This window comes from Nomascus leucogenys, chromosome 16 (genome assembly GCF_006542625.1).
Source record: "Nomascus leucogenys isolate Asia chromosome 16, Asia_NLE_v1, whole genome shotgun sequence".
NCBI classification, from domain to species: domain Eukaryota; kingdom Metazoa; phylum Chordata; class Mammalia; order Primates; family Hylobatidae; genus Nomascus; species Nomascus leucogenys.
In genome coordinates this window covers 48,890,751-49,016,537 of record NC_044396.1, presented here as the reverse complement: position 1 = coordinate 49,016,537, position 125,787 = coordinate 48,890,751, and the positions used below count along the sequence as shown (strand labels likewise).

Sequence of the window (125,787 nt, the reverse complement as noted above, 5' to 3'; positions counted from 1 at the left end):
AGAAGTCAAGGTACCTGCAGGGCCATGCTCCTTGTGAAACCTGGGGAAATCCTTCCTTGCCTCATTCTAACGTGTGGCTGGCAGCCAGCAATCTTCAGCGTTCCTTGGCTTGCAGCTGCATTAACTCTAGGCTCTGTGTTGGCCTCATGGCGTTCTCCTTGTGTGTTTGTCTTCACAGGGCCATCTTCTCATAAGGACGCAGTTATGTTGGATTGGGGGCCCACCCTACTCCAGTAGGACTTCATTTTCATTAATTGCATCTGCCATGTTCCTATTTCCAAATACGGTCAGATTCTGAACTACTAGGTGGTTAGATTTCATTTCATTTCTTTTTTGTTATTGTTGTCATTTATAGAGACAGGGTCTTGCTATGTTATTAGGGCTGGTCTCAAACTCCTGGCCTCAAGAGATCCTCCTGCCTCAGCCTCCCAAAGTGCTGGGATTACAGGCATGAGCCAAGTTAGGATTTCAAGCTATCTTTTTAGGGTAGACACAATGCAACCCATAACAAGGGGCATGCTGCAAACTTCATGCTTTTTAGTTTTGAGGGCAACTTATAAGGCAGCATTTTTGTTTGTTGAATGGACACAAAATCTTATTTATAGGGAAGTGCATAAAACACAGAGGCATAGTTTATAGACATATAAAGCAAATATCCATGTAAGTCTCATTCAGGTAATGAAACAGAACATTGCTAGTCCCAGAGAATCTCCTTGTGCCCGTCCTATCTTGCTAGAGGTAACCAATATCCTGACTTTTGTGATAATAATTTCCTTGCTTAACTTTAGAGTTAATGAAATGATGCTATATGTATTCTTTTCTGTATAATTTTTTTTCACCAGCAAAATTCATTCATTTAAGTAAAATGAGGGTTATTAATTTAAAAATATCCATGTTGCTAAGTGGCTGCAGTTCAACTCATTTTCATTGCTGTATGTTATCCCACTATATGAATATACCATGGTTCATCCCTTCTATTGATGCACATCAAGGTTGTTCCCAGGGGCTATTACGTATGACACTGAATATTCTGGCAGAAGGATCCTGGTGCACACGTGGATGAATTTCTCTAGGGCATGTTCTGAGAGAAGGGATGGCAGGCTGTTTTCCAAAGTGGTTGCACCCATTTGCTCTCCTTCCAGTAATATATATGAGCATTTCCTTTGCTTTACAACCTTGCCAACATCCAAACATTTGATGTCAGACTTTTACATTTTGCCAACCCATGGATTATAACTCTTTCACTGTGAGCTTTAAAAAAATTATATATATTAAAAAAATATACAAACATGTTTTTAAATTATTGAGATGGTGTCTTGTTCTGTCACCAAGGCTGGAGTGCAATGCCATGATCACGGCTCACTGCAGCCTCAACCTCCCAGGCTCAAGTAATCCTCCCACCTCAGCCTCCTGAGTAGCTGGGACCACAAGTGCACACCACCATACAGGCTAATTTTTTGTTTGTAGATATGGGGTCTCCCTGTGTTGCCCAGGCTGGTCTCAAACTCCTGGGCTCAAGCAATCCTCCCACCTCAGCCTCTCAAAGTGCTGGGATTACATGCATGAGCCACCACACCCAGCTTCATTGTGAGCTTTAAACATGCATTAATGGCTCCCAAAGATGTCCATGTCCAGGAAATTGTAAATATGTTTCTTGGCAAGGGAGAAGTAAAGTTGTAGAAACTCTAGTAAGACTGTTAGCTAAATAAATAAATAAGGTTGTAGAAAGAATTATGCTTGCTTATCAGCCAACACTGAGATGAGATTATCCTAGATTATCTGGGTGGGGAAGGAGGGAGGGTGAAGAGACTGGTCAGAGTGACGTGATGTGATGTAAAAAGAACTCAAGTGGCCATTCTATGGTTTAAAGATGGAGGAAGAAGCCACAAGCCACAGAGTGTGGACCACCTTCAAAAGCTGGGAAAGCCAAGAAAATGGATTATACCCTAGAACCTCCAGAAAGTAATACAGCCCTGCCACCACCTTGATTTTAGTGAGACTTCTGACCTCTAGGACTGTAATAGAATAAATTTATGTTGTTTTAAGTCACACTTATAATTTATAACAGCAGCAATAGCAAATGAATACACTGGATAAAATAAATCTATAAGATTCTTATTACTAATAGCCAGTTGTTCCTTGGTATGTGCTGAAGGATGGTTACAGGATGCTTGAGGAGACCAAACTCCATGAATATCAAGTCCCTTATATAAAGTGGTATTTGCATACAACTTACGCACATCCTCCCGTATACTTTAAATCACCTCTAGATTACTTACACCTGACACAATGTACTTGGTATGTACACAGCTGTTATACTGTATTGTTTAGGGAATAGTGACAAGGAAAATATCTTACAAGTTCAGTACAGACACAACCATTCAGTTTTTAAGAAATATTTTCAATCTGCACTGTACTCTTAAAATGGGGCATTAATACAATTCCTCAGAGACTTCGTATGTCTTATCCATGAAAATAAATGTTGGCTTACAAGCTCAAGGAGGGCAGGTATTTTGGTTCTAGTACTTTTGACAAAGAATTTGAAAAGAATATTTGCTTTGAGAGTGTATTCTTTTAGCTAATTATGACAGCAATATTTGGAGACAGGGACAATTGTGTGAGGCAAGAAATCAGCATTAGTAGAAGGAAAAATAAGGCCACTGCAATCTTACTGGGCTACACCTAATATTAGCTTTTTTTTTTTTAGATGGAGTCTCACTCTGTGGCTAGGCTGGAGTGCAGTAGTGGCACGATCTTGGCTCATTGCAACTTCTGCCTCCTGGGTTCAAGCAATTCTCCTGCCTCAGCCTCCCAAATAGCTGGGACTACAGGCGCATGCCACCACACCCAGCTAATTTTTGTATTTTTAGTAGAGACAGAGTTTCAACCATGTTGGCTAGGATGGTCTCAATCTCTTGACCTCGTGATCTGCCAGCCTCGGCCTCCCAAAGTGCTGGGATTACAGGTGTGACCCACCGCACCTGGCCAATATTAGCCTCATACATAACCATAGGAACAATGATCAGAACCAGGAAATTAACACTGATCAAAATGCCGCTAACTAATCAGCAGACCCTATTCCTATTTCACCAGTTTTCCCACTAATGCCCTTTCCTGGGTCCAGCATCCCACACTGCATTTAGTTGCCATGGCTCCCTATCTCCTCTAGTCTCTGACAGTTCCTCATTCTTTCTTTAACTTTCATGATGTCCGGTTGTGAAGTGTTGGCTTCTTTGTAGAATGTTGCTAAATTTGGGTTAGAGGTTTCCTCGTGACCGGGTTGTGGTGATCCATTTTTCCCAATGCCATGGAATAGTGTTTTTCTCAGTGCATCCTACTGGGAAGTACGTGGCATCCTCACATCTTCCTGATCACTTGATAAGCCATGGTGTCTGCCAGGTCTCTCCACTGTTGTATTTCTTCTTTTGCAATATCTTGTGAGGAGATACTCAGACTGTACGCATAGCCTTTCTCAGGCTTTTGCCCATGAATTTTAGTATTGATTCCTGCCTTTAACAATGACTGCGTCGTAGATTTTCTATTTACATCATCCCTTTTATCTTTACTAACTGGTGGCTAATGTAAGGAAGAACTGCATCTTTCCCATCTACTTAATCATTCATATTAATATAAATTCATGGATATTTATCTCACTCCCCGGTTTACGATCCATTACTAGAGTGTTTGTTAAGTGTCCTTTGGACTGACTCCCCTCTGCCCCATCATTTTACGAACAATTCCTTACTTTCCTCTGGTATCGCAGGATAATCCAGGCTCATTCTCTAATTTCCCTGCCTCAACCCAGGAAACCAATCATTTTTCTAATGAACCCTGGTTCCCTTTATTAGAGAATGCTATTTAGAAACCAGTAATGGGCAGTAGGTATGCTCATTGCTACTGGGCTCTCTCAGCAAAGGTGAAAAACATGTTTACTCACGGTGCATCTGTACATACAAAATCCATGAGTTCATAATCTCAATTCCAACCTACCACCACAAGGTTCACTCTAGCCTTTCTCAACTTATTTGCAATGCATTTTTGATGAGGAACTTTGCTCTCATTATCCACAATGCATTTACTTACTGGCTCAGTCTTAGTGTATGTGAAAGGTAGCTTTTCATTGCTAAGCCATCCCCTTTACTACCTACAGCCTTTGTGATCATTTTGTCTTCGGTCTTACAGTATACAGTGATAATACTATTTTCCAAAGTTATATATGTTGGTTTTCTTCCCTGTCCCCTTCAGTGCGGTGTTACTCATTTGTGATAATAAGTTCATGAACAGTTTGTATTTCACTGAGTTCCCACACTTCATGGTTGACTTTAGCTATGTTTGGGTTATGTGAAACACAGCCATAGTTGAGTCAGAGCTATACAAAAGATGTATACTGAAAGAAGCAACATTCTCCTCGTCCCAACTATCCTATTCCCAGTCTTCTTACTTCCCACCCTGTACCCATCCAGTGTTTGTAACTAGTTTCTGGTGTATTCTAGAGATCTTCTTCCTCATCCTTCTTTATAGCTGTGTAGGACTCCACTGTGTGGATGGACATAGTTTAGTGAATCACTATAGTTTACTGAGTCACTGTAAGTGGAAATGACATGCAAGTCATTTCCAATAATTTCTAATTACAACCAGTGCTGCAGAAAGTAACCTTGTGCATATGAAGCTTTTGCTTTATTGGAGAATTATCATTTGGGTGGATTCCTACAAGTGGGATTTCTGGGCCAACAGCAAGTGTGCATGTAATTTTATTAGGTATTGCCAAGTTCCCCTCCAGAAAGGTAGTTCCAGTTTGCACTTCTACCAACAACCCGCAAAGGTGCCTCACCAATACAATGTGGCGTTGCATTTTACATTTCTTCCAGTCTCACAGGTGAGAAATGGCATCTTAGCTTTAATTTGCATTTGTTTGAATTTTTAAAAATAAATTTTATTGTGTTTCAAAGTATACAACATATTATGGGATACACATAAATAGAAGGTTACTAGAGTGAAGCAAATTAATGTATCCATCACACATTATATTTGAATTAAAAATGCATTTTAGGGACATTTTATATGTTTTTTTGGTAAATTGCTCATTTTCCTCCATTTTTCTATCAGGAGTTTGGTGCTTTGTCCTTCAATGTTTAAGAATTGGCCTCATAATTTTGCAAAACTAATTAACACTTATAGACTGGCACTTAGTTTTTGGCTGGGCATGGTGGCTCACGCCTGTAATCCCAGCACTTTGAGAGGCTGAGGCGGGCAGATGACCTAAGGTCAGGAGTCCGAGACCAGCCTGGCCAACATGGCAAAACCCCGTCTCTACTAAAAATACAAAAAGTAGCTGGGTGTGGTGGCAGGGGCCTGTAATCCCAGCTACTTGGGAGGCTGAGGCATGAGAATCACTTGAACCTGGGGAGGTGGAGGTCACAGTGAGCCAAGACGGCGCCACTGCACTCCAGCCTGAGGGATTAAAGACCCTGTCTCCCAAAATAAAATAAACAAAATAAATAAAATGAAGTTCTCTGTCATGACTTCAACCAAAAAATAATAATACCTAGTACATCCGAATGCAGTATGAGATGATCTACTGTGGTGTTAGGCTTTATTTTAATGTAAACATAAAGCACATCTAAACTCTGAGAAACACAGGTAGATATGCGTTTTACCTATTTGTATAGTCAATTCCTGTTTATTATGAAACAGCTTTATCTCTTTGTGTATCTTTTAGCTCATATAGTCAAACCCCATGCTGCCAACCTCAGGACTAAATACACTGAGATGGGGCTTTACTATCTATGACAGAATAAATGTTTAAGGTGTTGCAAAGCCAGACATGAATCAGTTTTTCTGAGTGATTGCAAACATTTTGGTACGATTTATATCCCAACTCTTTTTTGACCATTAGCAGATAAACAGCGACTATTTTCCTGTTAACAGGCTATTTTAAAATATCATTAAAAACAAATTGTATGCAGTTGTATATCCTATTTCAGTTGTGTATCTAATTATATGCCACATTCTTTCAAAAAACTGGCTTTTCATTCAGTTGTCTTACATTTGGAAGACGAATGATAACAATGTCTTTATGAAGATCACAATTTTGAAATGTTACATGTTGAGTGAGACATTGAAAGCTGTGTTTATTTTTTCAGTGACTGATTTTCTATGTCCATAGATGCTATAAAAACTGATCAAAGATCAACTAAAAATTCAATTACAATATTACAAATTCAACTGCAGGTACCAATATTACATTATTTGATAGGGATAATAAAATGAGCAAAGACTGGAAATTACAGACAATAGCATTGCTTTCTCAATTAACAGAAAGGATTCATAACATATTCCTTAACGGTAGATGCGATTTGTAGAGAATGTCAAAAGAACTATTGAGAAGTCCACCTGCTGCCCAGACTGAGGCACATCAGGGTGGTTGTGGGAGGAGTTATATTTGAGGGTTCCATTTTTCCTTAGGGTATTAAAATGCATGTCCTGGTTTGTTGTTTTTTTGCCATTAAGTTCTCTGCTTCAAATAAAAGAATTAGGGGAGAAAGTATGGAAAAGAAACACACTAAACTTCTGGAAAAGTTAACAGAAGCTTAAAAATAACAATTTCCAAAGAATCATTCTCTTCTTGGTATAGAGCAGTACCTGTCCTAGTTGCCTTAACTTTTTCTACTCATTGGTAAAGAGAGTGATTAGTAAGACCAGTGAATTTGATACGGCCACTTGAAAGAAAAAAAGGCTATACTACAAATACCCATGAAAATAGATTTTCTATCACCTTTCCCTCTGCCTTCAAGGAGATAGTTAAAACAAAACTATGATAGCATTTGGTGATTTCCCACAAGAGTACTGTCAAACCTTTGACAGAGTATTGCTGAATCTTCAGGGAAGACCTGTAGAAAGTTGAAGGCTGTGAGCGAAATGAAAGTAGTTAGTTTCAGAGTTAGAACTTCTTTATGCTTTCTTTCAGGCATAAGTGCTTTTGTGCTAGTTCAGGAGAAAACACTTGCTTATACTGCTTACACCATTAACAAAAATAATTTCAGTATAGTGAGATTTGTCGCATTTTAGCAAAACTTTTAAAAAGGGTTGAGTGTTAAACATTCTGACCCTTTTAAAAAACATGCTTAAACACATGTAAAAGCTGTAAGTGGACTAAAAATACATTAAAAAAGAGGTGGTCATAATAAAAAAAAAAGAACACTTTTATACATAGGATTTTATTTTGCACTGCTGTAACATTTCATTATAGACCAAGGGAGAAAAAGAAAAAAAGGATAAAACCACCACACTGAGTAAATTACTAAAGCTTTTCTACTTTGTAACAGGATTTTCCATCTGATAGATTTATTGTCATATCCCCTTCAAAACAGACAAGATGCTTACCACATTTTAAAGATTATAGAGGTTGCCACTGAAAGAAAAACTTTACACAGTCACTGTACATCAAGGTTGAAAAACTGTCCTGCATGAAAAATATACTTAGAAATCATGTGAATAAAAGAAAAAACATTATTGTGTTTAAGGAAAGATTAAAGTCCTCATAATGTGCCGTCTAAATGTGGATACTCATTCTTCTTGGAGTCGCTAAGATGTAGGAATTTCTTGCTTCTGCCCTTTTCACTCATTATGCTGTGTTTTTTCGCAACAGTATTCATTAAGGCAAACAAATCCTTTTCTGAAGAGGTCTTAAGGAAATTGTGGACAAAGCAAACTTTTGGCATTAAAACAGGTTAACATATACAAAGCCTTTAGTAATATACATTAAGCATATTTTTCTTGGACTAGTGACAAGAAAAGATGAACATGCTTGTTAACAATGTCAAAAAGTTTAAAATTCAGTGTCCAAGCAATTCCTAACAATGCTTCTGTAGCTTTAAGCTCTAAACAGTAGAGAATTTATGCAAATGCATTAAAGAATTCAAGCTTGGCAAATTACACCCAAGCAGGTTATTAAACTATATATACAGAAAGTAAATGATAAATACAGAATTAAAAGAGTCCTTCTGTTTCCTTATAGCCTTGAAAATTGACAAAGTTTCTGAGGACAGTTCTATAATATTAAACATTAGGTAACCACAGATGTTGGGAAACCTAACTACACAAACCGATTTAAAATACTCAAGATGACTTTGTAGTGTTTAATACAATTCAGTTCGTAGTTAAGGGCACAAGACAACATTTAACAAAAATAATCACATCAATTGACCTAGAAATCAAATGCAAATAGATATGAATACAATCTCCAAAATCTGTCTTTTAAGTGAACATTAACCATTTATTCAAAGTTATACAAGAATTTGAAGGATTAAAGTCTTCTGTGACATAAAGCCATCTCAAATAGTTTCATGTCTCAGCTGAGCAGGAGGAGAGGGGGTGAAAGAATAAGTGAGTAGGCCCCGTTGGGCAGCTAGACAGTAAAAACAGACTCAACAGCAGCCGCCCCCAGCCTGCTGTCCTCCCTGATTGCCTGCATGTGTTGCATTAGTAGCAGCATGCTGAGGGCCAATTTTAATGCCATTTGCCTGAAATAAAAGAGAACAGAACAATAAATATGACCAGACACAACCAGACAATATAGTTTAACTAGATTCTTAAAAAACTCATTTAATTCTTTATGATACAATTTTATCAAACAACTGAGAAAAATACAGTAAGTAGATTTTAGCAACAATTAAAACAATATCTCTTAAGTGATGTTCCTTCCTTTTAAAAACACTGGGGAAATGTTTCTGAAAATAATTCTTTATCATATCAGGTACGGGGTAAACAGATATTGGATAATGCTGCTTTTCAAGAAATTCTCATAATGCAGAAATCGTTTAAAATAATTATTGCAAGTAATCTTTAAAGCATAAAAATACCCAAAGCCCATGCTGCTTTAATACAACATAAAATCTTTTCTCTAGACAGTGTTTCTGTTCCATGTTGAATCAGCTGTACAGGCTAAGGGCATATGAGTGTTCTGTGTCATCAATAATTTCTATGATCCCCAAAGACATGGCAGCTTGCCAAGAACCCACACGCAGAGTAGTTCTTTCATTCATCAAACTCACACTTATGTCTTAACCCTCACTCCCTCAAGTGGATTTTACCTAAAAATACAACACTTTGAGAAAAGTAATACGGTAGCTTCAGAAATTAAGCTCTTAAGGAAACTTTACGTCACAGTAAATCTCAGATTTATAGTGCTTGGCAGTTGTTCTGCAACAGTAGTAGCCTTGGGGTTTCTGGCACTAGCTCAGTATTGACAGCAGCTGATGTGGTTTCTTTTCGCTCTTTTGACTCCTCTTTAATAAAAAGCATGCCCTATGGCTCATTGGTTTTGCCCCCTCTGGGCTGGTAGCAACTTCTTGAGGAGTCAAGGAGTCAGACTTGGCATTAGGCCAAATAAATAGCATGGCCTGTTGGCTCCTGACAGCACATTACAATCAAAGCTGCATAAGGCACAGTAAAGCAGTCAGCTACTATATGAAACCAGACAGAAACAATGAATGTGCCCTTTTAGATAGAGGCCCAATTACTGTTCAATTTATATGGCATTAGTCTCTGAATGGTGTCATCTTTAAACTAACTCAAGAAGTACTGTCATATAAGCCTAGAAGATAGGATTTAGAAACTATATTACTCCAAATTAAACAATGAAAAAACCATGTACTTTTTGGAAACCTTAGGCAAACTGCTGTTTGTTTTAGCAGAGACTACTGAAGTAATAGAGAGCCTCATTTATGTGTAGGATGAGAGAGACATACATAATGGCTTCCTAACACAATGCTTTTCTAACTGCAACTGGGGAGAAACCAGGGCTTTTCTTTCAGAAGCCAGAAATCTTAATACAGAATGGCAAAAATATTTATGTAAGAATAAGTATGCTATATCCACATAAACATTTTGAAATAAATACAGATAAATGCAGAGTGGGAATGTGGGTCAAGTGATGATCTTTGGTGAACACTCTGAATTAGATGCTTCAAAGCTTTACATTTTATCCTAATCATGTTGACCAAAACAGGATCAAAATAACATTACAAAAAACCCTATGCCAAATGCCAATTTTATATATATATACATGAATTTAGTCTCCTGAAAACATGCTATGCTACATTGGGAGTAATTTCCAAATTTGGTATTTCCCTCTTTCCTACCAGATAACAGAGAGAGCATCTTGCATTAGTACATAGTACATGCATTTATATACCAGAACATTATTCCCAAAGCAGATGACACCATATGGTCACGTGGATAAAAGTGGCTTTTCTTTTCTCTTTGGGGGATTTATATTATTTTGCACTGCTTGCAATGAATGGATAGGGCCACTTACTTTAATCCATTTCCATAGACAATGTGTTGCTCTACTAGAACATAAATATTTAACTACTATACCACATATACCAATTTTTCAGTTGGATGACTGTAAACTAATGGTGTTAACTGATTATCATGATTGATTTTAGGAATAAAAAAATTATAAAACAATGAATCCAAATAGTAATTAAAAGTGAATTATAAATTAATATTAACCAACAATATTTATATGTATATACCTCATTATTAATGTCAAAGACTCCTTCTTGAATTTTTTCATAAATTTCTTTTGCTGTATTAATAAATGCCTGAAATATAGAGAAATTGGTTCATATTCTATAAAACCAAAGCAGTAAAATAACATTATATATGCTCTATAGAATATCATAACGTTCAACATATGAAAGTCAATCGATGTAATACATATTAATAAAGAACAAAGATCATATTAATATAACATTAATAAAGAACAATTGATGTAATACATATTAATAAACAAGCCCACATGATCATCAATAGACACAGAAAAAGCATTTGACGAAATCCAACACTTCATGATAAAAACACTCAACTAGAAATAGAAGGGAACTCCTCAACCTGATCTAAAGAATGGCATCTAAGAAAAACTACACCTAACATCATATTAGAAGATGAAGGCTGAAAGCCTTTCCCCTAAGATTAAGAACAAAGGATGTATGCACATGCTAATTAGCATTACAAACAGCATTATTCACAACAGCCAACAAGTGCAAACAGAAATGTTCAGTCAGTAAAAAGCAAAATTTGAGATATTCAATTAGTAGAATATTATTTGGCCATAAAAAGGAATGAAGTACTGATTCATGCTACAATGTGGATGAACCTTAAAAACACTGCTAAATGAAAGAAGGCAGACACAAAAGGCCACAATACTACAACTCCATCTGTATGAAATGTGTAGAATAGGCAAATCCATGGAGACAGAAAGTAGATTACTGGTTGCCAGAAGCTAGATGGAAGGGAAAAAGGGGACAGAATGCTAATGAGTATGAGGTTTCTTTTTGGGGTAACTAAAATGTTCCGGAATTAGATAGTGGTGACAGTTGCATAACTTTGTGAATAGACTAAAAACCACTGAATTGTCTTATTTATTTATTTTTGAGACAGGGTCTCACCCTGTCGCCTAGGATGGAGTGCAGTGGCGCGATCTCGGCTCACTGCAAACTCTACCTCCCAGTTCAAGTGATCCTCCCACTTCAGCCTCCTGAGTAGCTGGGACTACAGGTGTGTGCTGCCGCCCAGCTAATGAATTGTATCGTTTAAACGCATCAATTTTATGGTATGTGAATTATATCTCAAAAGAAAACATCATGACCATGAGAGGAAAAAAGAATACTGGAATATGAGAACAGCACATAGAGAAAAACACATTTCAATTATGTAAACTGCATAATCCTCCATGTAAAAACTAGCTTACTTCTGGAGAATACAGTTCCACTCAGGGCCTTTTTTGCCATGATAATGTATTATTTAGTATATAGTTTAAGAGAGCAAAATCAAAGGATGCTTATGATAAAGAGATAAAAGACAGCTCAACTTCTTTGCCATTAAATTGTCAAAATAAAAAACCAGTGTAGACCAAATGAAGCCTATGAATACCAAAATTTATACACAAGCATTCTCTATGTAAAATATTTAGAAATTCTATATAAATATTACGAATGGTATAGAAGGCATATACAAACCCTGAATAGGTTCTAAACTATCAGATTTGACAGATCACATATAACAGTACCAATCAATAAAGTCCTCTTCAATTAGCATTCTATAAAAATTCATAAAAGAAAGCTATACTCCATTACCACTGATACAGACCTAATTCAAAGTTTAAAAAGTAAACAGGATTCATGGAGAGGAACAAATCATACCTTTCATCTTTCCTACACTGGAAACATTTGACTGCTGAACTTGCCATCAGAGTTTTGTTTCCTAATTAACAGGACTGATATGTTTTCACCTTTAAAGGCCTTACAGCTCCCCAGAGTAATCAATCTACTGCAGCTCAATTACTGCACCAAGCACACACCAGTCAGTGAAGGAGATCTGAACGTCTGCGGCAGGAGCACAGAGATATGAATATGCATAAACTCTAAGTGGCTGATCGAATCATCACAGAGGGTCATGAGAATTTGCAGCAAAATAATGAGAAGAATTAATCACTGCAGATTCACAAGGCACTTAGGACGTGAGTGCGCTTTTCATGTATGTGCTGGAGCTAAACTGAAGAGGGAACTGGCTTTCAGCCAAGTATGAATTGATTCACATTCTTCAAAATTGAGGTTATCCCTATAAATAAGGAAAAACTTAACTTTATTTCCAATAACATGTCAATTACTGTGATGGCTTTAGAAATCAAGCTACCTAATACTGAAGTCAACAGATACATAAATTCACAGGGCTGGAAGTGCTTCCAAGATCATCCACATGTACACATTTCACTAGAACGTTACATAGAATTACAAGGCCCCATAAGTGAGTTATAACTTCATACAAACAAGCACTTTTATACTACAAAAGTTATTATTAAATGTGTCAATTTACATAAAAATTGCCTTTTGGCCTGTCTGGTAATAAATCACTTTAAAAATGGGCTTATGAAATTTCGTAAGTCACTACTAATTTTATTACCTAAATAGTACTGAATACTTTATTAAGCACTTCTAAGCACAGTTGTACCAGATGAACTGAGGATGTACATACAGTATTTTTTATCTGAAAGGCACGCAATTAACTCCAACTGAAATATAACAAATAATCTTTGGATAATGCTACATTACTTGATCGTTCAATCTCTGATTACACATTACAGACAATAAAAATCAAATATTTTCTACCCCCTGAGCATATTATAGAGGATACTATACAAATGGGTTGTTTTACATACTTCATGACAAACATTAATATTTAATATATATTGTGATTAATGACTAATTTTAATGAGTCCTTTGCGTTTGAAATCCAGCATGACAAATGTAGACCTTAATATACTTGTTTTAAAAGTATGTGGCTATCTGCAATAACACTAGGCTTTGCACACACACAGAAACAATAAAACATGTGCTATGGACTTTGAAATTGCTGAGTTCCTAAATATAATGAACATTAACCAAATACTAGTAAGGCTTATGAGAGGTCAAATAAAAGTTCTAAGGTAAGAGCCTTGGGTGTCACAGATAAAATCTCCACTTAAGATGCAAAACATTTCCAAAAAGATCAGAAATCATGTGTATAACACACTGGCTGGGATTTTAAAAAATCGATCATTTCACTCTATTCATTAAATATCAATCTCATATATAAACTTTTTAAGGTATAGATGTTTCTAATCCATCTTTAGACCACTGCATTCCATATATATATAATGTACAAAAATACATTTTAAGTATTGCTTGGTAAATATCTCAAGGCAGTACTAATATTCTTCACAGAATTAGTTTAATTTGAATGGTTAAGCTAGTCCCTTACCTTATCTATAGATATTAAACATACTGTAGTTTTGAATCTCTAGCACAATACCTAAAATAGCATAGGTACTTAAACTGCCTTTGTTAAACTCAATTACCCTTAGCAAGGAAGTACCTACAGGGTAAGGTGGGCTTACATGAAATTGCTGGTTTCTTTTTGCTTATGTACATCTCTCTTTGGGGGCAAGCTCTCTTAAGACTTCATTAAGGGACAAGCAGTAGGCAAAACTAATAGGTTTTAGAATAGGAAAAAATATTTGTTGACAAACTGATGTCAAATGATTTCATTTGTTTCAATGATTTCATTGTTTGTACCATGAAACAAGCAATGTCTAGGCAGATCCACGATTATCAAGTATAAACAGATTTCTCTGCAGCCAACTGAATTTGGTGGTCCTCCTGCTTCCCCATGTGGCCAGTGCTCTGTTGCAGTATCAGAAGCCTGCCTCTCTCATTTTACCACTAGCCCTTCCTTTTCCCCAGACTTTAACTGCCACATTCAGTCCTTTACCTTCCTTTTCTTCCTTAGCCATTCATTCTCTTGCTTTCCACCTCAAACACCAATCTTTCAGTGTTTGGCAGCAGTTAATCTCAATGATACTGATAATACCTAAACTTAAGGCAAAATTTCAGGGACTTCGATTGCACAGTTGAAACAAACGTAACCACAAAAGACTATAAATATGTTGTAATTCAAATAAACATTCAGTAAATACACACGCTAATGTGGATCTTACATATCACTGACATTTACCCAAGGGCACCTATTAAACTATTGTCACTGGCCGGGCTTGCACCTGTAATCCCAGCACTCTGGAAGGCATAGGCAGGAAGATTGCTTGAGGTCAGGAGTTTGAGACCAGCCTGGGCAATGTAGTAAGACCCCTGTCTCTATTAAGAAAAAAACTGTTGCCACATATTCAGAACTTCTGTAGGTACCATGGAAGACACAAAGATGAGGAGGACTATTGTTGCTGAACAATAGGAACGATTTAGGTAGGAATAAAACCATTTAGTTGGCAGAATCTAAGCCCAACAGCTCAAATCTCCATAAAGATGGAAGAAAAAAACTTTCTGCATTAACTAATAGAATGCAGGGCAGGATTAAGGCAGGTCTCACGGATATTGTGCTAACAGGGTCTTTAAAATAGACTGGAGAGAATGGAAGCAAAGGGAAACATGAGATACTATTTTGTTTTTATTATGGTTGGGCAGTTTTTAAGGCAAAATATTGAAAATAAATGATCTTCATAGAATATTTAAATTACTTCCTTACATAACATGCTGCCACCTGGTGGCATGATAAAAATTAGGTAAGGCCAGTATTTTGGACAGTTTAAATATCTTGAACAGATGCTACAGAGCAGGGTATCTTGTAAACAAGCGACTTTTAGTTTTCTCTTAGAACTGAGAAATATGAGGTAGCTAAAATGTGGCTTAAGTTTCTTCTCAACTGCTAAAAGTCAATGCTATGAACATTAGGTATCCATTTGCCTAAGTTAATACTAAGTACTTACTATGGGACAATCACTATACTGATTTATAAAGGTTTTCACTATTTCTTAGAATAAATTCTAAGTATGTAAACAAATAAGAAAATTAATGTTAACTTTCTTTTGCTTTCAAGAAAATCTATATTTGTGGGATGAAGTCAGACCTTTAAAATGAGCAGAATTACTGAGGGCTCTAGAACCAGGCTCTCCAGGATCAAACCCCAGTACCACTTCTTACCAGCCGTGTTGCTCTGGAACCAGTGCTTAGCCTCTCTGTAAAATGAGGATGATAATGTGGGGAGTATGTGCTTTTTTTATGTTCAATGATAACTGCAACATACAAAACAAATGAAAATTCCTTTCACTTGTATTAAAGACAAGTGATCCTAATAAAGTAAAGATAAATGTAGCCTACTTCATAGGATTGCTAGGAAGGTTAATGCAAAGCACTGAAAACTGTGCTTGACATGCAGTAAGCACTCAGTAGGTGTGTCAGCTGTTGGCATGAATGTTTGGATGCAAAGACACATGGGGAACGACAGGAGAAGGGAGTACTGGTGCTAAAGGTATATGTGCCCTGTAGACACTACAGAGTTAAGGAGAGAAATGGTGATCAATGCTCTATAGTCAATTCAAATATCTTGATTAAATAGAGCTAAACCTTAAAAAAGTGAATTGGCAACATATAATGTGCACAATGAGCCCCCCAAAGTAAAATATATTTAATAAGACTTAGAAATTGGGCAAAGATAGGAGAGTCCTGTGAAAAGCACAGCAGACTAGAATTTCATATTAGGGAGTTTAAGAAACTTCTTCTAATTCTGTGACTTCTTCAAATTCTGTGATTCTATCTGATTTAGGGTCAGTGAAGAAAAACTCGTACATCATCCAATAGTGGCTTTTAAATTGTATTTCAAGGCAATTCTGCAGGGGCCACCTTTTGGAATGAGATGGGAGTAGGGACAGCCCTGTGGAGGGAGAACCTCTGCCTCTTCCCCGCCTCTTTCTATAGCATCACCAGTTCCAAAGTAGAGCTGTTCTGGTGTTACTTCTCTCATACAGTTTCTCTGTGTTTCACTAGAAGGAAAAGGGCCATTGCTAAATCTACAATCTATAATTTTCTCATTTTGTAGATATCACTGAGCTGCAAAAGGAGAAATGACTTGCCCGAGACCACACATAAATATAGAAGCAGGATTAGAATCTAATAGTCTTCTCACTACATATATCTTTCCTTTATTAGGATCAGCTATCTTTAATACAAGTCAAAGGAATTTTCATTTGTTTTATGTTGCAGTTAAAATTGAACACAAAAAGCACATACTTCCTACATCCTTTAAAACCCTTTTAGCTAGAAATTATATTGGATTTCTAGGATTATTTTTGAAAGTATATAAAATTTGCATTATTTACATCTTTTGTCTCTTTCCTACCCTTTACAAAAATTAATATCACCAGTATCAATGCTAATTAAAGGAAAGTAGGGAGCCTAAACACATCTTAATTTTAGCAGGAAAATAAAGAGGGGAAGAAACCAGAACTATTTGATTAGAAAGGTTTGGGGAATATGGCATTTAAGAATTTCCTGTTCCTAGAAAACCAAACACCGCATGTTCTCACTCATAAGTGGGAGTTGAACAATGAGAACACATGGACACAGGGAGGGGAACATCACACATTGGTGCCTGTCGGGAGGTTGGGGAAAAGGGGAGGGAGAGCATTAGGACAAATACCTAATGCACGTGGGGCTTAAAACCTAGATGATGGGTTGACAGGTGCAGCAAACCACCATGGCACATGTATACCTATGTAACAAACCTGTATGTTCAGCACATGTATCCCAGAACTTAAAAAAAATAGTTATTTTAGGGTTTGTTGCTGCAGCATAACATAGCAAAGGCTGCGCAATGCAGATTAATAATTGGTTTTCTATGTAAACTTAATAGTTTTAAAAATCATAAATATTGCAGCATTTTACTCTTCAGTACTGAGTATACTGAACCAATGATTAACATTTTGTAATTCAAGTGAATTTAAACTTAGCTCATAAAGAAAAATTTCACTCCAAGTTATTCTTAGAATGCTTATTTATATTCAAAAGTAAATATTAAAATGTTTTCAATTAAAAAAGGAATTTCCTGTTCCTACTTTCTGTCAGAGGTAACACAAAAATGTTTAATTCCTTAGCAATTTAGTTCTTCCATTTAATAAGCATTTCCTGAGTGCTTGATTTGTACCAGGCACTGAGGACACTCAGATAAATATGAATACCTTAAATCTCAAGAATGTGGTATACAGGATAGATATGCATCCAATATGGGAACATAGAAGAAAAAACTCATCAGTTGCTTAGATGAGTAAGGTGGCATGATCACTTCTGAGAGAGAAAAGCCCTGCAAGTGTGAAGGCCTGATAGACAGGTAAGCTCCCACTCATATATTAGGAAAACTGAGGGGAAGAAGGGCATTCTGGACAGAGAAGCAGATTTTAAGTTCAATTCTGTTGGAAGCTGGGGACAGCCAGGAATGTGAGATAAAGTTAGAGATGTGGCCCTATAGGCAGAGGAACCCTGAAAAGGTAGGAAGCAGGCGAGGGACAAAATCAGAGGAGAGTTTGGAGAATGAATAACAAGGGGACGACACTGGCCACAGGGAGACTGAGGAGTACAGAGCAATAACCCAAGAAAGAAAGGTCAGATGGTGGCAACGAGAACAAATGGCAAAGCTCAAACCTAGTATCTGTTGTGAAGAAATTAACAGGACTTTAAGTGACAGAGTAAAATGGTGATATGTTTATGGATGACTCCGCTTTTGGTTTAAGTGATGAGATAAAAGGGTATACCATGAATTGAGATAAATTAAAAAGGAAGAAAATCAGTTTTCAGGGAAGGAATGAAAAATTTCTTTTAGACACGTGGAATTCTAATACATCGTACACGTGGGAAAGTCTTGGTAGGTGGCAATCTATATAATTGCGCATATATATAATCTATATGGGAATATAAGCTACAGATAAATGTGAGTGTGTAAGTGTATGACATGCATTTATTAGCATAATTTTCTTGGGTAATGTTTAGCCACCCTGGTTTAGAAGTATAGAAAATGGATGCAACTTTCAAAGTCAGAGTTTGGATCATCTATGAAGTTTCGGGGATGATGGCCAAATTAGAGGTGAAGAAGCTGATGCTAGTCAGCCAAGTCTATCAAAATGTGGAGGAGAGCGATTTATTAAACTAAGCTATCCTCAAGGGATACTGGAAAACTGCTGAGGAAGGCCAGGTCAGATTTCCAGTGAAGTCCTGTGGTATGCATTCATGGGCTTAACACTCAGAATAGGTTTAAGGGGGAAATAAAAGCCTTCAGTTTACAACCTCATTACAGCTATATAAAAATACTCATTCCACCAGTTACAAAAAAGCCCAAGACAAGATGGTCCCTCAACGCAAATAAGGTCTACAGACTTTCAAGTACTGAGACAGAATGCAAGTATTAGCAAGGGGCCTTGAAACTGGTAGTCTTCCTAGTTACTAATGTCTTAGTAAGTCATGTGTTCTCTCTGGACATAGAAATTCATCTATCCTGTCAGTTTAGGTGGCTTGGTGGGTTACTGCAATCTGTCTTAGGGTTAGCTGGTTGTATTTTCAGCTATTGTCTTGGTGGTATCTAGTACTTCAGTAGCATAAATACTTCAGCAGCATGAGCATAAGGCTTCTGGGAAGGGTGGGGGTTTACCTAGCCTGCCATTATGACATCAACATTTCTCCATCTAAAAAGGCCTTTTCAAACCACAAAGATTCGAGGCAGCTACTGAAGGAAGAAGCACCTGACGAGAGGCCAATTTGCTTGTCTGGATTTTTTTTTTTTTTTTTTTTTTTTTGAGACACAGGGTCTCCCTTTGTTGCCCTGGCTGGAGTGCAGTGGTATGATCTCAGCTCACTGAAGCCTTGCCCTCCTGGGCTCAAGTGATCCTCCTACCTCATAGCTGGGAGTACAGCAGGCATGTCCCACCATGCCTGGTTAATTTTTTATTTTTTTGTAGAGATGGGGTTTTGCCATGTGGGCCAGGCTGGTCTCAAACTCCTGGCCTCAAGTTATCTGCCCACCTTGGCCTCCCTAAGTGCTGGGAGTATAGGTGTCAGCTACCATGCCCAACCTCATCTGGATTTTCTAAAACCTCATGTTTTAAAATGCTTGGGCAAAGATAAGGTTTAGGACAAAATTCTACCTACATGTAACATGTGGGACCAAAGCATAACCAGAATGAAAGACTGAAGGAAGAAGAACATGGTTGAAGCAAATACATACTTACTCATCCAAACTTTTGTTATCTACCATGTAGGGGTTGCAGAAATGGAAAGAGTCTGTGTCTTTAAAGAACTCAATCCTTATGGTGGGCTGACATGACGAACAAGTGCAATGATATCATACTAAGGTGAATTCATGCCCAGGACGACACAGGAATAAGTAGAAGAAAACGTCTATCAATTCGGATGTCGTGCGTGGTGGCTGGTGGCAGAAGAAAGACATGCTGGTGTCATGGAACACATTCCAGAGCAGGGATCAGACTTGACCATATCCTTGGAGGATCAAGTCGGAAGGAAGGGCATTTCAAGTGCAGAGAATACTTTTTTGTGGAGAAGGGGAGAGAACACTGTAAAGTTGATCGACTCTTAGTTTACTATGGAGAGCATATGGTGTGAGGGGTTGGCAATCAAAGCATCCTGTATGCCAAGCTAAGGAGTTTGATGCTGAAGCTGTGGGGAACCACTGCATGGTTAATAAAACTGGAGAGACATTCAACCTTCATTTTTAGAAAGATCCCAGAGGTCACAGTGTAAAGGACTGAAAAATGAAGACAGGAAGTCCAATTAGGATACAATTATGACAGAAGACAATTTGGAGAGATATTTCACAGGTAGAAACAATAACAGGTGAAAAGTGATACATATTAACTGAATAAATCAATGTCAAGGGGTAAGAGAAAGAACACTACAGAATATAGAAGATTTGCAGACTAGAATAGAGAAAGGCTATCAGTTCAGCTGGATGTGTTAAATTGGAAGGGTGTGAAGATCACTCAGCACAACTGTCTAGGCAGCAGCTGTCAGGGTGGAGCTGAACATACAGCCTAAAAGGGTACCTGAAGTAACAGACTTAGGCGATGTCTCAAAGTGGAAAAAAGAACTGGTAAAAAAAAATCTGGGGAAGGCCAGTGAGGTGGGGTGAGTGTAAAGGGAGAAGGAGGGAGGGAGGGAGGGAGAGGAGGAGGAGGAGAAGGAGAGGGAGCAGGACCGGGGGTGGGGAGACAGAGAGAGCGAGAGAGAGAGAATAAGAGAGCGAGAAAGAAAGAAAATGGTGTCATGGAGCTAAGAAAGAAGTTTACTGAAGAATAGTCAAAAGTATCAAATATTCCCAAAGGACTGTTTAAGCTAAGAACAGAAAAGCAGAAAAAAAAAAAGAAGGTATAATTCTTGCTTTTTGAGCACCTATACAGTCATCATTGCTGTTAACATTTTGGTGTATTTTCTTCTAGCCTTTACATATTATGTATGATATGTTTTTATTATTCTTTTACTTATTCTCTATTTTGCAAGCTTTCTTTCATGCAATTACTTTTTTATAATAAACTTTTTCTAAAAGTAAAAATTAAAACCAAAAAAAAAAAAAACAAACCCAGAAAAGTATTTGTTAGTTGTGGCTTTTTAGGATGACCTTGGCCATGGTGGAAGAAGTCAGACTCTGAAGAGAGGTGAGAAAAAGAACAAGGAAATGGAGACAGCTCTTAATAGAAGCCAGAAGGAAAAACATCCAGGAGAAATGGAGTGAAAGGATTTTATCAGACGGTTGAAACTTAATTACATGCTGGGAGCCAAGAATCAATAAGGAAAGGGTGAATATAATGAGATGGTTTGAAGCAATAACATCTCTGAGGAAATAGGAGGAGACAGCACTCTGCCTGATTGTCCTGTGACAGAACACAATGGACTCCTCTACAGCCTCTCTTATCTCCTCAGAGTGTGACCCCTGGATCAGCAGTATCTACATTAGTTGAGGGCTGGTTACAAATGCAAGCTCCAAGGCCACACCACAGATCTACTGAATCAGAATCTGCATTTTAACAGAATTCTTAGGTGTACATTAATATCTGGGAAGCTCTAGTCAAAAAGACAACTGACAGGTAGGCTGCACATGGTGGCTCATGCCATAATCCCAGCACTTCAGGAGGCCGAGGTGGGAAAACTGCTTGAGCCGAAGAGTTTGAGACAAGCCTTGGCAACATAGAGAGACACCATCTCTACAAAAAAATCTTTTTTTTTTTTTTTTTTTTTTTGAGACGGAGTCTCATTCTGTCGCCCAGGCTGGAGTGCAGTGGTGCGATCTCAGCTCACTGCAAGCTCCGCCTCCCAGGTTCATGCCATTCTCCTGCCGCAGCCTCCTGAGTAACGCACTACAGGTGCCTGCCGCCACGCCGGGCTAATTTTTTGTATTTTTAGTTAGAGACAGGGTTTCACCGTGTTAGGATGGTCTCGATCTCCTGACCTTGTGATCCGCCCACCTCGGCCTCCCAAAGTGCTGGGATTACAGGCGTGAATCACTGCACCCAGCCCAAAAAAAATCTTAAAAAAAAAAAAAAAAGACAACTGACCTGAAAAAAGGAAAAATCTTACAAGGCATTCTTAGTTTAGCTTAAAAAAAAAAAAAGTAGTCTCCATGCACCCACCACAACATGTATGTGACCATGAAATGAGAGTAAGCAATAACACAGATATCAGTCCATGGTATGTTAAGAGATGTTACGCATCCCCCGCCAATTCCAATTTTAGGCATTTCAGAGACTTTGCAGGAGCCCATCCCATCACAGACCTGGAGGCCCTAAGAGGGAAGAAAAGTTTTGTAGGTCAGGCCAGGGCCCCACCACCCTGTGTTGCCTCAGGACACTGCTTGTGTATCCCAGCCACTCCAGCTCTAGCTGCAGCTCAAAAGGTCCCAGGTATAGCTTGGGCAACTGTTAGAAAAATTTGCCGACTTTTATTTAATCCAGATTTTCCAAGTATTACTTGTGTATACAATAAATATGTGGTTATATATTAGTGTTATTAATGTAGTATATGATAGTACTCTCTCTCTCTATGGTCCTGTCTTGAGAAATTCTTCCCACTAAGTAATACCTAGTTTAGGAAGACTAGGGCATTTTATTTTATGCTCTTTGGAAATAAACTTCAAAGTGTTGTCTTGGGTGCCATTTTAAATTTAAGATCCTAGTTCAAGATAGGCAGCATAAATTCAGGTAAGAGCAAAACAGTTAGAATATCAGAGGTATAGTTAAAGGATCCGGGTACCAATATTATCTGGACAGATACTAAAATATTTAAGAGTATTCACTGTAGGATTCACAGGTCAGAGACAGCTCCAAAAATAAAAGTGGTGTCATTTCCTAACAGTACTTCCTAGTCTTTACTCCCTCCTTGCTCAGGGTATCACTGAAATGAAGCATTTTATATACATGTATTAGTCCCTTTTGCCTATGAGTCTTTACTCCCTCCCAGCTCAGGGCATCACTGAAATGAAGCATTTTTATTTGTTTGTTTGTTTTCTAAGACAGAGTCTCACTCTCTCACCCAGGCTGGAGTGCAGTGGTGCAATTTGAGCTCACTGTAACTTCCGCCTCCCTGATTCAAGTAATTCTCCTGTCTCAGCCTCCTGAGTAGATGGGACTACAGGCACAAGCCACCACGCCCAGCTATTTTTGTATTTTTAGCAGAGATGAGGTTTCACCATATTGGTCAGGCTGGTCTCGAACTCCTGACCTCAGGTGATCTGCCCGCCTTGGCCTCCCAAAGTGCTGGGATTATAGGCATGAGCCACCACTCCCAGCTTGAAATGAAGCATTATATATCTATATATGTATTAGTCCCTTTTGCCTATGAGCCTGTAAAATAAACAGCTACTTTCAAGATAGAATGGGGGCACAGGCATTGGGTAAATACTCCCATTCCAAAAATGAAAAATTGGCCAAAAGAAAGGGGCTACAGGTGCCATACAAGTTCAAAACCCAGCAGGGCAGTCATCAAATCTTAAAGCTCCAAAATAATCTTTTGACTCCATGTCCCACATCCAGGGCACAGTGGTGTGACGGGTGTGCTCCCAAGGCCTTGGGCAGCTCCATCACTGTGGCTTTGCAGGATTCAGACCCCACGGCTGTTCTCACTGGCTGGCACTGAGTGCCTGTGGCTTTTCCAAGTGACGGGTGCAAACTGTTGGTGTATCTACTATTCTGGGGTATGGAGGATGTGGTCATCTTCTCACAGCTCCACTAGGTGGTGCCCCAGTGGGGACTCTATGTGGAGCACCAAGCCTACATTTTCCCTCTGCACTGCCCTAGAAGAGGTGCTCTGTGAGGGCTCCACCCCTGCAGTAGGCTTCTGCCTGAACATCCAAAGTTTTCCATACATTCTCTGAAATCTAGGCAGAGGTTTCAAGCCTCAACTCTTGGACTCTGTGCACCCACAGGCTTACCACCACATGGAAGCTACCAAGGCTTGTGGCTAGCACCCTCTGAAACAGTGGCCCGAGCTCTACCTGGGCCCCTTTGAGCTACAGCTGGAACTAAAGTGGCTGGATGCAGGGAGTAGTGTCCTGAGGCTGTGCAGGGTGGTGGGGCCCTGACCCTGGCCCTGACTTACAAAACCATTCTTCCTTCCTAGGCCTCTGTACCTGTGAGGGAGGGGCTCCTGTGAAGTCTCTGAAATGCCTTCCAGGTCTTCTCCCCATTGTCATGGCTATTAGCATTTGGTTCCTTTTTACTTATGCCAATTTCTGCAGCCTGTCTGAATTCCTCCCCTGAAATGGGCTTTTCTTTTCTACCACATGGCCAGTCTACAAATTTATCACCTTTATGCTCTGCTTCCCATTTAAGTCTAAGTTCCAGTTTCAGGTCACTTCTCTGCTGACACATATGAGATAGGCTATTAGAGGCAGCCAGGCCACATCTTGAATGCTTTGTCGCTTAGAAAATTTTTCTGCCAGATATCTTAAATCATCACCATTCAAGTTCCAAGTTCCACAGGTCCCTAAGGCAGGGGCACAGTGCAGCCAGGTTCTTTGTTAAAGCATAACAAAAGCAACCTTTGCTCCAGTCCCCAATAATTTTCTCATCTCCATCTGAGACCTCCTCAGCCTGGATTTCATTGTCCACATCTTTATCAGCATTTTGGGCACAGTTCAAGCAGTCTCTAAGACGTTCCAATTTTTTCCTCATCTTCTGAGCCCTCCACACTCTTCCAACCTCTGCCCATTACCCAGTTCCAAAGTTGTTTCCACATTTTGAGGTATCTTTATAACAAAGCCCCACTCCTCAGTACCAATTTTCTGTATTATTCCTTTCTTGCACTGCTATAAAGAAATACCTGAGACTAGGTAATTTATAAAAAAAAAAGAGGTTTAATTGTATCATGGTTCTGCAGGCTGTACAGGAAGCATGATACTGGTGTCTGCTCAGCTTCTCGGGAGGCCTCAGGGAACTTACAATCATGGCACAAAGCAAACGGAGAGCAAGGCACTTCCCATGACCAGAGCAGGAGAAAGAGAAAGAGGTGGGAGGTACTACATGCTTTTAAACAATCAGATCTCATGAGAACTATAACGAGAACTGCACTAAGCGGTATGGTGTTAAACCATTCATAAGAAACTGCTCCCGTGATCTAGTCACCTCCTACCAGGCCCCACCTCCAACAATGGGGATTAGAATTCGATATGAGATTTGGGGAGAGACACAGATCCAAACCCTATCTATCAATCAATCATCTATTTTCTTTCTTCTTTTCTTTTCTTTTCTTTCTTCTCCTCCCTCTCCCTCTCTTTCTGTCTTTTTAAATAGAGACAGGGTCTTGCTATGTTGGCTAGGCTGGTCTTGAACTCCTAGTGTCAAGTAATCTTCCTGCTTCAGCCTCCCAAAATACCAGGATTACAGGCATAAGCCATGACATTTGCACTCATTTTTAATATTAATATCATAGCACCATCCCTCCTATTACTAAGTGAATAAAGAGGATTCATGTATTATGCTGAGTGGGTGCTTCATTTCCTCGAGTTGAACTGTGTTTTATTATTCTAATTCAGTGTTTCTCAATCTCAATACTGCTGACATTTTGGACCAGATAATTCTGTGTTATGAGGAGCTATCCTTTGCATTAATTTACCACGTTGCCTCTTTTCCCCCTCAACAGATCCTTCTTGGATGAAATCATAAAGCTGATTAATAGGAAATCTATAGATTAATAGTAAACTTATTTCCAGCAACAAAGCTGTGTTATCTTATGCTGTAAATTATCCAATCCCTTACAGGGAACTGTAACAGTTAAATTTCATGGTGTCCACTTGTATTACAGTAACTGGGTCTTCGTTAAAATGTATAAACAGACTACAGCACAACATCAAAAGGAAACAGGTCCAATTCTAAACATCATCAATGTGCCATTTATATTTAACCTTAACAAATAATAATAGTCTAAAAAATCTTTTAAGAGGGTTCCCTGTGCATTAAAATTTCTCTACACATGGGTGCCAAGGATCAGCTGGGATGTGAATAATTCTCAACAGATTACAAAAAAGAGGATGATGACCTTCTCTGAAATGTCCCAACACCAACCACCACTGTCACTAGACAAATGGGATGTGTCATTAGAATACCTGCCTTATTCTTAACCCATCACATGATCAGCTCTCATAGAAGAGAGTCCTCCAGAGAGCAAGCTGAGGATAGATCCTGTCTGAGCCCACGGTCAGTTTCTACCCACTGTGCTAAACTGCCTCTCCCATAGAGCTCTGCTTACTCTCCTAAGGAACAAAAGGATGGCACAGTTAGGCAAATCTGAGCCCTTGAAAAGCAAAAACATAAGGCATTGCACTTAGAACAAACTTCCCCATAATTACTATAATTGCTGTTTTTTTCTAAGTCCAAGGGTCAACCTGATCAAGAATCAATGGGCCATGCATGCCTAACATTCACCTCCTTGGATCTAATTCTGCAGGATAATTCTTGTTTAAATCTCTGAGATAGTATATTGTAATTTGTCAGCAGCATAGTTTGGTCTTGGCTCTCCTGCCATAGGAACTGATGGTGAATGCCTATCAAAGGGCAGATACCAAATAAGTCCTGGTTTAGTTCTCCTCCTTCCTACTTCTCTAAGGAGGAAGAAATCCTTTTGTTAGTCTTCCTTGATCCCAAATAAAGAAACTAAATACTTGTTTTCCAATATTACTTGTTGAATGAAATAAAAGGGATGACATTAAGACTTTATATTAGATTTTAAATTCCTTAAAAATAAAATCATATACCATGATATGTAACATAATAACTGCTATGTTATATATCATGGTATTGTGTTATATTTTTAAAAATTACTTATATTGAAATATTTATAGGTAAAAATATTTCTGGCATTTGCTCAACAAATAGGATATAAGACTCAAAATATCTACATGGTGATAACTTCTAAAACTAGATGATGTCTATTAAGGTTTACTTTTTTAAGTGATAGTACCGATTAAGTTAATTTGAAAGAGCAACCTGCCCAGGCATAGTGGCTTGAGCCTGTAATCCCAGCACTTTGGGAGGCTAAGGTGGGAGGATATCTTGAACCCAGGAGTCTGAGACCAGCCTGGGCAACATGGCAAGACTTTGCCTCTACAAAAAACAAAAAAATCAGCTGGGCATGGTGGCACACACCTGTCATCCCAGCTACTTGGGAGGCTGAAGCAGGAGGATCACTTGAGCCCAAGAGGTTGAGGCTACAGTTCAAACCACTGTACCCCAGGCTGGGTGACAGAGCGAGACCCTGTCTCAAAAAAACAAAATAAAACAAGGCTTAACACCAGCTCTATCAACTTCATTGTGAGCCTAACAAAATGCTTTGATACACATGATGTAGAAAAATAAGCTAATGAATAAAAGTGTATTGTCCTAAAAATGCCTTTTACTTAAAAATCTGTCATGCAGACATTGTGAATGAATGCGGTTTGTTTTATCTTCTAACCAGGACCTTCTTACTCCATATTAGTACAGTTTCATCTTTAGCTACTTCTGAGAAATGTAATTAAGAAAGTCTATGCATAATATGCTGGGCATGGTGGCTCATGCCTGTAATCCCAGCACTTTGGGAGGCCACAGCAGGCGGATCATTTGAGCTTAGGAGTTTGAGACTAGCCTGGGCAACATAGTGAAACCTTGTTTCTACTAGAAGTACAAAAAATTAGCCAGGCGTGGTGGCCCATGCCTGTAGTCCCAGCTACTCAGGAGGCTGAGGTGGGAGAAGCACCTGAACCTGGGAGGTGGATGGAGGTTGCAGCGAGTTGAGATCGTGCCAATGCACTCCCAACTGGGTGAGAGCGACATTCCATCTCAAAAAAAAAAAAAAAAGAAAGAAAGAAAGAAAATAAAGTCTATGCATAATAAAAATCTCAACATTAATTATTATTTGCTAGGCATATGCTAAACATATATGGAGGGAACTATTTGTATAAAAATTTGCCCTGTGCAGAAATGTGACATAAAGAGCTCTTGTGAAAAAGTTATGTTAGCAAAAATCTAGTAATTTGAAAAAGAAAATGTTTATTCTTCAAGAATTCATAAAATACCAACAAGCTTCCACAGCCATATTCTATACTCTAACATTAGTATTTTATTGTGGTTGGGAGGCTTCTTCCTGATGAATTCTCATTTTTAAAATTGTCATCATGGTGTTAAAGGACTCAATCAGTTTAAGTTGGATGTACACAGTTATTTTTTGATTAAACTTTTTGTTTTAAGGTAATTATAGATTCACATGCAGGTGTAAGAAATAATACAGAAGAATCCCGTGTAACATTTATGTAGTTTCCCCCAGTGGTGACTTCATACAAAACTACAGTATTAATACGTTGTTACAAAAATTTTTATCATTTCAAAAAAGTTACAAAGATGGGATAATACAGGATCAACCTTTTGAGAATGGCTTGATTCACTAAGCATAGTTCTCTCCAGATTTATCCAGATTGCTGTATAGTTTCTGTAGTTTCCCCCTTCTTATTGCTGAGTAGTATTCCATGGTATAGATGGACCACATTGTAACCATGCAGCCACTAAAGTGTCCTTCAACCCAATGTCTCTAGTCTGTTTCCAGTTTTTGGCCATTCTGAATAAAACTACTATGAACATTTGTGTATAGGTTTTTGAGTCCACCTAAGTCTTCATTTATCTGGGATAAATGTCCAGGGGTGCGACTGCTAGGATGTATGGTAGCTGCACGTTTAGTGTTTAAAGAAACTGCCATTTTTCCAGAGTGGCTATGTTATTTTACATTCTCACACGCAATGTAAGAGTGACCTGGTTTCTCCACATTCTCTTCAGCATTTGGTGTTCTCAGTATTTTTCATTTTAGCCTTCCTGACATTCTGACAGGTATGTAGTGACAGCTCATTGGGTGTTTTTCTTTCGTTTTTGAGACAGGGTCTGTGTTGCCCAGTCCAGTTTCAAATTCCTGGGCACAAAAATCCTCCTGCTGCCTCAGCCTCCCCAGTAGCTGGGATTACCGGCTTACACCAACCAGGCCTGGCTTACTGAGGTTTTAATTTCTACTTCCCTAATGGCTAGTGATATCAAAGATCTTTTCTAGTACTTATTTGCCATTTGTAGATCCTCTTCAATGAAATATCTGCTCATATCTCTTTTGCCCATTTTGTAATTGCATTGTTTTTTCTACTACCGAGTAAAATTACTCAATACTTTTTTTTGAGAATTTTTATTTCTAGCCACTAGTCTTTTGTTGGATACCTGGTATGTAAATATTTTCTCCCATTCTGAAGATTTGTCTTTTCATCTACTTAAACAGTCTTTCACAGGGCAAAAGTTTTTGAAGGCTAATTTATCACTTTTTCCTTTTAAGAATCATCCTTTTGGTGACACATATGCTAAGGCTCAGATACTGAAATTTTTCTTTTTCTTTTTTTTTCCCCTAAAAGATAAATACTTTCATATTTTACATTTAACTCCAGGATTTTGTGTTAGTTTTTTTAAGGTGTGAGACTTAGGATGAAGTTCATTTATTTTGCCTATGGATTTCTAACTGCTAGAGTTCCATTTGTTGAAAAGGCTATCTTCTTCCATTTAACTACTTCTGCACTTTTGTTAAAAATTAGTTGTGCATATTTGTGTGCGTGTTTCCAGGTTACTTATTCTGTTCCATTGATCTATGTGTCTATCCCTTTACCAGTGTCACACAGTCCTGGTGACTAGCTATGCAAAACTTGAAATCAATGGGTGGATTCATCCCATTTTATTCTCCTTTGCTAAGCTGTGTCAGCTACTTTAGTTCTTCTGCCTTTCCATATATATTTTATAATAATATTGTCTATATCTACAAAACATTGTACTGGAAGTTTGATATGAATTGTGTTAAACATTTATATCAATTTGTGAATAAGTGACATTTTACAAGGTTGAATATTCCAAACAGTAGGCATAGTATGCCTCTCCATTTATTTAGATTTTCTTTTACTTCTTTCACCACTGTAAGTAGTTTTGTAGTTTTCAGAATATATGGCCTGCACATGCTGTTTTTAGATTCACACCTAAGTATTTCATTTTATTTTTTGTGTGCTTAAAAATGATATATTTTCAGTTTTGGTGTTCATGTTTTCATTGCTAAAATATAGAAATACGATTGATTTTTATGTCTACCTTGTATCCTGCAACCTTGCTGAACTCACTTTTTTTTGTTGTAAATCCCTTGAGATTTCCTACTGAGACAATTACATCATCCACAAATAGAACAGTTTGTATTTCTTCCTTAGTTGTGTGCCTTTTCTTTTTTTTTCTTTTTTTTTTTTTTTGCTTTACTGCACTGGCTAGAACTTCCATCAATATGTTGATTAATGGTGAGAATAGACATTCCTGCTTTGTTCCTAATCTAAGGAACAAGACCTTCAACCTTTTGCCCTTAAGTATAACATTAGTTGTGGGTTTTTTTTTTGGTGTGTGTTCACGTGCTCTTTAACAAGTTGAGGAAGTCCTCCTCAATTCCTATTTTTCTGAGAGTTTTTAAATATGTATGGGTGTCGAATTCTGTCAAATGGTTTTTCTGCATCAACTGCTATAATCATGTGGTTTCTCTTCCTTACCCTACTAAATGGTGGAGTACAATGATTTGTTTCTGAATACAGAGCAAGCCTTGCATCCCTGGACTAAACCCCATTTGGCCATGATGTATATACTTTATACACGTACACATACATAATTTCGTATATTGTTGAAATTCTATTTTCTGGCATTTTGTTGGGGATTTTTGCTTATATATTTATAAAGGCTATTGATTTGTACTTTTCCTTTTTTTGTATTGTCTTTGGTTTTAGTGTCAGAGTAATATCAGTTTTATAAAATAAATGGGGAAGTGTTACATCTATTTTCTGCAAAAGATGGTCTAGAATTGGTGTTCATTCCTTTTTTAAATGTCTGGTAGAATTCTCCAGTGAAACCATTTGGACCAAGAGATTTCTTTTTTGGGGAGTTTTAAAACTATGAATTCAATTTCCGTTATCGTTTATAGGGCTATTCAATTTTTTTCTTTTTTTTGAGACGTAGTTTCACTCTTGTTGCCCAGGCTGGAGTGCAATGGTGCATCTCGGCTCACGCAACCTCTGCCTCCTGGGTTCAAGCGATTTTCCTGCCTTAGCCTCCTGAATAGCTGGGATTACAGGCTCCTGCTACCAGGAGGAGCCAGTTACTTTTTGTATTTTCAGTAGAGACAGGGTTTCACCATGTTGGCCAGGCTCAAATTAACTTTTTCATACTGGCTGGGTGTGGCAATTTGTGTTTTTGGATAAACTGGTCTATTTCATCTAAGTTGTCACATTTATGTGGGTAGAGCTATTCACAGCATTCCCTAATTACCTCTTTTATGTCTGGAGAATCTGTAGTGATAGCTTCTGTTTTGTTACTGACATTGGTAACTTGCACCTTTTCTGTCAGTTTTGCTAGAGGTCTGCCAATTTTACTGAAGTTTTTAAAAAATCCAGCTCTCTGCTTCACTGATTTTTGTTTTCAACTTAATCTCTGCTCTTATCTTTAATATTTCCTCCTTTCTATTTATTTTAGGTTTTCCTTTTTTGTGGTTTATTTTGCTTTCGGTTCTTGAAGTAGGAGTTAAAATTATTTTGAGACTTCTTTTGTTTTTTTTAATTTAAGTTCTGGGATACATGTGCAGATTTGTTACATAGGTATATACGTGCCATGGTGGTTTGCTGCACCCATCAATCCGTCATCCACATTAGGTATTTCTCCTAATGCTCTCCCTCCCCTAGGCCCCCACCCTCCAACAGGCCCCGGTGTGTGATGTTACCCGCCCTGTGTCCATGTGTTCTCATTATTCAACTCCCACTTATGAGTGAGAACATGCGGCGTTTCGTTTTCTATTTCTGTGTTAGTTTGCTGAGAATGATGGTTTCCAGCTTCACCCATGTCCCTGCAAAGGACATGAACCCATCCCTTTTTATGGCTGCATAGTACTCCATGGTGTACATGTGCCACATTTTCTTTATCCAGTCTATCATTGATGGGCATTTGGGTTGGTTCCAAGTCTTTGCTATTGTGAACAGTGCTGCAATAAACATACCTGTGCATGTATCTTTATAGAATGATTTATAATACTTATGGTATATACTCAGTAATAGGATTGCAGGGTCAAATGGTATTTCTGGTTCTAGATCCTTGAGGAATTGCCACACTGTCTTCCACAATGGTTGAACTGAATTACCCTCCCGCCAACAATGTAAAAGTGTTCCTATTTCTCTACATCCTCTCCACCATCTGTTGTTTCCTCACTTTTTATTTTTTTTTTTTTGAGACAGAGTCTCGCTCTGTCGCCCAGGCTGGAGTGCAGTGGCGTGATCTCAGCTCACTGCAAGCTCTGCCTCCTGGGTTCACGCCATTCTCCTGCCTCAGCCTCCCAAGTAGCTGGGAGTACAGGCGCCCACCATCACGCCTGGCTAATTTTTTGTATTTTTAATACAGATGGGGTTTCACCCTGTTAGCCAGGATGGTCTCATCTCCTGACCTCGTGATCTGCCCACCTCAGCCTCCCAAAGTGCTGGGATTACAGGCATGAGCCACCGCGCCTGGCCATTTCCTCACTTTTTAATGATTGCCATTCTAACTGGCATGAGATAGTATCTCATTGTGGTTTTGATTTGCATTTCTCTAATGACCAGTAATAATGAGCTTTTTTTCATATGTTTGTTGGCTGCATAAATGTCTTCTTTTGAGAAGTGTCTGTTCATATCCTTCGCCCACTTTCTGATGGGGTTGTTTTTTTCTTGTAAATTTGTTTAAGTTCTTTGTAGATTCTGGATATTAGCCCTTTTGTCAGATGGATAGATTGCAAAATTTTTCTCCCATTCTGTAGGTTGCCTGTTCACTCTGATGGTAGTTTCTTTTGGTGTGCAGAAGTTCTTCAGTTTAATTAGATCCCATTTGTCAATTTTGGCTTTTGTTACCATTGCTTTTGGTGTTTTAGTCATGAAGTCTTTGCTCATGCCTATGCCCTGAATGGTATTGTCTAGGTTTTCTTCCAGGGTTTTTATGGTTTTAGGTCTTATGTTTAAATCTTTAATCCATCTTGAGTTAATTTTTGTATAAGGTATAAGGAAGAGACTTCTTCTTTTCTATTAAGTGCATTTAATGACATACATTTCCCTCTCGTAACACTGTTTTAGCTAGTTTCCACAAATTGGTATGTTGTATTTTCATTTTCATTCAGTTCAATGTGTTTTTTTGTAATTCAAGACTTGCTCACTGACACACAGAAGCATACTGTTTAGTTTCCAAGTATTTGTAGATTTTCCTATTTTCTGTTAAACTAATTTCTAGTTTAATTCCATTTTGTTTGGAGAATACATTCTGTATGATTTCTATACTTTAAAATCGATTGAAGTTTATTTTATGGCTCAGGACATGGTCTATCTTGGTATACATTCTGTGGGCACCTAAGGGATGCTGAAGTCTCCAATCATAATTGTGAATTTCTCTCTTTCTCCTCGCAGTCCATCAGTTTTTGCTTCACATATCTGGTACATGCACGTTTAGCATTGTCACATCTTTCTGGAGGGCTGATTCTTTTATCATTATATAATGTCCCACTCTGATAATTTTTTTTTGCTCTTAAGTTTACTTTATGTGATATTAATATAGCTACTCCTGTTTTCCTTTGATTAATGTTTGTGTAAATTTTCCTATCGTTTTATTTTCAACCTAACTGTACTGTTATATTTGGAGTGAGTTTCTTACAGATACCATATAGCTGAGTCATTGTTTTTAAAATTCTCTCTGCTAATCCCTTTTGATTTGTGTATTTTGACCACCAACAATTAGTTATTGAGATATGAGGGCTTACAGCTGCCATTTTACTATGTTTTCTATTTTCTTTCTCCTGCCTTCCTGTGCGCTAATCAAATCCCTTTATTCCCCATGACTTATAATATTCCGGAATACACTGATAATCACATCAGACAGTAGTTACTTGTTTATACTTCAAACATCAAACATAATTTGCAAGACTTGCAGAAAAAAGTCTATTATATTTATCCATATTTTTGTTTCTTATGTTTTTTCTTCCTTTATGGTGTTCTAAGATTCTTTCTTCAATCATTTCACTTTTATTAGAAAACTTCCTTTAGCCATTCTTTTATGCAAATCTGCTACTAATAAATTCTTGGTTTTTCCTTCTCTAAGAATGTCTTGGCCGGGTGTGGTGGCTCACGCTTGTAATCCCAGCACTTTGGGAGGCCGAGGCGGGCGGATCACGAGGTCAGGAGATCGAGACCATGGTGAAATCCCATCTCTACTAAAAATACAAAAAAATTAGCCGGGCGTGGTGGCGGGAGCCTGTAGTCCCAGCTACTCGGAGAGGCTGAGGCAGGAGAATGGCATGAACCTGGGAGGCGGAGCTTGCAGTGAGCCGAGATCGCGCCACTGCACTCCAGCCTGGGTGACAGAGCAAGACTCCGTCTCAAAAAAAAAAAAAAAGAATGTCTTGATTGCACGTTCATTCCTAATTCTTTTTTTTTTCTTTGCTGGGTAAAGAATTCTGGGCTGACAGTTCCTTTCTGCTCTTGCAAAACACTGTACTACGTATGTTTATTGTGTCAGTATTCACAATAGCAAAGACTTGGAACCAACCCAAATGTCCATCAATGGTAGACTGGATTAAGAAAATGTGGCACATATACACCATGGAATACTATGCTGCCATAAAAAAAGATGAGTTCATGTCCTTTGCAGAGACATGAAGCTGGAAACCATAATTCTCAGCAAACTATCACAAGGACAGAAAACCAAACACCGCATGTTCTCACTCATAGGTGGGAACTGAACAATGAGAACACTTGCACGCAGGGCAGGGAACATCACACACCGGGGCCCGTTGCGGGTTGGAGGGCTGGGGGAGGGATAGCATTAGGAGAAATACCTAACGTAAATGATTAGTTGATGGGTGCAGCAAACCAACATGGCACATGTATACCTAGGTAACAAACCTGCTCATTGTGCACATGTACCCTAGAACTTATAATAAAAACAAACAAACAAAAACCACTGTGCTATTTTCTCTGTCCTCCATGGTTTCTGATGAGAAATCTGCTATCATTAGAACTGTTTTTCCCCTATAGGTAGGGTGCTGTTTTTTGCTGCTTTCAAGATTTTTTTTTCTGTCTTTCACATTCAGAAATTTGACCATACAGAGGTTTGTCATCATGTGGATTTGTCTGGGTTTAACCTCTTTGGGGCTGTCTTCAATCTGTAGGTTTATATACTTTTTGCCACATTTAAGAAGTTTTCAGCCATTATTTCTTTGAGTATTTTTCAGAGCCATTCCTTTTTCCTCTCCTTCTAGGACTTATTATGCCTCATATGACGTCAGCTTTTGTTACAGTCCTATAGGTCCCTGAGGCAGTATTCATTTGTTTCCTCAATTTTCTCTCTGCAGTTTAGACTATGCAGTTACTGTTGTTCTATCATCCAGTTCACCATCTCTTTCCTTTATCTCCATTCTGCTGTTAAGCCCATTCACTAAGTTTTTTTTCTAGTGTACAAAGAGCTTTGAAAGAGTTTTTAAATTTCAATTATTGTATTTTTTTTAGTTTTAAAATTCCTATTTGGTTCTTTTTTTTATCTTGCATTTCTTTTGCTCAAATTGTTTGTTTGCTAAGACTCTTGTTTCAAGCATGTTGTTTGTTGAGGCATTTTAATGGTTGCTGCATTAAAATCTTTGTAAGATAATTCGAACACCACTGTCATTTCACTGTTGGCACCTATTATCTTTTTTTCATTCAATTTAAGATCTTCCTGGTTCTAGGTATGATGAATGATTTTCTATTGAAACATGGGTATTTTAGATACTATGTTATGAGACTCTGGGTCTTATTTAAACCACTGTTTAGTTGGCTTCCTCTCACTCCACTCCAACAAGGGAAATGGTGGTGGTATGGTGCTACTTTTATTACTGCCTGGGGATTGTGGAAGCAGAGCCACAATTTTTTCTGTGATGTTTGGCTACAGTAGAATGGTTACTTTCTAAGAGTGTTCTGACTTGCGAACACTGTTCTGACCTGCCTGTTTCCTGGTTCTCTGGCTAGAAGACTTTCTTTTTCTGTGCCTGTTGACCTTTCTAGGTTGCCTGTTTCTCTAGCACCCAGTCTTGGGTATGTGGCAAAAAGAAAACCAAGGGAAATCATCACTGTGTCATTCCTCTGGCACCAAGGTCTACTAAGGGAAGTGTATAGTAGGTGTAGTAGTAGGCTATGCCATCTAGGCTTATGTAAGTACACTCTATGATGGTCACGTGATGATGAAATCACCTGGTGACATACTTCTCAGAATGTATCTCCTTTGTCAAGCGACGCATGACTGTATAATATTTTACCTAAGAGAATTCTTCGGTGAAAATACCAATGCTGTAGAATTACTGTAGTCAATTTCTAGGTTCAAGGGTTAATCAGAAGAGCTCCGAGTATCATTCTTAATAAATATTTACTGACTGCTTACTATGTTGAAGGCACAAGCTAGCTGTTGCCCAGGAACCTGACCTCTGTTGTCCTTACAGCAGTGATTCTTGACTCATTTGTTTTTTAGAACTACTTTCTGTAGTTGCTCTTATAAGCTGTTCTTATCTAGAAATCGGGAACTAAGCATTACTTTGGATAAACTACTACTTTTCTTAGCTTCATTACCTCTTTTTATAAAATAACAGTATAGTAATACATTTACCTTAGAAAGGATCGACTATGTAATCATCTATTTATAATATGTATATTCATACTACCTCCAAACACATACAGCATAAAAGAATATATTGTGTTCAGAAAAGTTCCAATAGTTCAGGTTGATCAATGGAAATAATTGAAATAATACAAATTTCATCAATAGATGAAACAGAATTCTCATGCTTTGTAAAATGTTACACAGCAATAATATAATACTTTAAGCAGAAGTGGTGATGTGGTAATATATTGACAGTTAAAAAAATAAATAAAATTTTTAAAAAAGTGAAAGTGGATATAATAGCTACAAATGTTCTGGTGTCTTGAAACATTTCCAAATTTCATTAGCGTGAAATTTCATTATTTCCCTCCCATGCAACACAAAAAAGATTTCCCTACCATGCAACACGAAGAAGTCCAATACCTTGTATGTTTGAGTACAGTGGGTTCCCAGAGAAGAAAGCCATTTTGCTCAACATAATTTGAAAGAACAGGACTACACTATTCTCCTCCATTGGTCAGACTGACTTTCTATGAATGTGATTAAAATATAACTCTCAGGAACTATAGGAAATTGTTTAGAAAAAGGGAGGGAGTGAAAATATGTACAAAAATGTAAGAAAACATTCAGGCTTTAGAAGGCTCAATGTGATTTAAGAGTCTGACAGAAGGTGAATGTTACAAGGGATTTCAAAGGGAAGAAATTTTCCTACTTTATGATGTTCAAAGACCATCCGACTAAAAACTTAAATGATAAGTAAAATGAAGATATGTAAAACATTTCTATTAAGCATAAAGATGAACATTTTAAAGGGCCTCTTATTTACCTCTTCTACATTGGAAGCAGTCTTAGCAGACGTTTCCATGAAGATGAGTCCATGTTCTCGTGCAAAAGCTTCACCTTCTTCTTTTTTTACTTCTCTTCTAGATTCTAAATCACTAAACATGGGAAAGAAAGGGTCACATTATTAATCAACATGGTACAAACAGAAGCATTTGTGGAAAGTGTACCATGGAATTCAAAGTTGTGATGACCATTCTTTTAATTAATTTTTAACATACTAACTGTATTATTCAGGATATTATGAGGGTTAGTATTTAGAACACACTGTCTAGTTTCAAAGAACTAACAATCCAACAGAAGAAAGATTCTGTGTTAGAGTTCTAGAATGTTAGAACTAGCCCTAACTTAAGGAAGCCTCTAGTCTAATACCTTATATCTTTGAGTACAGTGCGTTCCCAGAGAAGAAAACCATTTTGCTCAACATAATTTGAAAGAGCAGGACTATACTATTCTCCTCCATTGGCCAGACTGACTGAGTTTCTATGAATGTGATTAAAATATAACTCTCAGAAACTATAGGAAATTGTTTAGTAAAATCCAAAGTACTAAAGATACATTACATCATTGATCCCAGTTTGTTTAATTCCCAGTTTCTTCTTAAAGCAAAATTGATATAGACAGAGAGAGAGGGACGGAGGGAGGAGGAGTAGAGAGAGACAGAAAAGGAGAAAGGGAGGGAGAGAGAAAGTATAAACTAGAAATTTCCAATGAAAGCAGGGTATTCATTTTTATCATACTAGAATTGTATTAGTGAGGTGGGGGGTGGGGAAGTAGCAGTTGCTTTTAAAGCGTGTTTTATTTTTAAAGTTAAAAAACTTTACTATTTTATTTATTACTTTTTATATATTATTTATTACATGTTTATACATGGAAAAAGATGTATAATATAATGTCCACATACTTCCAGCTAGCCTTGACATATTATTTGCCAGATTTCAGGTTTCTTTCCCTTTAAGAAATAAAATCAGCAACAGCAGAATCACCACCTGTGTGTCTCTGATCCCATTCTCCTCCCTCTTACCCTAAAGGTAACCACTACCTAAATTTGGTGTTTTCATTCTCATGCACGTTTTTGCATTTATCCTCATGTTTATAACCATAAATAGTATTTCTTTTTCATGTCTTTAAAAATTCAGACGTAGCTACTGTTTTACAACTTGTTAACTTTGGTCAACACTATGTTTTTCAAATTTATCCATATAATACATGTAGATCTAGTTTATTTTTTAACTGGTGTATTATAGTCTACTGAACGAATGCAATACAACTTAAATTCTCTATGAGACAAAGTTATTTATAATTTTTCATTATTACAAACAACGTTACAATAAGAATTTGTATATATATTTGTGTATACATGTGCCAAGGCTTTTCCAGGGCAGTTTTTTTTTTATTTTTTCAGAGACAAAGTCTATGTTGCTCACGCTGGTCTTGAACTCCGGGACTCAAGTGATCCTCCCACTTTGGCCTTCACAATTGCTAGGATTACAGGACTGAGCCACTGCGTTAAGCCTGGGTAGGATTTTTCAAACTGCGTCATGACTCAATGAATTGTAAAAATCACTCAGTAGGAAATAATCAGAATTTTTTTTTTAAAAGACACAATAGGCCGGGTGCGGTGGCTCACGCCTGTAATTCCAGCACTTTGGGAGGCGAGGCGGGTGGATCACCTCAGGTTAGGAGTTCAAGCCCGGCCTGGCCAACATGGTGAAACCCTGTCTCTACAAAAATACAAAAATTAGCTGGGTATGATGGTGGGTGCTTGTAACCCCAGCTACTCAGGAGACTGAGGCGGGAGAATTGCTTGAACCTGGGAGGCAGAGGTTGCAGTGAGCAGAGATCGCGCCACTGCACTCCAGCCTGGGCGACAGAGTGAGACTCTGTCTTGGGAAGCGAAAAAAAAAGAAACAATATAAAATATCAGAGTGTTTCACCTATATACATAAGTTCCATGTACTGTTTCATGGAACTTATGCATAAAGGTATAATTTATGAATATTTTGTTATATGGGTAGGTGTATACACAATTTATTTACTAGGTCATGATGTAAAATATATTTGCTATAGGTCAAGTCAAAAAACTCAAAAGCCATAGTACATGACTATGTACTTAGTGCAAAGTTTTAAAAATACCTCAGTTTTCCAGGCATTACATCATATTGTTGTCTTAGTTCACTCCCTCTGAATCCCACTTAAGTTGCTTAGGTTACTTAAGTATCTTTCTTTTAATTTATGCCCCCTTTTTGCTTAGGGTTTGCATTACAATCCTTACACTATTAAAAAAACTTTCATTTTTTAAATCTCTGCTTCCTATTTCTTATATAACCAATTTATTAATAAAATGCCATAGTAAGAAAAATCTGTGTCATCTGTCGCTCTGACTAGGTCATTGCCCTTCTTCACTGGCTCCCTACTGCTTAATGCATCAATTCAAAAATTGCTTATTCCCTGTTTTGATGTCTACCCACAATTCAATTCATCGAAAAATAATCATCTCATTTATTTCTCTCTGTTCTTTCTTGTTCATTATACTCCTGATTTTAAAGGTTCACCCACCTACGATCATCAGAAACATCTCTTGTTTACATACTATGCTTTATTTCTTCTCACATTTGAACTATCAGCTCCTAGTGGTCGGCGACCAAATTTAAGCCACCAGTAAGCTGTCATTCATCATGTTTCAGCCACAAGGAAAAAATCGGTAAAATAAAAGGATAAAAATTCTCTTTATTCTCCAAGTATTCTCCTCTTATTATTTCATACCTTGAATGGCAGAATAACTATTTCCATCATAGAAAGACTAAAGCTTCCCTCCAATAGCTTTATAACCTTAAAAAGGTTTAGTGAGATGATTTAAATGTGGAAAAGAATACCCAAGAAAGGCCTTCAGAGAATATGATAATAGTTTCTTCTCTACACAAAGAAGTAAACAATGTTTAGCTTTTTATAATGTAAATATCATTTAGGTAATATTTTCTCTTAATAGCAAATCTCAATTTCTATTAAAACAACACTCTGAAATCTATACAGTATAATGATGTTTTACATTATAGCTTTTTTATAGCTTTTTTCAGGTGTAACAGACATAAAAGTTGTACTTAAATGCAAAATTTGTTGAGTTTTAAGATATGTATGCCTGTGAAGCCATCAGTCTCCCAAAAGTTTCCTCATACTCCATTGTAATCCATCCCTTCTTGCCCCAGCACCCTAGGCAGCTGATAATCTGCTTTCTGCCACTACAGATTAGTCCACATTTACTACGATTTTTATATAAATGTAATCACATGGTATTTTTGGTTTGAGTTTTTTCACTCTGTAATTATTTTGAGAATCATCCATTTTGCTGCATATATCAATAGTTCATTCCTCTTTATAGCTGAGTTGTAGTCTGTTGTAATGCTATACCATTATTTTTCCATTCATCTGTTAATTGATATTTGGGTTGTTTCCAGTTCGGGGCTATTACAAATGAAGCTGGTATGAATATTTGTACATAATTCTGTGGAAATATGAAGACATATTTATGTTGGGTAAACATCTGGAAGTAAAGTGGCTAGGAAATATAGATGTGTGTTTTATTTCTTTTTTTTTGAGACAGGGTCTCGCTCCGTGGCCTAGGCTGGAGTACAGTGGCATGATCATGGCTCACTGAAGCCTCAACCTCTCAGGCTTAAGTGATCCTACCACCTCAGCCTCTGGAGTAGCTGGGACTACAAGTATGTACCACCATGTTCAGCTACTTTTTTAAAAACTGTCTTATTTTTGTATAGAAGAAGTCTCCCTACATTGCCCAGGCTGGTCTCAAACTCCTAGGCTCAAGCAATCCTCCTGCCTGGGCCTTTTAATTTCTAAAGAAACTACCAAATTGTTTTCCAAAGTGATTGTATCATTTTACGTTCCCATCAGTAGTATATCTTCTGTAGTAATTGCTGGTTCAAATCTTTTGATCATTTTTAAAAACTGGATGTCTTCTTATTAATGAATTATAAGCATTCTTCATTTCACAAATATTTTCTCCCAGTCTGTAGCTTGCCTTTTCATTTTTGTAACTGTTTTTCTTCAAATTTATTTATTTAAATTGATAGATAAAATTGCATTATTTATCATGTACAACATATTGTTTTAAAGTATATATACACTGTGGAATGGTTAAATCTAGCTAATTTGCATTATCTCGCAGTTATCATTTTTTATGGTGAGAACACTTAACATCCACTCTTTCAGCATTTTTCCAGAATGCACTATATCATCATTAACCATGTCACAATGTTGTGTAATAGTGTAACCGTCTTTTGAAGAACAAAAGTTTTAAATTCAGTTAAAGAGCAATTTATTGATTTTTTTTCTGTTTATAATTCATGCTTTTCTCTGTCCCATTTAAGAAATATTTGCCAAAACAGGGTCACTAAAATTTGTTTTCTTTTAGAAATTTTAAGTAGTTTTAGCTCTTACACTTAGGTCTATGATCCACTTCCAGTTAATTTTTGTAAATGGTATAATGTAAGGGTTGAGGTTCGTATTTTTACATATGACTATTAACTGTTTCAGCACCATTTGATGAAAAAGATTACCGCTTCTTCAACTAAATTAGCATCTCTGTCAAAAAATTAATATATCATATATATATGAATCTACTTCTGGAACTTCTTATTCAGCTCTACTGATCTATGTCTGCTTATGCCAAACAATGTTAAATTGATTATAGTACAATAAATCTTAAAATTTGTAGAATAGTAAATTGTCTCCAATATTGTGCCTCTTTGTCAAAGTTGATTTGGCTATTCTGTGGCCTTTGCATTTTCATATAAACTTTAAAGTCAGCTTGTCAATATCTACCCTCCCAAGAAAGTCTGCCAATGTTTGATAGTTTGATTAGGGTTACAATAAATCTTTTTTTTTTTTTTTTTCGTGGAGACAGAGTCTCACTCTTTTGCCCAGGCTGGAGTGCAGTTGGCGCAATCATACTCACTGCAACCTTGAGCTCCTGGATTCAAGCAATCCTCTCACCTCTGCTTCCTGAGTAAGTAGAGCTAAAGGCATGTGCCAGCATGCCTAGTTTTTTTAAATTATTATTTTATTTTTTGTAGAGATAGGGTCTTGCTACATTCTCAGGCTGGTCTTGAACTCCTTGCCTCATGTGATCCTCCTGCCTTGGCCTCCCAAAGTGCTGGGATTACAGATGTGAGCCATTCATTGTACCTGGCCTTCAGTGAATTTTTAGATAAATTTGAGAAGACATCTTATATTTAGTTTTACAATCCATGAACATGGTTATATCTCTTCATTTATTTAGTCTGTTTACAATATTCTCTCTTTTTTTAATCTATAGTGATGTCAACCTTTCTTTCCTGATATTGCTAATGTTTGTCTTTTTCCTGATCAGTATCTATTTTATCTTCTGAAGAACTAGCTTTTGGTTTCATTGGTTTTCTCTTTATCTTTTTTTTTTTTTTTTTAACAGTTAGGAGGCTTTCCTTGACTTTGATTTGCTCTTTTTCTAGTTTCTTAAGGCAAAAAAATTAGGCTATTTTCTTTGTTGTTGTTGTTGTTTTTTTTTTTGAGACAAGGTCTTTCTCTGTTGCCCAGGCTGGAGTACAGTGGCATGAACACAGTTCACTGCAGCCTCAACTGGGCTCAAGTGATTCTCCCACCTCAGCCTCCTGAGTAGCTGGAACCACAGGAATGCACCATCATGTCTAGCTAAATTTAAAAATTTTTTGTAGAGATGGAGTCTCCTTGTGTTGCGTGGACTGATCTTGAACTCCTGGGATCAAGCAATCCTCCACCTGGGCCTCCCAAAGTGTTGGGATCACAGGTGTGAGCCACTGTACCTGGCCCTAGGCTGTTCATTTAAAAATTTTCTTAATAGTGCTATTTTAACTGCATCTCACACATTTTCAAAGATTGCAGAGAGAGGTGTTAACTTATGGGAATAAACGCAAATAATTCCTGCCCATGGAAATGTAGACTGTGTCCTGTGGAATACAATTAATACCCTGTGAATATTGTTCAGTTTTGCATCCATCTTGTAAATTCATTTCAGTATTCCTTATTTGATTATAAATGTATGGTACTTTGAGTTCCCTTTTGAACTGGTTGAAATACCTTACCAGTTTCCTTTTCTTGTTAATTAATGAGATAAAAGTTTTGAGATGTCTTCGTTATCACATAAGTAATGATTTTACCTATCTAAAAACAGCATCTCTTAACAGTATTTTATTAATATAACCCTAAAGAATGAATGGGCCGGGTGTGGTGGCCTATGCCTATAATCCCAGTACTTTTGGAGGCCCAGGTGGGAGAATTACTTGAGGTTAGGAGCCTGAGACCAGCCTGGGCAACAAAGTGAGACCCTTTCTTTATAAGAAATAAAAAGATTAACTAGGTGTGGTTGTGCATGCCTATAGTCTCAGCTACTCGGGAGGCTGAGGCAGAAGGATTCCCTTGAGCCCGGGAGGCCGAGCGGCAGTGAGCTATGATAACACCACTGTACTCTAGCCTGGGTAATAGAGTGAGACCCTGTCTCAAACAAAACAAAACAAAACAAAAAGAATGGTACCTAGCATTTTGAAAATACTAATATTTTCTTACGACTGTAAGTTTCTACAAAAATTAGTGAAAACTTTCTCATACTCTTGGAAGTTTATGGAAACTGGTCAAGCAAGAAGGTTTTCCCATATAATAGCATTTTAAATAGACAGCACAAAGATGTTCAATCCATCTCCCCAAATAAATCAGTAGGTTTTTACTTTACATCAGTAATCTGATAAAACTCCTTCAGATTACTTTTTAAAGTACGTCTTTACACAAAAACTATTTCTAATAATAACAGTAATAATTTCCAACAAAGCTTATTTTAAAAATCAAAAGAAACACCTTAGAATTTCCGAAATTTTATAATTTAAGAGGCTGGTAACTCACATTTGAACAAATATTAAGGAAAGTAGTCAAACAGTACAGTCTTCATCACTAATGCAATGTAGGCTCTAAATTAGCCTTTTTACCTTTTATTTCCAATAAGCATAATGACCATGTTGGAATTGGAATGCTGGCGGGCATCTTCTAACCAGGTTGTCAAGTGGTTGAATGTATCTCTCCTAAACATAAATAATAATTTAATTACTATGTTCAAAGCATTTCCCTCAGTATACAACGAACAATATACATATTATTAAAGAGAACCACTTTTAGCCATATCCACTTATGTAACGAGAAGTAGTTTTAAGCACCATATCTGGGTTTAGAGTTCACTGATTACATTTCAGTTTATAAATTAAATGTAACCACACTTTAGAAAATTCCAATGAATAAATAATATTGCCAATTTCAATTTGAAGGTGCTAATTCAAATAAGAAAAACAATTCACTTGCAGGTTTCTGTAGTAAATTTAAATTGGACTCAAGATGCAGTTTTAAAGGTGAGTAGCCAGGGCAGAAAGGCTAAGCTATTCTTTCATTACTGTTAACCACATTTATTTAGAAAAATTCTCTGTATCAACTGCTGAATTGCAAAGTTTTCAAGTTCTCACCGTGTAATATCGTAAACTAGTAAAGCTCCTGCTGCACCTCTGTAATACGACCTTGTGATGGAACGAAAGGATTCTTGCCCTGCCTGTGACGAAAGAAAAGGTTGGAGAGTTTCCTTTAATACAATGTCCTCTACATTTTCATATTATTCATATACAGAATAAGAGCAGGTAGGGAAGGAGTGCATAAAGAGAGAGAAGAAAACTTAACTTCACCAGTCTTAGGAAAAAGTTACAAAATACCACTATTGCTCAAGGTTGCTCAAGTCAACGAGACGCACATGTAGTGCACATGTAGTCGCTCCTGCAACCTCCCCACCCGGCAAGACCTCTAAACCCTTTTTGGCAATCCCTGACAACCCAATTTACTGAATGGCTTCACAATACACGAATCATTATTAAAGGACAGAATGGACTCCTAGCAACTAAGCTCTGAAGACAAATTTGAAAGGAAGCAAATAACCCAGAGCCTCACATTTGAATTCAATAACCCACTCCCTGGGGCAGCTGTTGACACTAGAATAAATAAAGCCCATTGTAAATAAATGATGAATGACATCTTTACGCCCACCATCTGCTGGTGTAAAGGTTGTTGGAAGGCCAAGGATGCAGATTTTATCAGTTATATCATAAACTGCAGTGAGCTTTCAACAGTCATCAAATAGAATTCTTTGAGCAATCATTTTATTATGAAAAACAAAATGGTTCTGAATTTAATTTATATAAGTTTTTTTCTCCACACTTAATCAATTTTCTCTGTATTTGATATATAATGCTTGTCAAAAGGCAACAGGATGTAAAAGTCATCTTTATATCCACTTGTGAAACAGACACAAGAGATTATGCAAAGCTAGGTAATTTCTCTTTTACTCATGGTACTAATTTCTGTTTTTTTAAGAATTGCTGGGGAGCAATGTGACTGTTGTGTCTGAGTTTAAAACCGAGACAGCTCTTATAAGAAGTTATTTTTCATTTTTAATCCCTTCTTTTTCTACTTTTGCAAAAACATAAGCATTTTAATTAAGTAAACATAAAGCCAATTTTAACGATTTTTATATTCAAAATCCCCTAACTTGAAAAATATTGATGTTTACACGTTCTGAGTTCTGATCTTGCAATGTAAATATTTAGCCCTTCCCACCCTCAGAATGTGCATGGACGGCTCATATTATACCCTGTTTAACACTCAACACTCTACAATACCTTGCTCTTCTTGGCCCTTCCTTTATCCTCCCTCCCTCCCCCACCCCCCACCCCCTGCATGTGACTAAGTGTGTGCTAGGCACCGGGTCCAGCACATAGCAGGCATTCAGAGAAAGCCTGTTGAGTGAAAAAGTGGAAAAACAGGCCGGGCATGGTGGCTCACGCAAGCAATCCCAGCACTTTGGGAGGCCATGACTGGTGGATCACTTGAGCCTGGGAGTTTAACCCATTTGTGCCTAGTGTTCCATCATTGGAAGGCTAAGCTTGTGGGAGTTATTTATATCCTACTGCTCAAGGTCACTGCCAAGGTCTGATTTTTCACAAAAAAAATTTGCAACCTCCTGCATAAATGGGTTAAGACCAGCCTGGGCAACATGGCAAAACCCCGTCTCTACCAAAAATACAAAAATTAGCCAAGTGTGGTGGCACGCCCCAGCTACTTGGGAGGCTGAGGTAGGAGGATCATCTGAGCCCAGGTGAGGAGGCTGCAGTGAGATGTAATTGCACCACCGTACTTCAGTCTTGCTAACAGAGCAACCTTGTCTCCAAAAACAAAAACAAAAAACAACAAAAAAGTGAAAGAAGAAATCCTAATGTCTTAGTTATATGCATAAAATAATCAGTACTCCATCCCACATAGCTGAGTGGACATCAGTAAATCCTAACGTGCTAAGATTCAACGAAAATAACTTCTCCTATGTGGAAACTAACAGACCCTCTCTTGGGTAGGCAATTTCGGCAGTTAGAATAATGTCATGCTAAATTAGACAGTGAGAAGGCCATCACATAAAAGGGCTCTAAAAATAGCCAAATCATTTTACATAGCTTAGGTTAAACTGAAGACAGCCGGGTATAATGGCTCATGCCACTTTGGGAGGCTGAGGCAGGAGTATTGCTTGAGGCCAGGAGTTCAAAACCAGCCTGGCTAACATGGCGAGACCCCATCTCTACAAAAAAAATTTTAAAAATTAGCTGGGTGTTGTGGCTCACATGTGCAGTCCTAGCTACTTGGGAGGCTGAAGCAGGAGGATCACTTGAGCCCAGGAGTTCAAGGCTACAGTGAGCTACAATCACAGCACTGCACTCCAGCCTGGGCAACAGATGAGGCCCTGTCTCTTTAAAAAAAAAAAGAAAAAGAAAAACAACAACAACAACAAAAACCAAAAAACTAGAAGATACGTTGTTTTTAATTTAAATTCATTGTTTTTTAAAATTTATTATTTTTAATTTTTTTATAGAGATCAGGTTTCACCATGTTGCCCAGAGTGGTCTCAAACTACTGAGCTTTAAGCAATCAATCTGCCTTGGTCTCCTAAAAGTGCTGGGGTTACAGGTGTAGGCCACTGTTCCCAGCCAAATTCACTGTTCTGAAGGCACAATGGCAGGAAATATCTTCTTTAACTGCTTAGCACAGAAAAACTAAGGACTAGATCTTTAGGGATTAATTTCACTGTAAATCCTATGTACCAAGAAAGGATTTTGTGTTAGGTACAGTAGTTCCCCCTTATCTGAGGTTTTGCTTTCTAAGGTTTCAGTTATTGGTGGTCAACTGCAGTCTGAAAATATTAAATGGAACAGTCCAGAAATAATAATTCCTAAGTTTTAAATGGTACACTCTTCTGAGTAGTGTGATAAGTCTCCCACTATCCTGCTGCTCCGTCCTGCTGGGGATGTGAATCATCCCTTTGTCCAGCCTATCTTCACTGTATACACTACACTACCTGCCTGGTAGTCACTTAGTACAGGTTGAGCACTCCTTCTCTGAAATGCTTTGAACCAGAAGTGTTTCCGATTTTAGAATATTTGCATTATACTTATCAGTTGAGCATCCCTAATCTGAAAACTAAAATCCAAAATGCACCAAAGAGCATCTCCTCTGAGTGTCATGTGAAAGCTCAAAAAGTTTGGGATTTTCAAATTAGGGATGCTTAAACTGCAGCCGTCTCTGTCATGGGATCGAAAAACTAGTATATATAGAGTTCAGCACTATCTGCAATTTTAGGCACCTACTGAGGGTGTTAGCATCTATTCCTCATGGATAAAGAGGAACTACTGTAATACAAAAAAGATACATATTTTATTAGTTCAAAATAAAAATCAGGTTTATAGCTCTAATATCACCCATGGCTGATCATCAAGCAAAGGTAAGTCCTTTAAACCAATCTCCCCAGGGACATTCTGTGGGATGAATTAAAATGAACACATTGCTAGAAAAGCACTACTATAAGATCTACAACTTCCAGTTTAGAGCCTAAATAAGAGAGAGTAAAGAGTAAAAGACAAAATAAATTTAGGAAAAGGAGAAAAGCAAACTTTTATAACCATTCTCATTCCTTCTGAACTGTTTTGCAAAGAACAAAATACGTTCCAATATGGAAATAACTTACACAATACATTTGAATCTAGACTTCTGCCCACTACAAAATTAAACAAAAGCTCCAGCAAATAAAAAAAACACAATTCCCACTGAAGACTATGACTGTAGCTATGTATCTTAAGATCTATGATTATTTTATAATAAATAAAGATGAGTGTTCAGAATAGTTTACAAATTCTTGAGATCTTACTTATCTGAAAACTATCACAACTCTGGCCTATTCTCTTTGGTAACGGTATTGGTAGCCTTGAAATAAATCTTGCCCAGTGAAGCTTTTTTTTTTTTATTATGGCTTCTCTAACTATAAATAAACTGTTATATATAACAACTAACTGCATAAAGTTAGCCCAAAGGTTAACTACCTTGATGTATTAAAGCAAAGTAATTTGATTTTTAAAAAGTACTTTAGGCCGGGCGCAGTGGCTCACGCCTGTAATCTCAGCACTTTGAGGCAGATCACGAGGTCAGGCATTCGAGACCAGCCTGAAAAACTGGTGAAACCCCGTCTCTACTAAAAAATACAAAAATTAGCCGGGTGTAGTGGCACACACCTGTAATCCCAGCTACTTGGGAGGCTGGGGCAGGAGAATCACTTGAAGCCGGCAGGCAGAGGTTACAATGAGCCGAGATCGTGCTGTTGCACTCCAGCCTGGGCAACAAAGTGAGACTGTCTCAAAAAAAAAAAAAAAAAAAAAAAAGTACTTTAATATATACCTATCCAAACTCGGATTGACCTATATTGTTTTAAGTGAAACAAAAATGTTAACCTAGGGCCAGGCGCGGTGGCTCACACCTGCAATCCCAGCACTTTGGGAGGCCAAGGCAGGCATATTATGAAGTCAAGAGATCGAGACCATCCTGGCTAACACAGTGAAACCCCGTCTCTACTAAAAATACAAAAAATTAGCCAGGCGTGGTGGCGGGCACCTGTAGTCCCAGCTACTCGGGAGGCTGAGGCAGGAGAATGGCGTGAACCCGGGAGGCGGAGCTTGCAGTGAGCCGAGATTGCGCCACTGCACTCCAGCCTGGGTGACAGAGAGAGACTCCATCTCAAAAAAAAAAAAAAAAAAAAAAAAGTTAACTTAGGAATTATAAATGTTGTGTTTGATCCTCTTCACTATAAACTGTTGGTTAAAAGGGATTTTGGAAGCTTGAAACCAAACAGGATACAAAATTCTTTGTTATTTAATAGTAAGAGATTCCTAATACTAGCTTAGAGTGTAAAGAAAAACACATTTAGTCAAACAGGAATGATTGCCTAAATGAACAGCACCACAAAACAAACTTGGGGTGGAGTGGCCAGAGTGGAAAGTTAAGTTCTCTTGGCTCACAATATAACTGTTAGATTTATTTAAAAATCCACAAGATTAGCTGGGTGTGGTGGCTCACACCTGTAATCCCAGCACTTTGGGAGGCCAAGGTGGATGGATCACCTGAGGTCAGGAGTTCGAGACCAGCCTGGCCAACATGGTGAAACCCCATCTCTACAAAAAATACAAAAATTAGCCAGGCGTGGTGGCATGTGCCTGTAATCCCAGCTATTCTGGAGGCTGAGACAGGAGAATCACTTGAACCCAGGAGGTGGAGGCTGCAGTGAGCTCAGATTGCACCACTGCACTCTAGCCTGGGTGACAGAGCTGGATTCTGTCTCAAAAACAAAACAAAACAACAACAAAAAAACCATTCACAAAATACTCAGAGATGCAAAAAAGTAGAGCAGAACAAGTCTGCCTAAGAGATAGAAACATGCTCATTTTTAGTGATGCTTAATATTAAATCAGTCATGGAACATTTGTGCAAAAGATGTCTTACACCTTCATCTTTCATGTGAGGATTGCTAAATCAAAATTGATCCTTTGCACCATAATTTTAAAACTTATTTCTAACTGCTAGATAAAGAATCCCTTAAACTGGCTTTCCCATATATCTGAGTCTTTTGGTGAATAGCAATATTTGTAGTAACCAGGCTGGCAACTAGTAGTAATCTTTACCTCTTCTTCCTCTTCTACTCCCATAAAATATAACTTTATACATATTAAGCTATAGTTCAAAAATCTCTAAATATCCTGAATTAAAGTCCTAAGCTCTTGAGAATCAGACCTCTACTTGTCTCACAAGAACTTTTTCTTATTCAATCAAAGTCTTGTTCATACGAGTCCATTTTTTTCTACTGATACCTTGTCTATAGTCTGAAAATTCCTGCTTTTGTGCCTCTGTTTAAATCCTTGCCTGAAAAACTATTTTCTTCTCTCTCCACCTATCCAATTTCCATTTCCTTTGAGGACCAGCTCAAGCCCCTAATTCTTTCACAAAGCTGGGAAAGCTTGTCTACCACAGCCCATAGTTATCCTTTTCTCCTCACAAATCCAAAAACACTTTCATGTGGTCATTTGGTTTTAATACTATTGATTAGATACAATGAACATACTACTCAAATGCTTATCTTTTTTCCTCTTCAGTTATCCTTGAGGGATAGCTTAACTCAGAGTACCAAAGTATATTTATAGTAGGCAATCAAATATATTACCTGGATTGATCCCAAAGAGCCAATAAAGCGAGAAAATTAAGATTTGTGAGAATCAATATTACAGTAATACTTCTCTTACTTGCATTGCTAGTTATTTATCAAACAGCTCCAGCTATGTAGAACACAGATGAGAACCAAAAGAAGGAAAGAAGGATTTCTAAACAGCGAAATAAACTGTCCCTTGCCCAAGCATTAAATCTCAGGTACTTTACTTAAAAGACTCAACTTAAAAATTTAGACCCCGGCCGGGCGTGGTGGCTCACGCCTGTAATCCCAGCACTTTGGGAGGCCGAGGCAGGTGGATCACGAGGTCAGGAGATCGAGATCATCCTGGCTAACTTGGTGAAACCCCGTCTCTACTAAAAATACAAAAAAAAAAAAAAAATTAGCCGGGCGTGGTGGCAGGCGCCTGTAGTCCCAGCTACTTAGGAGGCTGAGGCAGGAGAATGGCGTGAACCCAGGAGGCGAAGCTTGCAGTAAGCCAAGATCACGCCACTGCACTCCAGCCTGGGTGACAGAGCGAGACTCTGTCTCAAAAAAAAAAAAAAAAAAAAAAAATTTAGACCTCTATCAAGGAACTGCTACCATTGAGAGGAAATATTTTGAAATCTACATGCATGTACAAAACTTGTATTCTGGGTGACAGTAATATCAGTAAGAATCAAAGTGATTTTTAGGCTGTCTTAGTCTCCACAGCAAGGGTGGTGAAAAAGTCAACCTGCACTGGTTAGTTGTGGGATCCTGAGAAAAGTAACAATGAGTGGAAATACCTAGAAAAAAACAGCACAAGTTGAATGCTTTAAAAAATTTGAGGATATTTACTTTGGAAAAAAGGCTTAGCTGGGCGCAGTGGCTCACGCTGTAATCCCAGCACTTTGGGAGGCCAAGGTGGGCAGACTGCTTGAGCCCAGGAGTTTCTGACCAGCCTTGGGAACATGGCAAAATCCCGTCTCTACAAAATTAAAAAAAAATTAGCTGGGAGTGGTGGCGTGTGCCTGTAGTCCCAGGTACTGGGGAAGCTGAGGTGAGAGGATCACTTGAGCCTGGGAGGTGGAGGCTGTGGTAAGCTATGATCACACAACTGCACTCCAGCCTGGGCAACAGGGCAAGATCCTGCCTCAAAAAAAAAAAAAAAAGGTGAAATATGATATGATCACCGATGTCAGATTCTTTTAGTGCTGCCACATAAGAAAAACTGGAGACCACAGGTGGGAGGTAATCGCTAAAGTATAATGAAATGTCTAAGACAGTTTCCTGTCCCTGTAGTTGTTCAAAAAAATGTCAATGAATTGCTGCCTAAGGAGGCAGAACAGTTGGAGCTCTAAGCCCCTCAACTCCCGGCTTGAGGGATGGTGGGGGACAGGGAGGAAGTGACACTAATGGGACCAGAGAGGAAAGGCAGAAGTAGAGGCAGGATTGTTTCCAGCCCTCAGGGTTCCAGGTCCTCTCCTTGGCTCACTGCATCTGGTCATCCATCCTTACTGATGCATTGAAACAAAATAATACTCAATTTTTAGAAATAATACGTCAAGAGTATAAAGTAACATGTTTTTCAAAGGAGAAAAAAAATGCCTGTGATTTGCTGGGAAGAAACTTTTAGCATGTTAGTTTTCATATAATTTGGTCAAAAGTTTCACTGACTCTTACTTGATATAAGACATGTAAAATAGGAGTATTTCTAGGAAGCTGAGTAGATAAATGAACTTAACTAAAACATCCATATTACAATTTTTTTTGGAGGGGCTGGGAAATCAAATGTATTTGGATATGCTGGAAAGCAACTGAAAGAGGGATAGAAGGCAAGAGAAAAAGTAAGAGAAAAAGAACAAGAGGAGAACAAGGCAGTAATGGCTGGCCAGGGCCTAACAGTGAGAACACACCTCTGCCTTTTTTCTGCCAATGAACAGAAACCGGGGGCAACGTATGCTTCTTTGACTTTCCCTGGCAGAAGAAGAATATTTAGTTTGGCTTTGGCTTTTAATAAATGAAAGAAAAGTAACTCAGTAAAGGGCCAAGTGTCAGTGCTTTAAGGGAGGCACTGATAGACTCTTATCACTGTTTCCAGCTGTGAAACTGATTGACGGCCTTCAGGCCTCCAAGGATTATCTGCTGGCAGCTATTCTCCCTATTGGCAAAAGAAAGCAAAGGTGGTGGATGTGAAAATTTTGCAAGGAAAACTCCTTAAATTTTTTGAAGATAAAAATGACAAACATCCTGTAGGCCAGGTGCAGTGGCTCACACCTGTAATTCCAGCACTTTGGGAGGCTGAAGCGTGGATCACCTGAGGTCGGGAGTTCGGGACCAGCCTGACCAACATGGAGAAACCCCATCTCTACTAAAAATACGAAATTGGCCGGGTGTGGTGGCGCATGCCTGTAATCCCAGCTACTTGGGAGGCTGAGGCAAGAGAATCGCTTGAACCCGGGAGGCGGAGGTTGTGGTGAGCTGAGAGTGCACCATTGCACTCCAGCCTGGGCAACAAGAGTGAAACACCGTCTCAAAAAAAAAGACAAATATCCTAAGATACTAAGAAAACTCTTCATTTCTATAAGGCTGATAAAACAAATAATAACATTTGGCTAATTTTCCCCTGAAGGACTCTAGGATGGTTTTGTAAACATCTTGGGTCATGGACAGACATAACCCTTGTTACCAAAAATGCAACTGGCTATCCAAATGTACAGACACACTGTAAAACATTAATGGTATGGAAAATCCCATTTCACTCAGATATAAACTAAGTGTGAGACCAATCTTAATGTGTATTAGATTACATTTATTAAAAAGTTTTGGAAGTTGGGTATGAAAGTAAGAAGAAAGTCAATGAAATAAGAGAAAAGCCTGACCAGCATGGGAAACGTAACGCAACTCCATCTCTACAAAAAATTTTAAAAATTAGCTGCATGTGGTGGCATGCATGTGTAGTCCCAGTTACTCAAGAGGCTGAGGTGGGAGGATTGCTTGAGGCCAGGCGTTTGAGGCTGCAGTGAGCCGTGATCATGTCACTACACTCAAGCCTGGGCAACAGAGTAAGACGCTGTCTCAAAACCAAAAAAAAAAAAACCCCTCCCCCCAAAAAAAAAAACAAAAACAAAAGAGGAAAACCTGTAAGACAAAGATTCAAGAAACAACCTCCAAAAGAAATAAGTTAAACTATTTTAAACAGTCCTTTAAATCTGGAACAGGCCATTGGTTCTGGGAGCTCTCCATGTAGAAGTTGGAAGTGGTCAAATTCTTTCTTGGATGTTATGATGTCTTTAAAGGGACCACAGTCTCTCTCAGAAATTGAGGAAAGAAAACGAGCCCTCTGCCCTCCTAGAGGAACACAAACAAGGATTTTTCTTCTCTTCCTTTCTCATACTGTCCAGCATAAGAAATTATTTTAGATTTCTTTTGCAAGTTTATTGTTGTGTCAAGAAATCAACTGAAGCAAAAACAAAAACAAAAACAAAAAACCAGGCTTCTATCAAAATAATGCAAGACGAGTTAATCTACAAAACAGACAACTAGGAAACGAATGGCTTACTCAAGTTTCAAAAAACAAAGATTATTTAAGGGACTACTTTAAGAATGGAAGAACAAGTGAATAAACTAAAATAACCTACAGACAATGAAGTGGTTTACGCCTAAAATATCACATAATTATCATTACTATATTAACCCTTCCTTTTCAAAACCATGTACTTTAGTAGATATCTCCTGAACACATCCAGTGACCCTACAAGTTGCTTAGACAGAATGAGATTCTCTATTCATTGATTCAGTAAAGTTTACCAAACACTGTATTATCAGTCACCAAGCTAAGAATGCAGGATACAAAGCTGCATAAGATATAGATGGATCCTTCTCTCATAATGCTTATTCTGAGAAGGGTAGATAATGTGAACAAAAAGCTGTGACAATGGGATCAGAGCTACAAGAGAGATATGCACAAAATATTACAGGAAGAATAAGTTATTCCGATAGGGGTCAAAAAGGCTTCACCAAAGAGCTGACATCTTAGTTGCCTTAAATGGAAAAGAAAAAAAAAAAGGCACTTCGAGCAATGCAAGTATTTATGCAAAAGTATAAGGAATGAAAAATATGTTTATTGAAGAATAACAGTAGTCTGGTTCACACTACACAATGCAAAGATGTGTGTTACACAAGGTTATAAGCTAAAAAGAGTAACTTAGTTTATGTAAATCAGTTCTGAATAAGAGACAGTAACTCAGCCGGGTGTGGTGGTGCACGCCTGTAGTCCTAGCTACTCAGGAGACTGAAGTGGGAGGACTGCTTGAGCCCAGGAGTTCGAGGCTGCAGCGAGCTATGATTGTGCCACTGCACTACAGCCTGGGTGACAAAGTGAGACCCTGTCTCAAAACAAGAAGAGAGAAACTCTTTTAATACAGAAGTAGAAAATATTTCTTTTTGGTTGGAGATTATTAATTTTAAATCTCTAGGAAAAAAGGGACTTTGTGTATTTTATTTTCCTCTTTTCCATGCAGTTTTGAGATGCTGCCTGAGAGAATGCAAGTCACAAGTTTTGAGACGCTTTAGGCTCAAGTGGGAAATCCCTAAGAAACAGTAAAAGTAGGACTCTTCACTGAGGAAGAAGAGGCAAAAAAGCACAAGAACCCAGAGTCGAGTGGACAATTCAAGGACAGGGCAAGACAGAGATGTAGGGTTACCATTTAAGGGACAACTGTGACACATAGGAAGTATCAGGAAACCCAGGTCCCACAGCAGCCTTCAGCAACTTGCTTGGTCTAGGGAATCCAGTCTGTGAGACTGGATGTTCTCTAAGGTTCCTTCTTTCAATGGCTGCTACACATGACAAGTGAGAAACTGAGACTGAGTGACTAGAGAAAAATAGGCCACGGGTATATGATGATTAAATCCCCTGTCTTTTATATCTCATTTACTGGTTTAGAGAATATGGTCTTTGACACAACAGGAGACCTTTCAGGTTTTCTCAACTGGGGTTCTGTGAAAAATTACCTCCTAATGCCCTAAAGCAGTGGTTCTCAAAGAGTGATCCCAGGATCCTGGGAATTCCTCAGACTTTAAGGGTCCATGTGGTCCTCCATTTCCCAACTATCTGTGTGAGGCTGGATTTTCTTAATATACTTCAATTAAACAACACACGTAAGGCTCAGTGCAGAAGCAGATATGAGAATCCAGTGTCTTCTATTAAGCAGACAGATATCACTAGTCTCACTAGAAAAATGTAGTTGTTTGTTCTGGAAAACTACAGTGTCCATTACAATTGTATTATTTACCCTAACAAGTAATTCATTAATTTAAAATGAATTAATGATTGAATATTTGACAAGTTTCTCATTTTTAATTTCTAATATGGAAAATATTAATACCTTTAAGCCATATAAGCTAAAGCTCTTTGGGGGTCTTCATTAATTTTTAAAAGTATAAAGCAGTTCTGAAACAAAATGGTTTGAAAATTGCTACCTTAAGGCACCCAATGTATATAATAGAGTAACTTCACTTTTATGCATCTAAGATGGGAGAATAGAGAAAATAGTCACTCAAATCATTTTCTGTATATTGTAGTTCAGATGAAGAATCACCATTAAAAACAATATTGTATGACATATAATAGGTACTCAATGAACAAGGGTATGACAGAATTAGGATACCGGTTTAAGAGCAACATGACTTCAAGTTGTTAGGACTAAAACATTTAAAATAATAAGCCTGAAGAATAAGTTATTGTATAATATTGATATTCTTATTTTACTTCCTATGTGTACTTGAGACATGCTGATTGTTTTTCTTAAAAATACAGTTTCTAGAGCATTTCAATTTAGACCACATAACGTGAGCATTCACTCAGATATGCTCACTAACACCAACACCTGGGGTCCATCTATTGAAAACAGTGCATAAGAAAAACCAGTCTATTCCTGCACCACATTTCATCTCATGGCTGCAGGAAGTCAGTGTCTAACAAACCATAACAGGCATATAATAACATTAAAACAAATGTACAATGTACTTTCATAAAGTAACTTTACTGAGATCATACAGTGCACTTTTCCTATACTTACCGTATCCCATATCTGAAGTTTTATCTGTTTCCCATCAATAGTTATCATTCGAGCACCGAACTCTACACCTAAATAGAGTAGGAAATGATTTGTTACAAAATTAGTGGGAATATATCTCACTTTTGAGGATTAAAAACAGAATGTTTACTTCCGAGACATGCTATGCTAGGTAATACACAGATCGACTTTAACAAATGCAGCTCCTATACTTAGAAGATATATATATAAGCTAAGGAAGAGGTGCTAATAAGACATAAGCTAAGAACATAATTAAAATACTAAGATACTGAAATGTGGCAGAGTCAATATTAGAAACCAACTGTGGTCTTCATGTTTTGCAGGCTCAGTAACATAAAAATTAAAAAAGAGATCCAAGAGCCATAATTATTAATCACAAATGTTAAATATTAAAATTTCTTAAAAATTACATTAATATGGTATAAAAATCACTAAAAGTGATAGATATATTTCAATATCATAGTATTGGTTCCAAGCATGAATAATTAGCAAGGAAAGAAATCTCCAAATCTGCCACTAGCTATAACCAATGTTTTCACATACTTCCCAGACAGTGCTCCATGAATACACATGCATAAATAAGTATACAATTCTGCACAAATGGGAACATATAAATGCTGCTCTGCAATTTGCTTTTTATTTAATAATACATCACAGATATTATTCTGTATCACAAACATCCTTGCAAATCAATAAACATAAAACTATGGCATTATTTTTGATGTCTGCATAATATTATTTTGTGTACAGATAATTTACTAATTTGGTACTTTATTGCTAGAGATTTAGGTTGTTCTCCTATTTTCACTAAATAGTGAATGCTGAAATGAACTTTCTGCATACATTTTTCAACTTACCATAATTTTAGGCAAATTATAAGAAATCGGATTACAGGTCAAAGGGAACACAGACTTCACACTTACAAGTTTACTATTCTGGCTTTTAACTTGCATTTATCATCTTTGGAAAGTACTCATTCAATCATCAAAATAGGAGTAGAAAAATAGGGGATAATTTTAGAAGGGCAAACAAATCTGAAAGTCGTGTATCTCTTACATCAAACCATTACTGCCTAGAGTATGTTCAATCAGTATTTAGATAAGAGTAAGGGTGAAGGGAAGACACACATGGTCCCCAGAAACCAAATGTCATCCTGGCAGAAAAACAACTTCTAGTTTCGCAGAGAAGAGCACACTGCCCAATGTCAGAATTCCAGTTCAGCATCTCCCATAACTCCCCAACTGTGATTAGAAGGGTGAGAAACAAAGGTAATTTGTCCCATGGCATAAAACCTGATGAGCTTTTACTCTACATTATAATACTTATTCCATCCCACAGGCCTAATGAATACCAAGAAACTAAGATGATGTTTATGTTGCTCGGCTCAGAAATACAGGAAAGCTAGAGAAAAGAGATCCAGGAGTCATGATGTATCAGACTGAAAAATGAAAAATTGAAAAATTATGCCACATAAAACCATTACAATGTTTACATATACATGCATCTACATGTGCATATAGATTCATAACATATCTATATGAATATATATATTCATATCTATTCTGTGCCACAGGGTGGGGACATACGTAAAACCCATTAATGACATGAAAAATGAAATTAGTTGAGGGAAGAAACCAGCTGCTAAGTAAGATACAGATGTTCTTTGAAATACTCAGTACTGAAAAGGAATATACTGAAGCACAAAATTCTACGTGTCAGAGAGATATCAGACAGAGTAGAGGCTTTTTCATGAATCTACTGTTTCTACCTACAAATGAGAAAGAGAGAAAAATTTTATTTTTCCTTCCATTGTCAGGGATGGGCTGGCTTTTAAGCACAATCCAAAACTATCTACATGGCTCATAATGTCAAATTTAACAAAAAGCAACTACAAACTAGAAACAGACCCATCAATGCTGCTGATACCAAGGGTGAGCAGGTAAGGAAGGCAAGGCTAGCAACAGCAAGCAGACGCTCCCTCTCTGGAATTGATATCTTGAGCAGACGGCTAAAGATATGGAAACTGACTTGTGACCATTCCATCCGAGCAGATGAGAAGCTAACACAACTGCTCCTGCTGCAGGATAGCTCTTAACAGTTTCTGCTTCCTGGCCTCCAAGATGCTTTTTTCCTGCCCAATTCCAAGACCAAGTTTCCAACTTACTGTAGGTTCCATATATAACTACAGACATTCTAGAATATTCCCTTTGCTTACCTTAGCTAGAATTGGGTTTTAGTATGTTCGTCTCTTTATTCAAATTAAGCAGATCAGCTGGGCCCAGTGGCTCAGTGTGGCCTGTAATCCCACACTTTGAGAGGCTGAGACAGGAGGATCGCTTGAGCCCAGGAATTTGAAACTAGCCTGGACAATATAGGGAGACCCAGTCTCTATGAAAAATTAAAGAATTAGCCAGGTATGGTGGCACGTGCCTGTGGTCCCAGCTACTTGGGAGGCTGAAGTGGGGAAGGATCACTTGAGCCTGGGAACTCCAGGCTGCAGTGAGCCATGATCGTGCCACTGCTTTCCAGCCTGGGCAACGGAATGAAACCTTGTCTCAAAAAACAAAAACAATTAATAAAGTAAGCAGACAGAAGTCATGAAGCTTAAAATCTTTAAACAAAGATTTTGCCTCTAAAAATACATCCAATTTTAAATAAACCTGTTAAGTAAACATCAAGAATGTTTCTGGCCGGGCGCGGTGGCTCACGCTTGTAATCCCAGCACTTTGGGAGGCCGAGGCGGGCGGATCACGAGGTCAGGAGATCGAGACCACGGTGAAACCCCGTCTCTACTAAAATACAAAAAAATTAGCCGGGCGTGGTGGCGGGCGCCTGTAGTCCCAGCTACTCGGAGAGGCTGAGGCAGGAGAATGGCGTGAACCCGGGAGGCGGAGCTTGCAGTGAGCCGAGATCGCACCACTGCACTCCAGCCTGGGTGACAGAGCGAGACTCTGTCTCAAAAAAAAAAAAAATCAAGAATGTTGCTAAACCAGGAATATGTCATAATACAATAGACATTTTAACTTCACTTATCAACCAGGTCAGGATGGATAATTTAAAAACAAACAAACAAACAAAAACAAGAAGCAAAGAGACCAGTTAAAAGGCTATTGTATTATATTTAGTCATGAGATTAAAATATGTTGGTGGGAAAAAATACACATCTCAAAAGGAAAAATTGACAAGTGTTGATTACTGAAAAACTATGATTTCTGTTTTCCTATCAAATAAAGCAAAAACAAACACACTTTATTTTATTTTTTTTTTTTTTTGAGACGGAGTCTTGCTCTGTGCCCCAGGCTGGAGTGCAGTGGCGCGATCTCCGCTCACTGCAAGCTTAGCCTCCCGGGTTCACGCCATTCTCCTGCCTCAGCCTCTCCGAGTAGCTGGGACTACAGGCGCCCGCCAACACGCCCGGCTAATTTTTTTGTATTTTTAGTAGAGACGGGGTTTCACCGTGTTAGCCAGGATGGTCTCGATCTCCTGACCTCGTGATCCGCCCGTCTCGGCCTCCCAAAGTGCTGGGATTACAGGCTTGAGCCACCGCGCCCGGCCTCAAACACACTTTAATTTCAGCTTCAGAAATATAACTCTTTCCCATTTACCTTCCCATAACTGGGTCCAGTTACCCTTTAATTCTATGTGGCAAATGAAAATACTGAATCCTAGTCTCTTGGAAGCCTCAGAAACAAATATAGAAACCAAAAACTTGATTTCTTCTCTGGAATATTAACATTTTTAAATCATTTTCCTTAGATGTATACATGCTTGAGAATCCCATTTAGAAAGGTTTCCTTCTCTTTTTTTTTATGTGATAAATTGTTATTCTCTATGCCTTTGACGCCCTCTTCCCAGATCCATTTTCAATTAACAGCCAATTTGGCTGCTAGATAAATTTCTGTGGAGTCAAAGTCAAGACTTCATTTACCTGACATTGTCAGGGAGTGATGCTTATTTTCTCAGATATGTTATTCACTTCCAACCTTCCACAATCAAATACTCTGAATAGGTACACTTTCTAATTGTCTACAATCGTTATCATCCTTGCATCATTTACTGAGCATTCATAATCAATATCTACTAGGTTGTGTGACCCTGGGCAAGTTATTAACCCCCTTCTTTGTCTTAGTTTTCTCATCTGTAAAATGGTGTTCATAATACCTATCTCATGAGATTTTTTTTTAAGATTAAAAGGATGATTACATGTAAAATAGAACAGTGCCTGGCACACAGTAAGTATTTAATATGTCAGGTATAATTATTATTATTCCATATTATGCATTAGAATGTCTAAACTACTATCTGCATGACTAATGATGACAGCCCCTGTGAGAAAGGGCCATCTGTCAGAGCCATGTAATCACTGGTACAGATATGTGCAGAGGCAGAATGTGGCTCCTTACCTAGGTAAGGCTGGGGCATGCCCATTCAGGCCTCCTTGTAATGTCAAGGCTGGAACTTCCAGGCTGCTGAGGTACTAGGTGGGGTGCTAAGCAGAGAGCACAGCTAGGTGTAGAGCAAACAGCCTTCCTTACCAGCATGGTAACATATGGACTCCTATCCCCCATTCCTGTTCCTGGAATCTAGACACTGCAGAAGTTCAAAATGGAGACTTGAGGGAAGGTAGCCTGATTTTTCCTAATTCTAGAAATAAAGGAAAACCAGATACAAAAAGTAATGTCCTCAATTTTCTATGTAAAACAAAACAGCAAACACCATACTTAATGGTAAAACACTAGAATAATTCAAATTATACTGAGAAAAATAATATTTTCAATTTGGAAATTATTCTAGAGACTGGTCAAAAATTAGGGTAACAAAATTAAGAAACAGATTTTGGCTTAGGAAAAAATTATAACTTACAGATAGGACTAAAGAGTCTACCTAGAACATGCAAAATAATTTAACAATGATGAAAAGAATTTACTTACAATAGCAACAAAATCTATAAAATCTCAAAACAAACTTAAAAAAGCATAAGGCCTATATGAACAAAACCGTAAAATTTTACTGAACAGCATTTAAGAAAGTCTGAATAAATGAAGACATATATTATGTGTATAAACAGGTAATCAATGCTGTAAAAACATAAATCATCTCCAAATTAGCCCATATATTGAATAAAATTATTTTCAAATTTAAAACCCTCACTAAAAATATTGCAACTTGGCAAAGTTCCATCTGGAAGAACAAATGCACAAGAATGATCAAGAAAACTTAGGAAAGAAAGAACACCAATTGGTATGAAGTACACTACAAAGTTACAATAACTACCACAGTATGATATTGCCTCATGAAATAGAAAAAAAGATGTGAGAGGCCGAGGCAGGCAGATCACAAGGTCAGGAGATCGAGACCATTCTGGTCAACATGGTAAAACCCTGTCTCTACTAAAATTACAAAAATTAGTTGGGTGTGGTGGTGCGTGCCTGTAATTCCAGCTACTCGGGAGGCTGAGGCACGAGAATTACTTGAACCCAAGAGGTGGAGGTTGCAGTGAGCAGAGATTGCACCACTGCACTCCAGCCTGGCAACTGAATGAGACTCTGTCTCAAAAAAAAAAAAAAGAAAGAAGGATGAACAAAACATATTTTGGCACCCTCAAACAGGCTTGCTTATATACAGGTGTTTAACGTATTACAAAGGTAACAGGACAAGAATGAATGGCTTATTTAATTAATGGTGTGAGGCCACAAGCTACATAGGGATTAAAGAAAGAGATAGCAGCCATAAAAAAGAATGAAATTGTGTCTTTTGCAGCAGCAGGGATGGAGCTGAAGGCCATTATCCTCAGTGAATTAACTCAAAAAATCAAATACTGCTTGTTTTTGCTTATAAAGTAGGAGCTAAACAATGGGTACACACAGACATAAAGATGGAAATAACAGACACTGGGGATTCCAAAAAAGTGGAGTTTGGGAAGGGGGTAAGGGATGAGAAGTTACCTACTGAGTACCATGTTCACTATTTGGGTAATGGGTATGCTAGAAGCCCATTGTCCACCAGTACACAATATACCCATGTAACAAACATGCACATGTACCCCCATATCTAAAATAAAATTAAAAAAAAAAGAAAATGATATACATGACCACATACCAAATAGAAGGCAAATTTATAGTTACAGAAGAATATTTAAGACATTGTATGTAATTTTTGCATAGAGCAAGGCTAGGAAGCCACAATAGATTTGAGTTAAAAAAAAACAACAACTGGTTATCCCTTAATAATTCAAAGTAGCAAAAAAAAAAAAAAAGACAAAGATATATAACAAGTAAAATCAAAGAGAAGATAAATAGTTCTTAAACATATGAAAAATGCTCAGCCTCACTAAAAAAGAATGAAAAAGTAAAATAAAAAATTTTTTGCCTCTAATTTACAAACATTAAAAACTGAATGCGCTGCAGTAGAAGCAAGGATGAGGAGGAATGGGCACTTTGATACATCAGCGGGGAGAGTGCAAATTACAACAGCTTTGTGTGTGTGTTTAGGAATACATTTAAAAGCTTTAGAAGGCACTAACACACACCAAACACACCCCACTCAGTGGCTGCTGGAGGGCCAAAGTCATACAGGGAATTTAACCTTCTCCAGATTTTTACAACATTTTCACAATGATCACACTCTGAGAGGAAAATACTTTCACATTTTAAAAATCAGCTACAGAGGGCCAGGCATGGTGGCTCACGCCTGTAATCCCAGCACTGTGGGAGGCCGAGGCGGGCAGATTATGAGGTCAGGAGATCGAGACCATCCTGGCTAACATGGTGAAACCCCGTCTCTACTAAAAAAAATACAAAAAATTATCTGGGTGTGGTGGCACGTGCCTGTACTCTCAGCTACTCAGGAGGCTGAGGCAGGAGAATCGCTTGAACCCGGGATGTGCAGGTTGCAGTGAGCCAAGATGGCACCACTGCACTCCAACCTGGGCGACAGAGCAAGACTTGGTCTCAAAAAAAAAAAAAAAAAAAAAAAAAAAAACCAGCTACAGAGACTTTTTGAGAGCTTAATGAGAAGTTCGAGAGGTCTTTGCAACTATTATTCTAGCTTCTTGGCAATGTTGTTCTAGGCAACTCAAATTACTAGAAAACTGAACCCCAAATAAATGAGGTATATTTTAAAACTGATTTCCTGTGGTGAGCCTGATGGAAGAAATGATGCTTCAATTCTATTACTTTGTCCTAAAAGTATACTTTCATTTCCACCAATCATTTCTTTCTTTCTTTTTTTTTTTTTGAGGCAGGTCTTGCTCTGTTGCCCAGGCTGGAGTGCAGTGGTGCTATCATGGCTCACTGCAGCCTTAAACTCTTGAGCTCAAGCAATCCTTCTGCCTCAGTCTACCAAGTAGCTGGGGCTACAGGTGTGTGCCATCAGGCCTGACTAGTTTTTAAACTTTTTGTAGAGATGGGATCTTGCATTGTTGCCCTGGCTGGTCTCAAACATGTGTCATCAAGTGATTCTCTTGCCTCTGCCTCCCAAAGTGTTGGGATTATAGGCATGAGCCCAGCAATCATTTCTTATAGGCTGACTGGTTTAAGGAAGTGGGAGAAATAGGTAAGAAGGTGAAATCAACATATAAATGGCCTAGCCGCTAGACTAACATTTGTCAAACTGTCCATTTGTAGGTAGTGAAATAAATATAGTGGGAATTAGTGGGCTGTGCATTATTTGTAAACAACATAACTGAACAGTATAACATACAGGAATGCAAGCATTAAGCCCTGCAATGGCAAGTACAGCTTTATGAAGTTTTCCTCCACTAAGTAGGTAGTATATTTAGCAAATATTTTTAAAGTCCCTAGTATGTACCAGGTGCAGATACAGCAATAAACAAAACAGAGAACCATCTGCTATCATGGACCTTACTTTTTATTGGTGGGGGAAAATCTATTTACTTATATTTACTTGTTTAAAACGTTAAGGAGAACAGTAAATCTAGGTGGGAGGATGGGTATGAATGTGGTATGGGTATGAATATGGGTATGTACATATACACTCATCTTAAGACTTGAGAGGGAAAAATCAGAAACTATTTGGGACATGTTCAGTTTAAGATGTCTATTAGACATCTAAGAGAAGGAGATGTTGAGTAAGTAGCTAGATCTGTATATGGGGGAGGAGGGATAACTGGAATGGGTTCATAAAATAGGTGGAAACTGTAGACAGAAAATATGAACAATTCTTTCTGTGGAATTTTGCTAATATGAGAGAAAAGGATTAAAAGCTGGAAAAGAAAATAGAGACATGAAAAATAACCATCAAAAAGGGAAAAAGTAATGATGCCTGAAAGCAAAAAGAACTACTAAAGCAGTGTCCTTCAGTAGGCCCTGACTAAGAACTTAAGTTTACCCACAGCACCAAGGGAAAGGCTTAGTTTATAGGGCACAATGCAGGTAGGTGGGTCAATGCAGTGGTGGAAACCTGTGAAAATCCTCTTCTACTTGCCTCTATTTTCTGAGTAAAACCAAAACCAAGGTTATCAGCTGAGAGTAAAGATAGCAAAGATATCTTGCTTAAAGAGCAAGACAGTATGGTATCGTTCTACAGGAAACTAAAGGGTGAATATAATGGAAATAAAAGTATAATTGTCAGGTAGTACTAAGGATTTACTTGATGTGAGTGTCCAAGAAATTAAAATGAGACTAGTTAGCATGGCTCTGTGCTTTTCTCCAGACATGTCTAGCTGTAAATGTCAGGAATAGATGGCTGGATTTAACCTATGGTTTAGCCACAAGACTATGATACAGCATGAGAGGGACAAGAAAACTGTGGGTGCATGCAGGAATGATTATAAGGGCACAGTAATTAAAGTTGAATCTGGGTAAGGAGGAAAGTAGAAACACAAGAGAGATGAGAGTGAAAAGATAGTAGAATCAATGGCATAATTCTGATGAGGTAAAAAAATTGTTAGTAATTAGGGACTAAAGAAAGTGAGCAGGAAGGATAGGATACAAAGTCAAATAGTCAAATGCATGAAACTAAATTCTGAAGTGGTTCCAGATACTAGTAATGATGAGTTCTGAGAGAAACTATGGGAAGGAGTAGCTGAAGCAGAGTGGAACCAAGATCACGCGGGGGGGGGGTGCGGGGAGAACTAAAGCCACTGAGAGGCCAGGATGTGTGCACAAGGCAAAGAACATAAAAGTGTATTTCCAGCTGGGTAATCAATATTTAAAAGTCATTACTCCAGTGCTTTTTAACCTTCAGTGCCCATATGAATCACTTGGCGATCCTGTTAAAATGCAAATTATGATTCAGTAGGTTCCTTAACAAGCTCCAACGTGATACTGATGCTGCTGCTGGTCCAGTGCAACAGCACATGAACCATCTTTTGAGGAGCAAGGCTCTAGTCTGAACCTTCTGAATTGTGTCCATGAAGCTATTTATAAACTGTTTCTATGACTCAAAGATAGTCAAAGGTTAAAGAATATTTGTATAGAGCCTTTTTAAAACTTTCATGGTCTTTTATTTTCTCTTTTCTATCATTTACTACCTTCTTAGTCATAAACCAACCTTAAATTTTTCACCCTCATTTAGTCATCCAGCAAAAGCAAGTATGCGGCAGAGTCAAGATACTGTCTTACTACTTATTTTACCAAAAATTCTAATGTTCTTTTTAAAAATACGTGATAATAATCTGCTAATTTTTTTATGTCTGAAAAATAAATTGCTGTGATGGGTATCAAAAATGTTAAGTAGGCCTTGGGCCAATGAAGGCAAAAACATGCATTAACAATACTGCTTCTACTGGCCTGTATTTAGCTTGACTGAATGAATGGTGGTACTGAATACCCTTTCAATGTATATATGCAACTCTACATAAGTTGTAGTGGCAAGAAGCACCCCTTTACTCTTCCTCTTCCAGAGGAAGAGCAACTGGGTCGGCTTTTACTTTAAAAAATGGTTTTCAGTAAAAACAATGTAATTATCATTATCAACAATGAACATTAAGCACCTATCAGTATTCTGAGAACAGTTTTATGATCCTAAATATTCTGTTTGCTTCAGACAAATTTTTTTAAGTATCATTACCTCAAATACCCTGAAACATCTTAAATATTGAGACTCTGCATAGTGAATGTATAGAGTACATTTATATTCACTTTATAGGATCTAAAATAAAATGTCAATTAAAAAAATAGTTCATGATAGCTACCATCTTCGTTCTATAATAACAGACTGTTGCTAAAGCCATGGCTGGACTATGACCCCAACAAAAAACAATCTATTTATGAATGTATACTGGGTGTAGTTTCCCTTAACACACAGTAGGTAAAAAGATGGGACTTCCTACATTCATCTTTCATAAAATTTACTTTGCCTTTTTAGGAGGACTGATCCTGATTATGAACAATGGATTTCTAACGCATGAGCTACTAAGAATCCATATTGGTGCTGAGCATCATATTGAAACTCTGTGCCTGTAAAGTACTTGTTCCTTTCCTGTTAACAGTATTTCTCCACAAGCATGGGTATACAAATCTTACTTCCTTTAAATGGGAGCTATAGTTTGGGATACGGACAGTTGTTCAGAAAAAGAACTGTAATAAGCAGAGATGTCAAGCAATGGCATCCTCTGAGAAGAGAAATATTGAGGGTATGATACAGTACTAAGTATTCAGGCAGGAGCAAGCAGCAAAGACTTGACGGCACATAGTGTCTATACATGTTAGGGAAAAGTAGGAGAGAAAGCAAGAGAGGCAGACTGAGAAGAATCATGAGCTCAGGAGTCAATGGTTTATAAACAGAGTAGAGAATTGATCATTACAGGGGACAAAAGATAAGGACGTGATGACTAGCTAGAATAGCTAGGTGTGAGGGAATTCTGGTAGTGGCTATGTATGACTACTCACCCAGATTGCTCCTACGACTACCAATTTGGAAACCATGTTGTACAAAAGTGATTCTGGGCCCATGAAAAGAGTGGACAGAACAAGAGATAAGCGAGCCTGAACCAAATTGAGCCAATGAACTCTCATCCCTAGGAAACTTCAAATTGAGTTAAAGAGAATCTCTGCTCTCCTGAATGGTATATGGACTTGGGAGCTATGGACAATGGCCATTTCCCAACATGGAGACAGGGAAATCAAAAACAATGGTCAACAGGGAGAGAGAAAAATGAAACAGGCATGAGAAGAGAATGGGAGACAATGAGAGAAGGATGGGAGACTGAGAAACAGAATTTCCCATGTTCCCTCCTTAAGAGCTCTGAGCTCTGGTTCCAGGCTGACCCAGCTGGCTCCCTGCCCTCACGTTGAGACACATCTGAATATTAAAATAATAAATTGTCCTTTTGTTTAAACCCATCTAGGTAAATTTTTGTCATTTACAACCAACTGTAAAAGTTAGGAAGAAAAAAAACGGTATGCCAGTCAGTGTAACCAGAAAAACAAAAACTACACTAACTACACAGGGCATAGGGAATTCAATGTAGGGACTTGGTTACAGTAAAGAAAGAGCCCCCAAAAACCCAAAGAAGAGATGGGGTATAAACCCAGCAATTACAAACAGCAGGAAGCTGCTACCACCCCTAGGCTGGAAAGACGAGAGGGAAAAAGGTTATCAGAGCTCAGGAACCAGACCACTTGGGCCTGCCAGGCAGGGGCTGGAGCCAGAGGAATGGAGAACACACAGTCAACCCAAGGAGAAAAAGATCCTTGGTTTTTCTTCTCTTTCAGACTCCTATTTCCCGGTCCCTGCCATTAGCAAACATAGTGTGAAGCCAACTGGCAGTTTATATGAGTTACAGTTTTCCAAACAATTCTTGGGTCTACTCCTTTATCTTTCCCCACAAGTATAGCCTATGGCAGAGGTGTCTGATCTTTTGGCTTCTCTGGGCAACACTGAAGAATAACTGTCTTGGGCCACACATAAAATACACTAACACTGACAGGTGATGAGCTTAAAAAAAAAAATTTCATAGTGTTTCAAGAAAATATATGAATTTGTGTTGGGCCTCATTCAAAACTGTCCTGGGCTACATGCAGGTCGCGGGTTGGACACGTTTGGCCTAAGTCAACTTCTGACAGCAGGCTCAGGTCCATCCTCTCCACTTGGTGTGCCATAGTAACACAGAAATTTATACTTAAGATTCGAAGAAAAGGAAGAACATTGTTGTTTAGTATCCTATACTAAAAACGACTGTTTCATGCCTAGAATTGGCTAGTTTCAAACCTATTAAGCAAAGAACAAATCCTATAGAGAGGGCGGCAAAGAGAACTCATTAAACAGGCCAGTGCAGTGGCTCACACCTGTAATCCCAGCACTTTGGGAGGCCAAGGCCGGCAAATCGCCTGAGCCCAGGAGTTCGAAACCAGCTTGGGCAACAAGGCAAAACACTTCTCTACCAAAAACACAAAAAATTAGCCAGGCATGGTAGTGCACGCCTGTAGTCCTAGCTACCTGGGATGCTGAGATGGGAAGATCATGCGCCAGGGATTTGGGGGCTGCAGTGAGCTGTGATTGCACCACTGCACCCCACCCTAGTCTACAAAACGAGACCCTTTCTCAAAAAACAAAACAAAATGTTAAAACAAAGTTATCAGGACCAGCATGAGTTACCTGTTTTACCCATCATTATTGTATACACTTAAAACTATCAAAAGTAAAACAGAATACAGATAGTCTTACTGACAGTAGTTGCTAACAAAAGATTTCAATATATCCACAAAGTATTATACCTGTAGCTTGGCTGAAAACTATTAATTAATAATGTGATTCATGAGCTCTATCTCTGATTTGGTATTTTAAAAACACACAGAACATAAGGATCAATATGCTATACACAGTAAATTAATGATGTCAGCAGAAAAGAGCAGTCAGTGGCTAAAAAGATTCATTAAGCAATTCGTTGTAAACAATGACGAAGATTTCCAGTTATCTCTTGTCTTCATATTTGACTAATTTCTAGTTGTTAATGGGCTACAGCCACAGAAGAATAATCCAGCTAGATTCTTCAGCTTTCAGAATATAATTTTTAAACAAATAAAAACCCGAAATAGTAAGATTACCTAAAGTTTTTAGCTTTTCACTCATCTTAATTTTTTCCTTTGCATATTAATACAATGGAAATATCACTATTTTAAATAATAACAGCTAATATTTGTTGACTATTTCTTACCAGTAACTATTTCATTTACTCTTTACAACTGAGGAAAACACAAAATGCCCAGTGGTATTTTTTCTTAGTTAATAATTATGGGAAAGTCTAGAGCACTTTCCACATTGCCAGGCACTTCAATGCTTTATATTTACTAACTCACTGCTCACAGTAACTTTATGTGATTGGTATTACTACTCTCATTGAACAGAAAGAGAAACTGAGACATGAAATGGGGAAGTGGCTTGCACAGCAAGTTAGTAGCAGAGACTTGATTTAACTTCCAGCAAGCTGAGTCAAAGTTTCTGCTCTTACCATGCTTGGATACTGTCTCTTAATTGTTTCATCGTTAACTACAATTGAAATCTTAAAAACTACTGTCTTTCAGCATGCTAACCACTTCTACAAAGTTGGGTAATATTTATTTTTACTACACATATTTTTTAAAAAGTGACAGAGACTAAACGGCAGAACAACAAATCCAGTTTCACTGATTTTCGCATCATCACTAGTAGGATGGACCTTCTAGCATTTTCCATTTAAACTATCCAAAACTTTTAATGCTTCTCATCCCTTTTATAAAACTTACCAATAGTAAGGTCATGCACTGGCTGAAACCTCTTGTCTGTAAACTGTAGCAATAAGCATGATTTACCAACACCTGAAAGTTAAAAAAAAAATAAATAAGAGACAAAATTAAGATACTTTACAAAAAGGACATGGAAAAGAGGCAGCCAGGGTTTCTGGTGCACTGTGAATAATCTACCATGATTTACTCAGTACTCTAATTTCTTGCAAAATAAGAGGACTAACGATTTAGGTGGAAGCTGTAATCCAATCTAAAGTACATTTTCACCCTTTCTTACACATTCAATATTTCACTGTGAAAGATAAATGTGGCAGCTAAACTCACAGACGACAACTAACCAGGTCCTTCTGGTAGCCTCTACTACAGTACTGTTTTTGTGCAGTTTTGTTTTTTGTGTAACAGTGAAAATATTTAAAGCATAGTAATAGTTCACTTTATCATACTCCCTTATGAACAAATAAGCCAGCAATAAGTGTCTGATATCTACTTTTCCGGGAAAAGCTCCTTGCTCTGTTTTCTCGCTAATTCATTCCACAAGCGAATGGAATCTGAATTGCATTCCTTCACTCTATTAAAATTGACCCCATTACGGTCATGAATAACTTCCACATTTCTAAATTCAAAGGAAAATTTTCTATATTCATCCTACTTGCCCTCTAAAGAAAATTGGATACTGAATACCATACCCCCTTCTTACTCATTTTCAAGTCCTCTAAGAAACATTTCCTCATCCTCATACTAGACAAAGGCTGCTTAATTGATAGCATCCTGCACTTCTACAAAATACTAAAAGCAGTCACCATTCATTCATTCATTCACTCACTTACTCAGTCTTTATTGAACGCTAAGTATCACTGCACTAGGACTTGAAAATACGGTAGTGTGAAAAACCAACATGGTTCCTGTGTATGGTGCTTACAGTCTAGTACAACAGGTAGAGAAATTAAACAAAATGAATACTGAAATAATATAAATATGAATAATTTGAAATAATTATAATGACTGATTTGAAAGAAAATAAAGTGCTACGAGAAACGGTAACAAACTTGGTGCTGTGGCTCAAGCCTGTAATCCGAGGACTTTGGGAGGCCAAGGTAGGCCTTGAGCCCAGGAGTTCAAGACCAGCCTGGGCAACAAAGGGAGACAGTCTTTTAAAACAAAAAAAAGACAAAATAAATAAATAAATAAATAAAGATGGGTGTGGTGGTGCACATCTGTAGTTCCAGTTACTTGAGAGACTGAGGTGGGAGGATAGTCTAAACCCAGGAGTTCAAGGGTGCTACGATCACACCACTGCCCTCCAGGGTAGGTAACAGAGTGAGACTCTGTCTCAAAAAACAAACAAATGATACTTAATTTAGACAAAAGGAATGAAGAAAATCTTTTGTTTGTTTGTGGTTTTTTTTTTTTTTTTTAGATGGAGTTTTGCTCTGTCACCCAGGCTGGAGTACAGAGGCATGATCTCAGCTCACTGCAACCTCCGCCTCCCAGGTTCAAGCAATTCTCCTGCCTCAGCCTCCCAAGTAGTTGGCATTATAGGCGCACACCACCATGCCCGATTAATTTTTGTATCTTTAGTAGAGACAGGGTGTCACTATGTTGGCCAGGCTGGTCTCAAACTCCTGACCTCAGGTGATCCATCCCCCTCAGCGTCCCAAAATGCTGGGATTACAGTCATGAGCCACCATGCCCGGCTGGGATGGAGAAAATCTTTCTGAAGAAACGACAGTGAAAAGAAACTGGAATTTCATAACATGTGATCTTACAGTTTCCTTCTTTGTTCTATTACAAAAGGCCCAAAGTCAAACTCATTTTATCCAATTTTTAACTCTTTTGAACAGACTTTCAGGTGTAGGACAGAAGACAAACGAACAGTTTTTCTAAGTTAAAAGAGTTGGTTATCGAGCATACCAAAGGAATTTGCTCTATGTCCAAAACCTAGCATGAAAGAAAAATTATCTTTTAAAAGGCGTGAAAGTTCAAAATAGGTGAGCGATTATTTAACATCCCCGATTTTTTCATGTGGTATAGAAAAAATATATATAGTTAGAAATCACAAGTTTTCTTGAGGGACTTCAAGAATCATCTAAGAGTTTGGTAATCATTTAAGTGATAGAATAACCAGAAAACCCTTTCCCACCTCACAAGAGAGAATATGTATCACTCTAGTAATACTAATCTCATTCTGACTAAGTGTTGGTTAAATACAGAAAATGCTTATTTCTTTGGTTCCTCATTTTCAGGATTCCATATTCTTCTTCTTCCTCTTTTTTTTTTTTTTTAATTAAAAAGAGGTAGGGTCTCATTATGTTGCCCAGGCTGGCCACAAACTCTTGAGCTCAAGAGATCCTACCACCTTAGCCTCTCAGGTAGCTGGGACTACAGGCATGTGCCACTACATCTAGTTTCCGAGTTCTTAAAAATTTTTTTTAAAATTTTAATTGACACATAATTGTACTTATTTATGAGACAGTGATATTTCCATACATGTATACAATGTGTAATGATCAACCAGGGCAATCAGCATATCTGTTCACCTCAAACATTTATCATTTCTTTGTTATGTTGGTAGCATTCAAAAATCCTCTCTTATAGCTATTTGAAAATATACAAGTTATTAATCATAGTCACCCTATAGTACTATAGGAGAACTTATTCCTGCTGTAATTTTGTACCTATTACCCAACCACTCCCTATCCTCACCTTTCCCCTACCCTTCCCAGCCTCTAATACCCACAATTCTACTTTCTGCCTTTATGAGCTCAACTTTTTAAGCTATTACTTATTGTGGATATGAGAACATGCAGTATTTACTTTTCTGTACCTGACTTATTTCACTTTACATAACGTCCTGCAGTCTCACCCATGTTGCCACAAATGACAGGATTTCATCCTTTTTTATAGTTGAATAGTATTCCATCATGTATATTTACCACATTTTCATTATCCATTCATCTACTGGTGGACACTTAGGTTGATTCTATATCTTGGCTACTGTGAATAGTGCTGCAACAAACACAGGAGTACAGATATTAACACTACTTTGATATAATGATTTATTTTCCTTTGGATAAATACCCAGTAGTGGGACTGCTGGATCATACGGTAGTTTTATTTTTAGTTCTTGGAGGAATCTTGATATGGTTTCTCTTAGTGACTATAATTTAAATTCCCACCAACAGTGTATAAGAATTCTCTTTTCTCTGAATCCTCACCAGCATGTTCTTTTTTGTCTTTTTGATAATAGCCATTCTAACTAAGATGAGATGTTATCTCACTGCGGTATTGGTTTGCATTTCCCTCATGATTAGTGATGTTGAGCATTTTTTCATATACTTGATGGCCATTTGTGTGTCTTCTTTAGAGAAATGTCCATTCAGATCCTTCCCTCATTTTTAAATCAGACTTTTTTTTTTTTACTGTTGAGTTCCTTCTATATGAATCCCTTGTAAGATAAATAGTTTGCAAATATTTTATCCCATTCTAAAAGTTGTGTTTTCACTCTATTGATTGTTTCCTTTGCTATGTAGGATTTTAGTTTGATATAATCCCATTTGTCTATTTTTGCTTTTGTTGCCTTTTTGTTTGCTTTTTGTGCTTTTTAAGACTTATCCATAATATCTTTGCCTAGACCAATGTCCTGAAGCATTTTCCCAATATTTTCTTCTAGTAGTTTTATAGTTTTGGGTCTAGTTTTGAAAGACCAAAGTCTTTCATCCACTTTGAGCTGATTTTTCTATATGGTGAGAGACAGAGGTCTAATTTATTCCTGCACATGGCTATCCAGTTTTCCCAGCACAATTTATTGAAGACAAATACATTTGTGCCCATAAACTATATCTATATAATGTATCTGCCTACAACCTCCTTGAAAATAATCTCTTCTGGCTTTGTCATGCTACAATTACCTCCTTGATGTCTTAATTCTATGACAACCAAATCCTCTTCTTCCATATAACCCTGAAAATACTGGAGGTAATCCTTAACACTCTCCACTCTGCCTTTCATTACTTTTCACTTGAGAGGATGAATCCAGTCCTGTGGCCTCAACCTATTTCTTTTTTCTTTTTTTTTTTTTTTTTGAGATGGAGTCTCACTCTGTCGCCCAGGCTGGAGTGCAGTGGCACGATCTCGGCTCACTGCAACTTCCGCCTTCCGGGTTCAAGCAATTCTCCTGCCTCAGCCTCCTGAGTAGCTGGGACTACCAGCGTATACCACCATGCCCAGCTAATTTTTTGTATTTTAGTAGTAACAGGGTTTCACCAAGTTGTCAGGCTGGTCCTCAACCTATTTCTATAAATTAGTCAGTGATTATCAAATCCACCACCTTAACTTCACTCCACTTATTTCCAACTGCCTACTAAACATTTACACTTCAATACCTTCAGCTCCAAAACTCAAACTTCCGGAACTGAATTCATTCTTTTTCATTCTCTTGTTCATCATCCTCCCAGTCAACCTGTGATTCACCCTACCCATGACAGAAAAGACCAAAACACAGCTTCTCCTTCAGTATTTCCTAATCTCTGGAATTGTTTCCCAATGGATCATACTTAAAAGAAACTTGGAATCATCCTTAATTACTCCTCTTCTTTCATCATCCAGCTCTAATGGTTCACCAATCTCATCAATTCTCTCTGAAAGTCTTCATAAATTCCATGCTCTACCCTCCTCTGAATCATCAGTGCTCTAGTTCTGGTTCTCACTAAGAACCAGATCTTTCTGCCTTCAGCCTTTCTAGCCTATTTTGTAAACCACTGTGAAAATGTTTGCTAAAATGCAGATACAATTAACTCACTCTCATGTCACACTGACTAAAATATAAAAACTCAAGCTCTTCAAAATAGTACATGAGGTCCTTTTTGAGCTGAAAATTATTACTCTAAGAGATTAATACTATGACAACACAGTGTAAAGACTCTATAGTTAGCAACAACAAACCATTGTCCCCTGAAATGATATCATATCTTTTTGCTGGTACCTTTTACAAAGGAACTTTTCACTCCCTGGCAAATTTAAATTCATGCTTTAAGACTTAACTCAAAGCTTCATATACCCTCTTTGGTAGAACATTCTTGTTCCAAAGATTCTACCAATCCCCAAGCAAAACTAATGGTTTAGCCCCCACAATCATATACGCCAATGAATCAATCAATTTCAGCCTTGGGCTCCCATAATACTTTATATATGCCTCAAAACCCTGATTAGAATCCCAGCTCTGTCACTTATTAGCTGTAACACAGGGTACTTGACCTTTCTGAGTCTCAGAATCCTTATCTATAAAATGGAGGAAATCTCTACACCTCAATGAACTGTTACAATAAGCAAATGAAATATATAGATACAAAAGGGACCCTGTACAGTACTGGTTACCTGAATGTGTCCAGTTTATAACAATTATTTGAGTTATACACTTAGGATATATGCATTTTTCTGTGTGCAGAATATACTTCAATAAAAATGAAAACAACAAATGACGGTCTTTTTGATGCATCAATTTGGCTAGGCCCTACCCTAGTTATGCAATCAAACACTAATCTAGGCGTTGCTGTGAAGGCATCATACACGTAATAAAAATCCATAATCAGCTGACTTTAAGTGTGACAGGGGCTTCCCAGAGAGAAGAAATAATTCCACCTGTGGACAGCAACTTTAGCCATACCTGTGGGTTACAGCCTGTCCTGAGGATTTCAGACTTGCTTGTCCAGCCCCCACAATCACATAAACCAAATAAACAATCAATTTCAATTTCAACTCCCATCTCTATCTGTCTAATCACTTGCACACATATATCCTACTGGTTCTGCTTCTCCAGTTGGACACTGACTTTTTTCCCTTTTTCTTTTTTCAACCCCTATCTTATTATCCCAGATACTGAATCTCACAAACAACCATCACCTCTCAAAAAGCACAGTGTGTAGAACAGGAAGGCCCTCAAATAAAGCTATTATTTTTGTTAATTGTATCATGCTTTATAGGCTCTCCCATAAGAGAACGTGACCCCCAGCTCCATTAGGACAGAAATCACTTGCAAGAGTGTGTCCCTAGCACACAGCAGGTACAAAGCAAGCCTCTGTCTGTCCTCAAACCTTTCTTACTAGAAAACTTGTCTAAGTTGTTGACTGATAACAGAGAGAAAATTTGCATATACAGCTAATTCTGAATTTTCCTCACTACCTCATGGGAGGGGTTTAACCAACTGTGTAACTTTCCATATATCATTTCATCGTTTTGGACATAATTTTACTATATGTACAGAGAATCAGAGAATTGAGCCAGACAATCATCAAGTTTCTTTCTAACTCTACTAATTGGCCTTGATGATTTATTACTTAGAGCTTTAAAATTTTAATAATGTTTTATTTTCATGGATAAATTTAAAGTTAACATCTGAGTATCTGTTTAGAAATGGAAAACAATGAATCCATCATATCACAAAGTATAGTAATATGAAGAAAATATAGAGAATTTTTTTCCCTATAACTTATAAAAGTGATAGGTCACTGAGCATGGTGGCTCACACCTGTAATCCCAGCACTTTAGGAGGCTGAGGCAGGAGGATCACTTGAGGCCAGGAGTTCTAGACCAGCCTGGGTAACATAGCGAGACCCCATAGGTGTAAAAAAATTTAAAAATTAGGTCGGGCGTGGTGGCTCATGCCTGTAATCCCAGCACTTTGAGAGGCTGAGGCGGGTGGATCACGAGGTCAGGAGTTCGAGATCAGCCTGGCCAACATGGTGAAACCCTGTCTCTACTAAAAATACAAAAATTAGCTGGGTATGGTGGCAGGCACCTGTAATCCCAGTTACCAGGGAGGCTGAAGCAGGAGAATCGCTTGAACCCAGTAGGCGGAGGTTGCAGTGAGCTGAAATTGCGCCACTGCATGCCAGCCTGGGCAACAAAAGCGAAACTCTATCTTAAAAATAAAAAAAAAAAGAAAAAAAAAAATCCCAGCTACTCAAGAGGCTGAGGCATGAGAATCGCTTAAACCCGAGAAGTGGAAGCTGCAGTGAGCCAAGATCGTGCCACTGCACTCCAGCCTGGGCGACATAGCGAGACTCTGTCTCAAAAAAAAAAAGCAAGGCGTGGTAGCACATCTTGTAGTCCTAGCTACTCAAGAGGCTAAGGAGAGAGGATTGCTTGAGCCTAAGAGTTTAAGGTTGCAGTGAGCTATGACTGAGCCATTGCATTCCAGCCTGAGTGACAAGCAAAAACCTGTGTCTAAAATAAAATAAAAATAATAAAAATAAAAGATCAAAATCTGAAGTACAGTTTCTACTGAATGTCACTATAGCACCACTGTAAAGTTGAAAAATTGCTAAGTCAAACCATCAAAAGACAGAGACCATCTGTAGTTATCTTTTTAGTGCCTCAGTTTCCTAACCTGTAAGAAGTAGGTTAATAATACCTATCTAATAGGATACTTGAGAACATTAAATAAGTTAATCAACTCTAAGTCTTAAAACAGTGTCTGGCACATAGTAAAGTTTCAAAAAAGAATTCAACAAATGTTTGTTGCTACATCAATAGTAAACCACGATTACTATGTCTGTTTACACTTTAAGCTCCCTAAAAGCATGAACCATGATCTATTCATTTTCAGCATTAGCCACATGTATCTCCAGTGCAAAGACAAAGGCTCACAAACTTTGTGGAATGGGGTGAAAGACTATAAACTTGTTTTTTTCCCAACATGTGTGCACAAATGTGTATGTGTATATGGAAGAGGGAGAGAAATAGAGATAATCAGTTGCAGGGTGTTAAATGCTATGGTAAAAAGAAAAAGCAGAGCAGGGCAAGGATATAGGACCTGAAATGCTGGGGTGGAGGGAAGGAGGAAGATGTGTTATTAAACCAGGTAGTCCCTCATGGAGAAGGTGAGATTTAAATGAAGGTTTAAAGGAGGTGAGGAAATAGGCCAGTGGATCACTGAGAGAAGAGTATTATTCCACACCAAGGAAACAGTTAAGAAGAAAAGTTCTAAGGTGGCACATTTTAGAGAAACTGCAATGAGGCCAATGTGGCTAAAGCACAGGAGGCAGGGAGAGTCATGCCCCTAGGAACTAGGATATAGGAATGACAGGGGCCTAATCACACAGAACCTAAAGAGCTCTGTAAGTTTATTGAGATAAAATAGGGGATTCACTGGAGAGTTTTCAGCACAGAAGTAATATAATTTTACTTAAATTCTAAAAGGCCTACTGGCTGCTACAATGAGAACAAACTTACAAGTAGAAGCAGATGAGAGTAGAAGCAAAGAAGGCAGGTGTGGTGGCTCATGCCTTCCCTAGCACTTTGGGAGGCCAAGGCAGGTGGACTACTTGAGCCCAGGAGTTCAAGACCAGCCTGGACTACATGTCTCTACAAAAAAAATACACAAAACTTAGCCAGGCATGGTGGTGCACACCTTAGTCCCAGCTACGTGAGGGCTGAGGTGGGAGGATCGCTTGAACCCAGGAGGTGGAGGTTGCAGCGAGCTGGGATCACACCACTGCACTTCAGCCTGGATGATGGAGTGAGACCCTGCCTCAAGGAAAAAAAAAAAAAAAAAAAAAAGCATGAACCAGTAAGGAGCTTTCTCAATAAGGCTAGAAATGGTGACATGGACCAGGGTGGTTGCACTGGGGGTAGTTCAAAGTGACTGAATTTGTGAGGCAGAGCCAAGAGAATGTGTTGACAGTGTGAATTTTTTGAGAAAGAGAAGTGTGTTAAGAATGATCCAATGTTTTTGCCTGATCAAACAGAAAGTTCAGTGAGACGGGAGATGTAGGTAGAGCAGATTGCGAGTGGACAGATCATCAGTTTCAGTTTGGTTATTTTGAGTTGAGATGTCTATTAGTCATCCAAGAGACAAAGGTGAGTAGACAAGTGAATATGTGAGTACAGATTTCAAGAAAGACATTCGGGATGAAGATAAGCCACATGTAAAGAGGAATCAGCAAAAAAAAAAGACTGAGACATAGCCCATGTTTGGTATTTAATCACAGAATTAAACAGAATGAGAACAAACAAAAACGGATTTTGAGTAAAGGCTGGCAAATTCCAAAACCGTTTTTTTTTTTCTCAAAAGGAAGACGAATAGAAAGCCTGGATTTAAATCTTTACCAAAAAAAAAAACTTCTAGAAAGGAATCCCCTATAGTTATTTTTGTTATTGTTGCTACTTTTCCAATAGAAATGGAAAATTAAAGAAAAAGCAACTATCTAGTCTTTTAAAAAAATTTATGCTGGGATCTCTGATAAAAACCCAATTTGAAATGGGGGGAAAAAACTATCTCCTGCCAATGGCTTCATTTGGCACCAAGAACAAGGCCTGTGCACATCCTCCCCTTCTCTCCACGTAGACAGACACTCCACATTACAGATGCCGTCCTTTGCCATTCCATGTGAAGTAGCTCCAATCCCCAATCATTTTCTATCCATTAGTAGTTATCAATCCACACCAAAAAAAAAAAAAGACCCAAAAAACAAAAACAAAAAGCAAGCCAAACTGATGCTTAGGCCTCACACCTCCAGAGATTCTGATTGAAATGTCAGCATTGTGTAGTGGTTAAAAGCACTACCTGGGTGATTTTGGAAAAACTACTTGGCCTTTGCATGCAATCACTTTCAAAATGAGGATAAGAACAATACATACTTCACAACAAGAGTTGTGAGAATTAAACCAGTTAACATATATAAAGCACTGAAAACATGTAGGAAGCACTATGTAATAACTTACCAGTATTATTATTTAATTAAACAAAGACAAAAATCCAACATGGATCGCTTCTTCACTTGAAGTTTCCTCTAGATGTCCATGTAGTTTATCCTTTCTTTAATCCTAGAGAAGTACTATATTCCTTTACCATCCAAAACTAGATCTCAGCCCTCTCTCCCTGTTTGGAGATCTAGCAACTCGTTTTTCTTCCATCTTTATTATCTGCTTCTCCATGGAAATCTTTTGACATATGCATTCAAGTCTCCCATCCTCGAACACACTCAAGAGAAGGTTGGTCAAGTCTTGTACCTCAAATTCTCTCGGCTATCGCAAGTGGGAAATATCACTAACTAGAATCTTAAACCTGATAGAAAGTTCGAGAAAGCTTAAGAAAAAAGAAAAAGTCCAACACAAAGAATTATCCTGAGACTTTGGAGAGTTATTTGTTTTCCTAAACAAACAGAAAGCCATGCACACCCTCCACCTCTTCTAGTATTTCTCTGGATGTGATCTTTCCCTTAAGGGACTTCAGAATACTTTATCTCTGAAATGACAATTATTATGTACTAACTTTTATCTTACACTACAGTTATTTAAATGCCTGTTTTCACAACATTTATAAACAAAGTTCCTTCAGGGCAAGATCTGTATTCCTATTCATCTTTTCATCCTCCAAAGCACCTAGAATGATCTGTTCAGCTAGTATTCATGAACTATTTAATGAAAAATGAATAATTTAATAATGTAATGAATAATGAATATTTGTTTAATGAATAATGAATTTGTTTAATGAATATTTGTTTAATGATGTACAAAACATTGTTTTTTAAGGCCTGGTGTGGATATCTTGGATATACACAGATCATTACCACCCTGTAATTAATACAAATCACTACACTTATTAATGCTGCTATTAGAGTTGCTACCATACCTTACCTTCTTCCTTTACTCAGGGTCGGAGTCACTGTCCCTCAGTAGGACACCATTGTGAGAGCTGAATATTTAAATACCAAGTCAATGAGATAACAATTATAAGTAGTACCCATTAAAAATGCAGATTCCTTGCCGGGTGTGATGGCTCCCACCTATAACCCCAGTGCTTCGGGAAGCCAAGGCAGGAGGAGTGACTGCTTGAGCCCAGGAGTTTGTGACCAGCCTGGGCAACATGGCACTTCTACAAAAAATAAGCTGAGTATGGTGATGAATGGCAGTAGTCTCAGCTACTTGGAGGATGAGGAGGGAGGATCACCTGAGTTCAGGAGGCTGAGATGTTATCGTCCCACTGCTCTACAGCCTGGGTGACAGTGTGAAACCTTATCTCCAAAAATAAAAATTAAAAAAAAAAAGGCAGATTCCTGAAGCCCCATCCCAGAGATTTAGTATGTCTTTCGTGGGGCTCAAGAATCTAATTAAGTCCTTCTCTTCATTTTAAGGCAAAGAGTCCTTCACAAGAAATACGAGTAGGTGCTGGGTATTCTACTGGAGTTCATTTTCCTTGTCCTAAACCAACTTCCCACTAATTGCAGGATTCGTCAATATTAGTGATTCTATTTTTACAACCACAAGCCAAACAGCTTTAATTTAAAATATGTGAAAACGCAGGTCAGGCGTGGTGGCTTACGCCTGTAATCCCAGTACTTTGGGAGACCGTGGCAGGCGGACTGCCTGAGCTCAGGAGTTCAAAACCAGCCTGGGCAATATGGTGAAACCCCGTCTCTACCAAAAATACAAAAGAACTAGCCATTTTGTAATTACATTACAAACTGAAAAACCGTGAAACATGAAAAAATAAAGTCTGCCCTTTTGAAACAGAAAATTAATAAACAACAGGCTTTACAGTTTTAACACCAGTGTTCAAATCCATCTGGATAATTTCATAACCTGTGACCTCAAGCAAGTTAGTTATGGAAACTGAGTTCCACTTCTACATATATAAAATTGCAAAATGAAAATACAGGCCAGGGGCTCACACCTATAATCCCAGCACTTTGGGAGGCGGAGATGGGAGAATCACTTGAGGCAAGGAGTTTAAAGACCAGCCTGGACAACATACTGAGACCCCATCTCTATTTAAAAAAAAAAAAAAGGCACTAGGGAAAAAAAAATAGCATTCCTACTTCAGAGGAATGTCATGAGGCTCAAATGATAAAATACGGTAGCACTTTGCAAATTTAAAGTTTTTTTTTTTTTTTTTTTTTTTTGAGACGGAGTCTCGCTCTGTCGCCCACGCTGGAGTGCAGTGGCGCAATCTTGGCTCACTGCAAGCTCCACCTCCTGGGTTCAGGCCATTCTCCTGCCTCAGCCTCTCCGAGTAGCTGGGACTACAGGCGCCCGCCACCACGCCCGGCTAATTTTTTGTATTTTTAGTAGAGACGGGGTTTCACCGTGGTCTCGATCTCCCGACCTCGTGATCCGCCTGCCTCGGCCTCCCAAAGTGCTGGGATTACAAGCGTGAGCCACCGTGCCCGGCCTGCAAATTTAAAGTTTTAATACAAATGTTAAACTGAGGATTCTTCAAGATGAATACAGCTAAGAGAGCATTATCTCCAACTAAACTTACCTGACCAAGTTAAAAAACTTAAATATATATTTTAAAAAATGAATTGGGCTGGGCGTGGTGGCTCACACCTGTAATCCTAGCACTTTGGGAGGCTGAGGTGGGCAGATCACTTGAGGTCAGGAGTTCGAGACCAGCCTGGCCAATATGGTGAAACCCTGTCTCTACTAAAAATATAAAAATTAGCCGAAATAGCTTGAATCCAGGAGGTGGAGGCTGCAGTAAGCCAAGATCACACTACTACACTTCAGCCTGGGGAACAGAGTGAGGAAAATAAAAAAAAGAATTGAAGAAAATATCTGCAATTTATCACTTTTTTTTTTTTTTTTTTTTTCGAGATGGAGTCTCACTCTGTCACCCAGGCTGGAGTGCAGTGGCACGATCTTGGCTCACTGCAACCTCTGCCCCCCAGGTCAAGTGATTCTCCTGCCTCAGCCTCCCGAGTAGCTGGGATTATAGGCACCCGCCAACATGACTGGCTAATTTTCATATTTTTAGTAGAGACGGGGTTTCACCATACTGGCCAGGCTGGTCTTGAACTGAACTCCTGACCTCAGGTGATCCACCTGCCTCAGCCTCCCAAAATGCTGGGATTACAGGCGTGAGCCACCATGCCCAGCTATCACTCTCTTTTTAAATAGAACAATTTCGGAATTGTTTTCATGCTGTTGGTTCACCGTACATTATCCCCTTGCATCCAAGAGAATAATCTCCATTTCATCAGCTACATACTCTCTGGCGGTTTACTGTAGTAAATTGAATAGATAATGGCCCCCCAAAAGATATGTCCAAGTCCTGACCCTAGAAGCATGAATGTGACTTTATTTGGAAAAGGATCTTTGCAGATGTAATTAAGGATCCTGGATTTAGGGTGGGGCCTAAATCCAATGACAAGTGTCCTTCTAAGAGAAAGGCAAAAGGAGACAAAGACACAGGGGAGAAAGCAAAGTGAATGAAGACAGGGACAGAGAGTACAGTTCTGCTGCCAGAAGCCAATGAACGCTTGGAGCCACCACTAGCTGGAAGAGGCAAGGCAGGATTCTCCCTGGAGCCTTCTGAGGGAACACACCTAATATCAGTCTTCTGGCCTCCAGAAATGTGACAGAACAATTTTCTGTGATTTTTAAGCCACCAAGCTCGTAAGTTGTTACAGTGGCCCTAAAAAACTAATACACTAATCAAGAGTCATCTTTCATTCCTCTTAAGACTCTTACATTGTTAGTTTCCCAGTCTTGTCGATTCTGTCTATAATAATTCCTAGTGCAATCAGTAAGTTACTCAAACACAAGAAATATTGAGTGGTGTGGGAAAAGGAAATTGGGAACATAGAGCGTTTATTTGAGAAGACTGTCCAGTGAAAGCTAGGAGAGAAGAGATAGTTATTCAAAGAATATTAATTGAATGCATGCCTACTATATTCCAGGCATCAAGCTTGGTAATAAAAATAAAGTTCCCAAGAGGATGTAGCTTTTAGAATGTAAAAGATCTTTCTCCTGGAAACTGCAAAGTGTAGAAAAAAGTAAGCTAACAAAGCTGAGAGTTGCTAAAGAATCAATTAAAAAAAGAAATGGACAATATGAAGAACTAACCCTCTACCCTCTTTCCCTTGATGCAATCATCTACTACTATTTCTGTTTCTTTCTTTTACAATATTAAAGTATCTCCAATATTAAAACACTTCTGGGATGAGACCAAAATCACAAAAATGAGTAAATGAGATATAAACTCAGCTGAAAGCCTATGTTCCTATATGTCAGTATCTCTTACACATTGGGCCTCTGCATACATTTATTCAGTGTTCTTTTTTTTTTTTTTTTTTGACGGAGTCTCACTCTGTCATTAGGCAGGAGTACAGTGGTGCGATGTCGGCGCTCACTGCAACCTCTGCCTCTCAGGTTCAAGTGATTCTCCTGCCTCAGCTCCCGAGTAGCTGGGACTATAGGCACATGCCACTATGCCCGGCTAATTTTTTGTATTTTTAGTAGAGATGGGGTTTCACCGTGTTAGCCACAATGGTCTCGATCTCCTGACCTTGAGATCTGCCTGCCTCGGCCTCCCAAAGTCCTGGGATTACAGGGGTGAGCCACTGCACCCAGCCTATTCCGTGTTCTTTCTCTAATAATAACCAGTGACTTCTTTTGTCTACTCAGCTAGCTACTCATCTTTCAGACTTAATTCAAGTGTCATATCCTCTAGGAAGCTTTCCATAAGACACACCTCTCTTTACAAAGGTAGAAGTATCTTCCTTTGTATTCTCCTGATTTTTATTAAAAATTTTTTTCCTCTTGATTTTTATTTATTTTTGGTGAGGGGGGAAGGGTGCTGCTCCAGGCCACATCTGATTTTTTCAAAGATGAAAATTTTCTGCCTGTGAATGTATAAAATAATTTATTTAACTGTCTGGTTTCAGGGGAAAAACACAATAGCCTCTGTTGTCAATGCTAGAAGAGAAAGACACTGACAAGTTTCTGTGATTATCTCGCTCAGCTTGGGTGTGATGTGGACTCCAGGAAACCAAATCCAGACCTGTGTTTCAACCACTAGATGAAGTAGGCCTCACTGAAGGCCTAGACCTTAAAAATAGACTTATGAAGACTTGTAATCATATGATGTATTCAGCAACTACTTATTACTAAGCACCTTAACTAGATACACAATGGTTAATGGAGTTCTGCTCTTGTCGCCCAGGATGGAGTGCAATGGTGTTATCTTAGCTCACTGCAACCTCTGCCTCCTGGGTTCAAGCACTTCTTCTGCCTCAGCCTGCCGAGTAGCTGGGATTACAGGTGCCTGTCACCATGCCCGGCTAATTTTTGTATTTTTAGTAGACATGGGGTTTCATCACATTGGCCAGGCTGATCTGGAACTCTTGACTTCAGGTGATCTGGCCACCTCCCAAAGTGCTGGGATTATTCTTTATCCTGCACTCTTTATAAAATCTCTTTACCTTTAACTCCCTTAAAGTTCTAATTTTCTCCCTTAGTTTTTACCTAATGTCCTTTTGTTGTCTCAGGATCACATCTAAGAAACCATCTTACATTTAATTGTCAGGCCTTCTTAAGGTTCCTCTTGGTTGTAAGTTTCTCATGCTTTCCTTTTTTGATGTTCTTGACAGTTTTGAGGAGTACTGATTAGGTATTTTGTAACATGCCCTGTGTTGAAATTTGTCTAATATTTTCATGATTAGACTGGGATTATAAGTGTTTGGAAGGAAGATGACAGAGAAAGAATACCATTTTCATCACATCATATCAAGGGTACGTACTATCAATGTGACTGATCACTGTTGACTTTAACCTTCATAACCTGGCTAAGGTAGTCTGTCAGGCTTCTCCAATGGAAAGGAACTTTCTCCCTCTTTTCCATACTGTATTCTTGGGAAGGAAGTTACTATGCACAGCCCACACTAGAAGAGTTGACTTCTGCCCCAGAGTTTTCACATAAGGAAAAGCTTTTTCCCCATTGTGTCTTACATAATGTCATCTTTCATCACCATATCCAATCTTCTGCCCTTCCATATTGTTTTAACATTACCATGTGTAGGCATTACTCTTATATTAAAAAAAAAGGGCTGGGCACCGTGGCTCACACTTGTAATCCCAGCACTTTGGGAGGCCAAGGTGGGCAGATCACTTGAGGTCAGAAGTTCCAGGCCAGCCTGGCCAACATGGGGAAAGCCCATCTCTACTAAAAATACAACAAAATTAGCCAGGCATGGTGGCACACACCTGTAATCCCAGCTACTTGAGAGGCTGAGGCACGGGAATCGCTTGAACCTGTGAGGCAGAAGTTGCAGTGAGCCAAGATTATGCCATTGCACTTCAGCCTGAGCGATAGAGAGAGAGACTCTGTCTCAAAAAGAAGGAAGGGAGGGAGGGAGGCAGGCAGGCAGGCAGTATTTGAAGATCATTAAAAATGATCTTCATTTTTAACACTTTTCACTCCCTATGATATCCTTCACTAAACCCTGATAATTCCAGCTCTCATCTGTAACCTCCCTTTATTTTCATTACCACTGCCTTAGACAAGGCCTCTAGGAACCTCTTCTCTCTATTTTAATTACCATCTAACTATATACCCGTACCCTTCTAATCTATCCTAAATATGACCGCAACAGGAATGGATGAGAAAAAGACAAAAACAGAATGGATGAGACAGAAGAAAAGGACTACATTTAACATCTAGTATGTCTATGCTACTATATTACAATATATATCGCATTTGGTTTTAAAGTTAATTATAATTCTAGTTGTATAATATTTCTTTCAAAAACTTCAATGCATTCCACTGTCTACAGAATAAGGTTCAAACTCTACCTTAACCTGTCACATGTACCTCCCGAGGTCCACCATGTTTAATGGATTTATCTTTCCAGCCTTCTCATAAGAGCCTGACACAGGGTCCATACTAAAGTTAAACTGGACTGTTCATATCAAGGACAGTACAAGGTGTGGAACTTAGCAGACAACTACCTTCCTGTTTACTCCTATTTTTATATTTTGATTTTTTACCATTTCTACTTGTCAGAACCAGTTCAAATGTTATTGCACCCTACGATTTTCCAAGAAGGAGGAAAAAGGCATTCTCCCTCTTATAAAATGCCATACTTTCTTCCAGTTCCTCAGTTAGAGCCCTTATCATATTCTACAAGCACAGCTAGACTATAAACCCCTTAAGGGCAAGGACACATCAAATCTACTTTTTAAATCCTTTACAATTGCATCTAGTCCTACATTTTATATTTGGTGAACTTATGCCTTCTTCATTTCAAAGTATATGACCAATTTAAGAGATAACAAATATTTACTGGACTAGATTTGAATACTGTGTATGACACTGACTGAAAAAGTTGCTTCAGGTTTCTGGGCCTTGTTTGCTTATTTGTGTAATGGTAATTATACCACCTTATTCATTGGCTATTGTGAGAAATAAAAGAGATAATGTGTAATAAAAGAGATAACGCATCTAGGAAAAATCACTTCTTTTTTTTTGAGATGGAGTCTCGCACTGTCCCCCAGGCTGGAGTGCAATGGTGCCATCTCAGCTCACTGCAACCTCTCCCTCCCGGGTTCAAATGATGCTCTTGTCTCAGCCTCCCGAGTAGCTGGGATTACAGGCGCATGCTGCCACGCCTGGCTAATTTTTTGTATTTTAGTAGAGACGGGGTTTCACTGTGTTGCCCAGGCTGGTCTCGAACTCCTCAGTGCAGGCAATCCACCCACCTCAGCCTCCAAAGTGCTAGGATTACAGGCGTGAACCATCATGCCTGGCCTCAGGTAGTTCTTTATAGCAGTGTGAGAACGGACTAATGCAGCCCTTTATGGTAAGTGGAAAAATGCCCTCCAAAAGATATTAACATCCTAATCCCCAGAATCTGTGAATATTTTACCCTAGCATGGCAAAGGGGACTTTGCAGATTTGATTAAGATTAGACCTTGAGATGGGGAGATTAGCATGGATTATCCAGGTAAGCCCAATCTAATCACATGAGTCCTTAAAAGTGGAGAACCTTTCCTAAAACAGAGAGACTTGGGATGGCCCAACAAGAATAAGAAAGATGAGACACAAGAAGGACGTGACCCACTGTCGTTGGTTGTGAAGATGGAGGAAGGGGTCCATGGGCCAAGGGATATGAGTAGGTGGGTGGACTCTAGAAGTTGGGAAAAGCTCTCAGATGATAGCCAGGAAGGAAATGGGGTCTCAGCCCTACAGTTTCATGGAAGTATATTCTGCCAACAACCTGAATGAGCCAAGACTCTCTAGAAGGGAATCCAGTCCTGTTGAAACCTGAATTTCAGCCCAGCGACACATGTTAGACTTCTGAACTATAGAACTTGATTACAGGGTGGTCTGGCTCCATTCCCCTTTGCTCTTTCCTTCCCCATATCTTCTAGTATCTTACAGAACTATAGAACTGTAAGATAAGTTCATGTTGTTCAGTTGCTAAGTTTCTGGTAGCTTGTTATGCTGGCAATAGAAAATTAATATATATACATGTATACACACACATATATACATATATACATATAGACATATATATATCTTTATTCTCTCATTTACATTAAAAAAACTAAAAAATATATATATAAGTGCCCTTAAATCCTATTTTGAAACAAGGAGGAATAAATTGGTCAACGCATGCAGCCTACCCAGCAGAACCTACCTAGCACACATTCATTATTTTCTGAAGCACTAACTCTAACTCTGTACCAGGCACCATCCTTCCTTTAAGGAGTTGGCTACAGCTTGCAGCTATCAATATTCATTTTCTCCCTTAGATTTGGCTAAAAACACAGTGACTCTCAGCTATACCTGAAAATGAGAATACTTTAAAGTGAGAACTGGGAGAAACCTAAAGCTACATTATGGCTATGAAAAGTAAAAACTCAGAAGATATGGGGAAGGAAAGAGCGAAGGGGAATGGAGCCAGACCACCTTGTAATCAAGAGAATGGCCCATGGAGTCAGACACCCCTAGATCTTTGTTCTACCACTGTATTCGTTCGTTTTCATACTGCTATAAAGATACTACCCGAGACTGGGTAATTTACAAAGGAAAGAGGCTTAATTGACTCACAGTTCTGCATGGCTGGGGAGGCCTCAGAAAACTTATAATCGTGGCAGAAGGGGAAGCAGGCATGTATTACATGGCGGCAGGAGAAAAACAGAGTATGAATGAGGAACTGTCAAACACTTATAAAACCATCAGATCTCATGAGCAATCACTATCACCAGATCGGCATGGGGGAAACTGCCCCCATGATCCAATCACCTCCCACCAGATCCCTCCCTCAACATGTGGGGACTACAGAAATTAAAATTTGAGATGAGATTTGAGTGGGACACAGAGCCAAACCATATCAACCATCTACTAAGATAATTTGCCCCAAATGACACAACTCAGTTTCTTCATCTGTAAAACAGTAATCTCATATATCTGTTGAAGAATTAACAGATAATAAGCTTTTGATATGGTGTAGGAACTATAAAAAGTGTGGAGGATTACTCATGAGAATCTGCTATACAGACCACAACGCCAAAAGCTAATGTGATGAAGAATTCCATACAAATTCAGTCTGGCTACACCTTAGGGATTAAATAAAATCCCCCAAAGCAGAAAATTTGACAGCAGAAAAAGAAGAGTCAATTTTAGAAAAATAAGCAAAAAAGGCCCATGGCTGACCAGCAGTGGAATGTTACAGTACTACCATCAATACAAACAATACTTTTTAAAAATACTGATGTCTGGGACTCCCTGGAGAGTGACTAAAACACCATTTCCATGGATGAGAACCAAATATTAATAGTTTGAGTTAAGAAACACTGCAGAAATTAAAAGGGGGCTACTATCTGTGCATTACAGGAGAGAGAATCTAGAACCTTTTTGCCAGGGATCTCTTACTTACAAGTGAAGATTAACGGCTAAAACTAGAGTATTTTAAAACTTGCAAATAATCAAGGCTAATGAAATCAAAGGGGACAGTTTCTTGTAAAAAATGTAAAGTCTGGAGAGGGACAAGAGAAGTCTGCACATGGCTGCATCTTTTGCAGCAAAGGACACAGCCTCACAGACCGAAGATGAGCAGAGAATAACAAATGAAGTAAGCACAGCTGGGCCAGAAGAAAAGGGAAAAACAGCTGAGATGGCAAAATTAGGGTCTGCTCAAATAAAACATCAGACTGACTAGCTACTGCAAGAGGAGGAGAGCTGAAGAGTTAAAATGAAGGAGGGGAGCAGTTGGGGAGATAAAAGAGAAACTTTCATGCTGGACAGGAATGGCATGGGACAGAAAGGACAGAACACCAATTGAGAAGATGAGGAGGGAGAGTCACCAGAGGAGTTTAAGAAAGGTAAAAAGGAATGAGAACAACAGGGACAATAGCCTCTATGATTCACTATAAAGTCTCAGGCACAGTATAAATATTAGGGGGAGGAAGTAGTAAATAAACTGAGTTAGAAAACAGACAGAAAAGAGCTAGTCAAAAATCCTGAAAGACTACCAATAACATACATAAAGCAAAAATTTGGAGGCCAAGGCGGGCGGATCATGAGGTCAGGAGATCGAGACCATCCTGGCTAACACGGTGAAACCCCGTCTCTACTAAAAACACAAAAAATTAGCCGGGCATGGTCGTGGGCGCCTGTAGTCCCAGCTACTTGGGAGGCTGAGGCAGGAGAATGGTGTGAACCCGGGAGGCGGAGCTTGCAGTGAGCCGAGATCGCGCCACTGCACTCCAGCCTGGGCGACAAAGCGAGACTTGTCTCAAAAAAAAATTTAAGGATAACAAAAGTATATCATCTAAATTGTAGATGATGTTAAAAGATATGTTTCAGCTCTCATTTGATAAATGAAACAGCTAACCACATCTAAAAATGGGCAAAACTAAATAATATAGTTTAGGAATCCATAAGTGATACAACTATGAAGAAAAGCAGGGGAGGATTAATATAAAATTCAGGCTAGTGGAAAACTGGTTGAGAAAGAGACGTATGTAAGAATGTGGAGTCCTTGGTCGGGCACAGTGGCTCATGCCTGTAATCCCAGCACTTTGGGAGGCAGAGGTGGGCAGATCACAAGGTCAGGAGATCAAGACCATCCTGGCTAACACGGTGAAAGCCCGTCTTTACTAAAAATACAAAAAATTAGCCTGGCGTGGCGGCGGGCACCTGTAGTCCCAGCAACTTGGGAGGCTGAGGCAGGAGAATGGTGTGAACCCAGGAGTTGGAGGTTGCAGTGAGCTGAGATTGCGCCACTGCACTCTAGCCTGGGTGATAGCGAGACTGTCTCAAGAAAAAAAATAAAAAAAAGAATGCGGAGTCCTTTTGCATGGGTGTTTATCATTATTCTTTAAAACTACTGAACTGTGTATACATATTATATATATTCTTTAATATGCATGCTACATCTCATAATAAAAAAGCTTTAATAGAATTTTTCTACCTCTGAACTTCCCAGTTTGTTTTTTGAAGGTAACTCTAACAAATCTGCTTATATAATAAAATAAAATGACTAGTATTTCTGGCCGTGGGTTTTGCAACATTCAGCTCCACCTCAAATCTAGTCAATCAAAATCTCTAGGGGTTGGGCTGCTGAATATTTTTTTTTTAACAAACACTCCAGTGATTCACAAGAATCTAAAGAAACTCAAATTTGAGTCTCCCACAGGAAGAGGTCTTCCTTCCGTTTTTCTCTAGAGCTATTGAGAATCTAATCCCCTTCCTTCCCCAATCCTTCCCCAAATCCTCTACAACTTTGCTCCTTACCTCCCCTTCTCTTGTATTTAACCTTTCAACCTCAGGTCTCTCCTATCTTAAAATACAAACACACACTCACGTTTATTCTTCAATAAAATAACCCATGCATGGTTCTACTTGTAACTTCCCAATAATGCTTTTTGTAAAACCACCAATACTATGTGTGATATTGTTTAAATTTTTTTTTTAAAAAGAAAGTAGGAGGACCCTACAATATAAAAAGCCCCATTTCACCAACACCAACTCTTTCAGTGTAATCAATATAAGCATATAATTCTACTCTCCTCCCCAGAAGTAACAGTTAAGTGTGTAGTCTTGGGACTTTTTCTATTTACACATATATAAAAATCCACAGTTTTTTAACGACATAAATGAAAATACACCTTAGTTCTCCCCCTCACTGACGTCTGAATCAAACACTGTGGCAAAGCACTAATGTCTTCCTACCATTTCAACCAATAGTCCCTAACCTCTACTGCACATGACACTGGTAACCACTCCCTCTCTGGGATCTGCCTTCTCTGCAGATTCCATGACACTGTACTGCCCAGGTCTCTCTTGCTCTTTTGATTATTCCTTGTTAGTCTACTATGCTGATAACTTTCCCCACATGCCCCATGAACACTAGTATTTCCCATCATTACATCCAAGCTTTCATCTGTCAATTCATTCAATGAACAATCACCACCTACTTCATTCCAAGAGGACAACTTGGTCAGATTCCCATTTGTCAATGGTTTTGCATGTGAACCAATGCTCCAAATCACTTGCATCAAAGAAACAAATGCTGCCTTGCCACGGTGGCTCACACCTGTAATCCCAGCACTTAAGGAGGCCGAGGTGAGTGGATCACCTGAGGTCAGGAGTTCGAGAACCAGTCAGACCAACATGGCAAAACTCCATCTCTACTAAAAATACAAAAATCAGCTGGGCGTGGGGGCGGACGCGTGTAATCCCAGCTACTGGGGAGGCTGAGGCAGGAGAATCGCTTGAACCTAAGAGGTGGAGGTTGCAGTGAACCCAGATCGCGCCACTGCACTCCAGCCTGGGTGACAAGAGCAAAACTCCGTCTCAAAAACAAACAAACAAACAAAAAAAAAACAAAAAACCACACAAATGCTTGCAATTTTAGCATGATACATAACTTCACTTTGCAACTAATTTGAACTCTATTATGATCAGCAAGCCCCTATGCCAATCAGGAGGATGGAAATTAGAAGTAAGCTTGAGTACTTTTTTAAAGTGATAACTTATTAATAATTATTTTCATGTCATGAGAATTTTTCTTCCCTACAAACCTTGTAATTTCAAAAGCTCAGAAAATGAACTCTCAGGTAATAGGGACTCCATTTTATGTTATTAGCTCCCAAATCTCTATCCCAGATTACTCTCTCCTGAGCCAGAAATAAACTTTCAACTACATACCAGACATTCCCCCCATGCCCACTCTGGCGGTGCCTACTCATCATTCTAATTTCAGCTCAAACATCACCCAGCGCCTCCCCTCAAGGATCCATCCACTTACCTATTAAATAAATCTGACACTCAATGGTGTACCCTCGCATCTAAGACAAAGGCAAAGACCTTCCTAACTAAAAAGATAATTTAAAATGCAAGTGGGGCTGAGAGCTGTGGCGCTTGTGCTTATAATCTGGCACTTTGGGAGGCTGAAGTGGGAGGATGACTTAAGCCCAGGAGTTTGAGAACAGCCTGAGCAACACAGTGAGAGCCCATCTCCACAAAAATTTAAAAATTAGCCAGGCGTGGTAGCATGTGCCTGTGTTCCCAGCTACTTGGAAGACTTAGGTGGGAGGATTGCTTAGGCCAAGGAGACTGAAGCTGTAGTGAGTGAGCCGTGACAGTGCCACTGCACTTCTGCCTGGGCAACAGAGATCACGTCTCAACGGATAAATAAATAATATAAAGTAAAGTAAAATAAAATAAAATGGAAGTGGTGGGTATATACATAAGAGTGAAAAATAAGTAAAAAATAAAATGTAAGTGGGACTGGGAATGAAGAGAAACAAGAATGAGGGAAGAGAGGAGGGGACCAGCATAAAATGCAACAGGGAGTGGTAGGATTTGCTACAATCTCAAAAGAATGGATAAAAAGGAGTTGGCCAGGTGACAAAAATTTTTGACATAACTTTTTTTGATAGGGAAGAACAAGAAGGAGTGCTTCACATATTAGCAGAAATAAGAACACAACCAAATTTGTGCCTTTGTGTACCTTGCTGAGCGTTGAGCAGCAGGGAGGGTTAGTGATAAGGTTAAAATGGTAGGCAGATGCCAGAATTTCAGAAGCAAAAATTACTATAGGTTTGTATTTTTTCTCTCCATGCTTGATAATTAACTGCTTATTAAATAAATAACTGCTTATTAAAAACCACTTTCCACTTTACATCTAGATTTAAATGACACATTTTACTAAATGATTCAGAAACAAGACAGGAACAAGGAAAAAATTTAAAGCTACATTTTAACTGCATTTAGTCTTACAGTAAGAAAACAGCTCAATAGTATCATCATGATCATGTAAAAGTTTTTAAAACCTCTTCTATTAAAGAGGGAATTCTGAAAAGGAAAAATGTGCATTGTTCCTTTCCTTTGAGAAATCAAAGTACTTTCACATTTATCCTCATTTTATCTCACAACTGAGAGAAGGTTATAGGTTAGGGAAACAGGGAAACAGAAAAATTAGGTGATTTCCTTCATTCTAAGATGCATGTTTTTGACCCTGACTTTTTAAAAAATCAAAGTGGATCTCACATTACTGATTTTAAAGTCATCTTTTCTAGGGGAAGGCCACACAGTGTATCTTACAACTATGGGTACACTCTGAATTAAAGAAATATGGTAAAGGATTTTGCCCAAATTAGTAAGCAAGAAGGTGGCAGAACTGGGCAACAACAACAACAACGACACCACCTCTGTTAAGCTATTAATATATACAAACAGGAATATAGTAGCCTGTTTGGCTCCTCTCTTATTAATTAAATATACAGGGCCTACCTTTTACTAGGCCTTTTACTAGGCTCTTCCTGAAAGAAACACAGAGCCATACAAAACATCTTTTCTGCCTTCAAGAAGTATGTAATAGGTGCCTGCATAATAGAGATGCCTATACAAGTATCTATACAACAGAAAAGTTTGGGATCAATATCAGAAGAATGATTCAAAGTGAGAAACATAAATTCAGAAAAGGAGTAGTCACTTTCAGCCAGGATACTGTGAAAATCTTCACACAATAAGAGCTTAATGTATGTTGACTGTGAAGGCATTATGGAAAACTCAGATAAGACTTTGAAGGACTGATGGATCTTCCACAGGGAGAGATTGTGCCAGAAAGCACTCTAAGAATAGAGAGTAGCAGGGCCCAGGAAAAAACACCGAAATCAGTCACTGGGTCTCAATGGCAGAAGCAAGGTGGGGAATAGTGGGAAAGAAGGCTAGAAATGTAGATAGGGGCTAAAATACAGAGTTCACTGAAGGTCAAACTAAAAATTGTGAGCAAACAGGAGTAGCCTTTTGACATTCATGCTTCAGGATGATTAAACTGACAGTAAACTACACTGGCTGAACTGGAGTGGGAAGAAGTACTGCTGCAGACAATACAGTGTCAAGAATTCCGTTCCTGAACTAGGTCGTATCAGCAGCAATGACAAGAAAGAAGTGTCTTCCCTTTGAACTGCGTGGGGCTGCTTTTGGATAAGAGCAAATTCCAAGAGAACAGAGCATTAACTTGTTAGGATTTGTAGCCCCACTACTCCATGCACAATACTTTATTTATCCACAATAGAGCCTCAAATAAAAAACCGAAAAAAGGCAACCAGCAAAGGCTGATTTGAATCTTCACCACTAATGAGATAGCCAAATGGCCACAGTCACAAGCTTCTATTTCTCAAACCCACTCATATTACAGTTAATGTGGCATTCCTCTCCAATCTTGTTTTTACAGCCTAAATGAAATTTTGTCAGAAGGCTTTAGAATTCTCCTTCCTTCTTCCAAATACACCACAGCATTTTTCTTTTAAAGTTTATAAATCCAATTCACACACACACACACACACCCATCAGAAAACCTTGCTGAAAACTCATGTATCTAGCAGAAAGTTTTTCTTTCAGGCAGCAATAAGTATGCTTTTTTTTTTTTTTTTTTTTTTTTTTGAGACGGAGTCTCTCTGTGTCGCCCAGCCTGGAGCGCAGTGGAGCGCTCTCGGCTCACTGCAAACTCCACCTTCCGGGCTCCAGTGATCCTCCTGCCTCAGCCTCCCAAGTGGCTGGGATTACATGCGCCTGCCACCACGCCCGGCTAACTTTTGTACTTTTAGTAGAGACGGGGTTTCACCACGTTGGCCAAGCAGGTCTCGAACTCCTGACCTCAGGTCAGGAGTCTCCCACCTCGGCCTCCGAAAGTGCTGGGATTACAGGTGTGAGCCACCGCGTCCGGCCAACACGCTTCTTTAGTTACTTATAGAACCTGCCACATCATTAGTTCAACTACAAACTGCTGCTTACATTACCAAAGTTGTGCAAAGGGTCCAAAGTTGTGCAAGAGTAACCACTGAAATCAGACTCTGGTATATTAATAGTTGCAACATCTAAACAATCTTTATGTTTATTATTAGATTCAAAGTAATGCCAAATCACAGGTATTAAAAATATCTACGAAGAGTCTGTTTACTTTTCTGTGAAATATACTAGGACGTCATTTTAAGTGAGAATAACTGAATTTCTTTCTGTTTCAAATGGACATGAGCTCACCTGAAAATTAGCAGTTGTGACACCGGACTTGACATATCTAAAACATCAGCGTCCCCAACATACACATACCTAAGTACATACCCAGAGAACTGAACGACTTTACATTACTATTAAATAACCCCAGTTCACACGTGGCAAAAGTCCACAGAACTCGTTCATGCTTTCCTAACCCCGAAAGGGATTCTCCAGCCGTCAAGTAATGAGATGTGACTTATTCTGACTTGAGAGTTGAAGGTGTTAAAAAAGCATGTTTTTATATATATATAAAACATGCTTTAAAGGTTTCCTTTTCTCCTTCTCGGCTGCCTGTCCCACGCCAAAAAGCGCCTTGCCCAGGCCTTGACAGATGCGTGCAGGTGGAGGAAGGTTGGACTGGTCGGGAACTAAGACCCGGGCCCCAACACCTTCTGCTCTCCTAGGCTTCCCTCCTTCTTTTTCCTGGGGCCGCGAAGAGACCTAACGCGAGGGGCCCTGGGGGTGGGGTGCAGTCATGTGAGTCGGGCCCCGGCGGCCCTGCGCTAGGCCTCCCCTCCAGTCACACACTTCCTGAATCGGGCGTCGCAAACGGCTGCCGCGGCCCTCAGCTGCAAGACTGGCCGGGTCGGGGGCCGCAGACCGGGCCTGGCCAGGCCGCGGCCGCTCGCAGTGCCCACGTCACCAGCTCCAGCACTGCGGAAATGGAGCGGCGCGGCCAGGAGGGAGGCGCCGGGTGGAGTCCGCGTCCCCGCCACCGCCAGACGCCGCTTGCCCCTCAGCCCGGGTCCGGAGGCCGCCAACACCAGCCCGGCCGCGCCCGGGGCCCTCACCTGTGTCGCCGATTATGATGTACTTGAAGAGATAGGCGTACGCCATGGCCGCGGCCGCTCAGTGCCAGGGCACACGGCTCCTCCTCCCGCTACTGCTCCTCCTCCGCGTCCCTAACCCCGGTGCCGCTCAGCCTCGAAACACCAGGCGCCGCCCGCCGCCGCCGCTGCTGCTGTCAGCCGCCGGGAGTGAGGGGCTGTGAGGAAGCCGGACGAACTGACACCCGCAGAGCCGAGGGAGACAGCGCCCGACCGAGCCCAGCCGAACAATAACAGCCGCCGCGGCACCTCCGCCCCGCCTCCGCGCCGACCCGGAAGTTCTGCGGCCGCCGGCGCCGCCGGAGGAAAGGGGAGGGGCCCCGCACGCTGGCCGCGCCCCGCCGGCCGGAGCCCCGCCCCGCCCCAAGCGTGCCTTGCCCTCTCCGCGCTGTCCTCCAGCAGGGCGAGGCCCGGCTCCGGTCGTTCCGCCACGTTTGAGCGGGCGAGCCCGGCGGCCGGGAGACGCCGGGGAACGGGGCTGGTGGGGGTGCAGAGGCTCGGTTCCGTCGCCTTCCGCCCTGCGGTGGGGGCGCGGGGCAAGTGGGAGACGGTAGAGGCGGTGTTCCGTGCGGGGCCGCGCCCTGGTCTCCTGAAAATGTGTGTGAAAATGTGGGAGGCACACGGCGAGGGGGTGGGGGTGGCCTGGTATTTCTGTGTTTGGCATCGGGGCTTGAAGGTGAAAATGGCAGTATTTGTAAATTGGAAAGCGTAAATCTGGGACTGCAAAGTAAATCATGGTATGCGCGCACAGTGGAGTACTACGTTGCTCTCACCTGAGGTCAGGAGTTCGAGACTAGCCTGGCCAACATGGCGAAACCGCGTGTCTACTAAAAATACAACAATTGGCCGGGCATGGTGGTGCTCGCCTGTAATCCCAGCTACTCGGCAGGCTGAGGCAGGAGAATCACTTGAACCCGGGAGGTGGAGATTGTAGTGAGCCGAGATTGCACCACGGCATTCCAGACTGGGCGACAGAGCGGGACTCCGTCTCAAAATAATAATGGTAAATAAAAATAAATAAAGCCTCTGGACCTGTCCTGGTTCTGAGGGCTGCTCTAAAAAAAAAAAAAAAAGCCTGACTTAGGTTAAGCAGAACCGAGACGATCTGTTTATATGTGTGTATATAACATGCACCATATGTAATATATGAATTGTATATAATTTTTATGTGTAACAAATAGTGGGAAAACATTTACATACCCATATATGCATAATCAATCTGAAAGGAAAGGTAACTGGTATTAAGAGAAAGGAGGGAATGGGATTGGGGGAAAATGTACTTTTCCCTGAATTTTTTTGTGCAGTTTGACATTTTTTGCAGTGTTCGTGAGTTACCTATTAAGAAATACTGTTAAAGGAAAAAACAAAATGACTGGGCATTCAAATAACAGTTAGTGAATACTATCTTTCATGTGCTGCCAGGCACAGCAACTGGAGGCCCTGTATGTTCTATGTTCTGTTTTTCTACTTTTCTTTTTTAATCATCCAGCCCAAAATGTCATCACTCTGTTCAAAAAGAGCACAGGTTATGGAAGAGGAGGTGGAGAATAGAGTGTCAGGAAAGGTTACTTAGAGATTATGATTTCTGAGCCAGGAATATGAATTATGTATAGAGTTTGTCGAAAGAACAACAGTTTGGGGAAGGGAACCAAAGTTTATGGACAAGGAACAGAATGTGCAAAATTCCTGGATCTGTTCAGGGAATTTGAAGTTGCATAAGGAAGCTAATTGACTAACTCATATCCTCATAACCTGTAACCTCATATGGAAGGAGAATCATTGCTGGGGAAAAGTGATTGGGATTTAGTGGCCCTGGTTCCTGTTGCCTAATACTCTTCTTTTTGGGGCCTCTCATTATATAATTACTACTGACACCATCATGCTGGGTAGATGTGGACGGTTGCTCCATGCTTTGGATGGCCTTGCCAAATATGAACTCACGAGGTTTTTCTGGAATATTTGGAGGGGATTTTACTGAAGGGTCAGGGATGGCACAGAAGAATTTGACATGAAAATTTGACATGAAAAGCTACCTGGAATCGCAAAATTTGGTTCATTCACCTTTAGTTTGAGGAAGGGGAGGTCCCTGCCCAAGGCCTCCAGGTTTCAGATGTCATTTTGTCCCTCCCACTTGAGTGCCTTCACCCAAGTCTTCCTGGGTGATAGAGAAACTCAAGTCTTCACTCTCACGAGATAGAGGGATGTGGCCTTCCTTCACCAGCACCGCCTCAACAGGACAACTCTATCAGGATGTTACACAAATGCCTGGCATCCTAGGAGTCAGGAGTATTCCTGCATTGTTAGAGGAGGAGAGTACCTGGAGAGGTCTCTTGTGCCAGGTTATGCAGGGCCTTGTATGTTATGTCACCATGCGTTTAGAACTTTACTCAGTAGACAAGGGAAATTGTGACAGGAAACAGGGTCAGAACTGGGTATGTAACAAAAATCATAGAAATGGATATAAAGCTATAGAGGCAATGTGTTATAAGGAAAATAACTTAGGAAACCTGGCTTCTGGTCTTGGCTCTACCTATAACTGATCGGATGAATGTGAGGAATCGTTTGGCCTCTTAAAGCTTCAGAGCACAGGTTGTGATGGCTTGTGCTTGCAGTCCCAGCTACTTAGGAAGCTGAAGAGGGAGGATAGCTTGAGCCAAGGAGTTTGAGGTGGCAGTGAGCTAGGATAGTGCGACTGCACTCCAGCTTGTGCTATAGATTGAGACCTTGTGTCTTAATAAATGAAATAATTATTAAAATAAAAATAATTTAAAAAATTTATGAGTGATTCAGTGCACTTGTCTATAAAGTAAAGGAGTTAAGTGTTTCTTAAAAGGGCTATTCCAAGCATGAACTCTTAATTTTATGCTTAGCCAGCCTCCAAATCTAAAGCCATCTGTAAAGAAGGTAGTAATCCTCTCGTGAAAATGCAGGGGCCATAGATGTCAAATGCATATTGTTCTGATTGATTAATTGATTGAGAGGAGGTCTTGCTCTGTCATCTGGGCTGGAGTAGAGTGACCCAGTCATGGCTTACTGCTGTCTTGCCCTCCTGGGCTCAGGTGATTGTCCTGCCTCAGCCTCCTGAGTAGCTGGGATCACAGGCACATGCCACCACGCCCAGATCATTTATTATTATTATTATTTGGAGAGATGGAGACTCCCTATGTTACCCAGGCTGGTCTTGAACTACTGGCCTCAAGCAATTCTTCCACCTTGAAGGACAGGATTTTCAAGTTCTTCTGTGGGCTTCAGTTTCCTTATTTGGAATATGTGGATAATAACTGCTTAACAAAGTCCATTTAGGATCAAATAAGATAATGTATGTGAAAATACCGTGTAAATTATGAAAAATGTCTACCTAATACATAAAACTGTGCTGCATAATTTTTAGAAATTACCTTGAGGGGCTGAGTGCGGTGGCTCACGCATGCAATTCCAACACTTCGGGATGCAAAGGGTGGAGGATCCCTTGAGCCTTGGAGTTCAAGAAGATCAGCATGGGTTACATGGTGAGATCCTGTCTCTACAGAAAATTAAAAAGAAAAAAAAGAAATTAACTTGAAGTAAAGGCCTAATCACTATATAAATTCATGGTTTAAAATTAGCTTCATTCCTGGCCCTATTTTATATCTCTACCTTTTTTCCTATGTATGATTCATAATATTTTGTTATATTTTCTATAAACCTATAATCTCTTTTAAATCTTTGAAAAAATACAGGGTATAAATAAAAATCACATAAACCTCATTTAAAACATTTTCTTTACCCCATAAAAATCCAAACATATTTTTCAAGAAAAGTTCCCCAGACAAAATAACAGAAATAAACCTCTCTTCCATTAAATATAGTATACTTCCTGGAATTTTCCATTCAGTTTGATTTTCGGCTATTTTCAGTCTCTTAAGATGTATTGTGATAACTCTGTCTCTCAGCCTTACATCATATATGGTCTGAAAGTCATAACTGAAATTTCAAGATTGTAACACTACATTCTTCAGTGTCTCCTAATCAAGTTCTCCATGACATTTTCAAGTACAATACTATATTAGAAGTTTGCATTTGCTTCTCCCTACCAAACTTTCATGTTTATATTTTCTTTGGTTTTAGTTACTCTCAGGCTTTGGGAAGAGGGATAGGGTGGAGTGGAATGGGAGAAGGTGGTTGAGAATACTGTAATCTTGAGGTTTTTGCCTTGGTTTCCATGGTCCCTTAGCCAATCCTTCTGAAATGGTATGTAAAACTGATAATGATGTATATATTTGCACTTGTACACTTTTATGGGAGAGATTCTTCCATGACCCAGAAATAAGAACAATTGTGAAATGCCTTCCTTCAGCCATCTCCAAATACCATAACAGAACTAATTTTCCAGCAAATATTTAAACTCAGTACCAGTTTTTTTGTTTGTTTGTTTTTTAGAAAAAGTCTCGCTCTGTCACCCAGGCTAGAGTGCAGTGGCGCGATTTCAGCTCACTGCAACCTCCACCTCCTGAGTTCAAGTGATTCTCATGCCTCAGCCTCCCAAGTAGCTGGGACTGTAGGTGCACACCACCATACCCGACTAATTTTTGCATTTTTAGTAGAGATGGGTTTTTGCCATGTTGACCAGGCTGGTCTCAAACTCCTGGCCTCAAGTGATCCACCTGCCTTGGCCTCCCAAAGTGCTGAGATTACAGGCGTGAACCACCACACCTGAACTCAGTACCAGTTTTGGAAGAAGAAATAATTAGATTCAAATCCTGACTTTACCACTCAACATCAGTTGAGTGATCTTGGATAGATTACTAAATGCTCTAAGCCTTAGTTTCCCCTCTGAGATGACATATATAAAATGTCTAGCAGTATGTCAAGCACACGGAGGACACTTCTTAAACACTGAGGTTGTTTCCCCCTTCTTTTCCTCTCCTCCTTGTCCTCCTCCACCTTCAACCTGTTAATAAGAACTATAGCTGCAAAGGAAATATATCTCTCCCTCTACCCCAACTCACACAATTGGCAGTAACAAAAAACAAAAAACTACAGGAGGCCGGGTGCAGTGGCTCATGCCTGTAATCCCAGCACTTTGGGAGGCCGAGGCGGGTGGATCACCTGAGGTCAGGAGTTCGAGACCAGCCTGGCCAACATGGCGAAACCCCATCTGTACTAAAAATACAAGAATTAGCTGGGCATGGTGGCACGCACCTGTAGTCCCAGCTACTCAGGAGGCTGAGGCAGAAGAATCACCTGAACTCAGTGGGGACAGTTGCGGTGAGCCGAGATTGTGCCATTGCACTCCAGCCTGGGTGACAGAACGAGACTCATTCTCTAAAAACAAACAGACAAAAAAACCGTAGGAGTTAAATGAGCCCAAAAAGGACCCTGCCTTAAAGGAGATTAGAGTCGCCTTGTGCTAAGTCATAAATAGCTTTGGACTGATGAAGGCTACAGGAGAGGAGCTCTATTATTTTAGAGAGTACAATTTTTTTGGGGGAAATGAGGGTAGGTTTTGCAGAGGGAGAATCTTTTAAGCTGGGTCTTCAAGGGCATTATCTTTTATAGCTATTGTCTTAGCCTAGTCATTTCAGGTGCTTCAACAACCCTCCTTGTTGTACTTTGTTTTTCTCATCTACTTGATATGCCATTTCTAGTTTAGTTGGATAACATTCTTAGTAATACTTCTTGTTTTGCTTTTCCACTCATGACCTATTTCTGGTTAGCTTATTATTATCCAAATATTCATTGTTTCTGGTTCAATAATCTGGTTCCATGTTGAAGCCAGAAGTGACTGTTTTCTCTTTTCCATTCCGTTCTGCTCATCCTTCAAAAAGCTACTTGAAGAATCAAAAATTAGTGACAGCAAATTCACATCCTCAGTCAAAGTGTGTGTAGGTGGGAGAAAAAAGTTTCTTTTATATGTAGGCTATTCTTTATACCAATGGACTGATCATTAGTAATAGAAAGGACTGATATAAGTGTATGGAACAGAAACAATGAATATTGGGATAACAATAAGCTAATTTTATAAAATACTGCATTAAAAATACAACTATATGGTCAGGCATGCTGGCTCACACCTGTAACCCCAGCACTTTGGGAGGCTGAGGTTAGGGAATCACTTAAGTCCGGGAATTCAAGACCAGCCTGGGCAAAATAGTGAGACCTTGTCTGCATTAAAAAAAAAAAAATCATTTTTTCGGGGGATGAGGTTTCTGTCGCTCAGGCTGAAGTGCAGTGGTGCAATCATGCTCACTGCAACCTTGGCCTCCTGGGCTCAAGTGGTCCTTCCACCTCAGCCTCCTAAGTACGTGGGACAATAGGCACACACCACCACACCTGCCTAACTTTAAAAATACTACGTGTATAGCCAGGCACGGTGGCTCACGCCTGGTATAGCAGCACTTTGGGAGGCCGAGGCAGGTGGATTACTTGAGATCAGGAGTTCAAGACCAGCCTAGCCAACATGGTAAAACCCCATCTCTACTAAAAATACAAAAATTAGCTAGGTGTGGTGGCATGTGCCTGTAATCCTAGCTACGTGGGAGGCTGAGGCAGGAGAATCACTTGAAGCGGGAGATGGAGGTTGCAGTGAGTCGAGATGGCGCCACTGCACTCCAGCCTCGGTGACAGGGCAAGACTCTGTCTCAAAAATAATAATAATTATTATTTGTACAGATGGGGTTTTGCTGTGTTGCTCCGGCTAGTCTCAAACTCCTGAACTCAAGTGATCCTCCCACCTTGGCCTCCCAAAGTGCTGGGATTACAGATGTAAGCCACTCTGCCTGGCCTTAAAAATTGTTTTTAACTATTAAAAAAATTACTATATAAGCTAGGCACAGTGGCTCATACCTGCATTCCCAGCTACTAGGGAGGCTAAGGTGGGAGGATCCCTCGAGCCCAGGAGTTTGAGGCTGCAGTAAGCGATGATTGTGCCACTGCACTCCCACTGCACTCCAGCCTAGGCAACAGAGTGAGACGCTATCTTTTAAAAAAAACCCACTATATAATATATATTGAATTAATAATTAATATAGAACTTAAAAGTGAATTAAAAACAAGAATAATACTCTTAAATTAATTATTTTTTCTAAGTCCTAGAGATTTGCTTAGTGCATTCAACAGAGACAATGGGCAGGAGAAAGGCTCCATTTTGGATTCCAGAAAGTCTGAGTTACAGTCTCTTCCTTAGTTAGTTAGCCACTAACTAGCTGTCTTTGAGAAAGTCCTCTTCAAACTTTCATCGTCTGTTCAAAAGAGATAATAATTCTGGTTGCTTATATAATAGCATTTCTAGTGATAGATGTGAAGACACTCTGAAAAGTACATTATTGCTAGGAGAGAATATATATACCAAGTTGCAGGTGGATTATTTTCTACAAATGTATCCAAGTATATTAAGAGAACAATTCCTACACAACCAGGTAACGTCAGTAGTATTTTATCATCTGCATTGTTGAATTTTTTTTTTTTTTTTTTTTTTTTTTTTTGTCAGTGGAGACCAGATCTTGCAATGGTTTCAAACCCTACTCTTCATTTGTCTTTAATATGTCCTTTGTTTTATGTTAAATAGTAGGTGTTCCTTGCTTTGGAAAACTTGGGATTGGAATGGGAATGGGATCATGAAAATATACTTCACATGGTGCTAAAGATAGAACTATTCATTACTCTTTTTTTGTTTTTTGTTTGTTTGTTTGTTTGTTTTAGCTTTACTGCTTCTTGTGGAGCAGGGCTACCCCATGGACAATGTACCCAGAGTAGCAGTACTTGTTACTCTTACAGAGGTCTCAATTAATTTTAACCTCTATCCCTAATGGTGTTTAAATTTTGATAAAGAAAAATTCATTTTTTCTTCATTTTCCAAGAAATGGTTAAGCTATCTTTGTCCCTATGGGAGATGTGGACAGAGAAAACTTTCTGTTTCTGATGTCTTTTGTGTGAGACAAGATTTTAGGAAATAAATAAGTGGTGCAGGGAATTGTGAGATTACATTTCACCCCCTTTTCTGTCTCCTCTATCTTTTATATAATCTTTATCTCTGCTTCTAACAATCTCCTTATCAGAATTTCCAACATATGTAATGATGAGAGAAAAACTGCCACCACAGGATCAAATTTCATTTCTAATCTGGAGAAATAGGAGTCTAGTTTTCCAAACATTTTTATTTTAAAAAAGAAAAGTTAAGCTATTAAAAGGGTAAGTCTGTTCTCCAAAAAGTAAAATTATATCTCAGGGCTCATATTAAAAAATCTGTAAGGTTAATTCAGGTTTGTCACAAGAATAATTGCTGTACTTCCACTGCTGTTTTAAATTTCCCAATGTATGGAATCTGGAGATCAACTCTCAGAAACCTTTACAAATGATCAGATTATGAGAAAATACTGCACAACCTTGAAACAACAATAAACATTTGATCTCTCACACAATTTTTGTGCGTCAGAAATCTAGGAGCAGCTTACCTGGGTGATTCTGCCTTAGGGTCTCTCATATGTTGCATTTAATTTTTCGGCCAGGGCTGCAGTCATTTGAAGGCTTGACTGGGGCTGGAGGATTTTCATCCAAGATGGCTCACTCACCCAGCTGTTGGCAGGAGACCTCAGTTCTTTGCCACACGGACTTCTCCGTAAGACTGTGTGAGTATCCTCATGACAAGGCAGTTGATTTCTTCCAGAGAGGGTGATCTGACATAGAACAAGGCAAAAACCTCAATGTCTTTGTATGACCTAGCCTCAGGAGTTGCATATCATCACTTCTGGTGTATTCTGTTTGTCGCACAGACCAGCCATGATAAAATGTAGGAAGGGACTACACATGGGCATTTATGCCAGAGGCAAAGGTCATTGGGAGCCACCTTGGTAGGTGGCTGCCACAAACCTGAATAGATAAAGAAATAAAAACAGACATCTAATAAATATCATCTGAAGTCAGATCCATTTTGAGTCAAATCACGTTCATGTAATCTATCTACATAAAATTTTATTATAAATGGATTAGCCTATAAAGAAGTTTGTTGTGGTTTTGGTTTTATATACTGCTAGAAATATTATATTATACTTTATTTATTTTTTTGAGATGGAGTCTCGCTCTGTCACTCAGTCGGGAGTGCAGTGGTGCAATCTTGGCTCACTGTAACCTCTGCCTCCCAGGTTCAAGCGATTCTGCCTCAGCCTCCCGAGTAGCTGGGATTACAGGCAAGTGCCACTACGCCTGGCTAATCTTTTTGTCTTTTTAGTAGAGACGGGGTGTCACCATGTTGGCCAGGCTGGTCTCAAACTCCTGACCTCAAGTGATCTGCCTGCCTCAGACTCCCAAAGTGCTGGGATTACAGGCGTGAGCTACTGTGCCCAGCCTGCTAAGAATATTTTAAATAAGGAACTGAAAAATAATTATTTTAGGCCGGTGCTGTGGCTCAAGTCTGTAATCCTAGCTACACAGGAGGACTGCTGGAGGCCAGGAATCCCAGACCAGCCTGAGCAACATAGCAAGACCCCATCTATAAAAAAATAAAAATAAATTAGCCAGGCATGGTGGCATGTAGCCTTAGCTACTTGGAAGGATCACTTGAGCCCAGGGGTTTGAGGCTACAGTGAGCTATGATTGTGTCACTGCATTGTAGTTGGGGTGACAGAGTGAGAACCTGTCTCTAAACAACAACAACAACAACAATAATTGTATGGTCATTAGCAAGCAATGAGTTTCTGATTAAAAAAAGAAAAAAATAATTGTGTAGTCAGAAAAGGAAGATCAAGCATATTTTTTCAGTTTTAAAAAAAGTTATATGCAAAGCAATTGTTTTAAGGCTAGAATACAATAACAAAGTAGCTCCTAAAAAGGATTTTTTTTTTTAAAGAATAATTGCTGTTTGTTTCCATTCCATGTCCTTAGGGATTTATGTGAACAACAGAGTAAACTGTTTATACTTTTTCATGAACTTTGAATCATTTTTTAGAAACTGAATGTTTTCCTGCCTGTGAAAACTCTTATATCCAAATACTACAGCAGCTATTATTATTATGAATAACATTGTACGTTATGCATCATTTTGCATTTTAAGTTAAGTTTAACAAAAGTTACACTAAATGGGGGTGGTGAAAGCATTGCCTTTAGCTAAGCAAGTTTAAGATACAAACCAGGAGGGAAGCTTCACTATCATTTGATTCCCCAAAAGTACCTTTTCTGATACTACAGTTTAGTAATCTTTATCAGAAGAACTGCAGGCTTATGTAATTTTGAAATCTTATCTTGAAGTTTTCATTACCAGACTTACTGAAGAACATTTTTTGCTCTTAGTAAATGGGTATTTTAATTTTCTTGATACTGTATCTGATACAAATTATAATACGTAAGTGTCCGTTTGAAAGAGCAGAGTGTTCAGCATTGATACACTATACTTTTTGTTGATTTTTCCTTTAGAAAAATCAATTACAGACAAAAACTTCTTTAGAACTAGATCCTTCTTCCTCTCCTTGAATGAACTGCATGCATTTCTGAAAGGTTCTTCTTTCCCTTCACCTCAAAAGACACTGAATCCAAACACCAGTGGTGAGATTGTCTGATCTGAACTCTGAGATAAGCTATTTTGCTTTAAAAAAACAAAAAACAGACAGGTTATTGAATTACTAATTGAAATACAAAAACTAAATTACTTACCTTTTCTTTCTTGGAAACAAGCAGAGATGAGGAAGTATACGTGTAATGTGTTTTATTATAAGGGACCCAGTAGATAGGAAATTGAAAGTGGACTCAGTTTACAGCAATCCTTCAAGTAGTGTTAATTCACTCAAGAAAATTTTAAAGTTATTTAAGTAAATAACAATTTAATGATTTATTTAATGTAATCGTATAAGAAAGAATATTTGAGACCTGTCATTCAGATGCCAGGCCCTCTGCCAAGTGCTATGGATAAAGAGAGAGGTAGACTTACCGTGAACCTAATGAAGCTTAATTTCAGGGCCCCTAATTTGCAGGAAAATCTTTTAATGCAAATGTGTTCACATGATCAATTTTCTATTTTTGCAAATAAAAAGTTGCAAAAGTAAGATATTTAAACCTAAATCAGTGAATTCTATTGTCTCTCTTTAGTCTTCACTTCCATCTGTGACACTTTCCCTTGTGTTGAGAGGTGTTAGAGAATATTCACAGATCTTTTTTTTGGTACTGGTTAAGGAAGAGTATTGTTGAAGATACACTTGGTTTTGTAAGATATATTAATTTGATCACTTGCATGTGTAGTTGAATTATTGCAAAGAGTTGTCCGGTATAGAAATGGCTTCCAGAGATACTGCAGTCTCTACTGTGCTGATTCACACTGCATCATATGATACAGAGGTTGTATCTTAATATTAGCATGGTCCTACTGGATTTGCTTTTTATTACTAAATTACTAAATAACCTTAGAGGCTAAAGACAATACAGCGTTGTGAGATAATTAGGGGGTATTGTCTTTAGCCTTTAGGGTTGTGGTAAATCTGGGCATGGTCTCAGTGAATTCTCTACGCAGGATCTCATAAGGCTAAACTCAAGGGGTTGGCTTGGTTGCATCCTCATCTGGCATTCAGAGTTCCCTTCCAAGCTTACATAGTGTGGCCAGATTCATCTCCTTGCAGTCATTATTTCCTTGTTGGCTCTTACCTGGGAGCTGCTCTCAGCAACTAGAGGCCACTTGAACGACTTACCACATGACCTACTCTATCTCCAGAGCTGGCAATAGAGAATCTCCCTCATTTTTAATCCTTCATGCTTTGAATCTCTTTGTCAGGAACGGTGCTGTTCCCTTTAAGGACTCAACTGATAAGATCTGGCCCATCCAGGATCATCTTTCTATCTTAAGGTCAACTGATTTGGAACATTATTCACATCTACAAAATCCCTTCACAGCAGCACCTAAATTAGTGTTTCAACAACTAGAAAAGCATATGTGTATGCCAGGGTGCAAAAATCTTGGGAGTCATCTTACATTTCTACCTACCACACCTGCTGTGCCCAGCATGGAAAGTATATAGGTTAATGAGTTTTACCTATTATAAAGCTTTTCAACTCAGAATGTATATTTTCAAAGACTTGGAAGAAACATTCAAACATAAAGGAAATGAAAACATTTTCCAAAAGCTCACACAGCTAGAATATACCATTTTAGCGGCAATGTTTCTATTAAAACTAGTAAGAATTTATAGACTCCTGATTTATTTATTAAAAACCTTGATGTGCTTATTTATTAGAACAAAGAGTTCATAAGAAGTTAACAGCATGTGCAATGAAAACAATAAAGATAATAATAAAATGAATAAAAACTAGGTACAGTGGTGCATCTTGCCTGTAATCCCAGCGCTTAGGGAAGCTGAGATGGAAGGATTGCTTGAGCCCACGAGTTTGAAATCAGCCTGGGCAACAAAGTGAGACCTTGGCTCTGCAATAATAATAATAAAAAAAGTTAGCAGGCCACTATGGCATGTGCTTGTAGTCCCAGCAACTTGGGAAGCTGCGGTGAGAGGATTGCTTGAGCCCAGGAGAATGAGACTGGCTGCAGTGAGCCATGTTCCTGTCACTTCACTTCAGCCTGGGTGACAGAGCAAGACCTTGTCTAAAAAAAAAGGATCAGTGCCTTTCTTGAACTCAGAAGAAAGGGGCCCCTGCCCTGAACCCTGCATTTTAGAGTACCTTGCCCATCACAAATGTCAAAGCACAAAGATATTTGTTTTTCTTTTTGACCTCATGGTTGCAGGAAGCTGGCTGAGAACAGGAGAGAATGGCTTGGGGGAAAAAAAGCTGTTTCAAGTTGGCGACCCCAAATCACCCAGATGGGTGTCCAGGCAAATCAGGGCCCCTAGACACTTGCTCTTCTTTTCCTCTTCTACTTGGCTGGTATTGTTTTGAGAGGTGAATTTCTAGGAGTGCAAGATTTTTGTGTGTGTGTGAAACAAGAGAAAGGTTATTTGCTTAACCTAGCTCACTGAGAAACTTAATCAAGTCACTTCTGTTCTGGCATTTGGGTGGGTCCAGGCAGCACCCAAGAGTCCAGGACCTCACCAGGTCCAGCTCAATGACAGACTTTGTATGGAAGAACTGGGAAGGAGAAAAAAGTAAGCACGATTCCTGTATATTTTGCCTGATGAACAAAGTAATTCAATTAATTGAGGTAGGAGACCAGGTATTTGGGAAAAAGGAGAGTAAATCGAAGATTCTGTTTTGGACATGTTGAATTGAGATGCCAGTAGATTTCTGAGTGATCTCACATGAGCAATTGGACATTTGAATCTGGAGCTTGGGGGAGTGGCCTGAGCTTGAGATAGAAATACTACATAGCTGGTATAATTGTGGGGGCCAAATGTTTTTTTCAACTATCTGCTAGACATTTGTAGTTCCTCTATTGTAGATTACATGCTTGTGTCCTTTACCTATATATCTATTGAATCTCTCACAGTTATTCTTAAAATTTCCTAAAAGTTTAATGCAATAAAAAATGTTTAACAAACTACCTTAAATCATCTAATTTTTACAGCAAGCCTGGTACAGGTTTTTAAATTTTTGACTAATGAGAGTTGTGACCTCCACAGACAAATTTAAAAATCATCAGCATATAACAAATAAGAAAAACATATTTGTCGTCCACAAGGAAATGATGTATGCTTTATGTTCACAAAGCAAGGATATATTGTGTCTCCCAAGGGGGCTCACAGGCTGGTATGTATAGTAAATCAGGCTTAGAAACCTGATTTCTCTGTATATCAAGAGTGAATTCATCTTTCAGGAGTGGACTTACATTAACCTAGTTTATGAGTCTGATTTTTAAAAGCAGAAGGTCAAATTGCAATGAGAAATCATTGTCCCAGAGACAGGGATATTTTGAATTTGTGCAACTAGCTTTTTGTTATCCTGGACAAAGAATAATGTCTATGGAATATTTAATGGCCTTAAGCTAAGAGAACATGAGTCACCCACCTCACTTTTGGGATGAGAAAAACATCAATCCCAATACCTTTAATCAGCTCATTCGCTCTCTTACTTCATCAGCCCTAACCACACCCTGTTGTCTCCCTCTGAACATCGCCATTTATCTCTTTGGCCTCTGCAGGCATTTATAAGCCTGGCCTAATGGCTTTGCCCAAGTACCAAATACTTTGATGAATGAAAAACTCTCATGAATCATGTTTAAAACAAGTTTTTTTTTGTGGTTGAAGTTCTTGAGATCTAAACCATGAATCATGTTTTAATAGAGAATACTGCTTTTTATCTCTGAGACCTTCCTTTTTTGAGGGCTTAAGGCTGACTAACCCCACTTGTGATGACAGTCATTTTAGATACTTTAACAAATTCAATCAAATTACTATCCAGTTCTGGCCCTGGGATCCAATCTGGATCTTCAGGTTACTCCCATAATTTTATTTTGCAGTATATTAAGCCTCCAGCTTCATTAGTTACTGACCATATGACCTGGCCATGCCATTGATTCCATCTGTATTTCAGTTTCTTAATCTGTAAAATGGGAAAAAGAATATTAAAGTGATAGGATTACTGTGCAGTGCCGAGGTTGTGGGAAGCACATGGATCATTCCATGTGGCAGGGAAATCCCCTTCAAGGGGCAGCTCATCAATTGCTGGGTAAGTTCCTGAACCCATCATTGGCAGGAGGCACGGTATTCTGTGTGAACTGGCCATTCTCAGGCTGAGCACTGCCATGCAAGTGTATGCTGGGCATTTTGAGCTGTTAGAATGACGGCAAGTGGAGGTCAGGGATGCTAAACATCCTAAGGTGCACCTGAGAGCCCTGCAGAGCAAAGAACTGGTCAGCCCCAAGTGCCAGTTGCACCTGCTGCTAAGAAATACTACTGGAAGGCCAGGCGTGGTGGCTCACGCCTGTAATCCTGGCACTTTGGGAGGCCAAGGCGGGCAGATTGCTCGAGCTCAGAAGTTTGAGACCAGCCTGGGCAACATGGTGAAACCTCGTCTCTACAAAAAAATTCAAAAGTTAGCCGGGCATGGTGGCACGCACCTCTAGTCTCAGCTATTTGGGAGGCTGAAGCACAAGAATTGCTTGAGCCTGGGAGGCTGAGATCGTGCCACTGCACTCCAGCCTGGGCAGCAGAGAGAGACTGTCCCAAAAATAAAATAAAATAAAATAAAGACTGCTGTAGGCAAGAGACTCACCCTTGAAGCTCACTGGCTGCATGGGAGGATATGGGTGTTGAAAAGCATATGGAAGAAAGCGGGAAGAGGGAGCAGAGAAGGCAACCAACAACAGCTATTATAGATGCAGATTTTGGAGGCAGACAGCCTGGGATTTAAAACTTTGCTCTACTACTTTCGAGCTGTGTGATCAAGCTAATGAAACTTTAAAAACCTTACTTTCTTTAATAAGTAAAAAATGAAAAATAATACTTGCTCTTGAGTTGCTAAGATTAATGAAAGAATGTATGAGTCTGTCAAATGTCCTGGTCCACAGAAGGGGCTCAATGTCTGTGTTCCCTTTGTTCCTACTAGGATGTGCATTAGTTTACAGTGTAGCCACTTGATAGCATCGGAAGGGATCAGTACCTTGCTATTTCCAACAAATGTGTTTTGAGGTGCTAATATCGTCTAATGAGGGTGTGAGCCATCATTTAAACCATTAGATTAGGAACATTGCAGATGGTCCCAGCACAATGTGTATATGTCACAGATGGCTCATAATAGCTAGTCTGTATTAATAAGCAAGACTAGACGTATCAGTTTTAGCTCTGGGTTTTTGTTTCCTTCTTAAGTATACTATTGTTGTATAAAATAAATGTATGCACACGTTTGCTTCTCTCTCTCTATATATATACACACACACACACACACACACATATACACACACACACATATATAGCCCCACACACATATATATATATAGCCCCCCATATATATATATATATATATATATATATAGATACACACACACACATACACACACATTTGTTTTCCTTATATAGACGGAGACTCATTATGTTGCCCAGGCTGGTCTCAAACTCCTGGGCTCAGGTGATCCTCCTACCTTGGCCTCCTTCCTAAAGTGCTTACAGGTATAAGCCACCATGTTTGGCCTGTTTTATAATTAGGCAAAAATGCATAAGAAAATGATCTCCATTCTGTTTTTTAGGCTGAGTGTGGTGGCTCACACCTGTAATCCCAGCACTTTGGGAGGCCGAGGTGGGTGGATTGCTTGAGGTCAGGAGTTCAAGACCAGCCTGACCAACATGGTGAAACCCTGTCTCTACTAAAAATACAAAAATTAGCTGGGCATGGTGGTGGGTGCCTGTCATCCCAGCTACTCAGTAGGCTGAGGCAGGAGAATTGCTTGAACCTGGGAGGCGGAGGTTGCAGTGAGTCAAGATCATACAGTGAACTCCAGCCTGGATGACAGAGAAAGACTCTGTCTGAAAAAAAAAAAGAGAGAAAAGAAAAGAAAATGAATAATCTCCATTCTGTTTTTTAGTGCAGCTGCTTCCCTTCAAACACAGGCCATTATGGACACTGTTCTCTGTTTGGAAGTTAACTCATACTTTTTTTTCTTCCATATTCTATGTAAATTATTGATTCCTCTGGAAAAGCCTCCTTGATTTTCCGCGTTAGATAGGTCTTTTGTTTTTGTTCTTATAGTCTTGCATTTCTGTTGTTTATTGCTACTTTACAAATCACTCCAAAATCTTGTGGTTTAAATACTAACAGGATATCATTTCTCATAATTCTTTTGGTTGATATATTAGTCTGTTCTCACACTGCTATAAAAAACTACCTGATACTGGGTAATTCATGAAGAAAAGAGGTTTAATTGGCTCATAGTTCTACAAGCTGTACAGGAAGCATGGCTGGGGAGGCCTCAGGAAACTTAGAATCATGACAGAGGCGAAGGGAAAGCAGGAACAATCTTCACATTGTGAAGCAGGATAGACAAAGTGAACGGGGAGGTGCTCCACACCATTAAACAACCATATCTTGTGAGAACTCACTCACTCTCACGAGAACAGCAAGGGGGAAATTCGCCCCCATGATCCAGTCATACCCCACCAGGTCTGTTCCCCAACATTGGGGATCTCAGATTGAGAGATTTGGGTGGGGACACAGCATCAAACCATATCAGTTGATTAGGTGATTCTGCTTCACGGGGTGTTGTGTCAGCTGGAGTGCTGAGTTAGCTGCAAGGTCACAAGGCTGGTATATCGTGCTGGCCACCTACTGGGAGCTCAGTGGGGGTTTTTGGCCAGGCTCCTTGGTTAACTCTTACATGGACCTCTTTATGTGGCTGCTTGGCTTCCTCACAGACTGGCAACTGGATTTTAAGAAAGTGCATTTGAAGAGGCCTAATCCTATGTGCAAGTACATCAAACTTCTGCTTACACTATGTTTGTAATGTCCCAATGGTGAAAGTTAATTGTATGGTGAAAGTTAATTGTATGGCCCAATACCAGGACATGGGGGCTACGAAGTCCAGCGGAGTCACAGGAATGAGAAAAGACAGGTTAAGAGTACATAAGGTGGGTCCAGGGGGCCAACGGTGGTATGGAGGCTGTGAAGGCCCTGAGCTCTGGGAGCCCAAACTATTTATTGATGATCAAACAAAGAAGCAGATGGTGAGGATGTGTGGATGCAGGGGTAAACAGATGAGGGCGTGAAGACTTGGGGTAGAAAGGTAGCAGTGCATCAAGCATAGCTGTGACAGTTTACCATTCTTTGATGCACACAGAATATGCTCTGCTGCTTGAGATAATAGAGAACATGTTTACGAGCCTCAGAGAGCAACCAACAAGTCTGTGCACATTCCAGAGGCCATGAGGGGTTTTATGCCCTGAGCCCTGGATTCCATCCAAGCCACAAGGGGTTTTATGCCCTGGGCTTAGATTTGTGGTGCAGCAGGGCAGCCTTCCACCCTTTAACACAGAGCTTGGTGTTCCAAAGGCCACGAGGGGTTTTAGACCTTGGACCCCGGACATCTTTAAAGACTCTTTTATATTATGACAGACAAGCCAGTCCTGCCTCAGCTCTTCTACCAACATGTCTTCATTTTCTTTTTTGCAAAACCACCACAGCTATCTTTGCTTGTTCTTGGAGGTGGCTTTCTCTCCAGAGGCGGCTTCCACATGTGCAGACTATATAAAGACAACACAGATTAAAAGCACAATCATTATTGAAATCACAGAGCCTCCAAGTGTCTTGATCCATTTTAGCAGGTTAATAGCTGTTAATCCGTCTGCAGCTCCTTCAAGCACTTCAGTTCCTGGCATTAGTGTCAGATGTGCCTGAGAGGCTTGAAATACTTGTTCCTTCAGTTTTGCAATATCCAAAGATAAATTTCCAGTATGACCTTTTAAATGTCTCTTAACTTTTTCACATTCATGCTCTCTTTTATTATACAGATGAGGAGTAATGTAAAAATCAGAGGTATTTCAACACATTGCATTTGAATTTTACTTTTTAAACTCATAATATGATCTCCCATTCAAATCACTGTCTGACGGAGATCATTATTTGGTTAACTATTTTTTGATTTACTTGAGTTTGAGAGTTCCATGATTTTGTGGAATTCTTTTGTCACTTACTGACAAATTTGACAGTTTGTACAGATGAATGTAGAGCCACACCAGCTACTGCAGTAGTAGTAGTAACAGCAATGAGGCCAATTGTAGCAACTATGAGAGCAACTATAAATCTTTTTGAACAGGATAAAAATTTTTAAAGAATTTGTTACTATATGAATGGATGGAGATGCCTCCTACAGTCTATTTAAAGACACAGGGATTCAGACTCCTTCCCTGGCTTTAATTATTAGGATAGTCTGACTTTTATTAAAAGTTGAATTAATGCAGGTAAAAAATGACATTCAAGGCATGAAATAAAGTGTGTATTTATATCAAGAGTAACATTTCCTATTGCTAGCACAAAAGGTGGCTGGACACAACTTTGAATCCAAAAAGTCCTGTTGGAAAGAAAAGAAAGAGCGTATTTATTTTTACCTCCTTCCCCTTTATACTTGTTATATTTACCCTATCAAATTTTGATTGAACTTTGAGCCATAGCTAATTTCTATAATTCAGAATGTTCCTGTTCTATGGCAGGAGATATTATTTTTGGACTAAGGGTGACAATGCCAGTAGGACTCCATATGATAGGGACCTCAGCTTTTGTCCAAATATGTTGTGTATGATTTAATTGCCAGTAGTTCCATTGGTTTATTATATTTGTTCCACAAGAAGGCCTTCTGGTGCAATTTTTTTTTAAAAGATCCCATTAGGAGACTAATTAATGACGATTCCATAGGAATTATTTTGTAGCACCTCGGCCTTACTTGCTATACAATCTTGCCAAGTGCAAGAATCCACACCTTTAAACTAAACTCTATTTTGTTTATATTTGAACTTATTCAGATGGAACTGCAGGGTTTTAGGATGGGAATGATTATATTTTAAACTGTGCCCCGAAATCATATGCAAAGCAGCCCATGATTTATTTTTTCGGGGACTACTGCCAACCAGGCCTGTGAGTCAATCTGTAAACATCCAACAGCAGGTCCCAGGCATATTGGGGGATATTTATATTTTAAGGATATATTTATTTTTATCCCTTCCTAATTAGGATGCATTGGCCCTCAGTTATCTATGGGTGCAGGCATCCAGGTACTGACATTGGTGTACACCTTAATAACAGGGTCTAACCAACTCACAGACATAATTAAAGGAGGAAATGGGACATATGCCCAATAAGTGAAATTCTGAGTTGCTCCTATAGTAAGGAGGCTTACTGCCACGGTGAGTACTGCCAGCATGGCCACCATCAGGTTACTAGTTGTTTTTAGTTTGTTCTGTGCTTTCAAGTTGTCCTGTGCCATCTGTGCCAACTTCTTGATTTGTCCCCATGTTGGAGAATTTGCCTGATGACTATTCTCGGTTTTCTCCTTTGTCTCTGAGATGTTTGTTTGCGCCATCACTCGTATCGGGAGTTTTGGCTCTTCCCAGAGTCTTCTCTTCCTGCTGTAGCTCATGATAGATCTTCAGATGTTTGCTGGGCACCCATACAGGCACCTGATTGTTACCTGGAGAGACCCAAGCAAATCCTCTTCCCCATATAATTATCCATCCTTTGATTAAGTTTAGTTAAAGGGCCAGGGAGGTTAGTATGTGCTGTCATATGAGTGATAGAGAAAAGGGAATGCCTTTGTTGTACTGCTTGATATAAAGAATGAAATAAAAGATTAAGTTGGTCATTAGTCACATTTCGAATTAAGGCACATTCAATATTTTGTCTGGCTTGCACTACATAGGCTGAATCAGAAACAATGTTTACTGGCTGTTTAAAAGTTTTTAACACTGTTATCACAGCCATAAATTCAGCCCTTTGAGCAGAAGCAAAGTAGTTTGAAAAACTTGTTGTTGAGGTCCCACAAATGAAGCCTTTCCATTACTAGATCCATCAGTAAAAACAGTAATGGCCCCTTCAATAGGGGTTTTTTGAGTAATGGAAGGCAATATCCATGATGTTAATTTAACAAATTGGAATATTTTGGATTTAGGATAATGATTATCAAGAATGCTAATAAAACCTGCCAAATTAACTTGCCATTCCTGAGAATTAATATAAGCTTGTTGAATTTGTTGTTTGTTTAATGGAACTATAATTTGATTTGGATCATATCCCATTAACTTTGTTGTGTGCAGCATTGCTTGTCCTATTAGTACAGCAATTTGATCTAAGTACAGAGTGAGTGTTTTAGTTGTATTGTGAGATAGAAAAAGCCACTCAACCAGATCAAGATCATTCTGTTGAACAGTAACTCCTGTAGGTGAATGTTTAGTAGGAAAAACTAAAAAAACTGTAATGGCTGCATAGAGTCAATTCGAGTTACTTGTGCCTGTTGAATTTTTTCTTCAATTAATTGAAGTTTTTCTAATGCTTCTTTGGATAAAGAGCATTTACCGTTAAGATCAGAATCACCTTGGCTGGGCGCGGTGGCTCACGCCTGTAATCCCAGCACTTTGGGAGGCTGAGGTGGGCAGATCACGAGGTCAGGCAATCGAGACCATCCTGGCTAATACAGTGAAACCCCGTCTCTACTGAAAATACAAAAAAATTAGCTGGGCATGGTGGCGGGCGCCTGTAGTCCCAGCTACTTGGGAGGCTGAGGCAGGAGAATGGCGTGAACTTGGGAGGTGGAGCTTGCAGTGAGCCGAGATCATGCCACTGCACTCCAGCCTGGGTGACAAAGGGAAACTCCACCTCAAAAAAAAAAAAAAAGATCAGAATCACCTCATAAGGCAGAAAAGAGGTGAGACATAGCATAAGTAGGAATGCCTAAAGTTGGATGAATCCAATTAATGTCTCCTAATAATTTTTGAAAATCATGTAGAGTTTTTAAATTATCTCTTCTAATTTGATCCTTTTGAGGCTTAATAGTATTTTGTTCTACTTTCATTTCTAAATATTGAAAGGGAGTAGAAATTTGGATTTTATTGGGGACTATGATTAATCCTGCTGCAGTTACAGCCTTTTTTAACTGTTTGTAGCATAGTATTACTTCCTCCCTAGTTTCAGCTGCACATAAAATATCATCCATGTAATGGATAATATAACATTTTTTGAATTGTTCTCTAACGGGCTTAATAGCTTTTCCAACATAAGTTTGACAAGTAGTTGGGCTATTTAACATGCCTTGTGGTAATACTTTCCAAAGGTATCTGTCCACTGGTTCTTTGTTATTTATAGCTGGAACAGTAAAAGCAAATTTTTCATAATCTTGGGTAGCTAATGGTAAAGATGCAATCTTTTAAATCTGTTACTATTAGAGGCCAGTATTTTGGAATCATGGTTGGAGAGGGCAGCCCTGGTTTCAGTGTGCCCATGAGTTGAATTACAGCATTAACAGCCCTTAAATCTGTTAACATTCTCCATTTCCCTGATTTTTTTCTTAATAACAAGCACAGGAGAATTCCAAGGAGAGCAAGTAGGCTCTATGTGTCCGTTTCGCAATTGTTCCTGCACCAATTTTTTTAAAGCCCCTAGTTTTTCCTGTTTTAGTGGCCATTGCTCCACCCAAACTGGTTTGGCAGTTAGTCAAACAACTGAAAGAAGGATATTTTTCCCCTGTAACATTTATTCTTTTCCATGCCTGTAAGCACACAGTGCACAGCTGAACAATGGCAACATTCTTCATTACTGCTTAATTTTCTAATCGACCCCAATTAGGGCCAACTCCCATTAGCTGTTCAAAAGAAACAGGCACAGGCGGCTGTGCTTGTGTGTTTTTTCTTACCTGAGTTTGAGCTTCATCAGCCCACCAGGTTTTAAACTGTAAGTACTGAGATGGAGTGAGAACAGATTTTGTTAAAGTATCCCAGTCATATGGTATTAATCTATTATCAAGAGCCACATTTTTTAGTAAAGTTTGTACAAAAGGAGAATTTGGCCCATATTGACTAATGGCTTGCGTGAATTCCTTTAACTACTTAAAAAGTGGCCCAATTAGCTATATTCTGTCATTGGCTTATAGTAATTGGAAATTGCTGTGCTTCAAGGTCTCCCTTGGCTCTAGCCTTTTGAATAGAATTTTGTATAGCACGACCAATCGCTCCAGGTTTTAATGCTGCAACTACAAGAGCAGTAAGTTTTTCAGCTAATTCATTTTCTCGTCCATTAGGGGGTGAGGGAGGAGGTGGCCATTCATTTAATTCAGCAGGTGGAACTGACTGGCTAGTAAAATACACCTTTTTCAGCTTCCCTTTCTTTTCTTTAATTTCCTCTGGTTCCTGTCCCTCACATTCAGAATCTGAAGTTAGTTTTTTATAGTCACCTGCCTCTTCCTCATCTGAATCTGCCTCATCATCTGTTTGAAATGGCTCAAGAGCTGCCTTTATCAACACCCACACTGACCAAACAGAAAATGGAATTTTGGCTCCTTCTTTATGCACCTTTTTAAAATCTCTTCCGATTCTTTCCCATTCATCCAACTCCATTGTCCCTTGTTCTGGGAACCATGGGCAAAACTGCTCTACTGTATTAAAGAGTGTTAATAAATTCTGAATACTAACTTTCACTCCCCCTCTCTGTAATAAATGCCTTAAGAAATTTAAATAAGCAGAATGTTTACTTTCATTCTGTCCCATTGTTACCCTGGTTCTTCTGAGTGCCCAGCTTACCCGCTGAGCTTCTTTCAGTCATCCTTGGTGTCCTCTGACAATGCGTCCTCTGCTTCCGCATGCTCTAGCATTCCTTCAGCGGGTCTTCATAGCCCCATGTTGGGCGCCAGAAATGTTGGGGTGATCAGACCCAACACCAGGCCGTGGGGGCTACGAAGTCCGGAGGACTCAAAGGAATGAGAAAAGACAAGAGTACATAAGGTGGGTCCACGGGGCCAACGCTGGTATGGAGGCTGTGAAGGCCCCGAGCTCTGGGATCCCACACTATTTATTGGTGATCAGACAAAGAAGCAGGTGGTGAGGACATGTGGATGTGGGGGTAAACAGGTGAGGGCATGAGGATGTGGGGGTAGAAAGGTAGTGGTGCATCAAGCGTAGCTGTGAAAGTTTAGCATTTTCTTTGACGCATATAGAATATGCTCTGCTGCTTGAGATAATGGAGAACATGTTTATGAGCCTGGGAGAGTGACCAAGTCTGTGCACATTCCAGAGGCCACGGGGGGTTTAATGCCCTGAGCCCTGGATTCCATCCAAGCCACAAGGGGTTTTATGCCCTAGGCTTAGATTTGTGGTGTGGCAGGGCAGCTTTCCACACTTTGGCACAGAGCTTGGTGTTCCAAAGGCCACAAGGGGTTTTAGACCCTGGACCCTGGACATCTTTCAAGACTCTTTTATATTATGACAGACAAGCCAGTCCTGCCTCAGCTCTTCTACCAACACAAGTTCATCAAACTTCTGCTTACACTATGTTTGTAATATCCCAATGGTGAAAGTTAATTGTATGGCCAAACCCAGTGTCAACATGGAAGGGGATTACTCAAGGGCAAAATACCAGAAGGCATGATTCACTGAGGCCACCAAAGTCTACCACATCTAGTGAATCTTTCCTTTATAGCACTCAACATTGTTTGCAATTATATATTTGTTTGTGTTATTTACTATCTATCTCTCAATAGACACTAAAATCCATGAAAACAGATATCTTTTTTAAAAATTTTGTTAACCATTGTGGAATGGAAACTAAAATGCAATTTAAAAGTTCTTAAGGCTGATCATGGTGGCTCATGCCTGTAATCCCAGCACTTTGGGATGCCAAGTTGGGCGGATCACCTGAGGTTGGGAGTTTGAGACCAGCCTGACCAACAAAGAGAAATCCCCTCTCTATTAAAAATACAAAATTAGCCAGGAAGGGTGGCACATGCCTGTAATCCCAGCTACTTGGGAGGCTGAGGCAGGAGAACCACTTGAACCAGGGAGGTGGAGGTTGTGGTGAGCTAAGATTGTGCCATTGCACTCCAGCCTGGCCAACAAGAGCGAAACTCCATCTCAAAAAAAAAAAAAAAAGTTCTGAAGATGTCCAACTGGCTGAGAAACTATCAATAGACGCCATCATGCAAGGCTTGCAATAGGAATTGTTCAAAACTGGTCTAGCCTGTGTTGGCAGATTCACACTATTTTGGAGAGAGTTGCAAGTATGCTGTATTGTCTCTCACAGCATGGGAGAGGAGACTGAGGTACGTCTCTCTCACCTCAAGTCAAGTAAGAGGATTTAAAAAATGACCTGGAGAACTTAACATATGGCCCTTGGATTTCAGTGCACCATCCAGGGAGAAGAGTCAGAGATTGGGTTCAGTCATATGGCCAAGGATTTAATCAATCATGCCTTCATAATGAGACCCCAATAAAAACTCTGGACACCTAGGCTTGGAGGAGCTTCCTGGTTGGTGAATACAGTGATGTGCTAGGAGGGTGATGCTCCCTGACTCCCCCAGGAGAGAGGCACTGAAGCTCTGTGTTCCCTCTCAGATCTTGCCCTATGTAGTCTTTTATTTTTAAAAATTTCCCATTTTTTCATATCTTGGTACCTATATGTATTCTTCACAATAAAACTATTATTTCATATGTAACATGTTTCTGAGTTCTGTGAGTCATTCTGGTGAATTATCAAGCCTGAGATGGTTGTAGGAACCCTCAAATTCGCAGCCAGTCAGAGTATGAGTGGCCTGGGATCCCCTAAACTTACAGCTGGTGAGAGCTATCTTGTGGAGGACTTTGACCTTAACCTGTGGGATCTATGACAACTCTGGATGGTTAGTGTCTGAAATGAATTGCAGTGCATTCGGTGTTGCCCCAGTTGGGATTGAAATGAAACACTGTGTAATTAGCCATCCAAATAGTTATTTGTTTAAAATAATTTAAAAATTGGGCTGGGTACAGTGGCTCACACCTGTAATCCCAGCACTTTGGGAGGCCAAGGCAGGCAGCTCACTTGAGGTCAATAGTTCAAGACCAGCCTAGCCAACATGGTGAAACCTCGTCTCTACTAAAAATGCAAAAATTAGCCAGGCATTGTGGTGCATGCTTGTAGTCCTAGCTACTCGGGAGGCTGAGGCAGGAGAATTGCTTGAACCCAGAAGGTGGAGGTTACAGTAGGCCAAGATCATGCCACTGCACTCCAGCCTGGGCAACAGAGTGAGACTCCATCTCAAAAGACAGACAAAAACAAATAAGCACAAAATTGATTTCTCACAGTTCTGTAGGTTGCTTGGGCTCAGGTGGTTTGTCCTCACTTTGAGCTCTGCTATGCAGGTGTGGTGAGATAGCAGCTGAAGCCTGGGCAGACGGTGCCTGGGCTGGGTTGGCTGGAGCAGCCTGGGCTGGCTGGGCGTCTCTCTCTCTTCATAGTTAACCTGGCCTTTCTCACAGCAGGGTGATCTTAGTGCAGTCAGACTTCTTATATGGTGGCTGACTTCTCTGCGATTGAATGTTCCAAGAGACAGGAAGTGGAAGCTGCCAGTCTCTTGAGAACCAGTCCTGAAAATGAACATAACTTCACTTCCTATCAGGCTGTTGGGCAAAACAGTCACAAAACCCACCCAGACTTAAGGAGAGGGGACATAGAGCCCCACTTCTTGATGGAAGGAATATCAGATAATTTGTGGCCACATTTAATCTGCTTCATGTTCTTTTGGCATTTGACAGTGTTCACCACAAATGATAATGACTTCATGTGGCCTGGTTTTTCTTTTATCTCAGACTGTTCTTCATTGATCTTCAATTCTGTGATTTCTCTCATTACTTAAACATCCCCTTCCCTTTTCTCTCTTATTACTCATTTACGCTCAATACCATAACCACTCTTATGACACCAATCACTACCTTTAGGCTGATGATCTCCTAGATCTCTAAAGATAGTTTCTCTGGTCTTCTGACTCACATAGTGAAGGACCTTTACAATATCTGTTGACAGCATCTGAGCAGGCTTTGTGCCCTTTAGAGACACAACTTGAAGGTGGCGGGATCTTCCTTGTATTGTCCTAGGAGTGACCTGCTTCCATCCAACTGTGCCCACATTCATGGCAAACTGCACATTTACAAGATGACGTCGGTCACATAACCCAAAAATTCTATTCAAGAGCTGTGGGAAGGCTGATTGGCTATGTGAACAAGAATGATTTATGTGAACTTTAAAAAAATACTTACTATGTGACCTGCATTTAGTGATTTCCAGGTCACTCAGCTATAAGAAGCACAGACATGGGTGGCATGTTTCTATTAATTGTACTTTGTCATAATTATGCCTTATCATAATTGGACTTTTGTAGTTAGGAAATGAACATCTCTATCAGCCAATTCATGATCCCCAGCACTCATTCCTATTTAAAAAAAGCACAGCTGGATCCTTTCTCACAAAGTATGCAGACATAACATTCAATAGTAAAAACAAGCTGTTAGTTGTCCCTGAAAACATACTTAAAAAGGGATATAAATTTGAAAGACTCAGTTAAAAAAAAAAAGAAATAGACTATTGATATGGTTTGGCTGTATGTCCCCACACAAATCTCATGTCTAATTGTAATTCCCAGTGTTGGTGGGAGGTGATTGGATCATGGGGCAGATTTCCCCCTTGCTGTTCTAGTGACAGTGAGTGAGTTCTCATGAGATCTGGTTGTTTAAAAGTGTGTAGCACTTCTCCCTTAGCTCTGTTTTTCCTGCCACCATACGAAGATGTGCCTACTTCCTTTTCACCTTCCACCATTATTGTAAGTTTCCTGAGGCCTCCCCAGCCATGCTTTCTGTACAGCCTGTAGAACTGTGAGTCAATTAAACCTCTTTTCTTTATAAATTACCCAGTATCAGGTAGTGCTTTATAGCACTGTGAGAATGGACTAATAAAACTATGAACATTGTTTAAGTCATATCACTGGTTATTTCCAAGGTACAAGGACTTATGTTCTGGAATGGAGCATCAATGTAGTTTCTTTCCTAGAATTATGTTGAATTTGGGACTAATCTCATAATCAGTCTATTCTACAAGTATTTGAGTTTATGGATGTATCATAATTTTGCACCCCAAGTCTAATGCCATCTTCAGTGAAATTCAACAAACATTGATAAGGCTCTATGCTCAGTGCTGTGGAGGACAGAAAGATGCCTAAGGGGTTCAGGTTAATGGAAGGGGTAGGAGTGACAGGTAACTATAAGACTGAAGCTAGGAGTGAGTGCCAAGGAGATATGGGCAGTGTTGTAGAGTGCAGGCGAATTGACGGCTGCTTCTCATTTGAAAAGAGGGAGAGATGGGGAGAACATTCCAGGCTGGCAGAGGAACAGAGTGAAAGAGGCATGGAGCAGGAGAGTTCAGGCTGTGGTTGGGAATAAGGAGTGAACCCTTGGCTTGATCTCAGAGTATACAGGGGTGACTACCAAGGAGAAAATTGAACAAAAGGGTGGGCTGGGATCATGGAAA

The 125,787-nt window shown here is 39.2% G+C and overlaps 1 protein-coding gene across 1 annotated transcript; it reads right to left on the bottom strand.

Annotated features, from left to right (window-relative positions):
• Nucleotides 1-6,106: 6,106 nt before the first annotated feature.
• Nucleotides 6,107-98,292, bottom strand: RAB2A (RAB2A, member RAS oncogene family). Its single transcript, XM_003256019.4, has 8 exons — nt 97,894-98,292; nt 70,813-70,884; nt 57,107-57,174; nt 44,956-45,038; nt 44,431-44,523; nt 37,410-37,521; nt 10,542-10,610; nt 6,107-8,522 (listed from the first exon to the last, which is right to left on the bottom strand). Exons 1-8 carry the CDS (start codon nt 97,937-97,939, stop codon nt 8,427-8,429), a joined length of 639 nt encoding a protein of 212 aa, XP_003256067.1. The 5' UTR covers nt 97,940-98,292; the 3' UTR covers nt 6,107-8,426.
• Nucleotides 98,293-125,787: the final 27,495 nt, after the last annotated feature.

Bases quoted from the DNA above. Each gene is read 5' to 3' on its own strand.
- RAB2A (XM_003256019.4), bottom strand. From the start codon at position 97,939: ATGGCGTACGCCTATCTCTTCAAGTACATCATAATCGGCGACACAG. The intron at 44,524-44,955 runs GTGAGAACTTGA...ATTTATGTTTAG, and splicing joins CTAGTTTACGATATTACACG to GAGAGATACATTCAACCACT. The intron at 8,523-10,541 runs GTATATACATAT...CTTTTATTTCAG, and splicing joins TCTTTGACATTAATAATGAG to GCAAATGGCATTAAAATTGG.